The sequence below is a fragment of the Semicossyphus pulcher genome, unplaced genomic scaffold (assembly GCF_022749685.1).
Source record: "Semicossyphus pulcher isolate SPU_LCO1_2020_fin unplaced genomic scaffold, fSemPul1.0.p SCAF_18, whole genome shotgun sequence".
Classification (NCBI taxonomy): Eukaryota; Metazoa; Chordata; class Actinopteri; order Labriformes; family Labridae; genus Semicossyphus; species Semicossyphus pulcher.
Window position 1 is genome coordinate 961,679 of NW_027211691.1, and position 144,179 is coordinate 1,105,857.

The following is a 144,179-nucleotide window of genomic DNA, read 5'->3' on the forward strand; positions in this document are numbered from 1 at the left end:
GAAATACTGTGGTAGCCAAAAATAATGTTAGTGAAGTGAGGGAACTTTTTTTTCTTGCTTGTGTTAGACAGAGGAATGGAGTGAGTGTGGAGAAAGAGCTCTTTATCCTTCCTCTGCTCGGTGTGTAAACAGTGACAGACGGTGGCGGCTGCTTGGCTCGAGTGTGCCTGTGAAAAGTGCCTGTATTTCAATACCATGTCAGGTTAAACTCATAGCGAGTAAAACAACTAACCTAATTTTAACATTAATACTGTGCTCATTGAACGTGTCTGACAGCATACTTTTAAGAATAACTGAAAGATTTTTAATCCTGGTCTGGTTTTTTAAACAAAAACGTTCTGAAGTTAAAAAAAACAAACTACTAAGGACATTTTTTAAGTTGCTATAAGATACCCACATCTGATTAGCTTTTTTGCCCATTCGTTTGCCCCCTCGTTTTAGGGTCCATCTTGGTGGATTAGCTTTCTAAATACTGTATTATATCTAAAACATAAAGCTGTTAGCATTTCAACAATGGAGTTTATTGTCCTGCTGCTACTAACCACTTGATTTTTATTGACCTGGTTTCGTTCTATAGCCTATATATAGTGCACTGGTAATTATGAAAACATTGAGGCATTAAATCGCTCTCAATCTGCTTGAGGTTTTGCATTCCTCGGCTAAAGCTGCTAACCTGAAAGCTACGCGCAGCCTGAAAGTGTTTTATTAAAGACATTAATGTTTTTACAAAGAGGGTGTAGTCATTATGACTCTTGTCTGTCTGGTGCAAAGGAGGCTGGGTGATGGTGAGATAGAGACACAAAGTAGTTGTAACCCAAAACGACTATTTTTCTAGCCTTCATCAAGGACTCATCTTTACCAAAACCCGGATCTTTCCTTAATCAGCTTGTGTTTGTGCCTAAACTGAACACAAAGGTAACTACAGGTGGCATCAGAAAAGGGTTTTATATCATGTCGATTGTGGCATCACAAAACGGATCTGTCTTTTCATAGAAGCTTGCTCGTTGTAACCTTGCCTGTCTTCATTTAATTTACCTTACCTGGCACCTACTCTTACTTACTCATGTGGATGTTAAACAAGGTGTTCCAATCATCAACAGGGATTTTTGTCCAGAACCAGATCGCTTCTGTCCGGAGTCCCAACAGTAAGAAAAAACTCAGATGTCCCTGTTTTCAGCAAAAAAAAAGTATAATAACTAACTTGCTTCCAGTGCTTATAAGCAATGTGCCACATCTCAGAATACAACTTTGTTGTTGTTTGCCAATCATTTAATTAACCAATGTATTGTTGTCAAGGCTGTTGCTAGGATGGCCTTGCTCTCTTTGACATAGCCTGTCAGTAACAAAGAGGAAGTCTTTTTTTTTGTCTTTCTGCGCAAGATGACGGGCAACAAAATATCCAGCGTCATGACGTCCGCGGGTCAGAGGTTAAAGCTTTGATAGAGCTGCTCTTTTTGGTCTTTGTGGCAAAAGAACATACGTAGCTGTCTGTCTCTTTGCCCATCCTGGATGCTCCTCAAGGGCCGTGTATACTCTAAGATTGGAGGTGGCCTTTGTGAATCAGGTAGTCCTAGCTAGCTTTAGCTAATTGGGAGCTCTCAACTAGCTAGAGCTAGCTTTTTGTAGCAATATTTATTTGGGCATTTGTGTTTTTTAAGCTTTAGCTAGCATTAACAAGTTTTAGCTTCTAGCTAGAGCTAGTAATGGTGAACGACTGTAGCTACATTGTAGCTTAGGTAGTTGCTCAACTCTCTCCAGTATTAAGGTTGATCTTAATGATTGCTAATTTATAGAAGTTAAACTACTGCTACTGTTCGAACTGCTGCTCCTGCAACCCGTTTTACAGCTACAACTGCTGCTGCTACTAAAAATACTGCAGTTTCTTTGTGTACTCCGCTCACTCAGCAGAATTAGTCTAACACCCAACAGATTACATTCCTAAAAGCTGTATACAGTATTGCACTTTACTGCTTGTCACAATGAAACACTAACAGAGTTAGGAGGGTTTATTAGGTGGCAAGTACTCGGCAGCCTTTCTTGAATGAAGAAGAAATGTGACTTGCTCATTGTCCAGATTGTTCCCATCCGACAGGAAATCAAACCAGCAAGCTTCAAATCATCTGCAAGCCCCAATATCCCCGAGGCAACAGTCTGCTTTGTCACCCTACCATCTGCTGACTGCCTCGGCATCACTAATATCTCCTTTGAGGTGCACACCTGACTGTCTACTGCAAAAGGTATCAATTATTTTATGAATTGGTAGATAGGAGATATGAGGGTGAAAATCAATATGCTTAAATTGTATCCACGTTTCCTTTAAATGTGTCCCAGTGGCTGCAGTCGTCCCTGGTGGATTCATAAAGTGGTGCATAGACAACATGCAAGGAAAAGTAAACAAGGAACTGTGTCTGATTTCAACTTGATATCATTTATGGATTATTTGTGTCCATATTTATCGCTGTTCTGAATGTGAATTCATTGTTTATTAACCCAGAATAGGATTCTGGACGCTTCTGTACACTCACATTTATTAGGCTAAACTCAACTTTTAAGATAAAACTGAAATTATTAAATTAATCTTAAACCAAACACCTATACTGAATAAACATTTTTAAACTTAAAGGGACTCCTGTGAAGGCTGCTGTCGCCTGTCCTTGTCAAAGGCTCCTTGATCCTCGCTAAAAGCAGAAATAAGAGCTTTTTAATGACCTGCAAGATGAAAAACTTTCATTTCAAGCACGGATCAAAGAGCGAGGAAATATCAAATAGGAGAATTGAAATGCACAGTGAAGAGATTGAAACCTTGAAAATGAAGCAGTTCCAACCTCAACTTTATTCTTTAATTCAATTCATTTACTGTGAACCAAAATGTAAAGAAATCTTTACATCTTCACAGAACTGTTGGAACGCATTGGATCCCACTTTGGGAACGACCCTGCTCTTTGAACCATGAGAGGAAGAGATGTGCCATCAAACCTTCTCTGTCCCAGACACCAATTCGTCGCAGAGATATGGCTCTGTTTTCTGCCGCTGGGCATCCCACAGGAGCATCTGATACTGTTTGGCTGGAGAGAGGTTGGGTCTGGCTGGCTGGGCAGGACGAGCTGGCTGACAGACAGAGCCTGGTCAGGATCCATGCCATCACTGGAGTGAGCCAAGTGATACAAGGAGCTGACTGTCCTCTGGACCGGCCCCGACTTCCAAAAGGCCATTAGATGAGGAACCTTGGAACTCTTCAGCCCCTAAAATCTTTCTTTATGGTTGTCCAAGAGTATGTTTCGGTCAACTTGCCCTGAATGTGTCTTGTTTCAGGACATTCACATGGTCATTTTAGAAACCTTAAAACAGGGGAAATCACTGGGAACGAATGGGGTTTGCAGATGATCACATGTTCTCAGCACAAATAGCTTTCAAGAACCCACCGGTTATCGTCTGACAAATACTTCCACTGAAGGGTCTCACGGTGTAGCAAGCAGATATCCAAGCCTATACTTGTGGTCATCGTTTACAGGACGCCAATCAACTTTAGATGACAACATGGAGTTGGAGTTCAGAGAAGACGCTGATGTGTCCGTTGTATAATTCAGTTTCCCTGCATGCCACCAAAGCTGGCTGAAACACGAACCATAATGCTGCAGCACAAAAACGTCCCTCGCCTACAGATTCTGCCTTCATATGCTGATATCTCTTTATAGAGCTCAAGACAGCTCTCATATATCTCTTTTGCATTTAAATAATAATAAACTTTACAACATCCTTAAGAAAGGAACAATAGATCATTAGATAAGAAAATGAATCTCTGTAAAGGAATTATAAGTGTTTTTTTGCATCTGCATTCAGATTGCCTTTACTTCACTTACTTATGGAAGGTTAAAATATAAACTATAACTAATATATCACAGATATGTCATAGAGTACAAGGATGGGTGACAACGTTAATTTCTTGATACAGTTTTTGTACCACCACGGGTCATTTGAACTTTTTCAATGTGCCTTAACTTTGTTTCTGCAAGTCTGTGAAACTCAACTGCTCTTCCAAAAGATTCTCTCAGTTTATGTTTTGATGATGGGGATGTGGCACATTGTCTTCCATGGATGTTCATCTTGGCCGACATAGACTGTGACATCAGCCAACTGTTTGTGGACTACTGCATGAAACCTCTTGTTTGGCATTTTTGCCGTAGCCATCTTGTATTACTGAGCCAGAAGTGACCATGTTTGGATGAGAGGATGGATAAACATTGTGATGCTTCTATCCTGCTTGACAACGTCAATCTGCTCGCTGTGTCTTCTATTTGACCCACTGGGTCAAAATGGACTAAATGAACATCATGCTGTGTTAAAGAAGACTTGAAACTAGAGACTGAGACCATAAACTCTTTAGGAACATGTTTACTGAGGGAATAAATCAGTAAATCAATACATCATTTTCTCATATAGAATCTTTTGTTAGTTGTTAGTTAGATCTACATTATTACATTTCTAATAAAACACACCACAGGCACACCAAAGGTCTTGTCAACATGTCTAACTGCTGTTTTTCTAACAATGCTAAGCTGATTAAAGTCACCATAAGGTTTTAATATGTTACTTATTAATGTGATTTTCTGTCGACCTGTTGGTGGGTCACCATGGGCTATTATGGTTCGAGTTCGATGCGATGTTTTTATAAACTGATGAAAGCTTTATCAGATGGAGGACTCGCGAACGAGTGGATTCAAACGGTTCCTGGAGATTTTGCTCACTAAACACTTTATTTTCGCTTGTGAGAGCTCAGCTCAGGTGTCGTAATATAAATTCACCGAGGATCATATCAGCATTTCGATCATCGAGCGCACAATTCTGTCTCTTCATCTCTCTCAGGTCGTTCCCAACTTTGTCACAGCTCCTTCTCGTCTTTCCCCAGACGCAGTCAGGGAGACTTGGGGGCGCATTACAAAGCTGATGGGTGGACCCGAAGGAGAATTTCCAGCCCCGTGATTTGCTAATCGGGGGCTGGTTCCCTTGTCATTTCCCTGTAATCGTGGCTCTGGTTTGTGGAGCTTGCCCAGCCCTCCTGTCCGCGGACGCTCCAAGTGTACCAACTGCACTCAGTGCGCTTTGGTTAAAGCCCGACTACCTTCACTGTGAAGGCTGGGCACTGGGAAGGAGGATCGGGGGCCTCGGTGTGGCTGAGAGAAGAGGCTAAAACTCCTCACTTATGGCTTTTCTGTAGGACGGTTTCCATCACTATTTGGGATTGTGGACGGGACGTCATTAAAAATCACCTGAAGTCGCCCAAAAGTTTCGTTCACTTGCGGGCGCTCGATCATGGAGATGCAAAGGTGGTCCACAAGGTGGAAAACGAAAAGGTGGCTTATGGATTCCACTGTAACCGCATTCATCACTTTAACCCTGGTTCTGCAGGCTACCAGTGTCAGAGCAGGTAAGATTGTTAGGGACCCAACTTCTCTAATGAACTTTTTCTGACCGAAAGGAGATGGAGCGGAGACCGGTCCGGCTGGAAAACTCGGTAACTGATGATGGAAGTTTGGGGAACAGCAGATTAACCTGGACACTGTGGCGTCATGTTTACTTTGAAGTCTCATTAACACGCGTTTTTCCACGTTTCGCCAAAGTAGTAGTTGCATTAAAACGACATTAGTCCGTATACCTGATTTAGCGCTATATGATAGCAACCTAACCAGAAGCTCCGTGCTGTACCCCGCTCTCTACTGTAGTGAATTCAAACCCTGTTTTAGAGGTGATAGAGACAGTGCATGCTCTCAGGGGGGATCATTCCTCGAGGTGCACATATTCTGTTGGCCAGAAACACCGAATTCATTAACACACAGTTTACCTCGAGCTACTTTTACGCATGAATGGGAAGCGTCCGCTCCGAAGATGAAACACCTCGCCTAATTAAAATCATCCTAAGCCGCTGGTATGTGCTTACAGAGAGATCAGGAAAACAGAGCAGCTCCCTGCGTTTTAAGATTCACTTGGGCTGAACGAAAGAAAGAAAGAAAGAAAGCTCTTTGTTTGTCCTGTGGTCCGCTGGGTGGATGTGGACACGGTTAGCAGGGTGGATGGCACTGGACATTTGTCAGGCGCTGGACTTTGATGGACATGTTAGAAATGTTGAATCGCGCTGAAACCTTGAATGCAAATCTTTGAAATGAGGTCTAACTTTCTTGTCATGCTGGGGAAATATTCAACTGAGTGATATTTGTTTTTAACTTTAAATTAGCAAATGAATTCATAGGATGTGAAGAGGAGGGCAGGCCATGGGGGATAGTTGATTCATTTATGGTTTGATGCACACACAGAGACTTTTGCAGATATAAGTGTTTCTGTTGCTGCACAGCACCACTGTGGTGATAAATATGTTGCATTTTTACTGGGGTAGAAAGTGCATCTGTCAGTGCAGAGTCCCTGTGGGGTCTGCAGGGGGCTGAGTGGGCAGGCAGGTTCACCCTATCTCCACTCTGCCCTGCTGGTCCACACTGCAGCCCAAAGCTGGCTTGTGCACCCCCCTCCCGGTGCCCAACGCTTCCCCTCAACTTTGCACTTAGATGTTTGGTCGGCTGCGGGACAAGGCTGCGCTGTGTGAGCGGTGGGAATGCTTCCCCTCTAAGTGCTGAGCAGTTATTTGATGATGGTCCTTGTTGCACTTCCCTATGATTTCAGAGCCTTCAAAGAGCAGGCCTGCATACAGGCCTAGCCTGCAGCCATAATGGCCACAAGTCACAGGGTTCAGGACTACACAGGCCTCACACCTCGGCCTGAAGATGATCTGTGAGGGTTTCTTGTTGCGATTCAGGTAGAGGCTAAGTAGACAGACTGCATCTCCATTACGACTGTTTTCCAGCATGAATAAGAAATGTTTTTACCTTGAGGTGCTCTGAGGTCTGTAAAGATTTCTTTAACACAAGAAGGGTCGGATGCCTCAAACCTTCAGCCAATCATCTGTGAAGTGAACACAAAAAATCACAAACATTAGTTTATGAAGTTTCATGCAGTCTCAGTTTGTGCTTAACAAGTGAACTTTTTATTAACTATCCTCCTTTTACAGAAGTTTGTAGTCATAGTTTGTCATGCTGCTCAGATTACAACCTGATGTGTTAGAAGATTCTGGAACTTCAGATTGAAAATCTCTCATCGGTTTCTACCTCTTTTTTTCAAAGTGAAGTATTCAGCTGCAGGCTCGGTGTTCTGGGGTCTCAGTCAGTCAGAGCTGTTTCTGCAGGGTGCCCTCTCCATCGAGCAGTGTACAGACACGTTTTCTCAGCCCCCAGGGCGCAGCCTCAGATGTGCATTCCAGCAGACAAAGCTAGCATTTTCACAGTCCTCTCCCTAATGTGCTCAACCGGGAACATCAGCTAATCAGCTCCTTGCTGGACGTCTGTCCTGTGGAGCTGTCACACATTTATTAAGGTCATTGTTGGATCATTCAGAGATGAACGTTTCTGCCTGCACGCACAGACACAACAGGAAACAGGAGCAAAAGTTGCTCATTCAAACTCATGATCCTTGAATGGAGATGATTTGGTTAAAATAAAGTCCTGCTTGGATATAGATAACGGCCTCAACACTATGCAGTAACATTCTCTTATATTCATATAAAGAAATACAGTAAAGGAGTAATTAAGAGGCTGAGCACGGGGGGGGGAGAGAGAGGAGGGAAACACGCTTTGAGAAACTGGGTAGGTCTCAGTGAAGTCTCTCTGGTATGACAGCAGCATAAAGCTGTCTTGTTTTAGCCGGCAGCGTGGTGGAAGTTAAAGGAGGGGGGGGGTATATGGAGACATTCTGGCTGAAGATATTATTAGAGTCTCAGGGAGCTGCAGGTGAAAAGGTCCTCCTCCGTTTACCAGCCAATTTCACCTTTGTGTAAAGATGTGTGACCCAGCAGGAGGGGATTAATGATATCAGCTCTGCTCCAACATACAGTCGTAAAGGATGAGCTGAGACACACTCTTCTGGCCTCTGTCCAGAGAATAGTGTTATGATATCTCTGAGCATAGTGTTTACATGTGTGTACACCTGCGGACATGATGGAGAGGATATCAAATTAGTCGATCTCTGTCCTCTGGTGATTCATCCTGCTCCTCCCCTCCTGTATGCTGCTGTCATTTGCATATTGATGCTGAAATGATCCAATAACTGACCACAGAGGCTGCCTTGTCTCAGCCCACAGAAGGTCCATCCCTGCATGCCACCTGAGCTCTGGTAGCTATGTGGCCTGTTTGCTCAGGCCTGAGGGCAAACTCACACCAGCTCATCACATACACTCCTTTAAAACCTGTGCACACTCATTTGGCCGTCTTTAATGGATTGGCCAGTATTGACGTTTTCTCAGCACCTCCGTGTGAGGGTCGCAGCCTGGCCAAACTGCCACATCTGGAACATATGAGTCCCGGAGTTTGAACTGAAAGCAGCTCTGCAGGAACTCACAATGAGCTCCTCAGTTCACTCTCCAAAGTAAGTAGCTGGTTCATCCTGAAGAGCTACAAAAAGGCAAAGTTGTCCTCAGACAGGGCATTCCTATGGAGGGACAGTTTGCTGACTTTGCTCACAACAGTTTTTATTTGATGCTTTTGTCTGATTTGGTTTATCTTTGTTTCCTCTGAGTCCTTGGTTCTAAAGTTCGTTAGATTGTCAGGGGTGGTCATTAGGACGCTCTATGTTAGTCTTAGTGAGTTTAAGGTTCTGCAGAGTCTTCTTTTTCTGCGTACAGTTCAGAGCTTTTGAAGCAGACCGTATCTCTCATCTTTACATGCATCTGGTCAGCTGCAGGTGTTGTATAAGGTGCCGAAAGATAAGGAGAGCAGATGTAGCCTGGTTGTCTTCAGAACGATGTGTCCTGTTACTTGCTTTCGGTTCAAATATAATCCTTGAGTGGGGAAAAGTCACAGCAATGGCCGGATGTTTGAGCTTAGTGTAACCAGCACTCACTATCTGTCCATCTTAGACAAACTATCAGGCGGTATCTTCCCTTTCAGAATGAATGGATTCATGTTGAAACCAAAGGCTTTTCTGAACACAATGAAACAGGCTCTTCTCCTCTCCACAGCCTGAATGCTGACCTGAGAGTGTTCAGAACCCTTGTATGGAGAAGTTAAAGACACTTTTAGTGTAATTTGACCTCAACATGCCGAGCGAAACAGTGGCTGTGGAGGTGTCAGAAAAGGCTCACCCTGCCCTCCTTGTTTACCCAACAAAAACAGATTAGTGTTATTGCATTGAACAGTCTGCTGCTGCAGTGTTCTGTCACATAGTGCTCTGCTCTGTGCAGAAAGTGAGAGCTTTAGTTTGAAGACAAGGATTGTAGCTTTTGTGTGGGCTTTATTCACAGTGTCCACTTGCTATATGTCCATTGAAGTTGCTTTAATCTGGAATGTTGTTGGTTGAGTAAACGTCTGTTTAGTCTGTATCTTTTGATAACACAACGTTGCTCGAGCCTGATGAAAGCCTGCAGCATGTTCTGTATGCTGTGATATCATGAACTTGGTGTTTGGTTGACTTGCCCTGATAAAATAACCAAACTATTAAAGTGGCGTCCACCACCTAGCATTGGGTGGTCCTCCTCTGCTTTGGCCGAACAAACAAAGAAAAAAATCGATGACTACAGACAAAGAACAAGTGATATGTTCAGTTGAAGTCAGAAAGTCAAAACCATCAGCAAGGACACACCTGCATTTACCACCTACGTCGTCAAAAAGGAAGGGACCTGAGGAGTAAAACACTGATACTTTACTTATGGATTGCATTGTTAAAAAGTGAGAGTGTAGGTCATCTTTACGGCATTGTTTCACATTGTTGCACTTTTAAAGAACCCTTGTGTTCTAAAACATTTCTCAGGTACAAGGGGTCAGTGTACTGCAGCGCTGATATGAAGTGCTGAGCTGAGTTTTAGACAGAGAGCGTGTTTAGATGAAAAAGCATAATTGGGCACCATCAGGCCACACAGGCTCCTTTATGTAAAGTGCATCAGATTGAAGAGAATGGAGCCTCTGGTGACCCTTATCAAGGTAAACCTACCCAGGTGTTACAGAACCAGGCCTCAGTTGGTACATTGTTCGATATGCACTTTGGTGTCCTTGACGGAGACACTTCCTGTCAGACGAGCCTGTAGATCCACAGGAAGTATTTCCTGACTACTTAGACATGCTGTTAGAGTCGTATTTAATCATCCACTCAATTATATGAACTGTAGTTTAATGCCTACGCTAATCATGAATTATATCTTGCTAATGATACTCCGACAAATGTGACGTTTTTATGACTTATGGAAACTACTATCTGTACTGGTGTGGGCTGAGTCATGATGAGGGTCCTTATCAGTATTAACCTGAATCAGTGCAGTGGCTTCACTGTCTGAAACAGACCGTTTAATGCTAACATTTCTCATCAATCTGCCAGCACAGCTTTAATCAGATGCTCCATACAAGCAGCAGTGCTGTGATCTAACTGCTGTTTTGTCTGCCCCTGATCAGCAGAGCCAGTGGATGTGCTAAAAGTATTAGAATTTCAAAATTACCCCGAAGGAGTGACGAAAACATCAGGATTTTGCACAAACCGAAGATCATCACAGCCGGACTCAGCTTACAGAGTTGCCAGGCAGGTCCAGATCAGCGCCCCCACCACGCAGCTCTTCCCTGGTAAGACACACCTCTCTCATCTCTTGTCTTATTGCTGCATAATGCTGTATTTTCGGATGCATCATAAATGTGTCTCACACCGAACAAAACAAGAATTTTATGCATCAGATCTACAAAAGTTAAAAGCCACTTCACCTTTCTTTGCCTTCTCTTTTGTTCGTGCAGGAGGTGTGTTCCCTGAGGACTTCTCCATCCTGACCACAGTGCGCCCAAAGTCCGGCCTCCAGTCCTTCTTGCTGTCCATTTACAACCAGCAGGGAGTCCAGCAGCTGGGCGTGGAGGTGGGACGCTCTCCTATCTTCCTGTATGAGGATCAGACCGGCAAGCCTGCCCCTGAGGACTACCCTCTCTTCCGTTCTCTCAACCTCGCTGACGGAAAGTACGTCAACTCTTAAACATCCACTCACATGATATAATGTCCTGAAACACATTCACACACCCTCACACACAGGGTTGATTCAGAAGGATGCTAGATGGTGCAAATGGAGCATGCCAACCGTAAACAGGACTTGTAGCAATACCCAAGTTTGCATCATTCAATCATTCAGTTCTTGTAAAGCTCTGGCACGAAAGTTTGCTCGTCATCTTGAATAATAATGTAATTATTTTCAGCATCATTTTAACCAGTTTACTGCAATGAACTCACAGCTGAATCTATTTATTTTGGGCTCATACGAAGTGATTTCTGTAGCTTTTTGTTCATCTTAAAACTAGTTCAATTACCAAATCAACAAAATCAGTGAAAACCTCCAACATGTTCTGATTTCCACCGACTTCCTCTTCTTGCAAGAAAACAACCCAGAACTTCCCGGAGTTTCACCACAGGTGCTTATGACCGGATTATCCGCCTCCTCAGGGGTCCGCGGGCACAGAGACAGGTCAGAGACAGGGAGACCCTGGATTATTGGGGCACAGCAGGGACTGCTATGGGCAACCTGACCTCATCCATGAACTCACTGCCTCTGTTATTTTAGAGAGGGAGGGAGAGAGGAGGGGAAAGGGGCAGTCCTAAACTTCCTTTTTACCTCCTTGGATGACCTCACCCAACAAGAAACCTTTTAGCATAAACCTGATTATCTGCTCCCAGGTTCAGAAATCCCAGAGTTCTCACACAGAGCTTCGGCTTAGCTGACATGAGCCCGCGTGCAGGGGGCGAGGGGCGAACAAATAAACAGAGAGGCTGCTGGGAAAAAAGCATCATTTGATAGTATTTTATATTGTCTTCCCATGTTATTAAAGTTTTCTTCGCTTGCTGAACATGCAAATGTTTTCTCAGCTTTTAAAGGAAGTCGTGACCTGTACAAAATGTTTGTGTGACCCAAAATGACCCAAAGTGAGATCACAGTTATCAAGATAGAGGGAAGCTCGGTAAATCCTCCAAGAGTCTCATGTCAGCAGCAAAGCCTGCTTCACGTTGGTCTTGTTTTGTCCAGTAAGTACTTTTTGTGACCCACTGTCTCAGCAGCTGCAGCAAAGAGCAGCAGAGAAACACAGAAATATTTAGTGTCTTTACCGGTTTGAAGTTATTTTTAAGAGAAGGAGACCTCAGTGGATAATCCAGCTGCCTGTAAAAACCTTGAGAAGGATTTACACTGAAGGAATCCAAACCTGAAAACAAGCTAGGCTAACATTAGCTGCAGCTCCGCTCCCAGCCCCTCCTGATGTCATGTTTGTCGTAAAGCATCCCAAAAATGCTGATTGTTAACATGAAATTGGTTTATTCAGTGTTTTATTGATTTTATTTATGCAACTTTAGAAATGTGTGATACACACTTAAGCACATGTAAACAAAAGATATTCTTTATAGTTTTTTCTTTTAAGTGAATGAACCGTCTGGTGGAACGGTCCAGTCATTATGAGGACACTCCTGAAACTGGCAGAATTATCAAATCATCTTGTGATAAATGTAGATATCAGTCAACATAGAAAGAGTCGTCACGATCCTGTTGTTGGTCATATCGTCCAGCTCAGTCTGCAGCTCAGTCTGTGGACAGCCTGTTATCCCTGCAGGTGTATTCATTGTTACAAAGACCCACACGCCAAGCTTGAACAGAGCGACACAATGTTGATGCTGATGGAGTGTGAGGTGAATGGGAGGATTTGTTACACTGTAAACTGTCAGTTTCAACTTATTTAAGCTCTTTAAACAGGCTTTTCTACAGACTGGGTTTACATTCGCCTTTTCAAATACATTGTCACTTGTCCTGTGATCATAATTCACTTCAGAAGTTTGAGAAACGGTTTAAACCTATTGAAGTCGACATTTTCTTTCAGCCATATAAGGTGACGAGTAATCCTTCCTGCCTCGGGGCTAAGCCACAGAGTGTTGCACGTTTCTTTTTCTCTAAGCTCCGTCGCCTGCTCTGGAATGTCTCCATGATTTAGAAACGAATTGGACATTTTTCCCTTCTGATTACAAGATTTACCATACAGATATATTCATATGCTATCATTTATATATATAGTATTTATTTGTATGTACCTGTTAAAACACTTCCCATATCGCCATCTTTGGCTACAGTGGTGCCAGGTCTCATCTTCCACCTCAGAACAATGTTTTGACTGTATGTCTCCTGCTCGGCCAAGGCAGGCCTTCCTGGATCCTGACACACACTTTCCACAATGTTCACCATGTCTGTCATGCCGAGTAACCCAGAAGGAGGATTAAGTTTGGAGTTTAATGAGTGTAATCCCGTGTTAAACAGGGCCAGAGTGTGGGGGCAAGAATGTGTTCCACTGCTGCCTGGTATGCAATAGCCCTTAAGTGCAGAGGCAAATGGTCCAAAGGCGAGGGAGGTGTCAGTCTCACGTGTGACCCTGGTTAACCCTGTGCATTTAGGGCTGTTGTCAATCGAAATATATCATGCAGAACTCTGAAGTTCATGTTGCAAATACAACAGAGCATTCTGAGCGTCCTTCTCTTGTAGCTGGATTACTATGATTATTATTGACTCCTATTTGAAGTGCTGAGAAGTGCTTGAGTGTCCTGAGGATGTAAACACACTGCCTACAATCTTTGTGTTATTGACTAAACACTTTGTTGCATGTTGATTATGTTACATCATGCTCTGATTTCAGCTCTAAGGTGCCCTTTGAACCCCACAGTGAGGCTTTCAGAATGACACACACCCATTGACCTTGGCTTCTTGTTCTGTGTTTGACCAGGTGGCACCGTGTGGCCATCAGTGTGGAGAAGAAGACGGTCACCATCATTGTAGACTGTAAGAAGAAGATCGCCAAACCTCTGCTCAGGAGCGACCACGCTGCCATCGACACCAACGGCATCACCGTGTTCGGCACCAGGCTTCTGGACGACGAGGTGTTCCAGGTAGAGTTTTAAGTTTGGTTTGTTTAATACAAGACTACAGCTAGATTTCTGTTGAGATTATTTCCCAACATGCACCTGGTGGAAAGCTGAAACAGAAGCGGCTTTTGGCCACAGCTGCTCCTGTGTGTGCAGTGCTTTGTGTTATGTGCAGTAATGTTTGCTGGGTTAGCAAGCTGCTAGCGAGGCATTGGTTTCTCCCTGCTTTAAACCTTCACCATGCTAACACCATGTCCTCGCAATTATGAATGGTGTCACATTCAGGGAGGACACAGTGACAGCAGCCCTCCCAGGAGTCCCCTCCATGTTTACTATCTACCTGGTTTCATACGTCCTGTTTGTCCTGCAGATAGAGCTCCTACTGGTTGTTGACAATGTTCACATCTTTGAATGTTTCTATTTGCATGAGCCTAAAAACTCCTGAGAAACTCAAGATGAGAGAGAAACTGACTTCAGACAGCTGGGACTGATTTTACTGCTCAGACAGTTCTGGGGCCGCTCAGAAAGTGGGCTGCTGCAAGGTCTGCATTAATGCCATATTGTTTAGGAATAAAGTAGAAACCATCTAAGACCTGCAACAAAACACAACAGTGTGTGTATTTATTGTGTGTCCAGAGTTAAAATGTAGCTTAAAGTACTTCCTCTGTCGGGGTTTTGGTGAAAGTCCCAGTGAGACGGCCCTGCAGCCCTTTGATGCTGCAGAGGAAGAATGTGGAGATGATAGAAACCAGGGCGGATCTGGAGGTCGTCAATGCTTTTGATTTTATGAGAAAGTTCACATGGATCTCATACGTACTTATACAGTATGTACTGTACGTGTAACTGCTCTGACTGTATTGTTCTAAGTATTGTTAATTTAGGTGCACATGGGAATGTTATATTTCCATGTGCATGACCATGAGAAGTTGAGGCTCAACACATCAGCTGTGGTTCATCAGCTGTCTCTGCACTCAAACAGCCTGTGTGATATTCTGTGAGGTTTGGACCTCAGTCGTCAGATGGACTCGTCCACCTTTAGTCCATCACTATTGTTTGTGTTTCCCTTAAAGCACACGTGAGCTTTCGGTCGAACTTCTCAGATCCGTTTGTCAAAGCTTCATTTTTCCTGCATTGACTTTAAATGCAGTGACCTACAGATGAAAGGATTTCTCAGTGGGTTAAATTAATGGCAGCCATATTGATTATTAGTCATTTCAGTTTTTTGAGATGTTCACTGTGCTATCAGTGTCAGAATGTTAGCTTCAGTTTTTACACCATAGCCCAGGTCAGACAGCCCTTATGATGTACAGGAAGTGATGCATTTGACCATTGTTTTTTGTAGCCAGAAGTGACCATATTTGGACGACAGGATGTAGCTGTTGTCCAGTGTTTACTGAGGTAATTAATCAAGTGAGATGCAGGCTCATTTTCTCACAGACTTTCTGGCCATTAGAACAAATGCAGGACGTATTGGCTTCACTTATGAAACCAAGAGGCTATGTCCATGTCACAGTGGATGATTATGACATAAAATGGTCTTAAAATAAGTTCAACTGGATCGTTAGCATTAGCAACAATGGCCAGCCAACTTCAGAACAGTAACATCACTGCCGAAAGCTCAAGCAAAGTAATGGCATTGGACAAAACCCCTGCAATATAAACCACGATTAAACCTAAACCTAGCAGCAAATATGAAACTAAACGAAGATAATACCAACATAATACAAATCTGCATCGTTCCTCCAAATGATGAGGTCAACTCTCTGATCTTTGGGTTTGTTATCACCTCCTGGTCAGTGAATTGAACATAACACTCTGAGGCACAGTTCATCCAGAGGTGGGGGCTGGCACGGGGTCAGGCAGATGTAAATAATGACAGACAATGGCTGGATTGTTGTGACACTCGGGGTCTTCTCTGGTGGGAGGTAAAGGTCACTGTAAGGCTGCATGGGGGTGGTATGGGGGCTGTTTGTTTATGAGCAGCAGGAATGACTGGTCATTATTCTGCTGCTGTTTGACTGATTGATGCTGCTGCTCCTCTTTTAAAGCCATATTCTTTGGCATGCCTGCTCGTTACCGCAGGGACAGAAGTTCCTGCATACTTTAAGGATCTTTTAAACTCTGTCTGTGCTCATTTTATTGTAATATCTTAGTGTACATTATTTTCTCTGTCTAACCAATCGCTACACTCAGGTCATTACCTGAGATAATGAGATACAGCAGTGTTTCCGCTACATTTGCGGGCTGCCGCCACAAAATGATTCCCACCTCAGATTTCTATAACATGTCCTGAAGTCTCAAATAGACGACTGCGGTAATGTCCCTCCAGCCAGCTGCCACAATATTGTAGTGAAATGAGGAGCTATCGTGTATCTAACTCCCTACTTCACTCAGGCCACATAATGAGTGGTGCAGTTTTGAGCTGAACGTTTTAGCTGTCAGGTTCCTATTTCTGACGCTTTGAAAACACAATGGACGAGGAGCAGCTGATTAAGGAAGTTGAAAGATACCCGCCTGGATGTGGAGTCTCTGACATGCTTCTGCCTCCAGATATATAGACCACAAACTAAATATAGGCTATTTGAAAAGTATAGACAATATGATGTTTTTTGTAAGTCATTAAGTCATTTTTCATATAAAAACATTTTGTGGTTCCAGCTTCCCCAAAGTGAAGTTTACTGCTTTTCCTTTGAATTAGCGTGAGCAGGTCTAATAACCTGATGATATCATCATGCTGTCAGTCAGGTTTTAGAAATAAATGTAGTAAATGTATAAAAGTTTGATTTGTAGTCAAGTCATTTTGTCTTTCACTCCGAACACTGGTGGCATGTGCGCAAAACCCAGCTACAACAAACCCCTGTACCCCTGAGACGCAGGGTAAATTTAGAATTAGAATTATGTTCATTAGAGAAGCATTTGTGTCAGGGCTGCATGGTGTTGGAAAAGACATATTTTTGTTCTGCCATATTTATTGCTGTTTAAAATGTATTGCTGCGTTACTGTCTAGATAAAATACTTTACTCCTGACATTTTTACTTTTTCTTTGGTTCTCAAAATACAAAATAAAATCGTCCTCATCACATTTTGTTCTTTAATTTGCACTATATACCGCTGTTATTAGATGATACAAAGTATGATTTTTAAATATCAGTCAAGTTAAAAAAGATTATGTAAACCTGTATTAGTAAAAGCTTGACAAAAAATATCCCTGAATTTTGTTTATTTGTATCTGATTTATTATTAGGACACATAATGAATCAGACTGTAGTACGGCTGGTGCTGATATTTGACTGTAGTCTGACTGGGATTACTGTATCATGTAACTGAACAAAGGGGATTTGGGTGGTATTTTTTCAGGTGCAGAGCGTTATAAGCAGATTTGCTTCATATCTGAAGTCACTTTTGATTCGATTTATGAGAAGGTGCTGGAGCCAGCGTTTGTATGAAACAGTGTGAGCAGTCAGGCTGAAAATAGGAGCCATAAGTCAGCTAACAGGGTCGTCTCTGTGTGCTTTTTGGAACAGGTCTCCTGTCTGTTCTCTGTCCCTGCTCTCCTCAGAGATCCACAGGGCCCGGTGCATGCTGGGAAACACAGGCGGAGGAAATACCTCGACCTTCTGCATTCAGAGAGAGGCAGAGGTTAAAATGAGGAAATACATTTATTGGTGAAATCAGTTGCACCTTAGCCCAGCTCTCTTTGTTGTTTTTAAAAGTGACTTTATTTGATTTGATTGCCGAATAACTTATTTATTAGAAAATAAGAAGAATGTAAGAATTACACTTTCATGAAAGTGCTCTTTTTTGTCTGCAGTTTTTATTTAGTTTGAGCTTCCTCCAAACTCATTGTCCCGTTAACCTGCAGGTGTAGAGAGTTTGAGCTTCCAGTTTTTGGATTTAATAATAAACATAATCATAATTAAACAAACTCATATTTGTTTCCATAAGCTGACCTGCATTTTTCATAAACGTCTATTCATGCCATACCTGCCCCAGGTTGGAGGCGACCACCTTCGCTCGGGGATCTGGTGTAGATGAATGGGACTCTTTCATTGCCCCGTCAGCCCTTCCTCATTTCCTCACCTCCTCCCCTCCCTGCATTTTCCCCCCCTTCTCACCACCTCCCCCTCCCTCTCCTCCCTCCCCACCTTGAGGCCTCCCTGCCGTGCCAAAGCCATGAGACTGTCTATTCATGCCTGGCTGAATTTACCTGTCTTAATCGAGAACGCTCGTTTACATACCTGCCTCCTCCCTCTATTTGTGGGCAGCAAACGCTGTGCAGGACCGGACAGGGCTGAGGGGGTCCACAGCCCGATGCCACGCCACCAGTTTGACCAGAATCTAAAGATACCATTGATTTGTGCAGGATATTTTTCAGCAAGTCTGTTAGTGTGTTATTCTGGATAGCTACTAGCTTTCTGACTGTTGACACATTTCAGATGGAATATAAACTTATTTAATTTGCTTTAATAACTGCCAAGGGTTTCTCATCATGTGGAAACAACACATAATAGTCAAACACTTGAAAGCTCTCTTGTTTGGGCGTAACATCATGTGACCTGCAAATGTCAGCATATCATCAGGAGAGTTCACGCTAATGTCATTTTATTTGGTCTTAAGTCAGACTTTTTCTCGTCTTGTTTACGTTAGATATCATCAGGATTTGTTAAACTTGGCTCAAGCAAATCGGTCAATGATGTGAACATTGTCAACAACCAATAGGAGCGCTCTCTCCAGCACCAAACCGGAAGTAGAAAACCAGTTAGTTTGTAAACGTGGAGCGGACTCCGGGGAGGGCTGCTATCACCGTGTCCTCACTGAACGCTTACTGTTAGCACACATTGTCAGCAAGGCTGCGGTTAGCTTAGGTAAACCGGTTAAAGGTTGAAGTAGGGAGGAAGCAAATGCCTCGCTGGCAGCCTGCTAGCTCATAATGCTAACCCAGCTAACGTCATGGCCTCAATCACAGCAGATAACACAAAGCACTGCTCACACACAGCAGCAGATGTGGACAAACGCTGCTTCTGCTGCAGTGTTTGTTTTTTTGATTTTTACCAGGTGCATGATGGGAAATCATCTCAACAGGAATCTAGTGGTAGTCTATTAATAGTGAATTTGCAAGATACCCTGTCTTTGCAGTGCGACTAAATTGTCTTGAGATGTCAGAGAGTGTCAGACTTTAGTCTCTTTATGTCAATGAGCTTCTTTCTGTCTTTATCTTTCGAGGGTTTGGACTTTTTGCCTTTACCTGGTTTCTCAGCTTCCTCTTCTCAGGTAAACTCTACTGTATAGACTCCGGGGGAGTAGCTAATTGATGTATGGGGCTGTCTAATTGCAGTTAGCTATGGTTGCAGTAAAGGTGTGTTGCCCGGGGCAAAGGCATGTCAAAGGAGCCGTGGTGACGACTCCTTGTGTTTTGATTTGGCCGCTGATGCCCTTTAATTACGACATGCAGATGGATTTTAGTGGAGAAAAGACAAAAGAGCTGTTGAAATACTGCCGTATGTGTGTGTCTTCATGCAGTGAAGTCTTGTACCATGCCCTGCTGTAACCTTTGGCCCCTCCCATGTGTATTTATATCCCATGGTGCCTTGTGGTCAGGATGAGGTCAAGGTGGATAGTGATTAAAGTGGCGTCATGTGCTCTGTAGAATCATCAACTATTGTTACTTCCCTGGTTTGTTGTCAATGTTTTAAAATATATTTCGGGCTTTAAATGACAAACAGGTACAAAAGGTTTTGGAATTACTCCTGTAGATTGTTTGCATGCAAACGTGCCCGATCTAAGTCCTGTAAAAGTTCTTGTTGTTTCCACTGACAGGCTCAGATTGTTATTCTAAGTGTCTGACAACCTGACAGAAAGGATCCCTACAGAGACAGAGGAAGATGCTGTTTTAACAACCCTTACAGAACTCTTTTCAAAGCACCAGACTCCATTGGAAAGACAGGGATTTCAGATCACAGCAGATGCTGGTGTACTGCTACAGTCCTTTGTGTATTGGAGTGTTACACAAATATCGCGTTGAATCCAAACTACCGATTAAAGCATCAAAGTCACAAAAACACAAAAACACTTTCTGATTTAGGAAGCCGTAGACCAGAAACTCCTTTTCTTTTGGAATGTTAAATGACTGTTTTTGACATGCAGTCTGGTGGATTTAAAGAGAGCGATGTCACGGCTGTTTCTGGTTAAAAAAATGGATCTGATACCTTAAAGTTTGCTGGGAAAAGATGACATTTTAGCTGAAACTATCTACTGGAGTAGTGCCAGCACTTAAGGTGCTGGTTTAAAAACAATGGAAATCCCCTTTGACACAGCTCCATTATAGACTACACAGCATCTGTCTTTTTCTGCTGTTGGCTGACTTATGCTTTCTTCACATTATTCCTGAGTATCATCCTCTGACAGTAACATGCACTGACGTGTTCTCAAATGTAATGATGCATTTAAATACTTCATAAGCTCAGCTTGAGTTGAACAGTGTCAACAGTGCAGAACAATATAAGGATACAGCAGAGACAGAGATTTGTACGAGGACTCGCAGGCCTCAGCTGTTGATCTTGACCTCCTCTCAGCCTCTCTCTTTTCTCGTTGCCCTCTGACACCCCCGTCATTAACACACAACCCTGCAGGCCTGTTTCTGAGCTGTACTCTGCTCTGCTGTAGCCAGGAGGGGCATATTTGCAGCTCTGGCTTCGCTCCAAGTTGCCAGGGGCTTTTATCTCAGCAGTCCACAATGGAAGACAGGCCCAGAGCCTCGGCATAACTCTCCGCAGGTGTTACTCAGCACAAAACATCTTTGAGCATCCCAGCTGCTCGCTCTAAATCCCTGCCTGTCTGTCTCTGGAGCCCTCTCGGGGTCCCTCCCTCAGATGACACCAGAGTCTCACTGGCCTTGACTTGCAATCATATTTTCTACTGGAAAGTTAATGCACTGTTAGAAGAAGAACCTTCTCCATAAGAGAGCCATTTCTGCAGGAAAAGGATTGTAACAGTTTTTAAGTTTTGACATGTGTAAAGATTTTTGAGTTATTTAGATGTGCTTCAGCGTCACTCCTCTAAAAATAAAAGACCTGATTTCTTTTATACATCACAAGCTCCGACAGAATGATAGTTTTGTGTTGTTTTGATTATCATTAAATCTGCGTCATGCACAGTTTCCAGGTTTCCTGATCTGGTCCGGGGGGTGAACACCGTGTTCCTCAGACTATTTGTGTGCAGACGGGTGGCTCTCAGACGAGGACTAATTAGAGCTGACTCTAGGCAGGGTTCAAGCATTCACTGTTGGTCTTAGGGTGACACATGAGGTAATACATGCCAACTTGACTCAGGGCGAGGCTTGATCTCTCGTTCTCTGTGCAGCCTTCACACTCACACAAACACACGACTGAGGCCTTACAGACTTAGCACCTATGTTTCCTGCAGCCCCATGCCCGCTTGGCAGGTCGATTTTGTCTCCTCGTCATCAGTATAGCAAACTATTGCTACTGCTAACACAGAAGCTCACTGATATTATATCTGAAGCTAGGAAACAAAGTTTTAAAATCACCTGTTCGCTCATTTATTTACAGCCTGAAATGTTATTTCAGTTTAAGTCATCCACGCTAAAAGGAATAAGATGCCACTAAAATGGTGTTAATGATGAAAGGATTGAAACCATTCTCACATCTGTCTGTTAAATATGCTGCAGCCAGATGTAACTTGAGGAGGCTTTTGAGGTGCTGGTTGGTGAATTTTCTCCCTTTGCACACAGCCAGTGTGCAAGCAAGTGCTTCTATCTGGTTTTCAGTCGTCATGCTAAGCTAAGCTAAACAGATGCTGTCTGCTTCTTGTTCCTTGTTGTTGTGTTACCCATCGTCTCATTTTAGACTACTCCAGCATGTAAGCACTTTCATTTCAAAACCAGCTTTTAAAACCAAAACAGTCTCCAAGTGTTTGAGCAGAGTCTGAAAAAACTCATTTCTGTTCACACTAACAAGCCTGAGAAACACGTCACATGACCAGTCACATGCACAAAACAGCCTCGTTCTCTCACCTAGAGTACTGACGCCTTATGTAGGGCCGATTCAGTCGAGCACATTAAATCACGTAGTCAGAATTAGCACAACAGCAGCTAGCATAGAGAACGAGGTCAGCAGAGCCTGTGCTGTGCAGTTCATCTTGAGTTTACAGCTTAGAGTTTAGGACGGTGTTGTTAGTGTTCGTCAGAAACAGGGTAATGTGATAGGGGTGTGACACATCAGGGAAGAACACGTCCTGACCAGTACAACCATATCAAGCAATTCTTTGTTCAAAGGTCTGTGATACTCACTAAAACACAGCCTCAGCTTTCATTCAGTGTCAGCAGCGTTTCTAGAACTGTCTCAGAGGCTCTCGGTTTCTTTGGTCTCCGCCTGATTTCTTGGCTTATTACAAAGTGTTTACATTAGTTTTATGCCTGTTTTGATTTGTTTCCTGGTTCTACACTTTGTTGTACAACACTTTGAGCTGCACGCGCTGTATGAAAGGTGCAATTACTGTAATTATTATCAAAATAAAATCAGGTATTTGGCATCCCAGGGATGGCCTAGAAACTCTTGAATGTATAGCAGACTTAGCAAGACAGAACGAGGCGAGTGTCTTACTTGTATTGGACTGACAGTACAGGCTTTAGATGTTTGATATACCTTCAACCTGTGTCAGCCCTCAGGTTCAGGCTCCTCCCCCTCAGAGGCTCGCAGGTAGGAATCTCTGACTGTGAAACTGAAACTGTGCAGAGATGTTGATGGATGGTTACACAGAGAAAGTTTCAAGGAGCTGCGTGTTTTTTCATGGGACAAGCCTTAGCACATGGATGTTTACACTGAGGTACATGTTAAGGATCCATAGATGTGGTTTAACACAGGGAGGATACACACACACACGCACACACACACTCACACACACACGCACACACACACTCACACACGCACACATTCTCTCGACAAGTTACAGCCTGCTTCATTTCTCCTGTGTTTCACTGCCAATCGTGTATTCTGCTTTTAAACGTATAGTGTCCCTGCTGGATTTCACCTCTGGGCTCAGGCCTCTCCGTGTGCTCGCCAGCCAAACATCCTCACCAAAGACATGCCCCTTCATCCACGTCCCAAGAACCCCCTCAGCTGTCTTCGCAATGTGTATAAAGTCTTAAAAAGCAGCCTCCAGGAGCTCGGTTGAGGCAATTACAGACTCCAAAGAAAATCCAGATGCTTAGTTTCCACGATGTGTTCGCAGTGAGCTGTGTGCTTTGGCTGTGGGACTGATAACAAGGCGAGACAGAGCTGGAGCGGCGTTGAGCATCGTGGTGTCACATCCAACCAGAGAGAGAACATAGTGGTTGGACTGACTTTTACAAACCATGTCTCAGAGATGTTCAGTGTTCTACTCTTTCCTGTGTGGTACTTTAATGGTTTTCAGACACAGCCATTGTCTATTGTTGGTTTATGAACGTTTTTGAGAAGGCATCATTTCAGCACCGTCCTCTCTGAAATGTATTATACAAGACACCAACAGTAACCATGTGGTGCTGCGGGCTGCAAGTCTTCAAATGAACAGTCAGTCATGTTTGATTACTGATGACTCTGTGGTAACGATATTATTATCATTTATGTTTTTGACAAGGATTCCCCAATATATGGGATAAAGTACTGCAAACCACCTGAATGAACAGGCTGTCCTCACTCACTGTGTGTACCAAAAGTGATGTACTGTCTGCCACATATAACGTAATCATGACCCACTTTGGATCCATCAGAACCAACAGTAGTCACTGAGAGCAGCTGATCTGGTCATCCAGCGTTTTGGGAAGGAAGGTTAGAAAGGAAAAAAAATCTACCTTCAAACAGCGATAAAGGGAACCTTAAAATAGACCATCAAGTGTACTTTGAGAAGCCAAAGGGGGCAGTGACAAAGCGTTAGTATTTGACATTGCCAATAAAAGTGCGCTGGACGTTTGTAGGATTACAGTTACGTTTTTTAGAACAAATCAAACCGTTGATTTAAAATGACTACAGACTGTGACCTGACATAATAAGGCCGCAGCAGTTTGTATTTATTTGCATTGTATCCTCACATACTGCCTGTTTCTGTTGTCCTTCATAGTAAGAACAAAGAGTTGCACTGCAGCACACATGGTCCTGCCAGCTGTTGCCTGTGTCTTGATGGTACATGTTTATTTGATTTCCTGAGGTAAGCCCTGGCGCTGATAATAATAATTTCCCTGCGTCTGAACTTCCCTGCAGCCTGTGAGTGTGTGGACTCTGTGGGGTGTGTGTCAAGCTGTTTAACCACACAGGGCAGGGATTTACTCTGCCAGACTCTATAAGTGTATGGGAGCTAAGACATCGCATCTGCAATTTAAGATTTACATTTATACCCCTTCATCCAGTGTGTGTGTGTGTGTGTGTGTGTGTGTGTGTGTATGTGTGTGTGTGAGCAAGATCAGACATGACTTTCTTGTCTGTCCGCTTTGACTTCAACCTTTTATAAATAGTGATTTATAAAACAAGCAATGCATTTCTTAAACCGTCACTGAGGATCACATGTGGGCGAATCTGTTCCTGTTACTGACTCCAGTTTCTTGTTCTGTTTCCTGCAGGGTGACATCCAGCAGTTTATGATCGTGGCTGACCCCAAAGCAGCGTATGACTACTGTGAACACTACAGCCCCGACTGTGACACCCCCCACAGTGACTCCCTGCAGGCCCAGGAGCCGGAGGAACTCGAGGTCAGACAACCGGGCAGGGTGGGGGGGGGACCACTCGAGGGTCATGATTGATTTCAATTTTCTAGGAGGAATTGATGAGCTTTAACCTTCTTGTACTTGTTGCTCATAATGTTGATGTCTAAGACACACAAATAAAACAGGTTGTCAGGTGTGTTATTTGAACAACACATCTCCTCCTCAGATTTAGGTTCAGTTTGTAGAAACTTTGCAGCTTTAGTGACCTTGATTTTATTGTTCAAAACGGATTTAATGATTCAATTTATTAGCATTATTTTTAGCTGTGGTCATTTTCTGAATCCACTTCTGTGTCCAACTAAGCAGGATTTACACTTTGGTGAAATACTAAAGTCCTCGTATATATATTTACAGTTTATGGCAGCAATATCGAGACTTGTCTTTTCTCAATATACGGATACAGAATTGTTGAAACATACCATATTATTATGGTATGTAAAAACCTAATAAGTACATTTAGAATAGTACTTATCATTCAGGCAGCCTACAGTTGCTCTGGCTTTATATCTGCAGTATATAAATGTATGTATTTGATGCAATTATGCACCCTCATCCTTGTTTTCTGTTAAGGAAATGTTTTTAACTCAACTCCACCATGAACATAGTCTGAGTTTCATTAATAGTTGAAATGCATAGCGCACATCAGTGATGTCATAGCAGGTGTTTCCCATCAGCTGTCAGAGGTAAAATACCTGCTGCCATGTCTTTGATTTGAGGTGTGGCAAGACTTGCACCTTAGCCCACGGTGCACAGCACAGAGGCTGTGGTATTAATGTACAGTTCCATACAGGGTGTACACATAATTAAGGTGTAATTTCAATGAAATCAGCAGATCAGGCTCCCCGTTCTCTCTGATCTTTCTCTCTCTCTCTCCCTAAGTTATCTTTTTAAAACTTAAAGGGTAATTCTGTTATTTTTAAACCAAGGTCCTATTTTTACATAATGTAGGGTCTAAATGACTGATACGTTTAAGATGTTTTTATTCTTATTTGTCAAATTTCTCAAGTTGGTTGCTTCGGCCTGCAGCTGCTCAACAGATCGCTACAGAGATAGACCTTTTTGTTAAAGAGGAAGATGATTATTATTAACCTCAAACAGTCTTTTGTTACATTGCTCTAAATCAACCAGACTCCATTGAAAAAATCAGCAATTTTACTCCACAGAACAGAAGTTTCTGTCTGCTACTGCTGCCTCGATTGGAGCGTTAGTATGTTATACCTTTATTTGTAGTGGCAGTGGTTGACCAACAACTCCTACAAGGTAAAACTGTTTTTCTGAATGGAGTCTGGTGTGTGTGCAGAGAGCGATGTAACGTCTGTCTGTGGTTAAAACAATCATCTTCCTCTGTAACAAAAAGGTCTATCTCTGTAGGGATCCTTTCTGTCATGTTGTCACACACTTAGAATAATCTGAGCCTGTCAGTGGAAACAACAAGAACTTTTAGTGGACGACCTTTGAACCATCAAGGATTATGTTGCAGCCATTACAGCCTGTTTCACTGCTGCAGGATGAACACATCTACTGAAGACGTTCCAAAACTCTTTGTACCTTTACGTCCTTCAGACTGATGTAAGAAATAGTGCCCAGGTTTAAAAACCAGAGTTACCCTTTAAGAATGCAAAAAAATGAAAGCCCTTTAACCATCGCCTGTTCCCTTCTAATTCTTACTCATGTGAGTAAGAGTTGAAACAAGACCAGGCAGCAGCGAAGGACGCTGTGCATTATGTAATTTATTTTACTACTTAAATCTGCATGACTGAATGCAACAGGTTAACACGTTGTGTGTATCTGTCCATTAATCATTAAGATGATAATGAGCGGTACAGTGAAACAATCATGGACACTGACATCTCAGTCGGTGCCAGCTGAACCCCAGAGACCCATCTATGTTTGATTCATTTGACCTAACCGTACACATGCTGCCAAACTATCATTCATTTCTAATCACTAACATATGATATCATGTTCAGACTTCACTTCCAAGTTGCAGCATGAAGTGATAAACTTTTATGACTACGTGTTGGGTCTTCCCCTGCACTTCCTCTCTCATTGTATAATTATCTTGTATAGTTTTATTCTTGCCTCCTTGATAAGAAACGTCTACAGGGCTGGATATGTAAAGCACTTTCTTTAAATCAGACCCCTTTCATCTCGCTGCAGGCCTGAAGCGTGTAATTTACATGCCTGCAGTGAGAAAAGTTCCATTACGATATCTCTGAAATGCAGCTGGTGTTTGAGTCTTTGAGCTCTCCCTGTTGTTTTCTTTGTTTTATGAGCTTTTAAACGTGCCGTGTGCTTACATGTCTCAGACCCACACGGCTCCTCTCAGCATGCATTTACGCATTTGTTCACCATATTTACACCATTATCTCATTAGGTGTTGTAACACTTGTTTTCGATTAAAGGTAACAGTATCCTTTTACTAGTTAGGACTGAATCTTATCATGTTAATCTGTTCAGCCTCTAACCATTTGAATACTTGAACACATTATTTGTCATTAACTGTTTGAACGTGCAGGATGCTCGGGATGATATTTCCTCTATGTATCATCTGCTTGCTGCATCCTTGATGCTAATGCTAACACTCAGACCTCTCTTCATCCCTCTCTCTCTCTCTCTGTACCTCTTCAGTACACTACTGATGATTTAGATTACTCTCAGTTCTATGATTACTCTGAGGGAGCCACTGACATCGTTCCCACCGATGAGTATTCTGAACCGCAGGTAAATGAAAAAAGGAAAAGAAAAGATGTGTTTGCTGTAATATCTTTTTGTCGGTAATCCATCCGTCAGTTTGTCTTGTGTTCTGTCTTCCTGTCTTATTGTTTTGTTTACGTGCACACCAAAACTCCAGTAAGAGTGACGCTTGATTTGCCTCACTTAATTAAAGGTTTAAGCAACAGTCCAAGTCATGACGCGAGCTGGGTATCAATACTTTAACCCAGTTCAAAACTGCTCCATAATACAACAACAATACTTTACTTTCATACTTATTGTAACCATATCGAGAAAAAAAAGGACAATTTGTATAGTTTTACTGGCAGCCAGTTATCGCAAATATCTTCAATATAATGCAAAGTGTGATTGGCCCACCATCACAGCAGCTGCAACACTTATGGGACGCATTTAACCGTCAAAGTGTAGTAAGACTTAGGGAAAGGATCATGGTTTGGACTGAAATAATGTGTCAAAGTTGGTTTCACAAAGTTTCAGCCACAGCGACAAACTTTTACTTCACGATCACAGAGCTGTTGGAGCCGGCTCTGCTGCCTCCTGCAAAACCAGGTGGCTTTTTACGCAACTGGAAGCTTCCATTCACATGAAAGTCATGGTATCGTCATTTTTTAGACGACACCCAGCCCGAGTCGTGACCTGGTTCTGCCTCCTCTGACTATGACCTCACCTTTGGAAGTCTGAAGTTTGAGTGTGCATGTAAACATACTGAGTGTGTCAGTCCTCCTCGTGTCTAATTTATGAGTGCTGCCTTCTCTGACTGTAAATGTGCCATCTGCTTTCAGTGTTGTTTTGCATTCCAGCATGTCTTTAAAACTATTGTACACATTTTGGGATATAAGCAGCATTTTCTTAACATTTTGGAAACTGACATTATTCCTGCAAAAGCTTTGAAGAGTTGCTGGAAGGCAAAGTGTTTACTTTTGCATCTGTCCCTGATAAATACTCATATATATATATATGGCCCAAAGCTCTCCTGTGTGAAGGCCCAGTCCTCAGTTGTTGTTCAGGATGTTTTCTACCAACTGTCACGTGACCTAAAAGCATTGTTACCATGGTCACAGTGAGATTGCAGCCCATGTAGTTGGTGTACGTGGTCGAAGTTTGAAGAAGCCATGCAGACCAACTACTGTACCCGGGCTGCTGCTGACAGTTTGGTTTGGAAGTCTCTGTACAGCAGTCGTGCACTGTGCCTGTAAATCAGTTCCACTTTTGAATGTTCCATGTTTTTCTTGGTGTTCTTTGTCGCCGCCCCCTCTTCCAGAGAAAGAAACGTAGTGTCTCCATGAAAAAGAAGAGGACCAGAAAGTCCCTCAGTAAATCTAAGGCCAAGCCCTTAAACTTCTTGGCTGCCAAAAAATCACCAGCTAAAAAGTCTGCCCCTAAGAAGAAGCGACAGATGCCTGGCTACCAGGCCACAGCGCCAGCACGACCCCGAGGCAGTTTTAGGGTAAACGTTCACGTAAAGAAAAGACTGAATCCATCAAGATCTTCTTCTGCCTCGAGGGGAAAATCTGTGATGGCAGACGTAGAGCTCCCTAACCTCTCTGTGTAGACGTAGCAGAGTCCATAGCCAGCTTGAAAGGAGCGCTAGCTGATAACCTCTGGTTTGAGCCTCTGTGTTAACCCCCGCTTTATATTTCTTTCCTTTTTTCAACATGACTCAGCCAAACATTGTAGAAGGAGATTACAATACAGACTTTGACTACGGAACCGTAGATGGTTCTCAGACTCAGTCCCCCTTTGGCTCGAATGGACCCAACGAGGTAACTTTCATCTTTACTCTCATCTACTTTTATGAATATGATTTTTGGAAATGTGAGCTGGGAAGAATTTACCCAAGGAAGTACCTGGTATGAGATGACAAAGACACAACCATTCAGACGAATCGATGTGTCTTTTGATGTAGATTTTGGTGTGTGGGGAAGAACTGACGGACATGGGAAGTTCTTTCAATCTTAAAAACCTACAACCCACTTGGTCCAATGCATCATGCATATTATTGTTGGCTGATGCTGCAGACTTGTTGCTTTCTGTCGTGTCAAAGATTTCTGGCTAAGGCTGCAGATTTTGTTAATCAGAGCATCACCAACCAATTTGTAAATGTTGTTTGGAATCCCTCAGTTCATAGATTAATATATAGATCAAGAGACGTTATCATTGGGTGCTGACCAAACTGCCTCTAGACGCTACAATCAGTCTGAGCAGCAAAACATGTGACGTAGGTCGGCTGCTAGGCAAGCAAGCTAGTCCCAACATCTACATTCACTTAGCTTCTAGTTGAACACAACTCACCAACATTTGGCATTACATTTAGTAGCCAACACCTACCATTTCTACACAACTTATAACACCATCCTGTGTTATACCATGTCCCCAATGGCGCTCCTCACCTAATCAAACACACCAAATATTAGATCAATGGTTGTGATTGAATCAGGACAGATAGAAATGTTTCATCTCGTTCCCAGGATAATGGCTGATAGAAAACACGTATGTGCCAAACTAGCTGTGCTGAGGGTTAATGTTATCATTAGGGAAGATAACGTGTTAACACACCAGCCCCTCCTTCCAACAGAAACCACTCAGACTTGTAGTGAAGTAACAGCTGATCCTTTACAAAGAGCCAAACATCTCTTTTGTCGAGTTAACAAGACCTGCAGCTTTATCCAGGATTTAAACAGGTTGATGATGACAGAGCCTCTCTCAGCCTCTCGCTTCATTACACTGGAGATTACCTGTTTAACAATGAGCCCTGTCCATCACAGTAAGCCTGGTTTGATCACTAGTTCCTCTGATTCTGAAAGAACTATGACAAACAAGCCTGCCAGTTATACATGTGCATTGTTTCTGCAGTGTTTAACAAGTGGATGTGATTCTACAGGAAGTTCTGAGTATATCATTTGGCAGGATGGATTCCTGCCAGTAATAATAACAACTGTGTAATTACATCCATTTTGTTGCTTTCCAAGGCTTAATCCACAGTGAGCCACAGTCTGCCAAGTCGCTCTGCCTGAGCCAAACACAGAGCACCAAAACATAATCTGGCAAAATAGTTTTTTCTATATACTAGAAGTGTATTGATGCACTCAGTTTATCTGCTCAGCTGCTACAATCTGACATTTCTTTAGATATCCGTAAAACTTGCTACTCATGTCATTGCAGATATTCTGTTCAGCCTGTCTTGTCTTTCTGATCGGGCGATCGTGTTTGGTCGTGTGATCAGAAACTAAAGAAGGCTGAGAGAGCATAAAATAATAATGATTTTATTTTGTCATAAAGGTAACACTTCATTTATCCCTTGGTATTATAACATGAGCTCCAGTGTGCTGCAGGGATTATTTTCAGTTGATTAACCACAGCACAATTGTTTATGCAAATACTGAAGGGGAATTCCAGAGTTTATTAACCCTATTTCTACATATTGTGTTATTGAAATAAATATTAGGTACAAACATTTCTGGAATTGTTCCTGGAGATTGTTTTAGCCTGCTGCCGTTAAACAGGCTGTAATGGCTGCAATATAATCCCTGATGGGTCAAAGGTCGTCCACTAAAAGTTCTTGTTGTTTCCACTGACAGGCTCAGATTGTTATTCTAAGTGTGTGAAAGGAGAGAGGATTCCTACAGAGATAGACCTTTTTGTTACAGAGGAAGATGATCCTGTCAGTGGAACGACAAGAACTTTAAGAAGACTTTGAGCGGTGAACTTGTTGCAGCCATTACAGCCTGTTTCCTCCTCGATATAACTAGATTGATACACATCGAATAAATAAAGTGTTACCTTTTCCTTATGCTGAATTTTCATTGTGCTTTAATAACATCTATTTACCTTAATTGCTTAACTAACATCCGTATATCCTTGGTTGCTTTGTTAACACCTGAAAGGCTGTGGAGGAGGATGTTGTCGGTGCGTATGTCACCGAGGCCCCGCCCATTGCTCCGGAGCCCAGCGTTGTCCCAGAAACAGTGGACAACCCGCACACTGGTGCAGAGGCATACGACTTTAAGGAATATGACCTAAAGGAGTATGACTTGGGCGCGGTTGACAACAGGTTGTATGATTACGGGACGTATGATGAGTATGGCACGGACCCATCCAAAACCACGGAGACCTACGATGATGAGGTGGGCCCGGGGGTCGCTGCTGAGACCGACGTGTCTGAGAGCACCGTAAGTATCACACCCCGACCTGGTGACCGACGGGTGTGAGCATGAACACACTTTAAGTGCACGCCTTGGTAGTTGGTTGCTTGGAAATGTGTCATTGACCTATTGAGTGTGGAGTCTTATCAGGTGTGCTTGGGGGTTTAATGATTGACAGCTCTCATAGGGACCATGCATGTGTCTGTGTTTTCTTAAAAAAGGTGAAGGTGTCATTTTAGGAGATTTAATTCTGACGTTCTTTTCTTTTGTCCTCTGCTGTCATCTCTTTCCACACGATCAGTGCATGTCGAACCAACCTGCATCCCACCCATACATACTCAGAAACGTCTCTCCGCCCACTCATCGCTCAGCAGTCTGATCTGATCCCTTCCTCTCCCCCTCTATCTTAGCAGGCTGTCTGTGACATATCGCTCCCTGTTTGCTCAGCAATTGGCCCATAGCTCATAGGCAGCTGTCTGCACAATACACACACACTCACACAACATAATCAGGATGTAATGGATTCCTTTAACCTCCCTTCATGCCCCAACTCTGCCTTCACCAACCCACTGTCACAGTTTGTCATCCTGTTAGTAAAATGTGGAACACTTTTCTGTCCTTATGTTTGGCCACCCACAGTCACAGGATCATCACACACAGCTTCGTGTCTGTTTGCCTTCTGATATTTTGATCACGTTGGACTTGGCCTTTTTACCCCTCTAACTGCCTGGCTGCTCACAAACCCCTAATCCTATCTCACCCCGTCTTCCCTCCCAAAACTATGTCACCGCCATCGATGAAGTCACATCTTTTTATTTAGATTTTCTCCTCTGTAAAGGTGCACACAGATTAGAGAAGAAGATACTTGATATCTCCTGTCTGCCTGCAGCACTGATTAGTGTCTTTCTTATGTTTGCATGACAGAAATAACCTGTGGGTGTTATGTTCTATGTTGTCACCATTAGACACACTGCACAATGGCAATGCAATGACAGCATTGCTCCTTTTCAAGCACGTAGAGGTCCATTCTCTCTCATTATGACTAACATTTAGCGGGTTTTGCTCTGCGTTGTTCTTGATCCTCTCTGTGAAATAGCTGCAGTAGTTGACTCTGATAAAATGATATTGACTGATGTCTGATTCTTCTCACTGGCTGAACTTCCTCCTCCGTCATCATTGCTCCTCATTGCGGTTCACTCACCCGTGTTCTGTAGCTGCCATGTGAAGAATATCACCTCTGTGCTCGCTCTGTATCTGCAGGTCGCTGGTGTCGGAGGAGCCTACGGCCAGAAGGGAGAGAAGGGCGAGCCGGCTGTCATCGAACCTGTAAGACCCAAAGTGTCCATGCTGAAGTGATATAAGTCTTTTTAGTTCAAACTAAAAGAGCCTGAAACATGTCTTGTTATATTTCAAACACTACAACAGTTATGTGGTTGTACCTTGATGAGCGTCGTCATTTATTATGTTCTTCTACACTGAAAATATTCCACATATTTAATGTAAAATTGTGAAAAGCAGAAAGTACTTTATTATCATGTACATATTTACAAATATAGAACGCTTTGACTTTAATAACTTGATGACATTTCCATCCCTGTTATCAGAAACACTTGTATTTGTTTCTGAATGGAACCTGGTATTATTTAGACTGCGGTGTTCACTTTGGTCAGTATTGTTGCTTCTTTGTGAGTCCACTCCTCAATCTAGTCCGTGCTCCACCCTTCCACCGTAATCCTGCTGAATACCAGACAAAGAAAAGGCAGTGAAATATATCTAGTTAATTCAGACACTGCCGTTACTACAAGTTTCATGAAAATCAAATCAGTGTTTCTTCCACAATCCTGCTGAACATCAGACAAACAAGTGGCCCTGAAAACATCATCTGCATTTCTCTCCTGTTTCTTATGAACTGTAAATCGTCTTTAACTTAACCTTCCAAAGCGCTGGTCAAACTCTGACACCCTGCATGAGGCCGTCCTCTGAGCGCGTCTGTTTGTGATGTGAAACAACGTGTTTGTTTTTAAAGGGCATGCTGATCGAAGGACCCGCAGGACCCCACGGCCCAGCTGTGAGTACACTCATGTAAAACAAGTCACACCATTTCTGTTAGACTTCATTAAGCTTGTGTGCTGCTGCTGCTGCCGCTGCTGCAGTGCTGCTGCTGCTCTGCTGCTGCTCTGCTGACTTGGCTCTGTCTTTTAGGGTCTTCCAGGTCCCTCAGGCCTTCAAGGAGCCCCAGGCCCTGCTGGAGATCCTGGTGACAGGGTGAGTGTCTCCAAAGCAGCCAAAGTGTCTGTGTACTGCTGTCTGTGTCAGGAGATGGTGCGGGGACATCACAGCCCCATTAACAGCCACTCGTTTGGGCCATTTGATGAAACCATGTAAAAGAAATGAGTACAAATCATGTGATAATGAATGATACATGAAGTACTCTTCTGTATCAGCAGTTTGACCACATAGGAAGGTGACTTCAAAGCAGGAAATCAGAGCTAACAAACAGGTCACCGCTCATAAAGATCAAGTTACAAATAAAATCTAAAGTCGTTGACGCGGCTGCGTTGTGCACAGCCTCTCATATCGAGGTGTTTGTTCGTCTAGAAATGTACCCATCTTTTAAAACAACTCATATATTCAGATGTTTGTTGTTATGAATGAAAGTTAGTTAGAAATAGAGCTCTTGTTTTCTGTTTGATTGTAAATTTATTACGTAATTACAAACTGTTGGAGACCCTGGTGACAGTAAATCAATACGTAATGTTATGAAGGTGCTGTGTGCCACTTTAATTCATATTCTGCTGCAGTGTGTGACAATCTTAGATGTTATTTTTAAGCTAGGGCTACGTAACATTCATAAAGTGTTAATGACTGGAAGGGTCACGATGAATATATAATTTGGGACTCCTCAAACGTCACTCAGCTTTTCAACTATCAGAAGAAATCTGGTTATTAAATCAGATTTCATAACTTTGGCAGCAATATTAAGGCTTTACATGTATGTTAAATTAAACTTATAATGGTTTTAATTGATTATTTACAAACTCTGAGAGGTAGTTTAGCAATTTAGCAGAGCCTCGTTCATAAGGAGTAAGAGGGAGGAGCCGTACTTTGTTTTTTGGAATACTTCCTTTTAACTGTTTTACTCCTCATGCATTCTTACATGTTTTAGTACAGTTTGAAAATAATCCCTAAAGACTGAAAAGGTTTGACATGTGAGAGTCAACAGGTCGATAATTTAGGTTAACCTCTTTAACATTAGTAATAATTGGTTAAAGATATCCATATGTAACACTGTATTTAACTGTGTAGACTCTCTCAGACACATGCAGCACACACACTCACGCACACACACACACACACACAAACACACACACACACATGTGCAGTAGACTTCATGGCAAAGGATGTTTGTTTTGGACAGCGGACAGGAGCGTGGTGTACAGATGCACAGGCCGGTCTGTGTGTGCTGCAGGAGGAGGAGGAGTTATTCAAACTAACAGACAGCACACCTCCTGCATTTACTGCTCCATGTGTGTGAGTGTGAGTGTGTGTGTGTGTGTGTGTGTGTGTGTGTGTGTGCATATGTTTGTATTTCCTTCCATATGACTGCCACTGTCAACAGAGAATGTAGAGGCAGAAATTGACCAAAGAATTCAGGATCTGGTCTCTTTCTCACAGCAGTATCTCAGAATAAATCTGCCTATAGGTGGTTTTACATTCTCACAGTGTTCAGAAGGGATTTTCAGCCATTTAGACCTGAAGGAAATCTTTGAATTTAACCCAGGTGTAAATATTATTACCTGAAAACCACAAGAGATGTGTATGTGACAAAGCCAACAGAGTTTCCTACATGGATATTATAGCACATCACTTTCCTAAAAGCAGCTGTATGAATTGTATTTTTTAAGGTCACAACTGCAGGAAAGGCACATCTCACCCTCCTGTTATACTTTTCAAAAGATCTTTTTGATGATGTTATATTTTATTAATTACGATGATGTTTCCTGTGGACTTCAGGGTCCTCCTGGTCGTGCTGGTCTGCCTGGTGCTGATGGTTTGGCCGGGCCTCCTGGTACCATGCTGATGCTGCCAGTAAGTGCTCAGAATGCCTGAAACAAGTACATATCAGCATCTTTTATCAGTTCAATAACCGGGCTAATGTGTGTGTGTGTCCAACAGTTCCGTTTCGGTGGGGACGGTGAGAAGGGTCCAGTGGTGTCGGCCCAAGAAGCCCAGGCTCAGGCCATCCTCTCCCAGGCCAGAGTGAGTAAGACAGGACACTAAAAAAGCCACCAGGAGGCCAAAAGGCTGCGGACAGACCCCCACCCCCGCCCTGCTCCCCACACACAGCTGTAGGGGGAAAAGGATGAAGGAGACAGTATTTTTGTGGGGAGGGGAGGAGGGAAGGCTAAAAGGAGACATGCCGAGCGGGCTGAAGAGCCACAACATAAAAAGGCCACTTTGAACAGATGGACAGACTGTTAAAAATACTTTAGGGGCTGCCGACCTGCGTGTGGGCTGAACCGACAGGTGTAGGAAACGTCTCGTGTGTATGGAGAAGAGGTGGTGTCGGGCAGTTCGAGGAAAACAGAAAATCTTAACTTGGTATTTATGAGTCCTGCAGGATTTCTGCACGATTCCCGCATTAATTACACAGCCAGAGGCCACAGTGAACAAAGAGATTAAGAGTGGAAATAAATCTCTGAGTGTGGTGAACCGTGAGACGAGACAATAAGAAAGCATTGTGAGAAGGATCCAGACTGTGTACAGTGTGGAGACAAAGCATAGCTAATACAGTATAAGGAGATATAGTGAAATGATTCTGTGAGGGACTGTCAGACAGAATGTGAGCAGAATGCAAACTTTAGGTTTCCTGATTACACATATGCATTGGTTGCATTTGTGCAGAAACATAACTTAAAGCTTTAAGGAGCAAAGTTGAGTTTAAAAGGGTCAGCGAGCTGTATTGTTATATACCGTGTATCAAAATGACACGTCAGATTTTATTCAGCATGTTACATGGACATGCAAAGATGAGATATGATAGATAACATATGTTCATGCAGCTCTTTGCAAACACAAGGCAGCTCAAAGTGCTTCACAGCGGCACAGAAGACGACATCAGGAAGTCACTACAAAGGCTTTAAAAACAACACAAGGAACATTTAACAAACAGACCACAAAACCAAAGCAAAGTTACAAATCTATTAATCACGTAACAAACAAGGTGTTGAGTCAGGACAAAAACAATACACGCAACATGATGCATGCTCGGTGTACAGTATGAAGACTTTAACCATCACAATAAATCTGCAGTACATGTTTTTAAATGGTCTGTCCCTGTCTGTGTGTCTGCCCTGCAGCTGGCCATGAGAGGACCCCCGGGGCCGATGGGTTTGACAGGACGATCAGGACCAGTGGTGAGTCTCTGCTTCTTTGGTCTGTTTGTTGTCGTTGGTTGTTTGTAGGGCTTTGGCGCCTTCTTTTTTTGGTCACATGGCTCTCTATCTTTTGTTTATAATGCAACCTTTTGAAGGAAGTTGTCACATGCACACATGATATCCATTCATATCAATATAATGACTGACAGCTAAGATAACTTACATTTACTTGATAGCAGATACTTTTTCTGAATTCAACTTCAAAATGATTTCGTTGTTCATATCCAGGATTATCTCTGGAAAATATCTTCCCTGTTTTGTTTGTAACTTTAGTATTTTGTGGACACATTAATTAGCAGAGTCTCAGCAGAAACCAGACAACTTGTTCTGAGTGTTGTTGCATCTGTGTTTGGTGGCCGCACTGCCGGTCTGTGTGGTGCTGCCTGCTGCCAAGAAGATTTCTCTCTGGTTGCCCCCCCCCCCCACCCCCCCCCCCCACCCCCCCCACCCTCCTCCTCCTCCTCCTCCTCCTCCTCCTCCTCCTCCTTTCTCTGGGGCTTGTTGTTACACGATCCACTATTTACCTGCAGGAAAAGACCCGACAAAAGACAGACAGAATTACCCTCCATTAAATCAGCTCTTCTCAGGCTTAGAGCCAGTTGGATCTGAAGTGATATGGCAATAAGGCGACACAAAGAGGAGTGGATGAGGAAGGGATGTGTGGCTTGTATCTGCTGCGAATGTTTCCTTTCTTGATGGACCCCATGCTGTGAAGCTTTCAGACAGCTCTGCGATGATTCAAAAATGCCTGTTGTTGCCAAATCACCAGCTTCGAATCCGACTCGTCTGCACACAGATTACAGTATATGTGCTAAATCTGTGCATAGACCTACAATTTGGCATTGCATTTTTAGACCTAAGTAGAAGCCAACAAACAAACTTGTGTTGAAAATTAGGCTTCAGTGTTTTTCGGGTTTCTTCCATACATTTTTGAGACTATGATAATAATGTAAAAATAAACCTTTCCCATCTAAGTGGAGAGCGACGAGCCAGCTGCACATAATGCATCTTTAAAGAGGAGCATACAGTCTAAGTATAAAGGACCTAATAGTCTCTGACTGTTTGTACGTGCAGGTCGTGCATGCCTCTGTATGTTTGGCTTCATTTTTTCTTCACACACAAAGAGTCATAAGAAGCTAAACATCGCCATCTGCTGATTACCTGACGTTATTTCACCCCTCTTCCTGCAGCTGCGTCTGTCACAGTCACAATGATGAGTACTCATGTTTGGTTTGTGCTCTCTCTCCTCAGGGTCTACCTGGTAATACTGGACTGAAAGGTGAAGGTGGAGACCACGGCCCTCAGGTGAGTAAAGTCTCAGTGATACCTGAAGGTTTCCCTCAGCAGTGACTGAGGTTGTACACTGTGTAGATCTGGTCCTGCTGGTGTCTAAGTGTCCCTCATGTGTGTGCACAGGGTCCGCGTGGCATCCAGGGGCCTCCAGGACAGACTGGCAAAGCTGGCAAGAGGGTGAGTGGACTCAGCGACCTCTGCATGTGTGTCGGTGTGTGAGTGTGTGTGCGCTCACATGCCTCTGTGTGTGTTGTTGTGTGGTTGTTTGTACTCGTGGTCGCTGTTTAAACACTAAGAGGCTTACTTCCACTTCAACAAACAATTGCTTGATATGTGCTTAAAGGCTGCGCTGCCTCCAATCCCCGGATCAATGGCCGCTCCAGTTAATCTGTCTGAAAATGCCAAATTGGGAAAACTGGGTATAAATGTGGGGCGCAATTAGTGTCACCGAGCACTCACTCTGCAGGGCCAAACGTCTTGACCTAATTGGTTCCTAATAAACATAAACCAATCAGAGCAAATTAGTAAAACAAGCTGGAGTCATGGAGCGCCGTTAGCTGACTTAATGTCACAATGTGTGTTAAAAGAATCGCCTGTATCTCTGTCACTTCAAATGCATCAGCATGAGAAGAATAAATAATATTTAGTTTTTAAAGTTTGGTGTTAATATCGCCATTTTTATTAATCCTGTTATTTCAAAATACGATTGCACTGTGATGAAATCCTTTTAACAAACCTGGAGAGAGCGTCTGTGGGAACTTTCTGATGTACCGTGACACTTTCTGCATTCCTCACTTTACTGATTTTGTTATTGTGTTGTCGCTCTGTATTGAACATCCTGTCTGTCTGTAACTCTGTGTTGTTGCTGCTGTCTAAGCAGGTCTCTCTTGAGAATGAGACCAGGTGTCTCAGTGAGATTACCTGTCTAAACAAAGGATAAATACAAAAATAAATACGCACCAGGATACAGCGGTTAAGATTCAATCTATCGCATTATTTACAATGACTTATTTTGCTATAATGTGATCAAGCCAACACATTGTTTGATCACTTTAGGTCACAGTATTAAGAGCATACTACTATATGTGTGAAATCTAAGTTAAAAAAAGTTTACCTGTTAGAACAGTGACATTTTATTCATCACATTTACGTCAAACATCTGAATTTTTGTGCAGTCTGAGAGAATGAGTTACCTGTAACAGTAAAACATGAATGTTTGCGTGTTAACTGTTCGTTTAAGATCCATGCAGTGATTGAAGAATCAGTAAAGCATCATAAAGCTCATACTGCGATGCTGAAGTGTATTGATCTGTTCTTACAGCTCTGCTGCAGACTCGTCTTTTTGCTGATTAGAAAAAAAGACACAATTTAACGACTCACCTGAACCCGTGCAAATGTTGCCATGGTAACAGCTAACAGATCCAGATAAACAAACAAATAAACATGCTGCACTGGTTAAACTTCCACTATTTTACAACAGAACTATGTCCAAAATAAAGACTTAAATAATACACACATAACAGAAACCAAACACGGCTTTACAGAAATATAGAAAAAAGAAAGTGAGAATAACAACAGGAAAACTATAAAACACTCAACTTGATATATCAGTAATAATAATATATGAATAATAATTACAGCCTTTGATTCATCTCTGCTCCTCAGGGTCGCTCCGGAGCTGACGGAGCTCGTGGAATGCCCGGAGAGCCAGGCTCCAAGGTACCGTATCCCATCATGCACCCTGTCATGTTCATGTGACTAAACATTAGAAATGATGTGTATGTTGTGTCATGTGTGGTGATCGGGTGCTCTGCTGTGTTTGTTTAGGGTGACCGAGGCTTCGATGGACTTCCTGGCCTGCCTGGTGAAAAGGGACACAGGGTGAGGGCACAGTTTGGATGGATTTTTAAACAGCTCGATCATCCTGTATTCTGATTGACTCCGGTGAAGTTAGAAACCTGTGAGAACTGACCAGAAAGAGTCGTAACGAAGCAGACTTTGGAGTGAAAAATAACTCCTGTGGACGTTTTCAAACTCGGGAGCAGAGATCTGTTTCTGCGTGTGATAAATCACAAAACGGGCATTAATATGAAATCCTCTCTGTTATTGGGGATTTGTCCTCTTAGCATTAGCAACGTTTACAGAAGAGATGCTAATCTGCTACATGTTATTAATTATGTTTGGCTTCAGTCACACGTCAGGTTTGGGGTTTTAATTTAAGATCACTTTGAGAAACTAAAGTCGGTGTGATGAAGGAACAACTGGAAAGGACTTAATGTTGACATATTTGATATCTTCCAGGTTTGTAGAGGGAACAACAGCTTATAAAGGAAGTGTAGGAGATTAACTGCAGAATGCATTAGCAAAGTGAACTCTACTAGTATGCAGAAAAATGCATTTAGTCAGTTAGAACATACGACAAACAAGTAAATATAGAACATATGCAGACATGATATCTAAATCTACATCCCCTAAGTTATCATAAAATAAAGGTATAGGACAAAAGAAAAAGATATGACATGTATTCATGTGCAGATTGTGTCTGTCAATCATTTAAGTTACAGTAACCTGTTTAAAACAGTCAGGAGAAATCACACCTGGTCCTCTATTTACACAGCTGTTTGTTTATGTTGTTAAAACATGAGCAGAACTGTGTGACTGAATTTAGTTTTCAGAATAAAAGCATGAAATGTGAAGTGATGAAATGATACACAATAAAAGAGCATTTTAGAGAAGCAGAAATAAGAGGCATCAGACGTGTAACATCTCTCTCTCTCTGTCTCTGTCTCTGTCTCTCTCTCTCTCTCTCTCTCTCCCTCTCTCTCTCCCTCTCTCTCTCTCTCTCTCTCTCTCTCAGGGGGAGCCAGGGCCAATGGGACCCCATGGTGCCTCCGGAGAGGACGGACAGAGAGTAAGTACTTCCTGTCTACCGTTTAACAATACGCCTGTCAGCTGAGGTGAACATATTCAGCTCCATCACCTGAGGTCGACCAGCTGAGCCCTCAGGCTGCAGCAGCCGGGCGGAGACTGTGAACCAGGGAGGAGGAGGAGGGTTTGTCTTAAACCTTTCCTCCCCCTTAAACTAACTACCCCACCTCCTCCTCCACCTCCTCCCCCAGGCAGGAAGCTCCTCCATTCAACAGTGTTTGGTTAGGTTGAGACTGGCCAATGAAGGCCGTTTTAAGTTTAATGTTTCAGTCAGAGATGGCAGTATGCACCTCAGAGCTTTAAAATAAGACAAATTAAATAAACATTACTTCTGTGTCTTTCTCCCCTCAGGGCGAGGACGGAGAGATCGGGCCCAGAGGATTAGCAGGAGAGAGTGTAAGGATCATCTTCTGTTGGTTTGGGTTCATCGGGCTTCCCCAGATATATTTGATTCCGACATGTTGAGACACGATGGTCTTTATGCACCTTCAGAGGACTTCAGATGTACTGAGCATCAAATTCAACTCATTGTTTCGCTTCTGTTTTAGGGTCCTAGAGGTTTGCTGGGCCCCCGTGGTCCTCCAGGACCTCCTGGATCTCCTGTACGTACCACCTCCTCTCTCATGCTTTCCTCTGATGTCACTTCCTGTCAGTGATTAGACGTGTAAATGTTTTCTGAATTGTCCTTCGCAGGGTGTTGCTGGAGTTGACGGGCCTTCAGGTCCCAAAGGAAACATGGTACGAACACGACTTTCTCTCAGTAAATAGCAGCTCTGTCCCTCCTGCAGGCTGCAGAGGGTCAGGCTGTCTGAGCTGTTTATAACGCTTTCTGTACGCTTGCACGTCTCGGTGAGGCTCTTTAAACCTCTTTATGATGCACAGCTGGGAGGTCAGAGGTCATTCTTATGCCTCAGAGGACTTCAGAAGCAGAGTGGCCTCTTTAAAGGACTGAAAGGATCTAATGATTAATGGTGGCACAAGATAAATACTGTGATAATCACTCAGTCAATGAGATTTTATTTATATTCTACATTTTAAACAAATCAGTGACAAGTGAGTGACAGAATGAGTAACACGCCTAAACCAACGACAGAAGTCAAATAAAACAGAATGAAGAGGGTTCGTTACCAAAACAAAAACACATACAAGACTTTAAAAGAAGGACAACAAAGCCTGATTTTAAATTATATTTAATGTTATGTTACATGAATATGTGGGAGCTGCTCTCCTCCTCATACTTATATACAATCCCCTCTTCCACACACTTCTTTATGTGTCAAACCAAAAAGGACAAATGTTACTGATCACTGGAGGAGGAGATGAGGATTATATTTACAGGCAAAGCTGTGAGACGGATGCACAAACTCCTCGATGCTGCACACTCATCTACAAGAAGGCAAACGTAGAGAGACTCTAAGAAGCCCATAATGATGCTGGGAGAATATCACTTAAGTCACATAGCTGATGTAGCACAAGTTAAATCAATAATTTGCTTGTAGGAATCTTGTTTAGAGATGTATTTGTTGCTCGGTGGCTCAGAAACATAAATAATCAAACACTGATGCACCGATCCGATCTCTGCCAGCGACTCAGCTGGCTCCAGCTGTGTCTCTGTGAGACATGAGAATATGTTTTCATTCATTTTTTATATTTGTTCTTTATAATGTCTTTTATCTTAACACTAAGCTATCCAAAGCCAATAAAACCAAACCTGTTGCAGAGCCATAGTTATTCATACTGCTAGTAGGCAGAAGGTTTGATATGCGCCACCTGAGTGTTGACAGTGACACTGATGTGTGTGGCAGTGTCTGGGACGGAGGATTACCCTGGGACCAGTGTTTAGAGTCTGCTTTTCACAGCCTCCATCTTTTTTTCAGGGACCACAAGGAGAACCAGGCCCACCTGGGCAGCAGGGAATCCCCGGAACACAGGTGAACAAGTCCAACATACACACACGCCACACTTAACAAAACAAAGCGTAGATACACGCAGCATGTCTTTATAAACTCCACCTGCAGAGAACAGCAGGTTTACTTTGTGCTCAGAGCTCACAGATGCATTTACAGGTCAGGTGAAACACACAGGTGAAGACCACTTTGCAGGTGCGTCAGAAAACGTTGATAATTTTGAGGCACCAGAAGAAGAAGTGAACCTGTCAGGAGAGATCATCCTCTTCATTTAGATCCTTTGAATTTGCTCCTCCTCTCTTCTGCCCATCGTTCCTCTGTTCCTCCTACCTCTCCCCAGAGACATAAACAGTACACACACACACACACACACACACACACATGCACTCTCTACACACACACCCATACACACATGCACTGTCTACACACACACCCCCACATGCACTCTCTACACACACACACACACATGCACTCTCTACACACACACCCACACATGCACTCTCTACACACACACCCACACATGCACTCTCTACACACACACACACACACACATGCACTCTCTCTACACACACACACACCCACACACACATGCACTCTCTACACACACACACACACACATGCACTCTCTCTACACAGACACACACACACACATTTTCTTCAAACATTTTTCCGGGGCTGACTTTGGGAAGGGGAACGTTTCGGGGCTGATCCGTTTGAAAGCATCTTATTCTTGTTGGTGGAATTCCTGCAGAGCTGCCACACCTGTCGGAGCAAGCTTCAGTGCCTCAAATTACCCTGAGACACACACACACACACACGCGCGCACACACACACACATGGTACAAAAAACCCCATATACACACAAGGACACGCTGGCACACATCAGGAAGCCACCTAGACACACACATATTACAACACATGCACAAATATTGACACACACACACACACACACACACAAGACACAAGCTTAGCATTCCTTCACCAGCTCAACTATTTACAGCTTCAACAAACTCTTCAGTTTATCCAGCCTGTGTGTGTGTGTGTGTGTGTGTGTGTGTGTGTGTGCGCTTGCTGTTTCTATAGCAACAGACTCATTTCTCCCTGTGTGTCCCTGTCCTGTAGGGTCTTCCTGGTCCTCAAGGCCCCATCGGACCGCCTGGTGAAAAAGTATGTACCCTGTTTCTTCACTTCTTGCTCTGAAAACGAAGCTCAGAAACTGAAGCGCAAAAAATCAATCTATTGATTATTATTGATTAGATAAAGACAGCCGTAACCCGATAGTTCATAATCAACCTGTAACTAACTAACAACTAGTGAAACAAACCTGGTTAAGGGCCATAGCTTGTATAATGTAGCTTTTTCATTAAGCTGACTTTAAAAGTGAGATGAGACACTTTTTTACCTCGTTCAGTTTAATATATCCAAACAAGGCAACATTAAACAACGTGTGTACTGGCTCCATGTCTGCTCAGTATTTCATATATTCCTGCATCAGTGAAGATCTATTTAAAACAGATATCTTTTACATATTGGATTATATTTTCAGTGTTTCTGTTTTATTTGTGTTTGCATATTTCTTTGTGTCTTTGGGATTCACAATCAGACCGAGCAGAAAGCCTGTAATGTTAAATTACTCGTTTGTCTTGTCTCTTCTCCTCATACAGGGACCTTCTGGCAGGTCAGGATTACCTGGGTTACCTGGAGCTGACGGGCCTCCTGTGAGTGCTCTAATCACATATGTATTTATATACAATATATGAATGTTACTGACACCAACTTACTCCTATTACATCCACCCAGACACAAAATACATCCTCTGTCTGACAGTTTGAACACGTGTGCGTTCTTACAGCTCTGCAGAAAATGTTTCAACACCACTTGTTAGTGAACAGGTCATTGGTCATTTGGTGGAGGGGTTTACAGGTGGTCCAACCCACGAGCCCAACACACAGTTTGGATATTTGACTCTTTAATACCAGATCTGATGACCTGTGATCAACAGAGCCTAAGGATGCTGTTCAACCTACAGCTTGTGCTGCAGTTTCAACATGCAACATACTAAACACGTATTGATGTAGAGCCCACACGGAGGAAAGGAACATGTTTATAAAGTGTATTAAAAAAACATTTAATAAAACAGAAACATCCACATTCATTTACCAGATGTTAAAGAGTGCAATGTTGTTTTTAATGACATTCTGCAACCGATGGTAGAGACTGTGGATTTGTCTCTGCCTCAGAGATCTCAAGGTATGTCTCATCAGCAGGTTATATAACTTACCTGTGAGGTTTGATATTCTTCACCTGCAGTCACACCTGTCACTCCTCCTCTCTGCCCTCGCTGAGAGAGGTGTGTAAGTTCAAGAAGCAGGCAGCCCTGAGTCGCCCTTAGGCCCCTGAGTTTGATGAGTTACAGCCTTCAGCCTCACACCTCAGAGTGCAGCAGCCAGGTGTTAGCTGCTAAAGGTTGCTGTGTGTGTATGTGGGCATGTCTACCTGTCCCGTCGCTCTGACATCACCAGTGACTGCAACACCAGTGGCTATAAATCTGCCTCACACGGCTCCTGAGAAAGTCCAGCTTTTTGTGTTTTTTCTGGACATCACTTTTGTTTTTCCTCCAGTGTTTCTCCAATATTTGATATTCATGCAGCTTTCTGCAGAAACAACTGATCTTGTGCAGCCGAAAAATCACCGCAGAGCAAACGCACTGACTTGTTGTTCACACAGACGACAAGAGAAAGCCTTTGTTGTTGGTGTGAATCAGACAAAGACCCGCAGCTTGTGAACGCACCACTGCTCAGCTTTGGTCTGAAAAAACACAAACATGTTTCTCAATGTGAGTTCAGAACAATAAAGCGCATTAGTTAGTTTGCCTTTGTCTGGGTAAACAAGCTTTTCCTCCAGCAGTAAGTTCATCCCTCTGCTCACAAAACTTTTATTTTCTGCTTTGCCATCTGTGGCAGCTCTTTGGGACGGCACAGAGGCCTTTCCCCCTGACACCAACTGTCTCACTGCATCCTGCTAAAACAACATGTTTGTTCACACCAGCCGTTACGCACAGTGTTTAAAAACAACACTGTAAAAAACATGTTAATAACCTCTGTGACCTCTTTACTCACAGGGTCATCCTGGTAAGGAGGGTCCAGCTGGAGAGAAAGGAGCTCAGGTAGGTGGATTTTAAGAGCAAGTCACATATTTCTATTAGCATGTGTGGGGGCTGCCGGGGCCCCCGATGTCTCATTGTCGTGTGCATAATCCACTTCAACCATTAAAGTCTGCTATAGAAATGCTCCCAAAGTGCATTCTGTAATAGATTATTGTGACGTGCATCATACCTGTACAACCTTTGTGGTCAATGCTGCAGCTCTTATGTTTGTCCTGTCCGGTGGACGCCTTAGCTTTCTGTTGCTAAAATGATTAATGCTCTGGCGTTCATGGTTTCAGTTTGAGATCAGTTTAGAGCGGGTAATGCATGAAACGATCTGCTGCAATCACTGGCAGGAGGTTCATTTTTAAAGGGTTAAATGTTCTCCAAAGAGAAGTCTCTGCTGTGGAGGCAAAAGGAGAACATGATCCTTAACATTGTCCCATTAAATCAGGATTTGAATCCTATTATATAGAAGCATCAACATGTGCCCTTAAGTTCTGCTTAACCCTCGAGGTGCTATTTTTACGAGCTAAACTAAACTAAATAAAAATAACTTCACGCTGATATGAATGATGTGTTCTTGTAGATACATTCAGTAAAATTCTTGAAGAAGAACATGCATGTTTGTGTTAACTGATAAACCTTTTTTCTGGTAATAGAAACTGTACTTTACATTTTAATGAGCTGTAATGGTGGATAGAATAACAATAATAATAATAATGATAATAACTTTAATTTTTATAGCACCTTTCATGGGACCCAAGGTCGCTTAATTCAGTACTTAGAGGCCAATTTCTGATGCAAATGTGATTCTCAGTTCGAAGAATAAGTTAAAGACATGCGATGGTACATTTCTGAACATCAACACCTTTTATATCCTCCTCAAACCGCTCTGTAAAGAATTCACTTCAATAATCCTTCATGACGTCTTCTCTGCAGGGTCCATCAGGTCCTCAGGGTCCGATTGGTTATCCCGGGCCTCGTGGTGTCAAGGTAAGAGTCCACCCTGTATGTCTGTGCATGTTGTATTCCTCTCTCTTGTGTTTTGAATGCTCATTAATGTCTCTCCTCTGTCCAACAGGGCGCTGATGGTGTCCGTGGTCTGAAGGGGTCAAAGGGAGAGAAGGTGTGAAACTGTTTGCACATTATTTCTTTGTTTAATTCTCAGGTTAAAGCTGCTGAGATTAGAGAGATTAGGTTTCTGCAGTTTTGTCAACAAAGATTATTTCAGTAAAGATTAGAAAAACAGTCGTTTTAAATGCTTCACTAATGCAGCAGGTGTTATTCATTTCAGATTTCGTAAATTAGTTTTTCTAAACCGACAAAATCACATGAAGATTTCTGTCCTGTGTTAGAAGAGAAATGTGAAAAGTATCAGCAGAGTAAGCAGAGCTCTTTCTGTCAGGGTCGGAGAGTTTGTCCAAACTTCAGTAGACAGTAAACTAAAGTTTGGGAGCAGCGTGTGGATTTATTCCTGTCACAGATATTCTGTCTGTACCTGCTGCTGTCTACCTGCCCCCCCACACTTTGTTTCTCTCCTCTGAGCGGCTGCAGCCTGAAAGCAGCGTGCAGAGGTCAGTCGATAGCCATCTTCACTCAGGCTCTCTCTCAGTGACCCTCAATCAGCTGTTGAACGCAGCTCTGTCATGCTCCAGGCTTTCAGTCTGAAAGAACACTGCAGTCCATCTCTCACGTTTGAAGTGTGTCAGCGTGCAGAATTTAAACTGAGCTGCCTTTAAATATACATGACAGTTATTTCAGATCCATACAGTTCAGCTGCTGTATGAAATCCATTATGTGACTTAACAGGGCTGTTGTCTCTCTGTAATGACAGATATTCATATCAGTTATTTCTGAATTATTTATAGCAGAGATTCAAAAGCTAAACCTTGAGGAGGAAGGGTTTGTTATGAATAAAGGATGTGCTTTATCTCAGGTGTGTGTGTGTGTGTGTGTGTGTGTGTGTGTGTGTGTGGTCCTCCTGATGCTGCCAACAGACATGCTCAGTGCTGCATAATGCATCAGAGAGGAAGGAAAACATGGACAGGTGACAGACTAGAAAGAGAAAGTGTGAAAGGGAAGAGGCAGAGGTTTGTGATGTGGGCAGAGTCCTTCAGGATCAGTTTGAGTCTGTGGCCTGCAGCTGAAGCAGTTTGGTCCTTTTATAATATCCACAAACTATAAGTTAGTGTCATTGTGCAAATCCTCTTGGAGCGCATTTTTAAAAATAAGTTGTTGCAGATTTTATCTGTTGTGCATGTATCTCAACTGCCTGCAGTTCCACTGTGTGGCCAGCAGAGGGCAGCATCGATCCTGTGATCCACACACTGAATATTTATCAGATGTTCAACATGAGCAAAAAGTCTGGACACTTAATAAGCCCCCCTGTGAAATGAAGGAAAAAGTCAACTTTAAAGTCTCTCAGAGGGAAACAAACAAACATCTTCAACAACAACAACAACAACAACTGCTGTCTGATGCTGTAACTTATCTCTGTCTGTTTCAGGGCGAGGACGGTTTCCCAGGTTTCAAGGGAGACATGGGAATCAAAGGAGACCGGGTAAGCAGCCTCTCATACACACCATCCTCCATGATGCTGATTCTTTGCATTACATCACGGTGATGTTCTCTGTCTGTGTTTGTGTCGTAGGGTGAGCTTGGTATGCTCGGGTCCCGCGGTGAGGACGGTCCGGAGGGTCCTAAAGGCCGAGCCGGCCCCAACGGAGAGTCCGGTCCCCTCGGTCCTGCTGGAGAAAAGGTGATGAGGATGAATGAAAACAAAGACTTGGATCATATCCAGCCTTTGTTTAAATATTGCTCCTGTTGCGTCGCTGTGCTGACGTGCTGTTTGTGTCTCTCAGGGTAAACTGGGCGTGCCAGGGTTGCCAGGTTATCCAGGAAGACAAGGACCTAAGGTGAGTTAACATCACTGTGGACACAGTAAACGATGTTTGATTTTCTGACTGTTGTGAATCGTCTGTTTTAGATAGCGTGTTGGTTTCATGTAGAGAAAGAGGGTTGACAGGTGAAACATCCAGCAGGTGAGAGAGCAGAAGCAGTGATGTGCGACAGTCAGAGCAGATAAATGTTACCGCGTCTCTGGGGAGGAGGAGAGCTTTGGAGCTGATCACTCGTGCAAAACATGTCGTACATCTCCGACGATGATAAAGAAGTATTCTAAAGTGACAGTTGAGTGAAGTGTGCCTTTAAAGCAGCACCTGTAGATACTTTGAAGAAAACAATCTGACCCAGGTTCCTTAACGAATCACGTTGAGATACGTTTATTAACAGCATGTTTACTTGTTTTACTGCAGACTTTAGTGCTTATTAGAAAGTGACAAACAACAAATATTAGCTATATTTATTACTCAGTTATTTACAGACATAAAGGGTAAACAACAGCCAACCTGGCAACCCAAACACACATGCTTATTTATTCATTGTAGCAACAGTTGAATCATCAGTAAAATATTTAGTTACTTTGAATGTTAACTAATAAGTGTCAAAGTCCTGAGTTTCTACGGAAGCCCTGAGATCCAATAAAGAGAGAGCTGGTCTGATCCGTTCTTTATGTTTGGATAAATAGTTGTCCCCCCTGTGTTAATGACTCAAGCCTCTTGTGGCTGAAAGGATGATTACAACAACAAATACTTCTGTTTTCAAATGTAAAAAATAGTAACTTTCAGAGCAAAACACTGGAAACGTATTTTATCTGCTAAACCTTTTTTTTTCACATTCACGGGAGAGAAAACAGTTGGACACAGAAAACAGTACCTGCCTCTCAGGGTTTTTGAAAAGAACATTTTATCCCGTAAACACAGTTCCTGTCTGCCCCTCAGCTCCCCACAGACTCCTTACACTTCAGCTCTGATTGTTCTGGAGGAACAGCGCCCTCTGCTGGTTTCTCCTGTTAAGCAATACGTCGATCCTGTTAAATCTGACCTGGATTCAAACTGTAAACGATCAACCAGGCTAACTCTGGTTCATAATTTGTGAGTTAAAATCTTGTGTTGTCTCATCTGGAAGTCGTGGGAATAAAAAAATGTCACTAAAGATTTTTACTGACGCCTCAAACGTTTTAAATTTTGCCTTTTTTTTATGAGTGTTGAGCAGATTTTAACAGAACATAGAACAAACTCTTCAATTCAGTTGGTGTAACAGCTGATGCATCTATTACAGGTGCAGTGTAGTGTCAAATTATTTTAAACCTCATTCAGCTTCCACATATGCAACAGAAGAACTTCCTGTGAGCGTCTGAGTGAACATGAGTTGATGATGAGGAGCTGCCATCTTTGGTTGTGATGAAGCAGAGCCACAGGCGCGTCTATAAGCCCCGCCCCCTGGGACTCACAGCCTCACTGTACTGTTTTATTACTGCGGGGGTTCTACTTCAGCAGAGTGCTGCAAAGACAAGAGTGCACAGCCGCGTATATTTGTATAATTAATCTAACGTATGACACCTGTAACAGGCTGTAATATCTGTAGTCTAACAAAGAGAACCATCAAGATGTTTATTCACACACCTGTGAGGTTTTTGTGAGGTTTGGACGCTCCCAGGATATGGAGGATGAAGCTGTCAAAATGAAACAATAAGGAAAAATTAAATATTGTTACTCTCTTATTTATTGACACACATTGACATGAATGACTACCAACTGTATAAATTATAAGACAAATTACTGACTACATAAAAGGGGAAATTAATACAAAGGTAAATAAATAAAAAAGCTAATTTTTGCTTAATTTTTTTATGCCTTTATTTTTTTTTAATATTAGTTTTGGAACATTTAATGACTTACTGATTTATTTATTGAGGTTTTTAAAATGAATTTATCACCACTTTTTATTTTGGCAGCTTCCTTCCTCCATGTAAACGTGTCTGAAAATGATGCACAAACTCTTTAATAAATAAAAACCTGGCAGGGAGAATGTTTAAACGTCTTCACAGCAGCTTATCTGACATCTTCAAGTGGAAGTGATGTGTGGAGGAAGTCAGGGTGTGTTACTGATCGATCGTTATTAAATGTCCCCAATGCATCGTGTGGTGAGGGGCTGCTGAAAGGGTAAGCTGCTTTTAAATCCTCTGTTCACAGAGTTTGACTGAAGAGGAGATCATCTCACTGTAGTCCTGTGTTTTCACAAGTCTTATGCTGAGCTCGATGTCTTTGTATTTGTGTGTGTGTTTGACTTAAGTCACTTTCAGGGACCCACAGTCGTCTAAAGACCTTTGATTGGCTGGTTAAATCAGGGACAGAAGCAAAGTCCCACAGTTGGTAAAACACTGATTTGGTCAGTGGTTAAGTTTAAATAACTGTTGTTAAACCAAGTCTGCAGGAAATACCCCAAAAGTGACTTAAGTAAACGTGTGTGTGTTTCTTTATGTGCTCCCTTCGTACGTCCTGCTAGCTCGATGAACATTTTAGCGCTGCCAGTGTAACGCTGTGAGTGTGCAGGCTGTGAATTTGACAGATTCTCCTGGGAATGCAGTAAATGTTTGCTTGTTTTATGTTTCATTTTCACATCACAGGAATAAAAAGTGTGTTTGACAATTTAACACATGAATCGTGGTAAATAGTGATGTTAAACACAACCTTAGAGATGTTTCATCTGAAGAACAACACAGAGGGGTACAGCTGAGGTCATGGCAGTGTTTCTGCTGAATCCAGTTTCACAGGAGGCTGCTGGTGTTAGCTGTGGGAAAAGAGTGAAAGTGTGGAACTGCAGATGATTTCAGACAACAGTGCAGATAAATACAGAGTGAACCTTGATCATCATGCATGCCCTGACTCTCACACTCTCATGACCTCTCATGACCTCTCCCTCTCCTCCTGACAGGGCTCGAGCGGTTTCCCTGGATTCCCTGGAGCCAACGGAGAGAAAGGAGCCAGGGTAAGAACACACACACACACACACACACACACACACTTAAATGTGCACACTGTTCCTGTTTGTGTATTAAGATCACCACGGCATCATATTGCAGCACGAAGGGAAATTGATTCCTATTATAAAAGCATCTGTTTGGTGAGTTGGCACAAAAAATAACAACAGCAGCAAAATCAATGTTGTGAAAGTCTCTCTCTTTTTCTGTGCTGGAAAAATGAGTTGAGAGAGCGCTAATAAGTGAGACGAGCAGAGAAAAGGTTCAAGGAGCAGGATTCTGTTGATTCATGGAGGTAAAAAAAGAATACATTCAAAAATTAATGTAAAATTTTGTGAAAAGATTTGACATTTCCTTTGTTGAATAGATCAAAATCAATTAAGGGTCACCTTGAAGTTTATTATCTCCTAAAATAATATAATAATAATATTTTTTACAGAGCACTTTTCCAAAAACCTCCTTTAAAGCAGCAGTAGGTAAGAGAGCGGACTTTGCTCCAAAATGTGAAAGATCACATCCTCCAGGCCCCTCCCCCTCTCTCTCCGCGGCGCTCAGTCCTGCCTCCAAAGTCCTCCCCGCAGAGGAGGCCGTCATGCGTGCGCAGGCTCGTAACCACAGCAACTGAAGGAGCCAGGTACACACTATGTAAAAACGTGAAATGACAACAACCGCAGCCGTTGTATTACACCACCAACACTATCGAAGCAGATAACCAGAAGAAATCAGTGTTTATGCTGTGACGGTAATCTACAGCTAAGTCTAACTAGCAAAACCAGCAGCACTTAGTTTGCTAACAGAGACTGTGGAAAAAACAGAGCCAGCTAAGCAGGAACTCACTGATGTTGAGAACATTTAGCCGTGAGAGCACAGGCACACAGAACGATCAGGAGAAAGGCTGACACGGTCACGCTGCCTGGACACGTCACAGAGACATGTTCAGCCACACCGCCATGAAACAACGATGAACAGCAGCCGCATTGAGAACAAGCTAACGTTAGCCCGACTGCAACACCAACGTAACACAGCGTCACAGTAACCGCAGACATCGTAGCAATGTGAAACAAATACAGCAGAAATGAAGCTGGGGTAATTACCTGTGGAGCAGACCTGTCTAACTCGGCATCACTTTTGATCCTCTCAGCTCCCGTAGCTCTCTCCACCTGCCGCTCTGATGTTTGCGCTCGTTTCCTTTCTGTCTCGGTCCATCTCTTTCTCTTTAGCTTGCTTCTCCTCTTGTCTCTTCTTCGGTGTAACGCTCTTTGTAGTGTCAGCCTCGTTGGCAGTGGAGGGATTTTTCCTACAGATTATCTCTCTCATGTACTGCTGCATGTTTAAAGTGACAGTCTGAGCAAATATGACAAAAAGTTAGTTTTAATAATGTTACCTGCTGCAGCTTTAAAGTTCTTTACAAAAGCAGCAAAAAAGTAATTAAAGCATCATTTTTTAAAAGAAAGCAAACGCTGATACAGTGAAGGCAAAATGGGAAAAGAAATATTTCTCTAAAGAATTAAAAGGATGTTTAAAAAATAGCTCTTATTAAATGAGGAAAGGCTCTTTATGCCGGGGCTAACAGTCCAATTAAACCATGCAAAACGCCACTAACAACCACTGTTGACTGAAGGCCAGAGAGTCGCCTACACATGTAGTCAAACATCTTCTCATGTTTCAATCAGCCAACCAGACAGTGTAAAAACACACACCTTTTATGTTACTGAGATGTGACCTGTTTTAAACAAAGTCAACGCTGACATATTTAATTTCCAGAGATCGTTCAAGATCCAGAGAATGTCACAAACACAAGGACAGTTCAGTTCTCGTCTATAATCTGAGATCATTTTGTGATTTTGAGACTTTTCCTGATTCCAGCTTTACAGAAATCTAGCGACTGATGAAGTGAATTCTTTGGAATGAAAATAGACCTTTTTCACTGAATATGACAAAATAAATGATAATAATAATTTTAAAAAACTATTAAAGAATGTGTAACATTCATTAATTCCCGTGAGGATCTGTGCCTGCTGAGCTGTGATGCTCTGCTACATGTGCTGCAGACAGTGCTGAGAGCATTGTAAACTGTGCAGTCAGAGCGCCCTCTGCTGGACAAACTACATGATGACAGCATTTCTAAATAACCCAAAACATATCTTTAGCACATTTCTGAAAACACTCTTATACCAGTTGTTGTTAAAATGAAGGAAGCATTCAGAACAGAAAACCTGAGCCCCGTGCCTCTGTAGAGATGATTTGTCCCTTTCCCTCACTCAGAAGTGGATTCATGAACAATGACGCACAGGGAGAGCGTGTGAGTGCCTGAAATGTTTTGTTTGATTCTCTAACAGGGCATCGCAGGAAAACCTGGTCCCAGAGGACAAAGAGGTCCAACTGTAAGTATTTTCAATCATTAATTAACTTATCCAATAAAGTACAACCGTCTTGTACCAGCTGAAGGATTTGCCATCACTCAGTCTGATGTTATATATGATATGATATGTTTAACTGGACACAGTGTTGTTAGACTTCAAACGTTTTCTCTCTCTGCAGGGTCCTCGTGGAGCTCGAGGTGCCAGAGGTCCAACAGGAAAACCAGGACCAAAGGTACACCAGCAAAACTCATCACAACAGCACACAACTTCACCCTGATGAAGGGTTAAGTTCTCCTTTAAGCATGACTCAACTGTGTTTGTAATCAAATTAAACTTAACACAGTCATCACATGTTTCTGAACGATATGGTCTTCTTGTTTTGCCATCGCTTCTCCTGTAATATCTGATCTTAAACGTAACTGCTGATGGTTTGTTGTTGCAGGGAACGTCAGGCAACGACGGTCCTCCAGGCCCGCCCGGCGAGAGAGTAAGTAACACACTGAATCTGAATACATGTGAATACACACCAGGGTTATGGCTTTGGACTCCAGGAAGAGACACAATTTAAAGATTCAATAACAATTCATTCTGATGTTTTAGATCGTCCACTTCTCACACCCTCCATGTTTCTAAGATAAGATAAATATAAGATGAGATTTACAAAGCGAGAGGACAAGATCAGGAACATCTGATTTAACCGTTTTGTACATATAATGTTAGTCTTCGTTCTTTAAGCTTGTTTGGTCGACACAGACAAAGCTGTCATGTAGAGTAGCTGCTGTCATGTAGTGATCTGTTCGTGTTCTCACCGTTCTCTAACAGACAGCTGACGTCCTGTTTTTAATCCCTTCTCTTTCCGTTGCTCTCAGAGTTTTAATAAAGCACATTTCCTTTTTGGAGAGATGATCTGATTCTCCTCCAAAAAAGAAAAGAAAATTGTCCAAATTCACATCTAAAGGATTTTTATTGAGTTCATCTGAGGGGGAAACGTTTACAATCTCTGCAGTTGCTTCACAATAAAAGCCTTCCAGCAGCGCCACCTTATTTAATAACCTCCATTAGATTGTGTTACATCTCCAGCTGTATTTCAGAGCTGTTTATTTTTGCTGTGTAACACAGAGAACGGAAACTGGCCTTAAATCTAGCAGAGGCATGAAACCAAGGTTACATTTATATTGGCCTCACAGCACAGGGAGAGAAACTGACTTTATGAACACAAACTGACCAAATATGATGAAAGAGAGTCGATGTGAGAACAGCTTCAAGGAGTGTAACCAAACGTGCCACACTCAGTGTTTCATGTGTGGGTCTGAGGGATCAGTTAGCAAAGCTTCACACTAGATTAAAAAAAATATTTTAAAAATGAAACTTCAAACCACCTTAAATTCACATTGTTTTCAGTGTTGGTACGAGAAGTGAAGCTGTAGAAAGTCATCGTTCTGTACTCTTTGTTCAGCATGGAGCTAACATGTCGGACCTGACTTCCCATACAGTGCAGTTTCTCAGGTGTTAAGGAGCAGCTCTTGACTTTAGGAGTACACCACCCCTTTAGTGTTGAGTGTTCGACTGTATCATCTTCTGCAGCTCACATATCATTTAATATAAAATACTTAAAAAATAAGACGTCTAAATCCGTCCTGAAACACAGCCAGTGAGGTGATGTAAACTCTGCAGCATGAATGTAATTGAAAGATAAACGATCAGTCAGCTTTAAAGTCATGTTGTATTATAAAAGATGAAATCAGTTTGCTTTGATATTTGATGTGTGAATTAAAGTTAATCTCCTTAAATCCCTTTAATTACCTCAATAACATTCTGTAAAGGAGCTCTCCAAAATAACACTCTTAATATATCAACAAACATCCACACAGAACTTTTAAAGGTGGACAAGTGAGCCACCTGTTGTTATTTTAGGCTCCTTAATGAGGCCTCCAGTTTGGCATTTTGTCTGCCGCCATCTTGGTTTTTATTGGAACCAGAAGTGAACAACGGAATAAATCAGGAGAGGAGGACCATTCTCAATCCAATCGTTCTAATGTCCGCCCCCTGCTGGACTTTAGGAAAAAGTGCAGGTTTAAGACACTTCTAGTTTGGCTTCACGTCAGCATCTTATAAAAAGTCCTTGCTTAAAGTATATTTATCAAACAAACCTTCAATTCTGCAGTGTGTTACACTTCTTCGTTAAACTCCTTTAGGCTGATCAACTTACAACAGTTAGTATAGACATAAACGCAGAGTGAAAGTATAACATAGAATGATTCTCAGTGATTTAATGGTTCCAGCTTCTGTGAAAAGTAAACAGTAAATTAAAAACGTCAGTACTGACAGGCTCATGTGAGTACAAGCCCTCCCAGTCTGAGTCTGTCCTTTTAAATATCTCTCACCATTCAAATATTAGATCAGTCGGGTTCGACCGCTTCATTATCACAGCTCCATAATTCTTCACTCACTGCTTTTCTCTGTGACTGGAACAAGAAGGGAGTCAGACTAAAGGCTCTAAAAGCAGCACACTCACTACGATAACCTCTGTGAGCTGAACTTCACTGACAGTTATAGTCTAAGTGTATTTTTTATGTCCTTTTAGGTTTAATTTGAGTCATTGTGGTCTTATTCTGAAGTATTTACATCATAAACAAAGAACAAGCTCTTACTGAGACATACAGAGTCTCACTAACAGGAGCTATTACAACGAAACCTCCTCATCTTGATGTTCTTACAACTTTTTCTTCTGTATCATCTTTTTATTTTGAAGCACATTGAGTCCACGCCGGTCGCGTGACATGAGCCTGATAGGACATGAAGTCTCTCTCTAAAGAGGCTGTGGACATGTCGTCGTCATGTATCCACATGATATCCTCACAGCTTTAGACTCTAATGATTTGTTATTCTTTTTGCATCATGCATTGAGCCATCAGTCTTGTGCATCAATCTGACGGTTTGTTTTCCCGCTGCAGGGGCCTCAAGGACCTCAGGGACCCGTGGGCTTCTCTGGACCAAAGGGCCCTCCTGTGAGTACCTCTCCCCTGAACACCTGACATCTTAATGTGCTGTAAATCCTGCAGGATGCTTCACAGCTCACTCTTCAGTGTCTACTCGCTCTTCCTCTCCTCTTCCTGGTGTCTCGATAGCAAATTAGCCCCGTTTGCAAACATTATAAGTCAGAATTGATTCAATTTGAGGAGTTCATGGGGTGCAGTAATACATAGCAATATCCCTGATTCTGTGCGGGGGTCATTAGTCGAACTGGTATTGAAGCAGAACCCATTTTCTCCCTCTGCAGTCCGGGCAGCAGACAAGTGGTAATTTCCAGCGATCGATGGAGCTCAGATTCATCGCTGGCTCTCTGCCCTCACACGCACATGTTGTCACCAAAACACAGAACCTGTTATTTTTTCATCTTCTGACTACACCTGAATATTATGTTTATATTGTACCTGCAGAGCAATCAGACGCCCTCACCTGGAAAATACACATGTATTCCAGTAATAGGGTGATATTTGTAGTGCCACTATGTGAATGTGATGATGATGAATGTACTCTGTTTCTCACTGAGTGTTTATTTCTGACTAACAGGGACCTCCAGGAAAGGACGGGCTGCCCGGACACCCCGGTCAGCGCGGAGAGACGGTGAGTCCTAAAGACGCCACATGATTATTGTCCTGTTGAATATCACTCACAAACATTTCTGTCTGTTTTCATTTTTACTTTGCTTCTCATTTAAACTGGACATTATATTTTAAAGCGTTAAGTCTAAAGCCTTAGATGAGATTTAACCAAATTATTTAATACCTGTATTCATTAATTGCATGAATAAAAAAGTTTATAACTTTAAACAAAGAAAATTCAACAGTGATCATATTTACGGTTTGATCAACAATCAGCTCCTCCAGGAAGTTCGACTTTTCTGCATATCATGATCATACTCCAAATATTGATAATGTTGCATCTTTGACTGTGTCCCAAATCTCTTTGGAGCGCTGCATGTTAGGGACGTATGTTCTTTTTGCTGTGGAGCAGACCGCCGCGCCGCTCTTCTTCATCTAAGGCTGCGTTCACACCTAAAGTCCGTTTGTTTTGAATCAAAGACCGAATCGTTACAAAGTCACATTTCACACGGCAGCTTTTACCAGCGGACCAAAAGTTTTGATGCACGAGGTTCAGTTTAATCGAACTCAACAAGGCTGGTGTGAACCCGCCCTTACTCATGAGCTTCCTGATCCAGCCTCAAACTACAGTCTTTATAGAGACTCTATGCAGGGTGTCTATCATAATATGTCCAACACTCGATGTCTTCTTGAGATCACTGATCCATGTTCCTGTTTAAAACTGTCAGCCGTCCACTTCGCCAACAATCACAGAACATGCTGCGAAATCCTGGAGGGACTGAACAATCGTCAGACGTCTTTATCGCTCAAAATCAGATGTGTGACAGCAGGGCAAATCTTTCTCTCACATTACCTCTCCATTAAACATCTGATCCTTCTTATCAGTGAGCTCTTCAACTGAACCTCCCTCCTCCTCCTCTCCTTCCTCTTCATCTTATCTCTGTTGCTCTTTAAGCAGCTGATAACAATCAGTGTTACAACATCTTACTGAGACGCCAAAAGAGTAGACATGTCTGTTAAAGCAAAAACTCTAAAGACAAACCTCCTGTGAATGATGTCTGCTCGTCTGCCTTCACACACACACACACGCACACGCACACACACGCACACGCACACACACACGCACACACGCTGCATTCTGAGTAAATCCGGCCGGCTCAGACTCCAATCTCGTAGCGATGGACACCAGAGAGACGGGGATTCATCCTTTTCTGATGCAGCTTCTGTCTTGTTGTGACTTTGCAAAAAGGATGTTAAAGTGTCCGGCGGCGGTGAGGTGTCCTTGTGTTGCCTGATCTAAAGTAATTGAGCAATAACAACTGAGGTATAACCAAAGCAGCAGACATAAAATGTGTTGCAGCAGCGTGGAACAGTGGTTTGTGTTGTATTTTTCTCATGAGCTTAATGAGAAATGGCCGCACTAAATCTGCACTGAAGATGCAGCGAAGCAGTGATGCATAGACGCTGTGTCCCACGGGACAGGAGATTTATCTGACAATAAAACAACAAAGCAAACTTTGACTCGATCACATCTATTTGCAGTCCTCTGCTCTCGACTTCGATTCCTCCGCACTTTGTATGCATCGGTGCACGCCGGTTTGACGAGGCTCAGAGGGCAATAAATTCCACTAAAAGCTTGACAGCTCATCGCCTGTGTCGTTACAGCTTCCCTCCCCGCCTGCCTCTTTCCTGTAGATAACGTAACACGGAACACAGGACTGCTTCCCTGCCTTCGCTGCTGTTCCAGGGACAGCGATAGACTCTTCATTAAGGTGTTTATGGCTGTAGATTTATGGCTGATGAACAGGCTCCACAAGCATCCAATATGAGAATAGATCACAGCAATAAAGATGCTCGCAGGCGCGCGGCCCGGCTACACACGCCGCATTTCAGGAAGTGCAAATAAAGATTTGAGCCTCTGAGTCAGGGCCGCCGCTGTAACAGCATGGCCTCAGGGCTTCTGTCGAATAATACATCAGCACAAATCACAACACATAGTGATGAGTGAGGCTGGAAACATGAGTCGGCCAGGATTCACAAGAGTTTGGATTGGAAACTTCAGCTGCTGGATGAAGGACTTTATACTTTGGATGTCACAATCTGACGTTTTCAGAGACACAGGCTAAAGTTAGACGCAGCTCGGCTCGCAGCCCACGAATCCACGCCAGGGGTTGCACAGAGACTGCTGAAGGCCCCGAACAGACAGTTTCGCAGGCACCGTCTCTGTTGAAGCCTACAGTTAAAAAAAGAGCTTTTTTTTCTGTTGTTAAGGCAACCACCTACGCGAAAACACCGACGCGAACAGAGCAGAGAAAACGCGAGGCACTCAGCAACGCAAAAGCAGTGCGCAGCAAGCGTCCCTCTCATTGAAAACAACTACAAAACATCGTGCCTCTGATCGGGCCCTCACTCAGATTTTAAGCTGGTTTTAGTCGCCGGGTTCTTTCGTTTTGAAGAGGAGAAGATGAATAATTTGGCTCCTGGTGAAACCCTTTGACCAGTGAACACTGGCTGAGCTAAAGTAAGTGGCAGCTCAGCATGTAGCCCCCGAGCAGCCTCACAATAACACTCATTTTAACATTAAACTTGATTCAGTTTTTTATCCTTATTGTTATAATAACCGGTTCCTTTTGTTCTGTTGTGGCTCCCAGTACAAACCTGCTGAAGGATCCATCACTAAAACAAGCTGAGCTGCAAGTCCTTTACATTATGGTTCCAGCAGAGCGGCCGAATGAAACTCGTGCTTCACACACACACACACACACACACACACACACACACACACACACACAGCCCTACCTCCGCTCAGGTGGAAAGACTTCACCCCATCACTCAGCCTTTGTGCATTTTACAAGAAAGACTCCTTCATGACATCCTGTGTCCACCGAAGAGCGTCAGAGAGACACTGATGTCAAACCAGAACCGTTGTGTTCAGTGTTTTTACCAGTTTGTTTTGGAGAGGGGACCTCTGCTGATGATTCTGCTGTTGGTAAAAAACCTCCCTGTGAACCCTGAAGGATCCTTTAGAGACTCTGTAAAGCTTACAGCCTGACGTGCTGCTGCTCCTGAAATGCTCCACCAAAGAACAAACTCTCAGTTCTCCTCAGCTTCTGGTGGCAGTCCTTCAAATCTGTGTTCAGTTTGAGGCTAATAAGTTACACATGAAATAAATGATGGAAATGTGACGTCAGCGTGCGCCAACACTCACCGGTTAGACCAATCACGTGTGGGAATGATAGCGCCTGATGATTAAGGTGGTAGAAACATGTCAGTGTTTATCTTGTCTCACTACTGTGTAGCTGTATTATCAGTTAAACACAGGGTCCATATTTCATTAAGAGTACTCAGAGTGAATGCAGAGTGGACTGTTCCTCTCCCTGCAGACAGAACTTCATCGTGTTCGTGCTGCAGTCCTGGAGTCGCTGCTCGTGTTGAACTGTTTAAATCAGCTTACTCACGTCCACAGGGGGAACACAGAGGCAGATTAAGCACACACTGTGAATGCAAACTTATGTAACAAGTTTATTACAGCTAATTGGTCTGAAGTCCCCCAGAGAACGCCGTGTGTTTACTCTTAAAGGATGAATCCTGTTTTCACTGTGGTTATTATAATATTCAGATTAGCCTGTAGTCCAGGACACAAACTGCAGGTTGTAGTTTTTGTGCCGACTAGAGACAAGTTGGAACGTTTAAATGAATGTGTTCCTACAGAACAGACACATGTAAAGCTGCGTGCCATCGTCCTGTGAAGTGGTGATTAATGTGAAAGCTTGCAGATTAGTTTATTAGTCATTCAGCAGAATTAGAGCAGCACTGTCATCCCGCTGAAGTATCATGTCTGTCCAGCAGACTGAGGTAAACTCTCACCTGTCCTTAGCTCTGGTTTGACTCATTAGATGTGCACTTTGCTTTGAGTTCCTCTGCTGTCAGACGCAGCCACTTGTTTAGGCTCTGTTCAGTCAGGTAGCACACACACCGGGCCTGCCACATCTTGTTTGATGGAAACAACTTCCTACAATTTAACATCAACTGTTTGAATGCAACCACAACTTGCATGAGTGACTCTACAGTTAAATAACACGAGGCTCTTTCCCACATTCATATTCAACTAAAAGTGCTCCTGTTATTAATTGATAGGACTGAGAGATGTGAGATTAGGCACACACACACACACACACACACACACAGACAGCAGCTCACTGCAGTACATGCACAGTTTATAAAGTTTAAAACATGTTAATCACAGCTCCGACAGCTCCCACAAATCCTGCACCAAGACGTGGCTCCTGTGCAGCCGACATATGAGCATACATGTTGCTCTAACTAAAGTCAGTGCATGCAGAGTTTGAGAAACTACCTGGTTGATATCGGAGTCCTCCAGGTAGCTTATCCAGGTATCTTTAACCAGCCTGTGCGTCTACATGCAGAACACACAACCTACTTAAATGATCCAGGATGTGAACACAGTCAATGACACATGAAGAGTCGTCTGTCGACAGAGTGCTTCATCTTCAGTTATGTTAAACTTTATTTTTGTACACGGTGGGAGAAAATTAAAGGTTGATTCTGATGGTTTAGGTGTTGTCTCTGGTCAGGTGCAGCTGGTTTGTATCCAGACAGAGACGTGTTCCATGCCCCTCCCTCTTTGTGTTTCCTGCCTCTCAGTAAAGAATAAAAACTGTCAAAAAGCATCATGTAATGTAAATATCAAGATACACATACAGTTATTAAGCAGCCATCATCGTAACATAACAGACTCCATCTTTTGTTTTGAATCGCTCCGACATCAAGGCAAACCAAACCCTGGAGTTCCTCCGGTGTCTTTGTTTAAATAAAGAATCTGTTTCCTCTGTGTCTGAAGAAGCTCTCTCGTCTCTTCTCAGGGCTTCCAAGGAAAAACTGGTCCACCCGGTCCAGGAGGTGTTGTCGGGCCCCAGGTAAGAGAGATGCTTTACTTTGGAAATAAAACTTCTTATCAAGAGAACGTAATCCTCTCCAGTGAAGAGTTATTGTTTGGGAAAGGAGATATCAGGGCTGTAAAAGATCATAAACGTGTGTATCTGTGAGTTAAACAAGAAGTCAGTATGACTGTGCTCCTGTGTCTTTAATAACGCAGCAGGTAGATCTGACTCTTGATATTAACAAACAGATTCATTCAGACTTTGCTCTGCTGATAACCTCCACCTGTGTGATGACATCTTAGGGACCAACTGGGGAGACCGGTCCTGTAGGGGAGAGGGGCCACCCTGGACCCCCCGGTCCTCCGGGAGAGCAGGGTCTTCCAGGCGGTGCTGGCAAAGAGGGAGCGAAGGTGAGTGTCCAGGTTACCGCACTGAAGGGGGGGACGTGCCAGAGACGGTCCTAACAATTAATCAAAGCTGATTAGTTTTCTCCAGCAGCAGTCCTGGTACCAGATGAACATAATAATCTGCTCAAAGCAGCGGGCTGGCCTCGTGTGCTGTGTTAGACCTGCTTTAGTAACACTGTAGAGGGAGGCAGGCAGAGAGATCAGCACTATAAAGGTGCAAATGGAAACTATGCGGCTGCAATTACCGAGCATGATTTGATTTTGCAGATTGAGTCGGCTGCATTCACAAGCAGTTTCTTTCCGGAGGGCGTGCCGAGCGCTTCACTGAAAGTGTGAGAAACAGAATAATGTACAGCTCTCCCAGAAACAGTCTCAGCTCCGCTCTCAGAGCTGCACGACGCAGGAGCCGAGACTCCGGCAGCTGAATTCCCTCCTCTGCCCCCCCTCGCTGGCAATCGAGCGCCCATTAGCAGCAGACAGCAGCCATTTTGTAGAAGTATGTGCTGCTAAAAACACCCCCCTGACTCTGAGGACCACTCAGCCTCCCCTGCTCCCCATCCTCTCCCTCAAACCCCCCTCATGTCTCCTGCTTTCATTTTCTCCCCTTCTTCCCGGAGCAGACAGTTTAATCAAGTCCGTCCACTAACTCCAGACCCTCCGCCACTCACAGCTCCCCTCCCCTCCCTCCCCTCCCTCCCCTCGCCGCCCCCGCTCAGGCCTGTGCATCAGTATGCAGGGACACTTTGTGGAGGTCTTGGCAGCAGAGCCCAAATCCTCTTATTCCTCTCAAGCCCACTCTTCTGTGCCCCCTGTTTGCAGATAAAGTCAGGCGGCCAATTCTGAAGGAAAGAGAGCCAGAAGAAACTTTTTCTGCAGTCAAATGTTCTTGTTTTACAGATTCAGAGCACAAAATCAACCAGGGACTAAATCAAGCTGCCCTGCAATTATTTACACTGTTCCTCTCTGCTCCATGGACTCAGAGGGCACGCAGACAGCTGCACAGGCTGGACACATCTCTGCCTTCAGTCCACATGTTTGCTTTGTCCTCCTTTAAAGCCTTTAAGAAGCACATTTGTGGGTTTGTTGTTTTTAACACCGTTCTGTCTTACGCAGCATCACACTGAGGACTGAGTCTTTGTGTCTCATTCTGAGGCTGATTATGTGATTCGATTAGAGCAGAGGATTACGTATTGACAGTGTGGTGACAGCGCTAATGAATCTACAGAAACATACAAGCTTCAAACTAATTGCAGCTAATGGCCCGTTGAGATGGATGTCAGCTACAAAACAAGTACACTCCTGTTCTCGATGGGATGTGCAGAGCCATTAGTATGATCTATATTTACATGTCAGAGACTTTGTGAGGCCCTTAGAGCTCTCTCTCTCTCTCTAGTGCACTACTTTATTTAAAACATGAATTCAGAAACATACCTGCATGCAGACGTGTCACCGTAGGGCTCCGAGGAGGAGGAGGAGGCTGTGAAGCATCCACAAGTAGGATGACCGTTTCTCGAGTTGTGTCTGAGAGCAGAGCGGCTCTTAAATGTGAGATTTATCTGTCGTGTGCTCTGCGTCTCCAAGCTGACGCGGACACAGAGCCAGCACACTTCTACTCTCCAGAGAAACAGCAGAAGTCGTGTGTGTGCATAACAACATTTAGGATCCAAAAAAAAATGTTATTTAAAAATGGTGAAGTTCAAGCTGTTAGTTTGTTGTTGCAAAGACTGACTGTTTCTCTGTGAGCCGTCTGCTGCAGCAGAGACTGAAACCTCTGACACGGTGTAAGGAGAGGAACTTCTCAGTCGTTACTTTTGTACATTATTTCTTGTCCTTTTTTTTAACATCGACATATGTGTTCAAATCTTGACTGTAAAGACTCGAACAGCTCAGGAAATATCCAAAGTCAAGAGCAGAGAGAACTCCTGCAGGCTGCTCTTCTCCTGCGTGAGTCTGCATCATCTCAGGCTGGAGCAGAACATCTGGACGCACAGCTGTTACTTGATTGGACAAATGCATCACTTGTTGGGCTGTTATAAATGTTCACTTCTACCTTTTAAAGCATCAAAACACAGCAGCTGTTCTACAGACACAGGCCGAACAGCATCATGCTTCATATCGATGACAGACTCGGTGAGATGTGGTCTGGCTTTGTCATGGCTCTCTAAGCAGAGCTGAGTACAGCCTTACATTAAGCTGAAGTAGTTTGACTAAATGACCTGCATCTTGTGCATAGCTCCATCATGACACGGTCCTTACAGCAGGCCCACCAGCAGTTCTGACTCCTGCTTTGTGACTTTTCCAACCTAAAGGTTTACATGTGATTTAGATCAGGGCCATTAAAAGTGTTCAAAGTGGGAGAGTTAGATATCCACTCACTGACAGACTTCTCTTTCACACTGTAAGTAGATAGAAAGTCTTTCAGGGCCAGTATGCATAATGATTGTTGTGACACAGTTTGGCCACGCTGTCCGGCTGGTTGCAGAGCCTGGTGCTCACACTGTTTGTGTGTTGGACCTGCAGCCGTGTGCTCAGCAACAGTTTCCATGCATTTGAATAAGAACGTTTATTATGGTGATAAAGATGTGGTTCTGATGCAGGATGATCCGAGCCTCTCTAACACACGTGTTGGTTTATGTTCACAGGGAGACCCCGGACCGCAGGGATCCACCGGTAAAGACGGCCCCCCCGGCCTGCGAGGCTTCCCTGGAGAACGAGGTCTACCTGGAGCCACGGTAAGAGCACCTGCAGCCATTCATCTCCTCCTGGCTGCGCACCTGTTAGCCGGTACAAGGTGACAGAACTTTGCTCCATAACAAATGAACCGGCGTCTGTCTGCAGCCGTTCACTTCATTAGAGGCAGCAGCCCCACAATTTACTCCCACCAATCAATCCGCGGCGAGGAAATCCAAAGCGACGTCTTACAAATGAACAGGCGTGCCTCCGCATCGCTCCGCCGCCACTGACACCACTGTTTTAACCGCCGCAATGCATCATGGGCCTCTATTACAGAACTAGGGAACTGTTGGTTAGGCATCCATTAGTTAGAAGTTTAACTCAAGGACCTGATGACGTGTTCTTCATATTTCAGCAGCAGCAGTTTCTGTGAGGGCAGCACAGCTATTTGTTTTCTCTGTATGCATTATTTACTCAATAAATTATTAAGTGAGAAATGTTGGCTATTAGCCCGCGGTGGCTGTGAACGGATACGCTGCAGGGAGGGGAAGTGTTGTGCTGTCTGCTTCCCCAAGGTCAGTGAGACTCTGCAGGCAGGCCGGCAGCACCGCAGATTGTTTTCTGCCGCTGTAATTTACTTCAGCACACAGCCGGAGCCAGCAGAGACTCATTACCCAGACTGCCATGTGCTCTTTTGTTGCCCACTGGGGAGCTGCACGCGCGCGCACACACACGCACACGCACACACACACACACACACACGCACAAATTTCAGGCAATAACAAACATAAAAGAAAGCACACCTGCATGTGACATATTATACACACTCCTGCGTGTTTAAATCGAACCTCACAGGGTTGCTTGTGCAGAATGAAAATCGCACACACACACACACACACACACACACACACACACACACACAGTCATGTGTACTAACCACTTTTGTATCAATATATGTGCAAATCAGTCCCTCCAGCCTCTCTAGCAGCCGCGTCCACAGGAGCACACTTGTGAAGGAATGAGATGTTTCAGATGTGGCGCAGGTTTCAGCCTGGAGGGAAACGATGTGTATCTGTGGATTCTGCTGGTGGTCGGCCGGGGTGAAAATGTCAAGAGAAAACTATTTCTTGGAGCAGCTCTGAGGTTAAATGCTCTCAAAGCACATTTCTGCCGTAGGAGTCCTGCTGAAGTGACAAACAAGTAAATGAGGACAGACAGCGCTGACAGCTGATGGCCGCGGTGCTGAGACGGGCTGTGGAGAGAATTCAAAGTTACACTGAGCGATAATGGACATTGATTTCTAACTAGATAAACAGATTAACTCGGTGGTCCGATCCAGCTTCTTCCACATGAGGAGTTTAAGGTCAAGTCCTTTTTATCACGGAGTGATGTAGAGCGGGTTGTACGTGCTTTAATCTGGGCCTGACCTTGTGTTGGTGTTATTCTGACCTCCTGTCACACGTACAGTTCGTTCAGCTGCTCGTCTCCTAACAGCAAAACACAGACACCACATTTCCTCTGACTGGCCTCCGATCGTTGGCTCCGTGTGCGTTTCAGGAAGATGTTTTAAACTCCAACAGAACTCTCAGAGCTTTTTAAAACCACGCTTTATTACGGTCACTCAGAACAGTCACTTTTGTCTTTTAAATGTGTCTTTGTGTTTTATCCTGTTGTTTTCTCATGTTTGACTCTTGTTTGTCCTTCTTTCCATCAGGGCCCTGCAGGTCTGAAGGGAGGGGAGGGGCCCCAGGGTCCACCTGGTCCTGTTGTAAGTACTCTGCTATATGTGCCACCTTTAAGAACAGAGATCCTTAGATAGAAGTTTACAGAAAAAGATGTTTACTTCCTCATTTTATAGAATTTTTAAAAACATGTTATTGGATTTGTGTGACTGATCTCATGTGCCGGACAGCACAGGGTGTTTAGCATCATTTGGAGTAAAACTTTAAAAGAGCTGGCGAACTGCTCGGTTATATTTAGACTCACTTTCCTTCTGATAAACTCTCAGACTTCTGAGGGAAAGTTAACATGTATGTGTTTGAACGTGTATCGCCCCAGGTAAGCTTTGGTTTGTGCTCTTTATCAGCTGAGCACTGCTGCATATCTACAAGTTCATACACACGTAGAAACAGTGGGTGATGTCCAGGCTGGACATCCTCTAAGTACAAATACAAGAGGTTTAGCAAGCACATGTCGGGGCAAACTGAAACTGTTGAACATTAACCACAGTGAGAGGAAATCAAACATGTGTAATTAATTCAGACGTACATGTCTGACATTTAAACTCATTAGATTTCCCCAGTTCTGCTGCAGTCAGAGGTCTGCCACAGGAGCGACCGTGCACTAGAGGAGCCGAGTATCAAGACTGTTTGCTCCACTTCCTCCTCGCAGACTAACACACACACACAGTCAGGAGAGCATCCATATATTGAGTCACAGAGTCTAGTCGTCCCAGGTGTTGTCCTTCACGTCCCTCGTCTGTCTCTGAGGTTGCATCTCGGCTCTTCACGTCCTCGTCTTAGGTTCCTCTCAGATCGACTCAGAGACTTCAGAGCTTCTTCATAAAACTTTGTGGGAAGGTTTTCATAACATGCAGGGCTGCTGCTGTCACTCTGACTTTCTTTCTTTGTCCTCATCATGAATTTCATGGTTATATTTAATCAATCAATCAAACTAATATTAATAACAAAACTTGGGACAATGGGTTTAAAACATCTTGTACAAAAAACAAAAACAGCAACATAGAGACAACAAATAAATCATAAGTAAGGACTTGGAAAGTTAACGCAACAGAACTGAGCAAAATCAGTTTGAGGAGGAACTGACATGAAACAAACACACTCTGTGTGCAGGAACATTTCAGATGCAGACTTCATTTATCTACAGTCCCTTAACAGCAGATTAAAGATGTTAAAGGAAAACAAAAGCACGTGAGCACAGAAAAAACAACTGCTGCAGACCATGACTGCATGTCTGAGCTCTGTTTGTATAAAAGAAAAGGAGTTAACAGGCGTGACGGGTATAATGTCCCACACGTGCTGCTCGATAATAAAGGGCTGACTGCCAAAAGGTGCTTTTCCGTACAGTCCCTGTGGAGAGGGAGAGTAATATCCAGCTCTTATGTAAGCATGAACATGTTGATTGATCATGTTAAGCTGCAATATGGCTGGAACACTGTACATACAGTCCATCCTCCCACACAAGGAAACACATGAGACATTAAAGTGCCTGATTCAGTTGAATGTAAGACTGAAGAGTTTAGCCTCTGGGTGGGAAGCTCAGGATTATTGTGGATCACTGATCAGAGACCCAAACGTCCTCTTTAACTGGAGATGTGAGAGGGAGTCGTAGTGGAGTGACAACGCCCACAGCAGATCTCTATAAACCATATAAATGCAAATGTAAAAAGGCTGATAAAAAGTTGTTTTCATTAGATAATGGCCGCGTGTTCCTCATGGATTGTTTTCCTGCATGCAGCCAAAGGCTCCTCCAGAGTGATTTGTCAGGCCGCTGCAGACTACAAACATCAACAATGCATCCAAAGCAGAATGTCTTCTTTATACAGATTTATTATGCACGTCACACGTGTGCATACTGTAGACTACGAGGCCAGGTGCTGAGACTTTGCAGAAGTAAAGGTTGGCCCTGAAAGTGTTAAACATGTGGGATTATTGAGCCTCATGGAGAGGTGTCACTGATTCCCCCTTTAGAGCAGAGAAAACAGGCTGACACCAGTACAACCTTTGAGTTAGCCGTGATGATGACGGGACACAAAAACTAGAACTCTGTTGGGTAGCCGTGTGTAAATGACAAAACATCACAGCCTTTGCATGAGGTTAAATAAACCCAAAGTAAAAACTAAACCTTATTTAACATTTGTATCTCGGTGTAACTTTAGAACAATCTGCATCACATCTGAGGTGGAAAAAAACATGATGAAGTGCATCAAACCATCAAAGTATCAACACACACACCTTTAGTGTTTAGGCTTTGATGGTATTTTCTGGTCATGTGTTCGTGGTCACGTGACGTTTATGTGCACGCAGGTACACAGTGACTTCTGTGCTACAGAGATACAAGAATGTGATTCAGCATCATGTTTATATGTAAACAGAGCTCTGATAAACACCTTGTTTGTAACTTTAGTTTTTATTGATTTTTGCTCATCAAACACAAAAAAGTAAAGTGTAGCGTCTGACATTTCTACAGCCAACAGGGCTGACAAAGAAAACAAAAAGTGAATAAAATAAACAGAAAACAGAAACCAAACGTCCTCAGTTACACCGTCCACATGTCGTGTTTCAGTGAGTCCATGAGCATGTCACTCTGTGTCCTACATACAGACTTTCTCTCTCGGTCTAAGTTGATAATCTTTTCCACAGCACTAATCTCTCTTATGATTTCTAACCATTGGTGTTTCAGTCTTGTACCAATTTCTTGTTATTGCCTTCTTACTTGTTATCAATAATATCTTAGTTAAATATCGATCATTATCAATAACAATCATTTATGTTTCCAAGGTACATTCCTGAGATATTTCATACCCAGAATCTGTTTAACTGAATCATGTAGAGTGTCCCAGAATGACTGTAATGATGTAATTTCTGACATCCCAAAAGATGTGCGTCTGGTTTGTCTCTCTATTCACACACGACCGCCAACATGACTGTTGTGAAGCAGTTTGCGTACTCTGCATGTTAGGTGTAGTGAAGTAGATGTTTCCACCTGAACTCCCTCCATGTCCTTGAGTTTGAAGAGGTGTGTTTCACACGTGGAGCCATTCTTCAGGTGTGCTTTGAGTGTAAGCTCCCTCTCTCCCTCTCTCACTTAATGCACACAGACGAGGAAGCTTTACGTTCTCTGAGCTGTGGTAGAGCGCAGAGATCGTTTACATCCAGCCGTCCAATTAGGATTTTAAGTTTTGTATTTCCGTTAGGCACAAACACATTTTCATCAGTGAGATGCTCAGAGAGCCCCCCCCCCCCACCACCACCACCACATCATCACCACCCCCACCCCCACCCCCACCCACAACAGAACATAATAGGTGCTGCTTTCAAGGAGCAGCTCGGCTTCATTAGCCCTTAAAGGCCACCTGTGACTGTGCGCTGCCTCTGATGTTTCTCTGTCTCTCTGTGTGTGTTGGAGGTGCTGCTCTGTGAGCGGGAGGCTCGGGCGGCTCGGGCGGCTCGGGCGGCTCGGGCGGCTCGGGCGGCTCGGGCGGCTCGGGAGGCTCGGGAGGCTCCCGCTCTATAAACGTCTTAATGGCAGCGCTCATTGTTCAGCTCACTCAGGTGACAGTGCTTCTCCTCCAGAGGAATAACAGCATCTCTCTTTCACTCTCAGGGCTCTCCTGGTGAGAGAGGTTCTGCTGGTCCAGCCGGTCCCATCGGCCTCTCTGGTAGACCTGGTCCTCAGGGTCCCCCGGGTCCTGCTGGAGAGAAGGGCGCACCTGTGAGTGTTGTCACCTGCACCTCTCTGATTTAAACACGTGCTCTCTCTCTGGCCTCCTCCGACCTTCAGCTGTGCTGCTTGTTGACATGCGTTTGTTGTTCCAGGGCGAGAAAGGGCCTCAGGGTCCTGCTGGTCGTGACGGAGTCCAGGGTCCGGTGGGTCTGCCCGGCCCTGCTGGTCCTCAAGGTCCACCCGGAGAGGACGGTGACAAGGTCAGTCTAACTCCGCCCCCCCATCCTGTTGGCCCAGTTCAGACTCCTTCTCCTCCCAGTCTGGGAAACATTTTGGGACTGAACCAGATTACAAGTCAGTCTTCATGTTTCTCACTCAGACCATCTGCAGGGACAAACACGTCCCTCTCTCCTCTCTGTGGATGAGAGGAGGTGTCAAAGTGAGATTCTGCTGCTTGGTTCACTTCCTGTCGTCTTTACGCCCTGTAAGGTGACAGGCAGGTGTTGTATCGAGCTCACACGCTGCGTGTCACAGGAGAGTTTAAAAAACATACATCGTCATGTTTGTGTATCTGTGCGCTGCTGAGATATCAGCTGCAGATAATGTTCGTCTGTGATGAGCTGAGTGTTTGCAATGATTTTTCAGCAGCTGCTGACATTTAGAGAAGACCCTCAGCTAACTGTGTGTGTGTGTGTGTGTGTGTGTGTGTGTGTGTTTCTCTTTCCCAGGGAGAGGTCGGAGAGCCCGGTCAGAAAGGAAGCAAAGCTGATAAGGGAGAACAGGTGCGTTATGGGAAATACAGTCAACCTACAGAAGCACAAAGTGATACATGAGAGCTTAAACAGATGTTGTGACTGTAACCTTTCCGTGTGTGTGTGCAGGGTCCTCCTGGTCCAGCTGGTCTCCAAGGTCCCATCGGCGCCCCGGGTCCTGCTGTAAGTACGACTGTGCTAGAAACCATGGAGGAGGTGTATGTAACTGACAGCATGTCTGAAGCATCAAACAGACACAGACTGATAGAAGAGGAGTCGCTACAGTATTTATAGGATGTGTGAAAGGCAGAAAATGCAGACAGCTCCATGTCGACCTCTGCAGGGCTGTAAATCACTTTAAGGTCACACGTTACAAAGTGATTGACACAGCGCTCATCACCTACAGGAGAAAACATTCAGAACACCTACAGGAGATGTTTTCACCTGCGAGGTGAAACAAACAGAGAGGCAGCTAATCATGACATAAGAACAAAGCCTCTCAGAGCTGCAGGACTGATCAGAGTTTAACGTAGAGATGCATCCATGAGAGGAGAAGGACACAGTGACAGTGTGTGTGTGTGTGTGTGTGTGTGTGTGTGTTGTTTCTCAGGGAGCTGATGGAGAGCCCGGTCCCAGAGGTCAGCAGGGGATGTTCGGACAGAAGGGAGATGAAGGTTCACGAGGATTCCCCGGACCCCCTGGTCCCATCGGTCTGCAGGTGAGTACCCTTCACACCTGCACTGCCACTGATCTCACCTGGTATGAGGGGAGAACTCATCACTGGGGTTCATAAATATCAGGTCCTTTGTGATCCGCGGTCCCGGCTTCATAAAGAGCATATTCAAAAAGACACCTGTGTGTGCTGCAGGGCACGGCTCCTCAGCAGCACACAGGAGGATGAGCTGATGCTGTTAAACACATAAAGCAGGATGGTATCATCTCAGAGAGTTGAACTCCTTTTTAATGCCATGATTTCCACTAACACCTGAGCCAGGGAGGGAAGAGCTGATGTAGCGTGCACAAGGCGTATAAACATATAGAACACTAAAGAGGACGACAACACAAGGAACATAACAGGAAAACATCTTTGCGTTGTTTAATTATTCTCCACTATCTGTGTCTTACACTTCATATTTAAACCCATACGTCTCTTAGATCTCATGACGAGGACCTGAAGTTCTGTCCTGACTTACTGTATCCTGCCTGTCGGAGCAGTAACAGTGTTTAGTGATGGAGACATCAGCATCAGCATCCCTCAATTACCTTTCTAAACTGTTTGGATCATGACACTGTGACATTCATCCCACACCGTGCTACAGTGCAAACACACACACGCGCACACACACACACTCACACACAGTAATTGGATGTGTGTTGTGTATTGAACGGACACAGGCTCTGACCTGCAGTGATTACACCTCTCACCTTCATGCGCTCGCAGCATCCTTCCTCCATCACTGACCGGGTTAGAGAGGGTTTAGTAAGAATCATCTCTGCACACGGCCTCACCTGGTGTACAAAATTCACAAAGACCAGTGAGGAACTTTTGTCTTTCAAGTTAGATTCTTTGGATTCGTTTTTTTGTGTTTTTATGTATTAGTGTCATTTCTGCAACACAATCCTGACAGCATATCAGAAAGGATCCCTACAGAGACCTTTTTGTTAAGGAGGTAGATTTTACATTACGTTACATCGCTCTCTTCAAACACACCAGACTCCATTGACAAAAACAGTAATTTAACCTCCTAGAACACAGAGCTTCTGGTCTACCAGATCAGTTAGTGTGTTTGTGTTATTGTGTGACGTTTGTGTGATAAATGGTACATTTGGATCCAACACACAGTGACACAAAACTGTCACTGATCAAGGCAGCGGTAAAGCCACAGCTCCTGTGCTCTGTGAGTGTAAATGTATCAATGGAGTCTGTTGTGTTTGAAGAGAGCGATGCAACAGCTGTTTCTCGTTCCTGTTTCTACTTACATTTATTTTTAAGTGGAAGCAATTTTATTTAAATACAGTTCTGGTATTTTTAATTGTGGCCCTTATATTTAGATAATTTGGGATCCAAATGACTAAAAAGTACAAAAAGTAAAGTAGGGACAGTTTTTTTTATCTCACACAACACAGGAGTTGCTGGTCTGCCACTGCCTCAATCTGTTCCCTCTTTGAGTTATTTTATGTTACACAAATTTAGTGTTGGACCCACACTAACTTTTTATTACACTAAAGCTACACTTAATCCATCATAAACAAACTGAAATCAGTGTTTTTCTGAATGGAGTCTGGTGTGTGTGCAGAGAGCGATGTAACGTCTGTGTGTGGTTAAAACAATCATCTTCCTCTGTAACAAAAAGGTCTATCTCTGTAGGGATCCTTTCTGTCATGTTGTCACACACTTAGAATAACAATCTGAGCCTGTCAGTGGAAACAACAAGAACTTTTAGTGGACGACCTTTGACCCATCAAGGATTATGTTGCAGCCATTACAGCCTGTTTCACTGCTGCAGGATGACGCATTTCACTGAGTCATTTCAAACACTTTTAAAACCTTTTTTCATAAAGACTCAAAATGTGTAAAAATAACGCCGAGGTTTAAAAATACTGAAATGACCCTAAAAGCCAGTCTGACAGTATAAGTGTAATTTAAGGCAGATTAGCTTTACACACTGATAGTCACGTAAACCAATGTACATTAAATCAAGCCTTAATGACGCTTTGTATCTATGATAATAACCTAACGAGGGAGGACCGTCCCCTCTGTAATATCCCATTTGTTGGTAATTATCAGTGTTATTAGTAATCAGCTTATAAAGCTAAACACGGTGAGAGTTTGCTGCAGAGATTGGGATCATTGTCCTGATGAAATTACACAGACTGCTGCTAAGGAGCGATCCCATCTCCGCAGGATTGTATTCAATGGACTTTTAATTGGGAGTAATTCACTTCCCATCGAGATTCCATTAATTGCGTGGACTGACCTGCTCCGATAGTCATTTCCTCATGCTGCATAATTAGAAGCAACGCTAACGATCTCAGACTGGAGGAGACCTTTACACAGATGAGATTTCTCAGCACGGCAGGAATCAGCATGCAGATACACACACCTTTTAGCGCCCACGCAGAAAACTCACAAACAGGGGCATGAACGCACACGCAAGAGTCTTATTTTTGAGGTTGGTGCATGTAGAGGAGGTCAGTCTTTGATCTCCTCCTTCGCAGCCCAGCACCTTACACTGATCCTGAATAGAGAACGCACACACAGAAGGCAGAGCGGCGTACAGCAATTTAATCACAGCAATTAGCGATAGAAATGTCAGGGATCAAACGCACGTATGAGGTCTCGACCACGCTGCTCGTTTAACATGCATGAGTGCGCTGCTTCTATCGATGCGCTCACACGGATTCAGAGAGATCACAGACGGAAAAAACCTTCTTTAAAGCACAGAAAAAACGACGGCAAAAAGAGACATGCATGCAAAATTTAAATTCCCTGCAAATGGCATCGACGTGTATTCATTTGCAGCACAAACAGTGGAAAGAGACCTGCACTAGTCCTCCTTTATGCTCCTCTGAAAAGGAGATCATTGGCTGCTTGTTGTCCTTTGTTTCTCCTTGTTAGAGGGACACACGGTACACCTGCTTCCTCTGCTAAAGGACGACAGAAAGTTAAAATATATAAACTCCAGAGGATAATACTGTCTGTCTTTACCTCCTCAGGTATTCTCTGCTGGCCTTACCTAGTTTTCCCTTCCTGTTCTGTCCATTATATTCATATCTGGTCAGAATCCATGAGAAGGCAGCACGTGTCTGTACCTTCGAGTGAAGATGAACGTGGGACAGATACAAAGGCAAACAGAGGAGGATTATTGTCTGACATGAGGACAGAGCTGTTTAATAAAATCATCTCACTTTCATCTGAGGAAGTTTGAGCCCCCGTGTGTGCAGATATCTGACATGTACTTCCAACAGCTCTCTCTGAAAGTCCTGATAAATTAGGCTCTTTAATGCACGGCAAACTCTCCTTTCCACGCCAAAGAGGAGCAGGAATATTAGGCGTAATTGCTAAAAGGGGCGGACTCCTTCAGTTTCCATCCATCACTTTATTTCTCTGCTTTTCATCCTCAGCTTAGTTTGTCTGCGCAGGTTGTTTAAGGTCTCTGGGTCGCCCGCTATAGACTTGTTCCTGACCCCGCTCAGCATATTTTTATTGAACATTTCATTGAACAGATAATAGGACTAGACTGCAGTGAAACATTCATCTATGCATGCTCTGGCCTACAGATATGTTTAATATTTCAGTGCATCACTACAGTGTATTCCATCAAATCAACTCTCCAATCCAATCCCAGGCAGGAGCAGCTGTTGTGAATGCAGTTAGCACAAACACTCTTCAATAATTAAGAACAGCGTTGCTCATTGGAGCAGCATGTGTTTGTTACCTGTTAATTGTTTATTCATTTTTGTCATCCTCAGGGGCTTCCTGGACCCCCTGGTGAGAAGGGAGAGAACGGTGATGTCGGCCCCATGGTAAGAGACACATCTGCTTCCTGTCAACACTTCTGTAACAGCTTCATGCACTCTGATAACACTGTGTCTCTCTGCAGGGCCCTCCTGGTCCCCCCGGCCCCAGAGGTCCTCAGGGTCCGAGCGGAGCTGATGTACGTACGATGATGTGTTTACATGAAGTGATATACGCTGCATACAAAGCATCTGTTTCCTGTTACGTTAACTTAATTACATCTGTGGTGGCTTCACCTCGCCTCTCCTGCATCCTGATTCCTGGATATCATAAAGCGACCCCCCCCATGGTGACTGACGATGACTCACTTCCTCTTTTATTCCTGCTGCAGGGTCCACAAGGTCCTCCAGGCGGAGTGGGCCCCATGGGCTCCGTGGGTGAGAAGGTGAGAGTCAGAGCATGGCACCCCGGGGTGACTGACATACTGCTGGTCCAGGCCCCCCCGCTGCCCCCCTTTCATACCTCCTGTGGTCACATACACGCAGGCCTCTGTCTGTCTGAGAGCTGTGACACTGTGAACGTCTGTTTGAACTGAACATCGGTCCAGTTTACTGCCCTTTGGCCGACGTCTGCTCATAAATACTTAATGCTGCAGCACAGCTGTTAAAGTGACTGTGAGATATGAACACTTAAAGAGGCTCTTTGAACACCGTAACTTTAACGCTCCTGATCAACAGTCAAAGGCTTGGTTCAGTCAGATGTTTGCTCATGTTAATAACAAACACTGTGTTAGAGCAGTTTAGTTTAGAGTACGTGTGACTGTAAAGGCTGTGTGTAGATCTGAGAGCTCTCCACATGTGAGGGATGGTGTGTGCAGACTCTGACATGTGTGTCACCGCAGGGTGAACAAGGCGAGGCCGGGAACCCAGGACCATCTGGAGAGCCAGGAACCGGGGTAAGTGAGCTCTGCTGACGTTTGTAACGTTCAGTTTGTATTTCAGTATTCTGTCTCATCAAACTGTTTTTATGTCTTAGATTCACAGTCTTTAACACACGACCCAGCCTCAGCATGAACACATCAAAGTCTTTCAGAATGTACTTAAACTGACAATCTCGAAGATTTCAGTTTCGTTCTTTTGGGCGCCACCTGATGGCAATGTACGAGTTACAGGAGGACACGTCGCAATTTAACCAGACGTCTACAGCTTTGGATTTTCACTTCTTGTTGAAGTTGTATCTGTAGTCATCCATCTTTTCTTTGTTTGTTCAGCCATAGTAGATTACTGTTTACTCGCAACACTTGCAGAGAGCGGAGAAGCAGCCGTGAGAGAGTAAGAGTAAGAGACTAACAGACATTTATTTACATGAACATCTTCATGTCAGTCATCGGGGACATTACGGTGTTTCAGACCTGGGCCATATTTAAACATATTTTGGGGTCTTAATGACCAATAGTTACAAAAGGTTTTGCAATTGCTTCTGTAGATTGTACATCAATGTCTTCAACACCACCAGACTCCATTAAAAAAAGCACTAATTTTACCTTGAAGAACATTAGAGTTAGTGTTTTACCACCGCCTCGAGCATTATATGAGTTTCTTAGTGTTATCTGGAGTTAATCCAAATATTGTGTCGTATCAGAGCTCATTATTTAAAACACTAAATGACAGGACCACACGCTAACAGAAACATACTTTAAAAGCAGCAGTAGACCAGAACCTCCTGAGCTCTGTGAAGTAAAGTGATGTTTTTGTGAATGGAGTCTGGTGGCTTTGAAGAGGTAAGGTTAGTAGAACAACAACCTGTCTTTGCACTCGTTGCTTAATTTGACCCCAGAATATGAACAACTGCTTAGGTTTGAACATAAACATTACATTTGAACTTAAATCCAGTTTAAAGTTTTGGTTCTTGAGCGTCACAGAGTGGATTCATCACTCTCACAGTAATTGCTCCTCACATTTAGGCCGCTAGCTCGTCTCAGCATGGCTGTTCTTTGCTCCCTGCGTCCTCGTGGTGTGCCAAATTGAGCCTCTTCCAGACTCTTAAGACGTAATTACTGAGAGGACCCGTCTGGTGCCTCTGTCCTAAAGAACAATGATTGCAGCCACCATGAAGCAGGTTGGCACCAAAACACCAGGCGGACTCTGCTGAGCTCAGCTGTTAGATGTGCTGTTGTGATAGCTTCAGTGGGGCAGTAGAGAGGGAATATTAGTCCTCTGCAGCAACATGTATTCAGATTGTCTCAGTTACATTACAGTGTTTTTATTCTGAATATTTTTCTTGTTAATTTATCGTTTTGAAAAGCTGGGCTGTGTTGTCGCCAGACAGAGATTTATGACACTTTGATTAGCTTTAACTTTTAGCAAACATCACTGACGGCTCTATTAGCTCTGCGGCCTCATTTATCATCATCGAGGTTCAGCAGCAGATTGAAAAGATGGCCTCTCTCCAGTGGGAGGGGCCGAGCAGAGTGATTACAAGCATTCATAATGTCCCCTGTTAGTTCCCCATCACACTGCTGCAGGCAGTGACATTTACAAAGTCAGTGTGCAGATACAAGTCCCGTCATCAGCACAGAATAACACTATCTGTTACAGGGCTTCCTACATGTCGTGTGTCTGCACTGGAACAAAGATAAATCATGATGACTATGATAAAGTTTATATCATGTTTGGGATAATGCCATATGTGGAGTCCACTATCAGGACTGAATGGATGATGTGGAGACAACACCTCGAAGGGCATTATCCTGCTGATACTTTAATAACTATAAATAACTGAGATTACCATTAATTCATGTTTTAATGCATTTTGTTGTTCACACTGTAACTCTGTCGTCCTGGTGACGCCGGAGGGTCTGACTAATACCAGAAACCATCCCATAATGTTCCTCAGATGCGTTTAATACTCCTTAAAGTAAGCCGGATCTTAGATACGACTCGGTACTGGGACATATTCCTGGTCCGCTCAGCCCACAGAACATTTCAGCTCGACTGTAAGCCAGAAAGCTAACGCTATGCTAGCACGGTTCAAAGTCTAAAATAGTGCAAACAGTTGATTTACAGTGAATATAATGTGACAGCGTGTTTAACAACATGAATATCTACACAGAGAGCTGCTCTTACTTTAGTTTAAATGTTACCGGACTTTGTTTTAAAGGCATCGTGAGCCATAAGCAGCACAGCTGTTGCAACTGGATGTTTTCATGTTTTTCATTTAGCTTAAAGCTAATTTTCATCCTCATCCATTTTGCATTTAAAGATATAATTGAACAAGCATAAAACATAAACATCATTTAGCCACTGAAAGCACCATTAAGGTGTGTATTTAATGTGTGCAGTAAAGTCAAAGCATAAACAGGTCACATGCTCTGTAAAAACAATCATCATGGTAACTTATAATGAGTCGTCAGTTTAACTACAGGTTAGTGCAGATGATGGTATGTTGTGTTTATGTCGTGTCAACCAATGCAAAGTTTTCTAAAGTTCAGCAATGATTCTGTTGAAATGAACAAAGTGAGTCAAAGAGAGGTGCAGGTAAGACAGTGCAGTGGGTAGTGCTGCTGCTTTGCACCTGTAAGGTTTGCATCCCGGTCCGGTCATGTATGAAACTGGAGAATGTCGACTGGATTGTAATGCAAACCAAAGTCAAATAAAGGATTTAAGTAAAACTCAGTTCATGTTAATATGACCAGAACAGTTTGTTTGTCTCAACTAATCTTTTCAAATACAGCCCGGACACTGACTTTCTTTAGTGCAAACAATTAGTGCTTTTTTACGTTGTGGTTTTAAACCTGCACAGAAGATCAAACTTAATCTCTCCTTTGTCGTCTGGTAGAGTTTCACTAAATGGACCAGAAGAGCTGACGGTCCAAATACAGCGCAGCACACAGGGACACACAGGACAATCTTTTATTCAGATCAGATTTCTATCAAATTACAATTCAGAGAATCTGCTGAGTTAATTTACAACACAAAGAGTTTTATCACACAGAACAGGACGAGCGAATTATTACATCAGCAAAGTTTCTCCTTTCTTACAGTGACAGATGATTCAGATTAAAGGCAGATATAAATAAACAGTGCACCTTTAAGAGAAATAATATGATATCTAATATGTAAGTTATTTAAGATACCCGAGTTGTTGTTGAGGCACAGGAGCAGGAGCACGATCTGTGAGAGCTGAAGAGCATCCGTCCTGACGCTCCGTCCTCGCCTGACACCAGCTGTGGCTCCGTCCTCTGTCTCAGGCTGCACATCAGCTCTATCTGTGAAAGTATCTGCCCCCTGTGGTCCTGCTGTAATGACTCCCCCCCCACCTCTACAGGGACCCAAAGGAGAGCGAGGCGAGAAAGGAGAGGCCGGCCCCCCTGGAGCTGCTGGACCTGCTGGAGCCAAAGGACCCCCTGGAGATGACGGTCCAAAGGGCAACCCTGTAAGTCCGACAAAAACTCTCAGAACCCGAAAACAGATTTTTCCAGCTCTCCGTCTAAACGTGCAGCTTTAAAGGGAAAGCCCCCCTCACCCCCCCTCAGGCTTCAGGCAGGCAATTTTCTCCTGGAACACAGTGCAGAGCTAAAAAGCCTTTTTATTGAGGAGATTATATTTTATGCCTGCATGGTAATGGAACACGCCGAGGCCTTCTCTCCTGGATTTGCAACATCATCATTAAGTCCATCAAATAGCTTGAAACGTAGCGCGCAGCTTCAGCACAGCTCAATCAGCGTGTGAATTACCGAGCATGTCCTCACTACCTGTGTCCTGGGAAATGATGTCTCAGCAGCAGAGCCCCGGGTTCCTCTCCGCTCATGCATCTCATCTCTCTCCTCACAGGGTCCTGTCGGATTCCCCGGAGACCCCGGCCCTCCTGGAGAGCCTGGTGTTGCTGTGAGTATCGTGTCCTTAAGAAAGATTTCAGCACATAGACCCAAAAACCTCCTGCTGACACCCGGAGGACTGCATCCGTTACTTACATTCTGTTACAGAAATGAGACGAATCATAGCAGAGAGAGTCTGGACTCACAAACACAGTCTGTCTTAAATGATCTGTTTCCAAACAAAAACAACTTCTCAGCTTTTGTTTACGTCTTCATTTCTAATCCAAAATGGCCGCCATCCTCAGCTGATACATCCTCATCTCCTCTTTACCTGACAGTTAAATATCCATCCAACATTTCTTTTGGCTAAATCAAACTCTGTTCCCTGAAGTATGGTCAATCAATCAATACATTTGTATTTACATGGCGCCTAATCATACCCAGAGTTTGTTAACCCTGACATGAGGGAAACCTCGGGTTTGCCGTTTCAGAAAGAGAGGTAACTGTGTGTTCATCTCTCTGTGTTCATCTCTCTGTGTTCATCTCTCTGTGTTCATCTCTCTGTGTTCATCTCTGTGTGTGTTCATCTCTCTGTGTTCATCTCTCTGTGTTCATCTCTGTGTGTTCATCTCTCTGTGTTCATCTCTCTGTGTTCATCTCTCTCTGTGTGTTCATCTCTGTGTGTTCATCTCTGTGTGTTCATCTCTCTGTGTTCATCTCTCTGTGTTCATCTCTCTCTGTGTGTTCATCTCTCTGTGTTCATCTCTCTGTGTTCATCTCTCTGTGTTCATCTCTCTCTGTGTTCATCTCTGTGTGTTCATCTCTCTGTGTTCATCTCTGTGTGTTCATCTCTGTGTGTTCATCTCTCTGTGTTCATCTCTGTGTGTTCATCTCTGTGTGTTCATCTCTCTCTGTGTTCATCTCTCTGTGTGTTCATCTCTCTGTGTGTTCATCTCTGTGTGTTCATCTCTCTGTGTTCATCTCTCTGTGTTCATCTCTCTGTGTTCATCTCTCTGTGTTCATCTCTCTCTGTGTTCATCTCTGTGTGTTCATCTCTCTGTGTTCATCTCTCTGTGTTCATCTCTGTGTGTTCATCTCTGTGTGTTCATCTCTCTGTGTTCATCTCTCTGTGTTCATCTCTGTGTGTTCATCTCTCTGTGTTCATCTCTCTGTGTGTTCATCTCTGTGTGTTCATCTCTCTCTGTGTTCATCTCTCTGTGTGTTCATCTCTCTGTGTTCATCTCTGTGTGTTCATCTCTCTGTGTTCATCTCTGTGTGTTCATCTCTCTGTGTTCATCTCTCTGTGTGTTCATCTCTGTGTGTGTTCATCTCTGTGTGTGTTCATCTCTGTGTTCATCTCTCTGTGTGTTCATCTCTGTGTGTGTTCATCTCTGTGTTCATCTCTCTGTGTTCATCTCTCTGTGTGTTCATCTCTGTGTGTGTTCATCTCTGTGTTCATCTCTGTGTGTGTTCATCTCTGTGTGTTCATCTCTCTGTGTGTTCATCTCTGTGTGTGTTCATCTCTGTGTTCATCTCTGTGTGTGTTCATCTCTGTGTGTGTTCATCTCTGTGTTCATCTCTCTGTGTGTTCATCTCTGTGTGTTCATCTCTCTCTGTGTTCATCTCTCTGTGTTCATCTCTGTGTGTTCATCTCTCTGTGTTCATCTCTCTGTGTGTTCATCTCTGTGTGTTCATCTCTCTGTGTTCATCTCTCTGTGTTCATCTCTGTGTGTTCATCTCTGTGTGTTCATCTCTCTGTGTTCATCTCTGTGTGTTCATCTCTCTGTGTTCATCTCTGTGTGTGTTCATCTCTGTGTGTTCATCTCTGTGTGTTCATCTCTCTGTGTTCATCTCTGTGTGTTCATCTCTCTGTGTTCATCTCTGTGTGTTCATCTCTCTGTGTTCATCTCTCTGTGTTCATCTCTGTGTGTTCATCTCTCTGTGTTCATCTCTCTGTGTTCATCTCTGTGTGTTCATCTCTCTGTGTTCATCTCTGTGTGTTCATCTCTCTGTGTTCATCTCTCTGTGTTCATCTCTCTGTGTTCATCTCTGTGTGTTCATCTCTCTGTGTTCATCTCTGTGTGTTCATCTCTGTGTGTTCATCTCTCTGTGTTCATCTCTCTGTGTTCATCTCTGTGTGTTCATCTCTCTGTGTTCATCTCTCTGTGTTCATCTCTGTGTGTTCATCTCTCTGTGTTCATCTCTCTCTGTGTTCATCTCTGTGTGTTCATCTCTCTGTGTTCATCTCTCTGTGTTCATCTCTCTGTGTTCATCTCTGTGTGTTCATCTCTGTGTGTTTCAGGGCACTGATGGAGAAGCAGGAGAGAAGGGAGAGGATGGCGAATCCGGTCAGCCGGTGAGTGAACACATGACTGCATGAGTAAACATCGTGTACTTTACCTTCACAAGAACATCATCTCATATAATGACGTCAGAAACAGTCAGAGTGTACGAGTGTGTACGAGTGTGTGTTGTGTTTTAAACAATGATTACGCAGTAAAAGCTGTAATTACAGCTCACCAGTAAATAATTCACACTGCAGCCGGTTAATTCCTGGTATTTGCTCAGGACTCTGGGGTGCAGGGTAACTGGACGTATCTGCGGCACATTCATTAAGTATGATTAGGAATAAAAGCCAAACACTGATGTGCTGGCCGTGTGTTAAGCACAACAACAAATCACTGCTCTGATTAATATTAATGGATGGAAATGAGCTTTTATTTTTGCCAAAGAAAAACACACAGTGTTTCATTTACAGCGTTAATGTTACAAATTTCACTTCCTGTTTTTTTGCTGGAATGATTCAGCAGAAAACAGTTTATTAAATATGCTAATGTTGTATAAATGAGCAGAGTCATAAATATCCTTCTGTTATTTGTGTTTACGTCTCACTGTGTTCTCAACCTATAAAACTGCTCAATCACTCTGCCGTCGACTGTTTACATATGCAAATGATCCAATTAGCTTTGATTGCTCGTAATTAAGCGAGATGATTGGATCCGAGTGTCTCAGCTTCAGGCCGTGCTGTGTGACTCTCCTGGACTGTCCCGGTTTAAATATCCCCTGAGTGTCAGTATGCTCTCTGTGTTATTGTCCTTTTGGCAGACATAACTCCACAGACTGCACGCTCATCAAACTTCACACCAGCAGCGACTCGTCGTTATTACAGCGTGTTTATATTCTCTCAAAGCGTCCTGAATCTCCTGTCTTCTTGTTTGTTTTCAGGGACCTCCAGGACCATCAGGAGAGGCCGGACCACCCGGACCGCCTGGCAAGAGAGTAAGTGTGATGACTCTTTGTATTAGTGTGTTCATGCAGAGCTGCTGTTGTTGGCTTTCATCAGGGCTGTTCTGATGTAGAAAGTATCGCTGAGGAAACTTTTGGTCGCTTTTAAAAGCATCTCTAAACGAGCCGATGTGAAAAGTCTCTCCCTGTTTTAAACCGATGAAGGGAGCGTGCATCTGTTGGCATTGCAGTCGTATCCCATCTCACTTCTCAACAGCTCCATCTTGGCTCTAAAGCAGCAGAGATTCATTTTCATTAAAAGCAGAGTGGGGGAAACAAAGTGGGAGATTTAAGGGGTCAAGGCGTCGCAGAAATCCACCTCAAAGCCTGCTGAGAAATGGACGAAGAGATGTGGGAAAAAAGTCATGAATCTTTTTCTTCGTGAGAAATTGAAAAAGGCTTAGTGAGAAAGAGCTGGAAAAGGGAACTCATTTACGTTGGTGCTGCGGCGGGAAGAAAGCGAGAGAGAGATATAGCAAGTCTGACACATTATTGATCCACGGCTGCTTGACTGACAGCCAAAGAAAAACAAAGAATAACATGGACGTGGTCGAGCTGTTAAGAGGTTATGAGTGCAGACGGTTATCATTTAACCCTTAAAACTCTGCATTAGAAATGATCCACCTGAGCCTTTATTCTTGCAGCCAAGAATATCAGATTAATAACGTCATAACTTAACCACAAATAGTTTTTCATCAAATCAACACACAAACATGTTGATCCAAAATAATTATGGACAAAGACACATGAACAAAACATTTCTGAACCCTCCAGAAGTTAAATTAAAGAAATGTAATTTAAAGTAGTATAAAAAGATTTATTAACAGTCTGCAACGCCCGAAAGGTTATGTAAGCTTTGCACTTAACACTTCATTGTTTTTATTGTTGTTGTGCAAACATCGATAGCAACAACGTCATCAGTGAACGTACAGCGTGATGACCTGAGAGACGGACGTCTGAGCTTCCTGCTGCAACATATAAAACACTCTCACTGTAATCATTTATTTTAATATGTTTCTAAAGGATTATGCAAATAACAAACTCAGCTGCCGCCGAGAGAGGCCGTTTTCAGAGGGTTAATGAGCGACTGTGATCATCAGCACTGTCTGCCTTTACTCAAGAAAACTTCTCAAGGATAAAATCAGACACAATGTGGAATACAAAGATTCAGCACATTAAAAGTTAATGTTTCTTAGAAGTCCATTCTGACTCCGTCCAATAAAGACATCCGCTGTATGCACAGTGTGAGGTTCAGACGTCTGAAATATCAAAGCAGTAAGCTGCTTTCTGAATGCACACATCCAAGATGGAACATTTACATATTTCCAATATGATGTGAAGCTCCGAGTCCACATGAAAATGAGCAGCTTTTCTCTGAATGTGAAAGAAAAGTCACAATCTGAAGTGACTGACTGCATTTCAAAGAGACTCCCTGGCTCGGTCCAATGGGAGGGAAAAACATGTCATGCATTTTTAAACCAGGGTTGATTGCTTTTCTAATGTGCCTGATGAAATTTACATTCTGAGCATTTAGCGTGCTATCAGCACATGCTGCACCTAAATGGCCCGGGGATTATGGTGAGGAAAGGGGCTATTTTATCACAGACAGGGCTTTAATCACCTGGAGAAAAAGTGGGACCTGAGATGATCCCTGACAGGAGGCTCTGCTGAATACAGAACTCCACAGTGAGGCTTGTTTAGGATCTGTTGGCTCCTTTTGTGTCCTCTCAGCATTTTCAATGCAGAAAATTGCAAAAATCCATAACTCTCTTACAGCAGGCTTTTGGCATATCTAAGAATGTAGTTTAATCTGATTTGTTAAAGCCTCAATACGAGGAACAGATTAAACTTTGCTCTCAAACCAACAGACACTGGGAAACGTTTTAAACCTCACTTGGCTTCAGGTCCCTGCTTTGTTTTGACTTTATTCTTTCTTAGGAGGTGGAAGCAATTTTATTTCAACGGTAATTCTGGCGTTTCAGGCGTGGGCCCTGTATTTAGATCATTTGGGGTTCTAATAACTATAACGTACAGAATAAACAGCAGAGCCGTCTCCAGCACCAGACCCCACTGACAAAAACATTGTTTTACCTCAGGAGTTGCTTGTTTACCACTGCCTCAATCTCTTCCCTATCTTTGATTTTGTGGTAGACAAATTTTGTGTTGGACCCAAACTGACTTTTATGACACTTAATAAATCACACTTAATCCATCACCAACAAACAGCAGCAGATAAGCAACTGCCATGTTTTGCAAGTTAAAATACCTGTTTTTATGAATGGAGTCTGGTGTGTGTGCAGAGAGCGATGTAACGTCTGTGTGTGGTTAAAACAATCATCTTCCTCTGTAACAAAAAGGTCTATCTCTGTAGGGATCCTTTCTGTCATGTTGTCACACACTTAGAAGAACAACCTGAGCCTGTCAGTGGAAACAACAAGAACTTTTAGTGGATTATGTTGCAGCCATTACAGCCCGGTTCAGGGCATTGGGCTGAAACAATCTCCTGGACGAAATTTGAGAACTCTTTATTCCTATTATTAATTTAGACACATTTAGACAAAATATGTTAATAAAATACCAGAATTCCCCTTTAATTCACCACTCTCTCTCTCAGTAACTGGTGCAGATTGTATCTAATTAAGAGCACAATTAAACGGAGTCCCATGCACCTGTTGCCGCAGAGAAACCTTTAGCAGAGAAACACGTACACAATGGCTTTATATATTGTGTTACAATTGAAATGGCTCTCTGTGCTGATCAAGAGGCGGCCTCTCCACCATCAGTAAGAGGTACACATCAGGAGAAGATGAAAGCTCCAGGACAGGAGGCAAGCTCACATTATAGGCCCTCAGTCAATAGCTCTCCAGCTTCAGTCGGCAGATGAGAGTGGAATTTGGATGGAGAGCCTTTTTTGAAGAGGGACGGCTGGAGGTGGAGTTGAAAGAAATCATTGTGAGGCTGAGAGATCCTGACCAGAAAGAAAAGATGACCTGCCAGCCCTCGGCATGACTGATGAAGGCTGGGTGTGTGTGTGTGTGTGTGTGTGTTCGCACTAGACAAAGGCCTGTCCAAGTCAGTCAAATAGACCCTGACATAACTGAAGTGGTGCACATTCAAGGGCACTGGAACCATCCCTGTGCAGAGGCAGCACCCACCAAGTATTTATCAGCAGGACAAGAGTTTAAGATGGAACCTAAGAGGCTGAAAAACAACTCTGCTGGTGATCAGCGTTCCTTCTTTACAGGGGGATGCTATATTTTGTAAACAAGGGCTTTTTTTTTGTCTAAATGACTAATAGGTACAAAAAGTGTTTTGCAGTAGATTTCTGCAGCCATGAAACAGGCTGTTCAAAGGTCGTCACTAAAAGTTCTTGTTGTTTCCACTGACAGGCTCAGATTGTTATTCTAAGTGTGTGACAACATGACAGAAAGGATCCCTACAGAGATAGACCTTTTTGTTACAGAGGAAGATGATTGTTTTAACCACACACAGACGTTACATCGCTCTCTGCAGACACACCAGACTCCATTCATAAAAACACTGATTTTACCTCAGTGCAACAATGGAGTTGCTGGTCTACTGCCGCCTCGGCTGGTTAGTTTGTTTGTGTTATTGTAAATGTATTGGATGCAAATTAAATATGTAAAACACCAAAGTTACACAAACACACAAACAACTTGAGGCACAGGGAGACCAGCGACCCCTGTGTTCTGTGAGGTTAAATTACCCTTTTTTTCAATGAAGTTTGGTAGCTTTAAAGAGAGCGATGTACCGTCTGTTTCTGGTTCAAAAAGAGCATCTTGCTAATAATCAAAAGGTCTCACTCTTTCTGTATCCTTTCTGTAATGCTGTCAGACACTTAGAATAACAATCAGAGTATTTATATGATCAACAGGTAAACATTGGGCCAGGTGTAAAAACAAAGAGTTATTTCTGCTTGCTGATGGTTGGTGTCTAATTATACATCGTCAGTGTGTGTGAGCATGTGTGTGTGTGTGTGTGTGTGTGTGTGTGTGTGTGTGTGTGTGTGTGTGTTAACGCTGTGTTGAAATGCTAACTCTTTTTCTGTCATCCTCCTCAGGGACCCCCGGGGACTGCTGGTGCAGAGGGCAGGCAAGGAGAGAAGGGCGCTAAGGTAACAAAATCAATTCATCCTTTGCACAGTAGAGCCGTCTCAGCAGTTCCCCCCATTGTTCCCCCTCTTGAATTAAAAACACGGGAGTAATTTAATTTCCTCTGTAGATTAGATGGAAATTTATGGACGCAGTGAAACTGAGCCTCACTTGTTTCTTCGTTGTGCTGCAGCTCGAGAAGAAGCTTTTTCATGTCTCGCCCTCAGGTGTTCAGACTTAGCTGCTTTTCTCTGCTTAGTGTGAATCTTTGCCCAATGAATCCCTCTGAGACGCCACTTGTTTTACAACAATCTCCTTATTTCAGTATCTGAATCCATACATATGATCTATTGCTTTGTGCAGAGGCAGAATCACTTACCATCAGCTGTTGCGCGGCGAGTATAAATCACATTAACCCAAAAAAGATACCTCTCTTCTCAGCTAATGGATGCAAAACTTGAAGTGGAAATTGACCTTGAATTTGTGCTTGAAAAGCTGAAAGCTGAATCTTAAAATTCCAAAAGGAAGAGCTGCAGCTCTCTGAGCTTGTAATGAATTCAGTGAAGTAGTTTTAACCACTTTGCAATAAGCCTGTAATCTGTAAACACCTCGCAGCTCAGACGTGATACCTGTTTTCATGAGCCCTGACTCCTCGCTGTGAATACTGATGGGTTTTAAATTACAGCTGGTCAGCTCTCGCTCACTTTGATCTTGAAGCTGTGCTAATTTTCTCAACTATACTTACAATACAAATAAAGCAGGATATATCCTGATATATATCTGTGCCTGTTCTGAGCCTCATCAGGAGACACTGGAGCATGTTTGATACCTCAGACTATCGTTTGTTGGTCCCCATTTAGCCGACAGAATCTCTGCATACAGCCTGAGCAGCATTTAAAGCTCAAACAGCCTGAGCGTCACTTAAAGCTCAAACAGCCTGAGCTTCATTTAAAGCTCAAACAGCCTGAGCAGCATTTAAAGCTCAAACAGCCCGAGCGTCATTTAAAGCTCAAACAGCCTGAGCTTCATTTAAAGCTCAAACAGCCTGAGCGTCATTTAAAGCTCAAACAGCCCGAGCGTCATTTAAAGCTCAAACAGCCTGAGCTTCATTTAAAGCTCAAACAGCCTGAGCGTCATTTAAAGCTCAAACAGCCCGAGCGTCATTTAAAGCTCAAACAGCCTGAGCTTCATTTAAAGCTCAAACAGCCTGAGCAGCATTTAAAGCTCAAACAGCCCGAGCGTCATTTAAAGCTCAAACAGCCTGAGCTTCATTTAAAGCTCAAACAGCCTGAGCTTCATTTAAAGCTCAAACAGCCTGAGCGTCATTTAAAGCTCAAACAGCCTGAGCTTCATTTAAAGCTCAAACAGCCTGAGCGTCATTTAAAGCTCAAACAGCCCGTGCGTCATTTAAAGCTCAAACAGCCTGAGCAGCATTTAAAGCTCAAACAGCCTGAGCTTCATTTAAAGCTCAAACAGCCTGAGCATCATTTAAAGCTCAAACAGCCTGAGCGTCATTTAAAGCTCAAACAGCCTGAGCTTCATTTAAAGCTCAAACAGCCTGAGCTTCATTTAAAGCTCAAACAGCCTGAGCGTCATTTAAAGCTCAAACAGCCTGAGCGTCATTTAAAGCTCAAACAGCCTGAGCATCATTTAAAGCTCAAACAGCCTGAGCGTCATTTAAAGCTCAAACAGCCTGAGCTTCATTTAAAGCTCAAACAGCCTGAGCATCATTTAAAGCTCAAACAGCCTGAGCGTCATTTAAAGCTCAAACAGCCTGAGCGTCATTTAAAGCTCAAACAGCCTGAGCGTCATTTAAAGCTCAAACAGCCTGAGCATCATTTAAAGCTCAAACAGCCTGAGCGTCATTTAAAGCTCAAACAGCCTGAGCGTCATTTAAAGCTCAAACAGCCTGAGCGTCATTTAAAGCTCAAACAGCCTGAGCGTCATTTAAAGCTCAAACAGCCTGAGCATCATTTAAAGCTCAAACAGCCTGAGCGTCATTTAAAGCTCAAACAGCCTGAGCGTCATTTAAAGCTCAAACAGCCTGAGCTTCATTTAAAGCTCAAACAGCCTGAGCGTCATTTAAAGCTCAAACAGCCCGTGCGTCATTTAAAGCTCAAACAGCCTGAGCAGCATTTAAAGCTCAAACAGCCTGAGCTTCATTTAAAGCTCAAACAGCCTGAGCGTCATTTAAAGCTCAAACAGCCTGAGCGTCATTTAAAGCTCAAACAGCCTGAGCTTCATTTAAAGCTCAAACAGCCTGAGCTTCATTTAAAGCTCAAACAGCCTGAGCGTCATTTAAAGCTCAAACAGCCTGAGCGTCATTTAAAGCTCAAACAGCCTGAGCATCATTTAAAGCTCAAACAGCCTGAGCGTCATTTAAAGCTCAAACAGCCTGCAGCAGAGATACAGAGACGCTCCAAAGACTGCCTGGCAGAAAGAGATCAGGTGTTGCTGCAGGTTTAAGAAGCTGTTGCACATATTGAATCTTTCACTCTGTATTTATTATTTAGACATTTTACAAATGATTCTATTATTTACACGTGTAGACAGAAAGAATCAGAGCTGAGTGTCCTCTCTGTCTTTTAGCTAAAAGGCATCATTAGATGATTGTTATTTCATTATAAAATAATGTTTGCACACAGTTTACTCCATCAGTGGATGGAATGTCATGCCATCGTGCCACCGTCAAAGGTGCCTGCCTACACATGAAGTTAACTGACTCTATCTCTACGAGTACTTTCCCTTTAAATATCAATTAAAAAACCTTCACAGCGTCTGTGCAGCTTTGTTAGTTTTCTGTGTCCATGAACGCGAGCTGAAGAAAAGATGCATTCCTGACTGAGTGTTCTTAAATGTTCTCATTAACACTTAGTTACCTGCGTTGCTGTGTTTTCTGTGTATTCATCTGGAAACAGAGGAGGGGCAATCTTCTAGAATAAAGAAATCTATCACCTGTTCTTCTCACTGCTCCACACCGACTGACCTGTGTGCACTGTAATGACAGAGCTGTGCATCATGGTGCTCAGAGAGGGCGCAGAGGTTCACAGTTTGCATGCACAGATAAAAGCCCAGAAGAAGAAGTACTAGCAGCGTTAACACACCTGTCTGTCCACACACAGGGCGAGGCCGGCTCTGAGGGCCCAGCTGGGAAAACCGGACCGGTCGGACCTCAGGGACCTTCAGGAAAGCCTGGCCCAGAGGGTCTGAGAGGAATCCCCGGACCTGTGGTGAGTCTGAGCTGACACAAGGATGTTACACACACACACACACACACACACACACACACACACACACACACACACACACGTAAAGAAGCCCTGCTAAAGCATGATGATAGACTTCATGGAATAATCAATACATCCATTTGGCTTATACTTTAGTTGCTTGTTTATTCCAGCACACTTTCCTCTCTGTTTGGGCGATTAATCATGTGCTGAGCTCAGAGAATCGATGGCAGCCAGAGGAAATACAGCCGCTGTAATGCTCACTGCTATTGAACGCCTTTTCACAGGGTGAACAAGGACTGCCCGGCGCCCCAGGACAGGACGGCCCCCCCGGCCCCATGGTTAGTATGCTGAATATGTCCCTCTGTCCCACTCTCTGTCTATCCAGCTACAGTTAGCAGGTATATTCTTTCAGCTCTGACAGAGCAGGGCCGCACGTGTCTGTCTTTAAGTGAAACATTTCCTCGTCTCAAAGTTAACTTCTCACTTCCTCTGGATCGGCCTGTTTGTGTCCCCTCAGACCTTTCTGTAGTTAGGAGGTGATCTTATTTCTTCTGCTCTTCCTTTCTTCTCTTTCATGTTTCTTTGTCCTTGTTGCCTCATTTTCTGCCTCGGTTGCTCTGTGTTGCCTGTGTTGCCTCTCTTTCCACCTTTTTTGATCTTTGTTCTGTGTTTTCCGTCTGTGAAATTGATTTATAACTCGTGCTCTTGTTTTTCAGGGTCCTCCTGGTCTTCCTGGTCTGAAAGGTGACCCCGGCTCTAAGGGTGAAAAGGTGAGTGTCGCTCTATTTCTTCTCAGCTGGTTTCATTTCCCCGCTTCCAAATAGGCTGCGAGATAAACGTGGACACAGTGAAAGAAGCCTCTGAACATGCATCTCTGTTCTGCAACACCACAAAAGCTTCCAGGACTTTGTAAGGGATCAAAAGCAGACATCTTTTATAATCGTAGCGCAGCGTTAACACCAAAGCAGAGTAATGTTAACATTAAGGAAACAGAATGAGTCTCTGCCTCTGACAGGGCTGAGTCTGCAGCTGAATGTGATGTATCACTCTAATCTGTCTAATCTCGCTCCTTTCTTCGCTTCACCGTCAAATTTGCTGTTGAAATATAAGAGCTCAGGATCTTCAGACAGCACACATTACTCTATCTAATTTGCCTCCCACTCTCTGACATGACGGCTGCAGAGAGCAGTTTAAAGGAGCACAATAGGGGCGGCGTGTTGTGGGTTTTAAATGCTGTCACATCAGCGGCCTGCTTAGAGCTCATTTCAATGTCTCCACCTTTGTGCTGTGTTATTTATTTTTTGTCCGTCACAGGAGAGACATGCCAGTTAGACCTTCTAAAGACTTCACTCGTCACAGCGTCTAATGTCACGGCTAAAAGCAGCTGTGACAACAAGAAAAGCAGCCAGAAAGAGCGAACAGGAAGCTAAAACAAGAACATGTCAATCCAAGAGTCCAGAGATATCTTCAGACTCGTGCATCCAGACTCAAACATACTGAAAGTTTATCTGATACAAAGATTTAAGACTCGTTTCTCATCGTGTAGCTAAAGAGCTTCAGTTTACAAACGTCCACCGCCGTCTTCTCGACAGAAGGCTGAATGTTGATCTCTGAACCAGCACAGCCAAACAAAAGACTTTTGTCTCACACATGTAGAAAAGATTTAAGTCTTCTTTTCTCAGTAAGTAGGAACATGTGCTGCAAGGTAGCATCCTGTGCTGATGCAGTGGTCTTTAGGCTGTAAACCTGGAGAACATCATGTTGTGCTTACAGTAAGGATCCCTGACTAACTGTAGCTTACACTATCAGTGAGTTTGACTTGCATGAAGAAATAAATGAATCTAAATAATTTCTGTGTCAAACTTCCCCAAACAAACGTAACAGTGTTCTGTGTTCGTACATCCATAGCAAACATGAGTGCTGCGCTGGCTGTCAGAATGAAACAGGGAATTCATTCGGTCGTTTTTCCTGCATGAAGATGTTAAAAGAATAAAATGATTGAAACAGGAAAGTTGTGCTGCACCGTGGTGCAGTGGTTAGCCTCACACCTAGAAGGTTTCTGGTTCGAACCCCGGTTCAGACATAGCGGGCCTTTCTGTGTGGAGTCTGCATGTTCTCCCCGTGCATGTGTCTCCGGCTTCCTCCCACAGTCCACAGACGTGCTCGTTAGGTTCACTGCTGACTCTAAATCACCCGTAGGTGTGAATGTGAGAGTGTCTGTCTCTGTGTGTCAGCCCTGTGATTGACTGGTGATCTGTCCAGGTGACCCCGCCTCTCACCCAGTGACAGCTGGGATAGGCTCCACCCCCCCGTGACCCTGAACACGATAAGCGGTGTAGATGATGGATGGATGGAAATAAGAGACTTTGCTCACACAGATTTATCATCCTGACAAATGTAGTTAGAAGCGTTCCACCTTTACTCTGAAGCAATAAGAACCTTTCAGTCACTCGTTATAAAACCTCATTATGACGTCATAAAGTAAACAAGTGACAAACATCACAGCCGCCCGGTGAGGAGACGTTCTCTTGTGTTTCAGTTCAGCAGCAGCTTTCTCAGCTTCAGTCTGCTGCTGTGTCTGATCGTTCTTTGTGTCCTCGTCTGTTCTCTGCAGGGTCACCCCGGCCTGATCGGTCTGATCGGACCCCCCGGTGAGCAAGGAGAGAAGGGAGACCGCGGTTTGCCCGGACCCCAAGGTTCCCCCGGTGGCAAGGGCGATGGTGTAAGTAATTAATGACTGTGTTCCCACGTTGCTCCTCGGGGCCGTGCGCCCTCCACCTCACGCCGTTTGTTACCCTCTCTGCCCCTCGAGGTCTTAACACCCACATTTATTTACTGCTGACTAAAACTGTGAAAGAAGCTGCAGTGCACACACACACACACACACACACACACATCCACCTGTACAGAGAGCACACAGACTGCTGCATGGACATTGTAACAGATGCATATTGCTTAAAAACACCTGTGTTAGCACCTGTGTTAGCACCTGTGTTAGCACCTGTGTAAGCACCTGTGTTAGCACCTGTGTTAGCACCTGTGTTAGCTCCTGTGTTAGCACCTGTGTTAGCACCTGTGTTAACTCCTGTGTTAGCACCTGTGTTAGCACCTGTGTTAGCTCCTGTGTTAGCACCTGTGTTAGCACCTGTGTTAGCACCTGTGTTAGCACCTGTGTTAACCTGCTTTGAGGCAGCTCGTTTCACTTTTTGTTTGTATCAAACTTTATTGGTAGATCCCAGCGAGGTCACTATCTGTGACAGCTGCAGTGACACTGACATTAGTTTGTGTCTGAAGCTTTAGAACTGAAGTACTTTCTGCCTCCGACTCGTCCACTGAAACAAGAAGGTCGAGGCTTTCTCTCTCTACGGCCTGACGGCGGCCTTCATCCATTTTTAAATAAACATTCACAGTGACTGAGTGTTCAGCTCTGCCGTGGCCCTCAGCCTGCCCCGCTCAATGATTTAAGGTGAAGGTTTGGATTAAGCATCCGAGATTAAGTCTAATGAAATCGTAATGCCCCCTTTAGTCAGAGCACAAAGCTTCAGCAGAGTCCTCAGTCAGAGCTGATTGTGAAGGCGAAGAAACGGCACCAGCCGAGTGCAGCGTTCGGGTGTTCAGCTCACAGATGAACTCCTGCCTTTGTGTCGGAGCGTGTCATGCCTCTCATGATCCAACCCTCACAACACTTTGATCTCACATGTGTCTTTAACATAAACCTTCTGTCTGCTTCCATCTCAGGGTGTCGGTGGAGCTTCAGGTCCTCTCGGCCCCCCAGGTCCCCCCGGTCTGCCTGTAAGTCTTCCTCTGATTCACTCGTTCATTCAGAGTCTGCATGTATTATAGGATGACTGCGCCTAACTGCTGTGCTTCTGTGTCACGCAGGGTCCTCAAGGTCCTAAGGGAGCCAAGGGTTCAAGTGTGAGTACTCTCAGTGTGTTTAAAGGCAGATTTCCACAGTGTGTGTGTGCGTGCGTGCGTGTGTGTGTGTGTGTGTGTGTGTGTGTGTGTGAGCTTCTCTTGGTAACACGTTTGTCTTCATGTCACTTTCAGGGTCCTGCTGGTGCTAAAGGAGACAATGGTTCAGTGGGTCCTCCGGGTCCTGCTGTGAGTATCTAACAGCCTCGCTCCTGCCTGTTCGTCTCTTTCCTGTCTGATCTTTACCAAATCTAAAACTGTTTTACCACCACACCTACAGGGTCCACCAGGTGAGGTGATCCAGCCGCTGCCCATCCAGTCCCCCAAGAAGACCAAGCGCTCCAGTGACATGCAGGCAGACGCAGCCTCCATCATGGACTACGGCGAGGGCATGGAGGACATCTTCGGCTCGCTCAACAGCCTCAAACAGGACATCGAGCGCATGAAGTACCCGATGGGAACGCAGAACAACCCGGCCAGGACGTGCAAAGACCTGCAGCTCTGCCACCCCGAGTTCCCCGATGGTAAGATCGATCACAGCAGGAGCAGGAGAAAGAAACACCAGCAGAGAACAGCTACTTAAAGGGGGATTACAGTATTTTTAAACCCTTATTTTAACATATTTCTGGGTCTAGTTTTTGAGTGTCTCCAGTATATGTGTTCATCCTGCAGCAGTGAAACAGGCTGTAATGGCTGCAACATAATCCCTGATGGGTCAAAGGTCGTCCACTAAAAGTTCTTGTTGTTTCCACTGACAGGCTCAGATTGTTATTCTAAGTGTGTGACAACATGACAGAAAGGATCCCTACAGAGATAGACCTTTTTGTTACAGAGGAAGAGGATTGTTTTAACCACACACAGACGTTACATCTCTCTCTGCAAACACACCAGACTCCATTCAGAAAAACACTGATTTTACCTCAGTGCAACACAGGAGCTGCTGCTCTACTGCTGCCTTGATCAGTGTGTTATTGTCGAAGCAGAGGTAGAGCAGTAACTCCTGTGCTCTGTGAGGTAAAAAAAGTTTTTTTCAATGGGGTCTGGTAGCTATGAAGAGAGCGATGTAACGTCTGTTTCTGGTTTCAAAAGAGCGTCTTACTCATGAGCAGAAGATCTCACTCTTCCTGTATCCTTTCTGTAATGTTGTCAGACACTAACAGTCTGAGTATTTATATCAAGATCGACAGGTAGAGACAGAGATAGACCTTTTTGTTAAAGAGGAAGAGGCTTTTTTTAAACCACTAACTAGGCGTTACGTCGCTCTCTTCAAAGACACCAGACTCCTTTGACAAAAACAGTGATTCTACCTCTCAGAACACAGGAGCTGGTCTGCTGCTGCCTTTATCTGTTAGTCTGTGTGTGTTGTTTATTGATTTAAAGGTTTTGAAAGGTTAGCTGGATCCAACATGTTTGTCATTTAGACCCAAACAGATTTAGAAATAAGCCGACGGTTTCATAAGACAAGAATTCCCCTACCGAGCGAAAAACTAACTTTATAGTTAAAAATACTGATTAAGACCATTAATCAGACAAAACTGGCGTTAGATTTTCCTTTGGTGTCTGTTGTTTTATCTGTTTTGGTAAATGTACGCCCACTGTCTGCACATTAACTTATTTCCCATGAGCCCTCAGTCTCCTCCGTACCAGAGGAGCAGTAAGGGTGATAAAAGCTCTCATTAGCCGCAGAATGTGTTGGTTTATATCTGTTATTACTCCTTTGACTTTTGTTTCGGGAGAACATTTAACAAGACTTGTGGCACATAAATGACACCTTGCTTCAGGCATATTTACAGCATGTTATGTAGCCGTGTAAACGCAGAGAAAAGGAGCAGTAAATAACTGAATTTCACACAGGATTAAGGAATCTAGCAGACTTTATTTTTAGGTTTGTGAGGACATGAGGAGAACAGGATGTCTGAGTGTGTTTGCTTCTCCTCAGGCGAGTACTGGATCGATCCCAACCAGGGCTGCTCTGGGGATTCCTTCAAAGTCTACTGTAACTTCACCGCCGGGGGAGAAACCTGCATCTACCCCGATAAGAAGTCCAATGGAGTGAGTGACTTTCGATTATTAATATGACTGTTGCTAATCACATATTGAGGCGTCTATTAAAGCAGCACGAGAAGCTGTCAAAGGTTAGCTTCAGGGATGAGCTGAGATGTGAGCTTCACTTTGTGTAACAAAAACCACCAGGAGGCAAATGTTACAGACGTCATGACTGTGAAGTTTGTGAGAAAGATATTTCACAGATATTAAAATAACAAACAGGTTTATCTTCTGCTCCCACATGATAACCTGATGCTCACCTCCAGGCTGTGCGTCAAACAACAAGCTGTCTCCTCTCTCACTGTTGATTCAGAACGAACTCTAATGAAAGCTGTTAACATTCTCTGTCTGGTTCTTTCACAGGTCAGAATATCTTCATGGCCCAAAGAAGTCTCCGGGACATGGTTCAGTGAATTTAAGCGTGGTAAAATAGTAAGTGTGCAGAGCCGTTTCTCTCCGTGTGTTTGTGTTCAGGGACTCGAAAAGACTCACACAGCAGAAAGAGTGAGGCAGTGACCTGAAGCTGCTCCCCATAAACAAATCCCCAAACCCCCTCACAGTTCTTACTGCTCATATTTTAGTGTAAGCGATCCGCTTTCATCCTGAGCGAGATTGCCTTTTACTTAAAATAATCTACATCCCTTTGAACTGGAGCTCATTTTGTGCTATTGTCAGAACATTACAATTCTCCGACTGTTCCACATAAAGAGCGCCGCATCAATAAAACATTACAGAGGATTCAGGCTGAACGCCGCACACGTTAGGAGTCCTCTTCTCCTCGCTGTGCCCTTGAACAGTTAAAAACATCTCCGTAATCATCAGCTGCTGTTTCTCACATGTTTGTCTGCAGCAGCACACGGATGCATTCACACATATAGACTGTAACATCACCAGGCTGTAAGGGTTTAAAGTACAGTGCATCTCCTGGTGATGGAGTGAGAGCTCTGTTGGTGAATATGCTCAGACGAGGTTCACACAAAGTTTATGTTCACATCCGAAGAACTTTTATTTCTCTGGAGTCGGACTCTGGAAGAGAGCCACGAGGAGTCATCGAGTTTGTGTTTATTAAACTGAGACTGTGAATATATTCCTGAATTTGCTGACAACATTCGTGTGCTTTCAAACGACCGTATAGAAGACAAAGTGTGCTGAACCTGTGGGGTTTAATTACCTCGAGCTCTGGGAGAGTTACTTTAATAACCTAATCAGTGTATCTGCACATTAACAACTGGGTACACTGTAACTGCACTGTAACACCTCTACCTCCCTGTTAAATATCTTCTCTAACTTTTCTATCAAATTGTTTGAGCGAGGATTTAAAGCTGCAGAGTCCTTAAAGCACCTGGAACACGTTCTGATTTCAGAGGGAAAATATTCGTACATTTCCAGCACTCAGCCGCTCGGCCGCTCGCAGGCAGGCGGACTCAGGCTGCCATGAGCGATGCTTATTGATTGAGTTACAGACGGTAGGCGGCTCAAATTAGAGAGAGAACCAATCAAAATCATCAGTCCAGTGTGAGCATGTAGCCAGCTGCACAGTAAAGCGCGGTAGGCTTTGAGACTAACACAGAGGCTGTGATTGCACGTGAATGTGTCCCTCCAGCTTTGGAAAGCTTTAAGCCTTGTTGTCCACAAATATGCAAAAGATGTAAATAAATAAGATCATACAAAAAGCTTTTTTTTACCAGAAAGTATAAAATCAGATGTAAGCTCTTTGTAATCACCAACATGTATTACCTTTAGTTTAAACACCTGTTGTTCCCCTTTAGATTACATGAGTTTAGTTACTTAAGTACGTTACATGACACTGATTATTCCCAGACACAGACAGTACAGTGAAACATGGAGTCTGGTTTATTTGTCTCTGTGTTTTCAGCCTTTGTTTACCTATTTGAGTCCTGTCATGTTGTTCTGCTCGTTAACATAATGATTAAGACACCAGACTTAATACAGTAATTAGGTAATGTTAGATTTTAGCCACCAAGAGAGAAGTGATGCTGAAGTGTAGATATGTTTGTGTAGCAGCGTCTCTTCTGAGTCGGGCTGAGATTTAAAGTCTGAGTCTGTGGAACAGAAGCCTTCGCTGCTGTAACATGTCTGTAGAGGACATCTTTACACCAGTCAGAGGATGATGTGGATGAAAGCACTGTGGCTCCTTACAGTACATGTTAATGTTCGCATGCAGCTGTGAAGAGACAGGAAGGCTTTCTGTGTTTCTTATTGTTCTATAACTAAAGTACATTCATGTGAAGAGAGACTCGTGTTTGACCCTCTCTCTCTGTTTGCCCACACACAGCTCTCCTATGTTGACGCAGATGGAAGCTCAATAAACATGGTGCAGATGACCTTCCTCAGACTACTGACGGCCTCGGCCAGGCAAAACTTCACCTACAGCTGCCACCAGTCCGTGGCGTGGCACGACGCCACCAGCGACAGCTACGACAAGGCGCTGCGCTTCCTGGGCGCCAACGATGAGGAGATGTCCTTCGACAACAACCCTTACATCAAGGCCCTCTCAGACGGATGTGCGGTAAGTCGTGACCATAGATCCACGAACAGGAAGTGGATGGGTTCAGCCTTAAAGTGTTTTTGGGTAAATAACAGATGATTCAGATGTTTTGGTGTTGGCTTAAACATTTGACTTTCAAGTCTTTAGATGAGTTATTTTAACATGTCTTAGTGTTGATATTAAAAGCTGCAGAGAAACAGGCTGTTACGTTGTCCTGACAACATGACAGAAAGGATCCCTACAGAGATAGACCTTCTTGTTACAGAGGAAGATGATTGTTTTAACCACACACAGACGTTACATCGCTCTCTGCAGACACACCAGACTCCATTCAGAAAAACACTGATTGTACATTGTAGAAGGCAGGAGTTGCTGGTCCGCCGCTGCCTAGTTCAGTAGGTTTGAGTTAATGTGTATTACACAAATAATGTGTTCAGTCCAAACTAGTCATTCAAACAGTCGTGAAATAACCCAAACATTTTAACCAACTGATGCAGCTGTTTGTCAACAAACCCTGTGATGTTAAAGCTTAAATTGTTGTTTTTGTCAATGGGGTCTGGCGTCTTTGAAGAGAGCGATGTAACGTCTGTTTGGGGTTAAACAAAATCATCTTCCTCTGTACCTAATCATTTATGAACACAGGGCCCAGGCTCAAACAGATCTGCTTTAAACACAAAGAAAGAAAACTAATTAGGAGGATATTTTCCACCAAAAACTCCTGCAGTGATTCTAAAGCTGCAAACTGTCGGGCTTTGAATGGTTGTAATCAGTTCCTCATCCGTTTAGCTCGTGCTGAACAGAACTATTACTCCTGAAATGATTGGAAATGAAATCACATTTGTCGTGAAACAAGGCAGAGAGAAAAGCTGTGATTGTAGATGATGAAAGCCAGACTCCTCTCAGACACACATTAGCAGAGTTTTCCCAGCAGCTAGTTTTAGTAATGTGTGTACTTTTCTTGTCTAATTCTCTCTGTCTCTGTGTTTGTGTCTCCTGTTGCAGACGAGGAAGGGCTACGGAAAGACTGTGATGGAGATTAATACTCCCAAAATCGATCAGGTTCCAATCATCGACGTCATGTTGACTGACTTTGGGGACCCGAACCAGAAGTTTGGGTTCGAAGTTGGGCCCGTCTGCTTCCTTGGCTAAATAAAATCTAAAAGAACAAAAGGACTTGATGGGGCCAGCAGAGAGATGAGACGTTTCGGGTACCACCAAACCCCATTTGTAGCCCCCCACCCTTTTCTATGCCACATGCAAGTTTTGAATAAGAGTTGGTGTAGCAAACATGTCTTTCCATGTATGTACGTGTAACCCAGGAAAATACTTGTTGCCCTTGTAGGGCTCGAACCACATGACTTAACCACGACACGGAGCAAAGGTGAAGGACATTTGAACGCGTGGCAGGAGGAGGGTGAATCGGAGGAGACAAAGATCCTCCCGGTGCTGTGTGAAAAAAACGACTACAATGGTGCTTGTTCAAAAAACACAAAAAGTATAAAGAGGTGCTAAGAAAGAAGGTGTATTTTGATAATTATAAAAACTGTAATTAATATTTTGTACAATACTGTTATTTCTGAATCCACTTTCAAAACTTGCATGTGTATCAGATTCTGCTTCTGGCTCTTTAATCTCACCGTCGGCTCAAAGATATTCAGTGTAAGTTAAAGACATCATCCAATCAAGTAAATTTAAAGTCTGGTCGTCTGTTCTGTGTACCTGTCATGAAGCAAATAAAGTGAGCATTCAAACACTTCTCTATCGCTAAATTAGACTGTATGCCCTTTGTATATATTGACAGTCCAAAACTTGAGGTAATTTGCTGTTTCGCCCATGTGACCCGAGGTGAAACACCTGGAAGTATCAACCAGCACGGCAACATCTCCCACTACTGTTGCGATCCTGTGCGCGTAGGAAGCGGTCATGGCATTCATTTCCTTTATTTAATTCTATTTGTTGTTCTGTTTTGTTTTCTGACAGGCTTTTATTTTGGTTGTATACCTCAAACTTTCTTGATAACCTGTAAGATGCAAGGATGCTATGCCCTGTATATACCTTGGTTAAGCAATTAAGTTTATATATTTTGGGTGGGGATTTTTTAAAAGAGAGAATACGTAAACTGTTAGACATCCACTGTTCAAATCCTTCTGTGAATGCAATGAGAAGCCCTTTAGGTGACCCATTTTTGTAACTACAATGAGAAAATGTTTTAATGTGCTTTTTATAGTTCATTTAAATATTAAAAACTGGATTCTAAACAACAGTGAACTGAATGTCTCAATGGTTTGTGTAAGAGCAGATCGACCTGCTGTACATGTCGTGTGTTTCACATCGAGGATCTGTTCACTCGACTGACACTCTGGGCTCGTGCAATCCCACCTGAAACCAATAAAGTTCCATCTCACAATAACTTCATGAATGAAACGTGAATAAAATGTCTCCTTTTGTTTGTCGCAGGGAGGAAGAGAACGCTGGTTCGAATGCTCCTGTGTGTGCTGCTGGGAGGGACTGTAGCTGAGCGTAATATTACAAAAGCACACAGAAAGACATTTAACTCAGCTGGGTACGTGTTTCATGTTCATTCAGATAGAGGGAAATCTCAAGGCTCATTATACACAGAGGATGTAAAGACTCCCGGGGACGTGGGGAGGATGTCAGCACAGTAATCGGAGCATATGTTGCACAGCAGCATGTTAATGACAAATGGGAATTATCTTCTGACAAAAAGTCTTTATATTAAATCTGAATTTCATTTTGCAGAGAGCGGTTGTATCAGGGATTTAACATCTCAGAATGACCTCTAAGTGTTTCACACAGAAGAGCAGTGAGTGTGAGGCTGAGTGACCAAACACTGAAGCTGTAGATGACGTTTTGAACGAGTGTTCCGTCTCCACACAAAAGGAGATGTAGATGGAGGCTTACACTTTCAATCATACCTCAGTGGTTACATGCAGATGTGTGCACATTAAGACCCAATCCCAGTCCCCCCCTTTAGCCATAACCCTTATATTAGAGTGCCTTTGACGAACAGCCCTTCAAAACTGAGCTGCAGGGGGTCCAGGAGGGATTCAGACCTCACAGAGCTACAGAGAAATGGAAAGAACTAAACTGTCAGTCACAAGTCTTTCTGTTTTTGAGAAGCAGTTTTTCAGAAATACTTGTTTATAACAATTAAATGCATTTAATTAACTAAAATCTAAATTATTTTTTAAATTTTTTATGATTATTTGAGAAGATTTGGGCTGAACCAGCCTAAAGAATCCAAAGCTCTCCCGACTATTTTAGATTATTAGCAGCTACGAGCCAGGCTAAGCTAACTGAGCCAAGAAACTGAGGTCTCCCAATACGTTAAGGCTGATTCAGTTAGCTTTAGCTTTTAGCTGCTAACTAGCTGACGAAGTAGGGAGACCTCTGGTGTCTTAAGGCGGCTTTAGTTAGCTTTAGCCTAACTTGCTAATGTAGTTGGGACACCTCTGGTTTCTTTTAAGGTTGGATCAGTTAGCTTTACTTAGCTCATGGCTGCTAACTCGATAATGTAGTTTGGAGAACACTGGGTTTTTTCAAAGGTGGTTACATCAGCTTTAGCCTGGCTCGTAGCTGCTAACTAGTTAAGAGAAAGAGTTCTCTGGTTTGGAGGGCCAAAAGTTGGGAGGGACAATATTTCACTGAGTTTTTCCAACTCATTCAGAATCATTAACGTTAGCGCCTTTGATGTTAGCATTGTCATTCACTGGCAGCTCACAGCATGTATCAGATGCTAATCACGACAGGTTTTGTTCTCAGTGATGTATCACAGTGTTAACAAGGCTACTTAAACAATCCTTTGTAAAACTGAAACTGTTGGATTAATCTACAACTCGTCAGCTAGTTAAATGATTGTTTGCTCTTCCTGCACTGTTTACCATGTTCCATGCTACACTTCCTAAATTGGCAAAGCATTCTGGGAATTTACTTCTATTCTGTTTTGAGACTGCATGTGAAACGCTTCAGGCTGAATGTAAATAATGGATGACCGCTACCTGGATCCCCAAAAGAGACCGGACATCCTGGAGAACGCTGCAGGGTCGAATCCGGCCGGCTGACGGCGTCACCGGGCCTGATATGTTTCACCAGCTGATTTTAGAGCCTGTTTAAAAAGATCAGCACCAAGCGGACAGCTAGAGGTGAGAAATAACTCTGCTCCTCTTCAGGTTCACTGCATACATTTCTTTAATATATAGTGCTACCAATGTTACAGCGAGGATGGCTCCAACTTCTCCACCCTCTCGTGTTTTTATGTTTTGTAATTAATTAAAGTAATTAAGCTATCACCAACTTCATTCATATTTTAAGTTGCTCCAGGCGACTGTTAGTACAGAACAGACTGTATAAAAAGTAATGTCTATATATCTATACAAACAGTCCTTGGTGCAGAAGCACAGAGTAACTTCGATGGAATGATGTCTCATCCAGTCTCACTGATGTAGACTGACAGGTGTATTAATATTGCAGACTGGAACAACTCAAGTTCCAACTGTTGGATCTGAACTGGACTTTATTCCTGGAAATGTTTCTGTCCAAAGGCAACAAAATGAATCGCTCCGCTCTGAAGATCACTCCTTCATGTTCGTTTAGTTCATCGTTAGCTGAAACTAACATTTTACATGTTTACAGGACGTTTTGTACGACACAGTTTATTGGGTCTTAACTGTGTTAAAAATGTTTAAACATTTATTTTACCGACTATTTGAAGACGTAGATTCAACAGATTGACCAGATTTCAGCAGGAAATCTGCTCCTGTCGGAGGATTCATCACACATTCATACAAGTCACAGAGCGGCTAAAGTGATTGTATACGTGGGCGGTGCATCACCATCACCAACAAAGAAATGATTGCATACATGGGTGGGGTTCAATCTCACAACAGCTGCATCCAGGTATTCACGAACTACGTCAGCATCCGGGGGTCGTTCTGCCTTCGTAGTCGCACAGCCGAAGAACCTGCACATGCTCAGTCTGCTTTTTTCTTCTTCGGTGGAGAATGTTTGAAACTGCTCTCCTCACGACGTCTCTGAACCTTCTTGTTGTTTTCAACCAAATTTCAAGTTAAAGATCCGGCTGGTGCTCGCTGGGAAGGATCCCAACGAAACTTCAAAAAGGCCTCTTTGATACTCTTTGATATTCTTTCACATTCTTTAAAAAGCAGACTTTTGCAGGATTGCAGTGATCTTGTTGCAAGTTGTACTCGAATCATAATTACACTTTGGGACACTTCCAGCATGAGCTCAATGACATTTGAAGGGTAATGGGGCTCAGATGAACAGAATGAGGTTGACATTTCGGGAGCTTATTCTCTTTCTTGCTGAGAGTTAGAAAAGTAGATCTGCTCTGATGTCTGTACGCTAATATAAAGATACAGCGAGCGGCCGGTTAGCTTAACCAGGCTATGTCCAAAGGTCACAAATCCTCTTTATTCTACTGTAATGAGTAATCTCTACTGTACATCTCTAAAGCTGCAAAAAGGAGATTTTCCCCAGGATAGCTGTTTCCCCTTGTTTTTAGTCTTTATGCTAAGCTAAGCTAACCAGCTGCTGCTTCATATTTAGCGTACAGACATGAGCGTGGTATCAGTCTCTTTATGTAACTCTCAGCCAGGAAGCAAAACTTCTGCTTTAACTTTTCATCTCTGCTCCTCATCCTGAAACTGTGACTGAATTCATCGTGAGCGATTTAGTCTTTGTAATTACGACTCTGTGCAGATTGTTGCCGTCAGATTACTGCGGCTCTTCTTCTCTGCTGGAAACTGTGAGAATAAAACAAGCTAATTAGAAGTGAATCCTCCCGAGCCTGCTTGGAACAAACGTTAGCGATGGCCCGCGTCACTTCAAAGCCCTGACCAACGCTCAACCTTTTATTCTCTCCCGGACGAGCGCAGAAGAAATCCACGTAATAACAAGTGACAGGTCTGAGCCGAGCAGCAGCAGAAATGGACTTTGTGTTTCTTTTCATCTTTCTCTCTTTGGAGTGGGGGTCTTTGTAGACGAGCGACCAAAGAGAATACTCATGTGGAACCGCACACATGAAAAACAATCAGGAGAAGCTCCCCCCGGCTTCACAGGAGGACGCCGCTCGCGCTCGTGTTACTTTCTCTGCTTCTTTAACAAATTCTCTGTTTGTCCCGGGAGATTACTCGAATCCTTAATGGCTCTTTTTACATATTCAACACGCACGGTTCATTTAAATGAAGCAATCAAACTTGTTTGAGTTGTTGTGGAAGATCATAGTAATAATCTGCTACATTATCATATAAATAAGTGTCAGTTTTTTCCCTCTAAACCTCTGATTGAGAAACACAACAGTGATTTTCAGAATTTCCACTCTGTGAGAGCCTCGACGTTCACGGCTGTAAACGATGTGTTCGTCCCTCTGCAAATCAGAACTGCAGGAAATTAGAACGTTTTTTTAAACCTGCTGGATTATTTAAAATAATAAAAGAAAAAGTCGCCTGAAGTCACTTTTTACGAGAAGGAAATGGATGGTAAGAATAACGACATGACTCATGCCTCCCATGTAGCAGAACACTTTAAAAAGACTGTGAATCCAATAACTCAGCAACGACTGGAGGGAAGATGTCTTAGTTTGGCACAAACTTCCACTTGGACTCTAACTGTTCAGAATGTTGGTGGTCAGAGGTCAAAGGTCACTGTAATCTTTCAATAAACGTTTAAGCCCAGTTCAGATCAATGACTCGCAACGCAACAAAACAGTTTCAGGATGTTGCAGAGAAACTTGCAGCGGTGTGAGCTGGTTAGTTGCAGAGCGTCTGAAGCCGTTGCGTGGCGTTGCAGAAGATTTGACTTGTCAAATCTCCAAATGCAGTTTGAGAACTGAATGATGTCACTGTTTCACTTCAGCCAATCAGGAAACAGCATAAGTTGGCGTAGCACCCTGTCTCAGGCGCTGCAGCAGCCAATGACGGCTCCAGATCCTCTCTTTCCAAACACTCCGTCTTCAATGTTTATTAATCAGTGTTACAGCTAACACTGTGAGCACGTCACTGTCTCTGTCAGCCACTTCTTTTTATAACCATAACAGAAATCCAGCTAGATACTTCATGTAACCTCAGCCTAATACTGACGTTACAGTATTACCGCAGTAGTAGTGGGGTATGGCCCAGTTTTAGAACGTTTACGATCAGTCTCGTTGCGAATCACAAGCTGTGTCCCAGTCCAGCGGCTGCAGCCTTCGAGGGCCGTATCTGAAGGCCGATTGCGTCACAGCAGCACGTCGAAGGCTCTCCCAATTCGAAGGCTCCTTCAGATGCGGCGGACAAATGCGTCCTCCGTTATCCCGGCCGCAAAGGACACATGTTTAAGAAAACCAAAAGGCCCTTGAAGAAGAAGAACACACAAAGAAGCAAAATCAGAAACAGCTTTAGTCCACAGCTGCTCTTGTGTGTGCAGTGGTTGAGGTTGTAACATTAGCTGTTTTAGCCTGAGGAGCTAGCAGCAGGTGTTTAGGTGTTAAGGTAATTATCTATTTAAAAAATATATGACCTTATTTACAGACTTTTTCACAAGGTGAGTAGATTGAAAATGACACAGTTTGGTCACCCAGCCCGGTGTTCTCTCCCCTTTTCTTTAAACGCTCACTGGCTCAGCAGAACGAACCGGCCATGTCGGGAATCACAGCTCTGTGAAGGGAGCCGGATCTTATGGCTCCGTTCCTTTCATCACTACGAGGTAGAGAGTGGTCAGAGTCTGAACGTGTCAACGTGCAGATTTAATACCTGCTGTTTCAAAATGTAGAAGGAAACAGCAGCATGTAGGAACAATTCATCTACGTCATTTGAGATTTCCAGATGAGCAGATGCTCAACCCCGAGGAGCAAACTGAACTGTAGTTTGTGTGTTGCTCTGCTAACACTGATGTTATCGCGTGATTTCTCAATTCTGGCGCGATAACGTAGTTCTCCCGCGATCTTGTGATCTCGCCAATCCAGCTGCTTGGGCCAGCGCTTCACTGCGCTGCGGGCCAGACACGCTTCCTGTGGGCGAGGGCTTGCACCATTGACGGACCAGAAACACGGCGGAGACGGATCCTGTGGGATCGAGGGGTCACCTTGTTCCTGTCATTCGCACCAAAGAGCCATTCAAAAGATCCGGTCGTTGGCCAACGTAACAACACCAATGCTAACACAGTTTGCTAACAGCAAGCAGGCGCCCAACTATGGCAGTGAGGACAAGGTGACAGCAGCCCTCCAGAGTCCCCTCCATGTGTACCATCCGTCTGGTCCAGACTAAAGATCCCCAGAAGCTTCAGAGTAGAAAAAGACAGAGACTGAGAGTCTCACGACCAATTTACACCAAAGCATCAAGATGACACGACTCCAGAAAAACCCTCTTGGTTTTATTCCAACTATTTGGGAAAAGGTCAGTCACACTCAAAAGTTAAGATTGCAGCACTTTTATATGAAGTCTACACGCTGCACTGACTTATCAACCTGCAGTCCTCAGGATCAGAGGATGTGAGGAGAGGAAGCAGCACCCTGAGGATCACACAGGGACCTGACACTCACCGTGTGGCTGACATATTCATGTGAGAGCAGCAGTGCTTCATTCAGATCCACAGAGGAAACATCAGACTCCCCCAGTATTTTACACAAATGTGTCTGTTATTGTGACATGAGAGCTTCACGTGTGTAAATGGAAGAAAGGCTCTTCTCACACAAACAAACAATAAAAACATTCAGTTTGAAAAGTGTTTAAATTCAGTTTCCTAAGAACACATCAACGCTACAAAGAGCCTAAAGTCATGCTAGCAGTTCTTTGAGACCAGACTTATAAGAGCTACCATGCTAACATGCTCACTATGAGAATGCTAACATGCTAATATGTTTAGCATGTGAACCATGTTAGACTGGCACGCAAACTGAAGCAGGCGTGCTGAAGGGAACGCCCAATGCTTCGCAGATTTTTGGAAAAATGATAAATCTGAGTTGACGAAGCCACCAGATAAAACATGTCGGGATCACCAGGGTTAAAGTTCAACCTGAGATAAACTTCATGGCCGTCCATCTCATAGTTGTTGAGGAAAAAGCACAATGAAGATGTCAGCTGGTGGGCGACCACCACGACTACTGTGATTCATCATCTGGTGACCATGAACGTCGACAGGTTCTTGGCAACCATCAAACTGTTGTTTAAGTTGTCCAGACCAAACTGGACCTGCTGGCTTTAAAACATGAAATAAACACTACAGCCTGGCAACGAGCTAGCTGAACGTATACTACTGAGAAACAAACACAGTGTTGCCAACTCCTCAGTAAGGAAAGTAGCTATTGGCTGTCCTAAAAGCCGTTAGAAGTCACTAAATGACGTCATCGCCTAATTTGCATAATTATCCATTTGCATGTAATTGTAATGGACGCCGTAGGAGAGATGACTGACGACGAGGGAGAGACAGAACGTGAGTAAAGAACACCCTAAATCTGTTAGAACTATAAATGAACTTTCTTCTTCTGATTCTTCTTTGTTTTTGTTTTTTTATTTTGCCATTGAAATCGGCCGTCAGTTCTCAGAATAACTTCATGACTAACGCTTTGTCTCGACCCACATTACAGAAATCACTTTTGTCCTGTGTTGTTAAATGTTAGAATATCACTCATTTACGTCCCGCTCTGTAAGCCGGGGCGGGATCAGCGGCGGCTTTGCGCAGTGTGGACGCGGAGTGGTGTGGGTCTCCTCTGCGCTCTGACTGCAGCTGGGACTGCTGCGCGAGGCGACTGTGAGACCGACCGCCTGCGAGTGCTTTGGGACGGGGGAGGGGCTCACGGCAGCACCTGCTGCTCGATGAGGACAGTAACTGCAGAACGATACGTGCGTTCACATCAGAGTCTCCAATAACACCAGAAAAAGACGCTAGATTTGTCGCTAGTCGCTTTTGAAAAAAAAAGTCCCCAAGACGATTTGGAAAGTCGCCAGATTCAGCGAGAAAGTCGCCAAGTTGGCAACACTGAACACACAGAATATTCCTGCTCTTACGTAGAATATGATCCAGAAACACAGACACTGAGTTCAACATGAGACCAGACCAATTTGGAATTGGAAAATAGTGTTGAACGCTGACTTCACTTGTGATTTCTAAGGGACCTGTCTGAAGTGGGCAGACCAAACAGCTTCTGTAACGTGGATTAATAATAAGACCTGGTCACCAGAACCAAAGAGTGCACCTTTGTCGTGCACCTGCTTCTGTCAGGGAGATAAAGTGTCCCGTTTTGACCGTGCTGTGGCACTGAGCGCGGTTCCCACAACGGTTTCTGTTCGGAGAGGGACTAAGATGTCACAAGTTATTCTAGTTTAGTTATGTTTTTGATTTGTATTTCGGGGGTTCAGATATTGTTTGCTGTTTTCCTTTGTCTCTTGTTGTCTTGAGTTCTTGTTGTTTACTTTTGTATGTAGTATATCGTGTTCCCGTCTATATATACAGAACAGCCAGGAATTCTAACAGCAATAGTAACTAATAACCTCAACTATATTAACCTAAAATATAAACTAACATTTATCTAAATAGAAACATATCTGAAAACTGACTCCAGTAAATCTAAAATCTAAAAAATATCACTTTCATGTAAACAAACATTACAGAGCGGTCGAGGTGTTAATGTTCATACAGTCCTCACAGTTGTAAAAGTGCCGTTACAGTGTACACAGATGTTAACGTGCAAATCAGATCAAATTAGCTTCGACTGGCTGCTGTGGGTTTTATCATGAGACAGGTCTGCATGCACCAAACGGTCCGTTAGAATCTGCCCCGTTTTACACAAACAAAGGTGGGTCGTTTTTGGACAACCCAATTTAAAGATATGACGTTAAATAAAAACATACAATATGGCTCTGAGGAGAACAGGTGGTTGTACATGTAGCTGAAAGTTGATCTTTTCTCTTACTCAACAGGTCGGGCTTGATTTCTGCAAAGCCGCAGTATATCCCTGTTCTACTCACGTAAGGGGAAATCCTCGTGAGAGAAACTTTGACTTCATATCAGCTGCTTTTCCTACGTGATCTCACGTGATCTCACAAAATCTCCACAGCCTGTTGAAATGGCTTCTGGGTAAGTGAAGAGGGCCGAGCGCTTGTGGCCAACATCAGCGTGTTTCTATCAGTTTCTTTACATGAGAGCGTCGTAGACAGTCTCACACTGTTTAACAGAACGTTTTCTCTTTGCTAAACTCACAGATTGTTCTTAAAGCCAATTAGCAAATTTACAACCATCCTACAACTCGTCTGCGTCACCTTGGAAGATGTCGTTTAACAACCAAAGCTTAAGTTGAGTTGTTTGTTCTTCTTTACAGTCCAGTACATTTCATAAAGACTCAGAGGGGATTCAGCAGAAACTGTCCAATCAGTGGCAGCCATCTTGGTTTTTTATGAAAGTCTGAATGACCCTGATCTGTGCGTGTCACCGTCAGCCCCCGTGTTAGTGACCTGAGTCTGCAGCTTCGTTTGGTTCCCAGATTATTGAAGTCAATGCAGCTGATGTTTCGAGTTCAGCAGACAGAGCGAGTCAACACTCGGCTCTTTGTTGTTGATGTGTCGGCGGATTTCGGCGGAGCAAACAGGTTAATAATTCATGTCCAGCTGAGGTTGAAGTTTGTGGCGTTTTATGTTGGCAGCGCTGAGATCACTGAGATGCTGAAAAACACCTTCCTACCATCACAGACGGACTCAAACTATTATTTTCTCTGATGTTGTTTGATGTCACCCTTTCAGGAGGTAATTCTGACTTCAATAAGTGATAAAGTGAACCTGAGAAAAAGCTGAATGTCAGCAGTAACACACAAAGCCTGCAGCGCCCAGTGCTGAAGGGTTGAGGCTCTGCTGAGTCACACCAGGACAGGAGGCTGGAACATTAATTACATGTCCTGTATTATCATCATTTTGTTTTCAAGTAGAACAAGAAGAACGCTCCTCGTGACGTTCTACAAATAAATGCAATTCAGTTTAAAGGGCTTTAATTGAGTTGGTTTTGAAGTCGCAGCAGTCACAGCGGAGGCCTCTGATCAGCTGCAGCAGGGCTGCTGTGGCTCACATGAGATAAAGCAGCTGAGCGCACGCTCTCATACGAACAGTCTCTGGAGGACAGCGTTTCATCGAACTGCTGCTGAACGCTTTTTGTTCCACAAAACAAAAACATTAATGACAATGGCTTTATATGTGTTTCGCCAACACAGGAGGACTGTAACTTCTTGCCCCCGGCAGTCGACCAAAAGTTAGTTGACTTATATTCTCTTCTCTCGTCTTTGAAGAAGTTGTCAGTGACTGAGCCTATGGCCCACTGATGAAAGCCTTTGCATTTGCAGTATATAGTATTATTATGGGCTGGGTGTCTGTGGCGGCGCCCAGTTAGTGACGCGTTTTCCATCAGCCAGCAGTGATTGGTCTGCCAGAGAGGGTAGGCGGAGCTAAGCGGCTGCTTTCCCGCTCTCTGCAAGTGTTGCGAGTAAACAGTAATCTACTATGGCTGAACAAACAAAGAAAAGATGGATGACTACAGATACAACTTCAACAAGAAGTGAAAATCCAAAGAAGAAGAAACAAACTCGACGCTCAGATGAAGCAAACAGTCTGAAAAGGAAAGCGACCGTCAGCCAGGAAAATCAAGAGTTACAACCGGAGCCGACCATGGATGTCTGGTTAGAAGTGTCCTCCAGCATATTACCTTATATCGCCAGTAGGGGGCGCACAAGAGAATGAAACTGAAATCTTCCAAGATTGTCAGTTTAAGTAAATTAGGATGCACAGAGGCAGTGAAGCTCATGTTTACATGTTAACGTACAGCAGTCAGCAGAGAGTGTTGTGTTCACTGCACTGAGTGAATTAAGGTCCTTTTTGTTGTTAAACGTTACCAACACATCTTATGAACACTTTTCAGTGGTAAGTTAGCCAGTTAGCAGCTAGGAGCCGGGCTTAAACTTACTCACTGACTTTAAGAGGTCTACCAACTACCTTAACTAATTAGCAGCTACGAGCCAGGCAAAGCTAACATCACTAGCTTAAAACAAGAGGTCTCCCAACTATGTCAGCTATTTAGCAGCTACAAGCTCGGCAAAACAGCCTAAAGAAACTAAAGGCTTTCAAGCCATTTGAGCTAGTTAGAAACTACTAGCCAGGCTAAAGCTAAATGAACCGTTCTGAAGGAACCAGAGGTCTCCCAACTACATTAGCTAGTTGACAGCTACTAGTTAGGCTAAAGCTTAACAAGCCTTTAGAAACCATCTACGTTAGCTACTTTGCAGCAATGATCTACACTACAGCTAACTGAACCAGCCTAAAGAAACCACATATCTCTCAACTAAGACAGCTAGTTAACAGCTAAGAGCTAGGCTAAAGCTAACTGAATATATAAATATTCAAAACATTTCAAATCATCAAGTCCTTTAAATATAAGTAAATAAGTAAAACAGCTTTATTTACAAAGCACCGTTTCTTCTTCACAAACAGGAACAAGAAACATAAAAAGAAAAACAAAAGGCAAAAAGAAAAACAAAGTGAAGCACAAGAAAGAGAGGGCGAGTTATAACGAGAAAGAGAGGGCGAGTTATAACAGGAAAGAGAGGGCAAGTTATAACGAGAAAGAGAGGGCGAGTTATAACAGGAAAGAGAGGGCAAGTTATAACGAGAAAGAGAGGGCGAGTTATAACGAGAAAGAGAGGGCGAGTTATAACGAGAAAGGGAGGGCGAGTTATAACAAGAAAGAGAGGGCGAGTTATAACGAGAAAGAGAGGGCGAGTTATAACGAGAAAGAGAGAGGGCGAGTTATAACAAGAAAGAGAGGGCGAGTTATAACGAGAAAGAGAGAGGGCGAGTTATAACAAGAAAGAGAGGGCGAGTTATAGCGAGAAAGAGAGGGCGAGTTATAACGAGAAAGAGAGAGGGCGAGTTATAACAAGAAAGAGAGGGCGAGTTATAACGAGAAAGAGAGAGGGCGAGTTATAACGAGAAAGAGAGGGCGAGTTATAACGAGAAAGAGAGAGGGCGAGTTATAACAAGAAAGAGAGGGCGAGTTATAACGAGAAAGAGAGAGGGCGAGTTATAACAAGAAAGAGAGGGCGAGTTATAACGAGAAAGAGAGAGGGCGAGTTATAACAAGAAAGAGAGGGCGAGTTATAACGAGAAAGAGAGAGGGCGAGTTATAACGTGAAAGAGAGGGCGAGTTATAACAGGAAAGAGAGGGCAAGTTATAACGAGAAAGAGAGGGCGAGTTATAACGAGAAAGAGAGGGCGAGTTATAACGAGAAAGGGAGGGCGAGTTATAACGAGAAAGAGAGGGCGAGTTATAACAAGAAAGAGAGAGGGCGAGTTATAACAAGAAAGAGAGGGCGAGTTATAACGAGAAAGAGAGAGGGCGAGTTATAACAGGAAAGAGAGGGCGAGTTATAACGAGAAAGAGAGGGCGAGTTATAACAGGAAAGAGAGAGGGCGAGTTATAACGAGAAAGAGAGAGGGCGAGTTATAACGAGAAAGGGAGGGCGAGTTATAACAGGAAAGAGAGAGGGCGAGTTATAACAAGAAAGAGAGGGCGAGTTATAACAAAAAAGAGAGAGGGCGAGTTATAACAGGAAAGAGAGGGCGAGTTATAACGAGAAAGAGAGGGCGAGTTATAACAAGAAAGAGAGGGCGAGTTATAACAGGAAAGAGAGAGGGCGAGTTATAACGAGAAAGAGAGAGGGCGAGTTATAACAGGAAAGAGAGGGCGAGTTATAACAAGAAAGAGAGGGCGAGTTATAACAAGAAAGAGAGGGCGAGTTATAGCGAGAAAGAGAGGGCGAGTTATAACAAGAAAGAGAGGGCGAGTTATAACAAGAAAGAGAGGGCGAGTTATAGCGAGAAAGAGAGGGCGAGTTATAACAAGAAAGAGAGGGCGAGTTATAGCGAGAAAGAGAGGGCGAGTTATAACGAGAAAGAGAGAGGGCGAGTTATAACAAGAAAGAGAGAGGGCGAGTTATAACAGGAAAGAGAGGGCGAGTTATAACGAGAAAGAGAGAGGGCGAGTTATAACGAGAAAGAGAGAGGGCGAGTTATAACGAGAAAGAGAGGGCGAGTTATAACGAGAAAGAGAGGGCGAGTTATAACAAGAAAGAGAGAGCGAGTTATAACGAGAAAGAGAGGGCGAGTTATAACAAGAAAGAGAGGGCGAGTTATAACAGGAAAGAGAGGACGAGTTATAACAAGAAAGAGAGGGCGAGTTATAACAGGAAAGAGAGAGGGCGAGTTATAACAGGAAAGAGAGGGCGAGTTATAACAAGAAAGAGAGGGCGAGTTATAACGAGAAAGAGAGGGCGAGTTATAACAGGAAAGAGAGAGGGCGAGTTATAACGAGAAAGAGAGAGGGCGAGTTATAACAGGAAAGAGAGAGGGCGAGTTATAACGAGAAAGAGAGAGGGCGAGTTATAACAGGAAAGAGAGGGCGAGTTATAACAAGAAAGAGAGGGCGAGTTATAACAAGAAAGAGAGGGCGAGTTATAACAGGAAAGAGAGAGGGCGAGTTATAACGAGAAAGAGAGAGGGCGAGTTATAACAGGAAAGAGAGAGGGCGAGTTATAACGAGAAAGAGAGGGCGAGTTATAACAAGAAAGAGAGGGCGAGTTATAACAGGAAAGAGAGAGGGCGAGTTATAACGAGAAAGAGAGAGGGCGAGTTATAACAGGAAAGAGAGGGCGAGTTATAACAAGAAAGAGAGGGCGAGTTATAACAAGAAAGAGAGGGCGAGTTATAACGAGAAAGAGAGGGCGAGTTATAACGAGAAAGAGAGAGGGCGAGTTATAACAGGAAAGAGAGAGGGCGAGTTATAACAAGAAAGAGAGGGCGAGTTATAACAGGAAAGAGAGGGCGAGTTATAACAAGAAAGAGAGGGCGAGTTATAACAGGAAAGAGAGAGGGCGAGTTATAACAAGAAAGAGAGGGCGAGTTATAACAGGAAAGAGAGAGGGCGAGTTATAACAAGAAAGAGAGGGCGAGTTATAACAGGAAAGAGAGGGCGAGTTATAACAGGAAAGAGAGAGGGCGAGTTATAACAGGAAAGAGAGAGGGCGAGTTATAACGAGAAAGAGAGAGGGCGAGTTATAACAGGAAAGAGAGAGGGCGAGTTATAACGAGAAAGAGAGAGGGCGAGTTATAACGAGAAAGAGAGGGCGAGTTATAACGAGAAAGAGAGAGCGAGTTATAACGAGAAAGAGAGGGCGAGTTATAACAGGAAAGAGAGAGGGCGAGTTATAACAGGAAAGAGAGAGCGAGTTATAACGAGAAAGAGAGGGCGAGTTATAACGAGAAAGAGAGAGCGAGTTATAACGAGAAAGAGAGGGCGAGTTATAACAGGAAAGAGAGAGCGATTTATAACGAGAAAGAGAGGGCGAGTTATAACGAGAAAGAGAGGGCGAGTTATAACAAGAAAGAGAGAGGGCGAGTTATAACGAGAAAGAGAGAGCGAGTTATAACGAGAAAGAGAGAGGGCGAGTTATAACGAGAAAGAGAGAGCGAGTTATAACGAGAAAGAGAGAGCGAGTTATAACGAGAAAGAGAGAGCGAGTTATAACGAGAAAGAGAGAGGGCGAGTTATAACAGGAAAGAGAGAGGGCGAGTTATAACGAGAAAGAGAGAGGGCGAGTTATAACAGGAAAGAGAGAGGGCGAGTTATAACGAGAAAGAGAGAGCGAGTTATAACGAGAAAGAGAGAGGGCGAGTTATAACGAGAAAGAGAGAGGGCGAGTTATAACAGGAAAGAGAGAGGGCGAGTTATAACGAGAAAGAGAGAGCGAGTTATAACGAGAAAGAGAGGGCGAGTTATAACGAGAAAGAGAGAGCGAGTTATAACGAGAAAGAGAGAGGGCGAGTTATAACAGGAAAGAGAGAGGGCGAGTTATAACGAGAAAGAGAGAGGGCGAGTTATAACAGGAAAGAGAGAGGGCGAGTTATAACGAGAAAAAGAGAGGGCGAGTTATGACGACAAAAAGAGAGGGCGAGTTATGACGAGAAAGAGAGGGCGAGTTATGACAAGAAAGAGAGGGCGAGTTATAACGAGAAAAAGAGAGGGCGAGTTATGACGAGAAAGAGAGGGCGAGTTATGACGAGAAAGAGAGGGCGAGTTATAACGAGAAAAAGAGAGGGCGAGTTATAACAGGAAAGAGAGAGGGCGAGTTATAACGAGAAAGAGAGAGCGAGTTATGACGAGAAAGAGAGGGCGAGTTATAACAGGAAAGAGAGGGCGAGTTATAACAGGAAAGAGAGAGCGAGTTATAACGAGAAAAAGAGAGGGCGAGTTATAACGAGAAAGAGAGGGCGAGTTATAACAGGAAAGAGAGGGCGAGTTATAACAGGAAAGAGAGAGCGAGTTATGACGAGAAAGAGAGGGCGAGTTATAACAGGAAAGAGAGAGGGCGAGTTATAACAGGAAAGAGAGGGCGAGTTATAACAAGAAAGAGAGGGCGAGTTATAACGAGAAAGAGAGGGCGAGTTATAACAGGAAAGAGAGAGGGCGAGTTATAACGAGAAAGAGAGAGGGCGAGTTATAACAGGAAAGAGAGAGGGCGAGTTATAACGAGAAAGAGAGAGGGCGAGTTATAACAGGAAAGAGAGGGCGAGTTATAACAAGAAAGAGAGGGCGAGTTATAACAAGAAAGAGAGGGCGAGTTATAACAGGAAAGAGAGAGGGCGAGTTATAACGAGAAAGAGAGAGGGCGAGTTATAACAGGAAAGAGAGAGGGCGAGTTATAACGAGAAAGAGAGGGCGAGTTATAACAAGAAAGAGAGGGCGAGTTATAACAGGAAAGAGAGAGGGCGAGTTATAACGAGAAAGAGAGAGGGCGAGTTATAACAGGAAAGAGAGGGCGAGTTATAACAAGAAAGAGAGGGCGAGTTATAACAAGAAAGAGAGGGCGAGTTATAACGAGAAAGAGAGGGCGAGTTATAACGAGAAAGAGAGAGGGCGAGTTATAACAGGAAAGAGAGAGGGCGAGTTATAACAAGAAAGAGAGGGCGAGTTATAACAGGAAAGAGAGGGCGAGTTATAACAAGAAAGAGAGGGCGAGTTATAACAGGAAAGAGAGAGGGCGAGTTATAACAAGAAAGAGAGGGCGAGTTATAACAGGAAAGAGAGAGGGCGAGTTATAACAAGAAAGAGAGGGCGAGTTATAACAGGAAAGAGAGGGCGAGTTATAACAGGAAAGAGAGAGGGCGAGTTATAACAGGAAAGAGAGAGGGCGAGTTATAACGAGAAAGAGAGAGGGCGAGTTATAACAGGAAAGAGAGAGGGCGAGTTATAACGAGAAAGAGAGAGGGCGAGTTATAACGAGAAAGAGAGGGCGAGTTATAACGAGAAAGAGAGAGCGAGTTATAACGAGAAAGAGAGGGCGAGTTATAACAGGAAAGAGAGAGGGCGAGTTATAACAGGAAAGAGAGAGCGAGTTATAACGAGAAAGAGAGGGCGAGTTATAACGAGAAAGAGAGAGCGAGTTATAACGAGAAAGAGAGGGCGAGTTATAACAGGAAAGAGAGAGCGATTTATAACGAGAAAGAGAGGGCGAGTTATAACGAGAAAGAGAGGGCGAGTTATAACAAGAAAGAGAGAGGGCGAGTTATAACGAGAAAGAGAGAGCGAGTTATAACGAGAAAGAGAGAGGGCGAGTTATAACGAGAAAGAGAGAGCGAGTTATAACGAGAAAGAGAGAGCGAGTTATAACGAGAAAGAGAGAGCGAGTTATAACGAGAAAGAGAGAGGGCGAGTTATAACAGGAAAGAGAGAGGGCGAGTTATAACGAGAAAGAGAGAGGGCGAGTTATAACAGGAAAGAGAGAGGGCGAGTTATAACGAGAAAGAGAGAGCGAGTTATAACGAGAAAGAGAGAGGGCGAGTTATAACGAGAAAGAGAGAGGGCGAGTTATAACAGGAAAGAGAGAGGGCGAGTTATAACGAGAAAGAGAGAGCGAGTTATAACGAGAAAGAGAGGGCGAGTTATAACGAGAAAGAGAGAGCGAGTTATAACGAGAAAGAGAGAGGGCGAGTTATAACAGGAAAGAGAGAGGGCGAGTTATAACGAGAAAGAGAGAGGGCGAGTTATAACAGGAAAGAGAGAGGGCGAGTTATAACGAGAAAAAGAGAGGGCGAGTTATGACGAGAAAGAGAGGGCGAGTTATGACAAGAAAGAGAGGGCGAGTTATAACGAGAAAAAGAGAGGGCGAGTTATGACGAGAAAGAGAGGGCGAGTTATAACGAGAAAAAGAGAGGGCGAGTTATAACGAGAAAAAGAGAGGGCGAGTTATAACGAGAAAAAGAGAGGGCGAGTTATGACGACAAAAAGAGAGGGCGAGTTATGACGAGAAAGAGAGGGCGAGTTATGACAAGAAAGAGAGGGCGAGTTATAACGAGAAAAAGAGAGGGCGAGTTATGACGAGAAAGAGAGGGCGAGTTATGACGAGAAAGAGAGGGCGAGTTATAACGAGAAAAAGAGAGGGCGAGTTATAACAGGAAAGAGAGAGGGCGAGTTATAACGAGAAAGAGAGAGCGAGTTATGACGAGAAAGAGAGGGCGAGTTATAACAGGAAAGAGAGGGCGAGTTATAACAGGAAAGAGAGAGCGAGTTATAACGAGAAAAAGAGAGGGCGAGTTATAACGAGAAAGAGAGGGCGAGTTATAACAGGAAAGAGAGGGCGAGTTATAACAGGAAAGAGAGAGCGAGTTATGACGAGAAAGAGAGGGCGAGTTATAACGAGAAAGAGAGGGCGAGTTATAACAGGAAAGAGAGGGCGAGTTATAACGAGAAAGAGAGGGCGAGTTATAACGAGAAAGAGAGGGCGAGTTATAACGAGAAAGAGAGAGCGAGTTATAACAGGAAAGAGAGAGGGCGAGTTATAACAGGAAAGAGAGAGGGCGAGTTATAACAAGAAAGAGAGGGCGAGTTATAACAGGAAAGAGAGGGCGAGTTATAACGAGAAAGAGAGGGCGAGTTATAACGAGAAAGAGAGGGCGAGTTATAACAGGAAAGAGAGAGGGCGAGTTATAACAGGAAAGAGAGAGCGAGTTATAACGAGAAAGAGAGGGCGAGTTATAACGAGAAAGAGAGAGCGAGTTATAACGAGAAAGAGAGGGCGAGTTATAACAGGAAAGAGAGAGCGATTTATAACGAGAAAGAGAGGGCGAGTTATAACGAGAAAGAGAGGGCGAGTTATAACAAGAAAGAGAGAGGGCGAGTTATAACGAGAAAGAGAGAGCGAGTTATAACGAGAAAGAGAGAGGGCGAGTTATAACGAGAAAGAGAGAGCGAGTTATAACGAGAAAGAGAGAGCGAGTTATAACGAGAAAGAGAGAGCGAGTTATAACGAGAAAGAGAGAGGGCGAGTTATAACAGGAAAGAGAGAGGGCGAGTTATAACGAGAAAGAGAGAGGGCGAGTTATAACAGGAAAGAGAGAGGGCGAGTTATAACGAGAAAGAGAGAGCGAGTTATAACGAGAAAGAGAGAGGGCGAGTTATAACGAGAAAGAGAGAGGGCGAGTTATAACAGGAAAGAGAGAGGGCGAGTTATAACGAGAAAGAGAGAGCGAGTTATAACGAGAAAGAGAGGGCGAGTTATAACGAGAAAGAGAGAGCGAGTTATAACGAGAAAGAGAGAGGGCGAGTTATAACAGGAAAGAGAGAGGGCGAGTTATAACAAGAAAGAGAGGGCGAGTTATAACAGGAAAGAGAGAGGGCGAGTTATAACGAGAAAGAGAGAGGGCGAGTTATAACAGGAAAGAGAGAGGGCGAGTTATAACGAGAAAAAGAGAGGGCGAGTTATGACGACAAAAAGAGAGGGCGAGTTATGACGAGAAAGAGAGGGCGAGTTATGACAAGAAAGAGAGGGCGAGTTATAACGAGAAAAAGAGAGGGCGAGTTATGACGAGAAAGAGAGGGCGAGTTATGACGAGAAAGAGAGGGCGAGTTATAACGAGAAAAAGAGAGGGCGAGTTATAACAGGAAAGAGAGAGGGCGAGTTATAACGAGAAAGAGAGAGCGAGTTATGACGAGAAAGAGAGGGCGAGTTATAACAGGAAAGAGAGGGCGAGTTATAACAGGAAAGAGAGAGCGAGTTATAACGAGAAAAAGAGAGGGCGAGTTATAACGAGAAAGAGAGGGCGAGTTATAACAGGAAAGAGAGGGCGAGTTATAACAGGAAAGAGAGAGCGAGTTATGACGAGAAAGAGAGGGCGAGTTATAACGAGAAAGAGAGGGCGAGTTATAACAGGAAAGAGAGGGCGAGTTATAACGAGAAAGAGAGGGCGAGTTATAACGAGAAAGAGAGGGCGAGTTATAACGAGAAAGAGAGAGCGAGTTATAACAGGAAAGAGAGAGGGCGAGTTATAACAGGAAAGAGAGAGGGCGAGTTATAACAAGAAAGAGAGGGCGAGTTATAACAGGAAAGAGAGGGCGAGTTATAACGAGAAAGAGAGGGCGAGTTATAACGAGAAAGAGAGGGCGAGTTATAACAGGAAAGAGAGGGCGAGTTATAACGAGAAAGAGAGGGCGAGTTATAACGAGAAAGAGAGAGGGCGAGTTATAACAGGAAAGAGAGAGGGCGAGTTATAACAGGAAAGAGAGGGCGAGTTATAACAGGAAAGAGAGGGCGAGTTATAACGAGAAAGAGAGGGCGAGTTATAACGAGAAAGAGAGGGCGAGTTATAACAGGAAAGAGAGGGCGAGTTATAACGAGAAAGAGAGGGCGAGTTATAACAGGAAAGAGAGAGCGAGTTATAACAGGAAAGAGAGGGCGAGTTATAACAGGAAAGAGAGAGGGCGAGTTATAACAGGAAAGAGAGAGCGAGTTATAACAGGAAAGAGAGGGCGAGTTATAACAGGAAAGAGAGGGCGAGTTATAACAGGAAAGAGAGGGCGAGTTATAACGAGAAAGAGAGGGCGAGTTATAACGAGAAAGAGAGGGCGAGTTATAACGAGGCCTGTCTATGAGTTTTCAGCAGATCTGGTGGACGGTGATGATTCCAGAGAGTCGGGGCTTGAACAGCAAATGTGCAATCACCTTTAGTTTCAGTATTAGAGCGTGGGATTGATGGTCCTCTTCACATGACAGATGACGCATCACTTCATGTCCACTACATGTCCACTCCACCCACCTAAAGCTGTTCATTAAACATGCTGAAATCGAGCTCCGTCAGCACAACAGGGACTGAGTGGCAATCATTAACAAGCACAGTCCTGGCTCTCAGCTCCACGCAGTCCACAGAGAGGATTGTGGGAAATATGCGCGATATACTGACTGGCTGGGAAACCCGAGGGAATGATCTCACTTCTCCAAACACTCCTCTCCTCAGTCAAACTTTGTTTATGGTGCACCGAGCTCAAAGCTATTTTTGTGATGCCGTTAATTAGAAGCCCCGTCTGCCTGATGTAAGTGTATTCTCTGCAGAAGAGATGAAGGCGCTCATCAAATACTGCAGGGAGTCAGAGAGCGGGAATTACTTTCACTACAATTGACAATTACATATGTAGATGTCACAGATCTGCAGGGACTGTGCAGAGCGCTCAGACGCTGAAGGCTTTGACGTCAGAGTCGTGTAAGAGAAACTCTAATCAGGCAGCTGAAAGCAGATCTTCTTATTCATGCACCTTCCTCTGAAAACTTTTAAAAGACTCCAGACGAGTTCTTAAACTCCTGCAAAGAGAAGAAGTGAGGCAGACGTCTGCTCCTGTTGTTTCTACATTCTCATCACAGTGAGGAAGCATCAGCAGCAAAACGCTGCGTAAAAACTGTCAACACAAATCTGGAAGGTCTCTCTTAGTATTGAAGAGGACACGCAGTTTTACTAAAACAATTTTCCTTTCAGCAAATCAGCCGCCAGACACTTAATTGTTGTTGTTGTTTTTGAAATGGAAAAATATTCTTCATGAAGCTTCAGCTAAACACAGATGAGCAACCTGATCCACGAGGAGGGGAAGGCGGAGAATATGTTTATTCAACACGTCTCAAACATGGGACTGAAACGTCAGTATGGAGATTAAATCATTACTGCGATTATCAGAGCTACACAGATTGTACAGCTTTACAGGGTCAAAATTAAGTTCTACTACTCTGTGAGAGTGACTGATCCTGGCTGAGTGGCCGGTGGTGGGAAATAAAAGCCAAGGTGGTGACACGTGTTCAACCTGCTGTCAAAATAATGGACCTCATTAGGACGTCACCCACTGGTTTCTCGACTGTGTAAATGAAGCCTCCAGTTTGGGATTTGGCCACCATGTTGGTTTTCTGGAGCCAGAAGTGATTTGGATGAGAGGGCGGAGCTACAGAGGAGGGAGGGGTTAGCAAACGTTAAGTTATCAGAGCTAAACAGTCTTTGCCTGTGGCTGATTCATTAGCTGGTCTATCCTTGTGTTTTCCACAGCTGAGCGGTGGTGGTGACGTTTGTTATCAGACTAAAGAAGCTAAGAAAGCTTTTATTTTTTATTTTTGCCTTTAGTTAATAGTTGGAGAGAGACAGGAAATGTGGGGAGTAAAGAGTGGTGGATGGCATGCATCAAACGACCGACAGACCGGGAGTCGAACCTGCGATCAGTGCTCTCCGTGGCCTCTGTACGTGGGGCGCCTGCTCTCCTAACCAGCGCCCCAGAGGCTAAGCAAGCTTGTCGAACGTAACGGACTCGCTGCTCGGTTGCTTGCTGGAATCTGGTGAGAGAGCGGAGGGTGGCCGACATGTGCCGCACGTTTCTCATCACAAAAGCCAACAACAATTGTGACTCCTGGACTGGCCAACAGATAAATACAGTGAATGTAGGATGACCGCTGAATGAGCGAGTGCTGTATGTAAAGTGCATCACACCTGCTACTTAGTGCAAGTGTGTCAATAAAATAAATTACTAGAATTTCACTCACTGTAAGAACAGTGTGTGAGACGTGTTGGACGGTCTGTTCGTCCAGTAAAGCGCACACACAGATTATCTGTCTGATATTTACATGAACAAATCTCCAAAAGGCTCCAACAGCACAAACACGGCCCAGAGGTTACGTTCAGTGACTGAGTTAGCTGAGGGGACACCTAGCAGACAGCTAGCAGCTCCCAGCTGTCACTCAAAGAGGCCACGCCCCTAATGCTGCATCACTTTAAGCCTTAATATAATGTAAACAGGTGAGCTGTATAAAGATTCTCCCCGTACAGTTGTCATGAAGAGAGAAATGAGCTATAGAGACCCAAACTGTTTTTTGTACCAGGCTGTAAACATGTTTATTTCTGCTGTAAAGTTTAACATGGGGCTCTATGGGGACTGACTCACTGCTGGAGACAGCCTCAAGTGGACACCAGAGGAACTGCAGCTTCTTTGGCTGCTTGGTGAACATGCTGCTTTTTTAGTTGCTAGCATAGATGACCTCTGTGGTCGACTAACTCAAAGACGTTTTGTTCGTTTGACTTTCCCACATTCATACTTTTTATTTCACTTAAACAATGAAGGTTACCTGATTGTTAGTAATTGGTTTCATCTCTTTAAGCATCACATCATCAAGCACTTATATTAACACCCCAGATCCCTGCAGAGGCACTGATGTGATAGTGACTGTCAGAGCGGAGGCGTGTGAGCGTGACCTGACTGCACAGCGTTATTCATAGTGAACTCCAGGCATCAGTCACCCTCAGAACCTCCTCTGAGACTCACCTCAAACTGCGATTAATGTTTCAGCGGACAAAACGACTCTCCTGCGGTAGTCTGAAGCGTTACCTGGTGGATTCAGTCCGGCTCTGTGTTTGCCTTTCAAAATCCTCCAGTGGACTTCAAGGCCGCATTTGAAAAGCAGATAAAGAAGCGAGCGAGTGATCAGAGAGGAGCACCAAGTGATTGTGAACGCGCCCTAAGGCACATGCCAAGGCTCCCCTCGTTAGGAAACCTGTGAGACCGTCAACAGCTGATCCACGGGGACCGTTACAAAGCTCAGCACATGCAACGCTTCAAAGACACACTCATTTAAATAAGTTCTGATGAGCCCGGTGCTGCACCCTCCCAGCGTGAGCAGGAGCTCCGATCTGTGCGTGGTGATGAATCCCGAGCAGGACGGCTGGCTCTCTGACCTCCCCGACAATAAATCCTGGTTCATATCCCGGGAGGAAGTGAGCCGCCGCGCTCTTAAAGAGCAGCGAAGGGACAAGCGTAAAGATTGTGTTTACCAGCCAAGGACAAGGAGGCAGATCTCTCAGGCGAGAGGCGGAGCAGATCTGCAGCACCTGTTAAAACATTTAACAGGCAGAGTCTCAGAAGGCGTCAGAAAGAGTCGATCTGAGGAAAATGAAAGAAGAGGAGGATGAACACGCGGACGAGATACGACTCTGTGTTCATGTTTAATTACAACACCTTCAAGTTATTCTCCTCATCATCATTTAATAGGCACAAACATGTTGAGTGAAGGTTGTTGTGGACCTCGCCGTCTCCTGTGAGTGGATCCATAATTGATTCTGCAAATAATTGATTCTCTGAAAATGCTGTGGTTAGTTGGTCAGGCAATTACCACTGCGTGTGTGTGTGTGTGTGTGTGTGTGTGTGTGTGTGTGTGTGTGCGTGTGTGTGTGTGTGTGTGTGTGTGTGTGTGTGTGCGCGTGTGTGTTTGTGTGTGTGTGTGTGCGTGTGTGTTCTATCCTAATATTCATTTTGTTTTTGTTGCTCTCACTTTTCGTGTCACGGTGTTAAACGAGATAAAGCAGGATTTAATTAGTGAATAATGTATGAGCAGTGAAACTTCACTCTGGCTGCTGCGATAACAACAAACTGATTCAGTCGCATGTTTTACATCAGAGCTTTACATTCAGCTTGTCCTCCTCGATGGTCGTCACATGATCGTTACACCTCAGCACTTCCTCCTCCTGGTTTTAAATGTTTTCCAGGCGTCAGAGCGTTCCTGTTGTTTGCAGGTCTGAGCGTTTCTGGTGAAGCGAACGCCTCGTCTCTTTGATGGCTGAGCGTCTCGTGTTATTCTCACATAATAACCACGATGTGTTTCCATTCCACCTTTATTCATGAGCGTTCCTATTAGCACTTCAAAGACCTGATTGCTAACGCTGGAATTCAAAACGTCTTGTGATTCGTTGAGGCGGAAAAGTTTGTGTCTCAGTGTTTATAACAGAAGTGGATTGATATGCAAATCATTTATATTTCCCTCTGCTGGTTTATGGGACAGACTTTGCTCGACATTTGGATGAAACTTGGCGAATCGTGACCAAAAATATGAACATGAATCAGACGGCCGCAGCGCTGCAGAGCTGTGTGTAAGGTCTGTGTGACATGAAGTCAGAGATCTACTGTTTAAAACAGACAAACTGTAAATATCTCTCTCACTATGATTATTACAATGAAGACAGAGACAGCAGTAATCACTCCTCTTATCTGATCTGTTTGAGTGCTTATCTAACACCATGATGAAGAGTGAACGCTGTGACATCACTCAGTGAAATAAAAGTAAAGAAATGTATCGAATCACACGTTTAAGCACGACGTCTCTGATGAACAGTTAAAGCTGCAGCAGGTGAGACGGAGAAGAGAGTGGAGATCACATCCTCCAGGCCCCTCCCCCTCTCTCTCCACGGCGCTCAGTCCTGCCTCCAAAGCCCTCCTGCAGAGGAGGCTGCCATGCGTGCATAGGCTAGTAGCCACGGCAACTGAAGGAGCCAGGTATACACTATGTAAAAATGTTCACATTCTCTGTATAGATTACTTATAAAACTAAAACCATCTGAAACATCTGAACAGGTAATTAATGAATTTAATGCTGAGATCAGATTTCTTGTTGAGCAACTTTTGATAAAGATTCAGAACAGAAAACAAAGAGACCAAAGTCCGACCTATAAGGAGCACTGTCTGCTGTGGAACAAGAACAAACAGAAAAGGGAGGGAGAGCTCGAGGAGGGTTGGAGCTCATAAAGTCACTAATGCAAACATATGCAGAGAGTATACAGGTTAATAGTAAACATCGTCTCATCCTTTCCAATATAGAACCCAGTCGACGAGCTGCTGTTGGAGGACATGTGGAGAGGAGTCTGCAAACCACACACATTCTGGAGGTGCTGTCTCCTAAGTAACTTGTGGAGGGGATATTTGATGTCTGTGACATCGGCTACCTGGGGACCCGTTGGGATGAGCAGGAGAAAGATAAACTTCCTGCAGCAGCCAAGAAAACAATCACTCTCCAACCTTAGACACATGGAGGTTAGTAGTTAGGAGATTTACACAATCTTTCTGAGGCTGCAAAATGCACAATTCACAGATCGGAGGTCACCGCGGCTGCAGGTGATGGGGGAGGGGCTGAGCTAGGCCTGCCTAAAAGGGTTACATTCATTTATATTGTAAATCCTGCTGCTGACGCACTCGGTCATCGCTGCCCTTAATGTCGGATATATCCTCTGTCTTCTGATTCTTGGTGTGGACGTCACTTATACTGTGTTTGTTATATTGTTGGGTTTATTTATTTGTTGTTATTTGTATGTGCGTTGGGTTACTGAGGGTTTTATAAACACCATGGTTCTGTCTCACCGATGGAAGTGTTGAATGGATGAAGAGGTGGAGGACAGGTGAGAGGCAGAGATGAAGAGGCGGATGTGTTGTAGAGGAAAGCAGAGGTGAAGATGAGGACTGGGAGGAGGGACAGGAGAGTCAGGACATTCTGAAGTTTTGAACGTTCACTCTGTAATTCAAAGAGAAACGTTGTAATGACTGTAACGTGTTTTTAACTTTGCACAACACAAAATAAAAAAAACACTAAACCACCGACTGATTCAACAATGTTCATCTCTGCACCTTTGCTCTGTTCATCACACTGTTGTCTCCTGTATATAAGTGTTGTTGTGTTGTTTAAATAATGTGTATACTAATACTTTGTAATATAGATCTGTATCCATAGGCCTGTATGTGGTAGTTTATAGTGTGTTAGTGTTACCTTGTCTTACCTGTCCTTGTTTGAAGTGTAGTGTTTGTGTGTCTGTACAGAGTCACGTTCCTCGTGTGTGTGCCCACAGCCAATCAAACACCTTCAGACACAAACTCGTGTTCAGGTTGTTGGAAACATGGAAGCAGCTCGACAGCAAGTTATTGACAAATAATTACTGGTGTCACAAACATGCAGACAACAAGCTATATATAGATATATATATATATATATATATATATATAAATTAGTTATATTAATATCAATCCCAGAATACAACTAATGGAAGTTACCTTACCTGGAGAGTGACTCAGGTATTATAGTTCAGTAGGTCCACTGTCCCCAGCAGACTGCAGCTTAAAACACCTGCAGCATCTTACTGCGATGTCTGAGCCTCCTTCAGAAACAGAGGCGGCTCTGCCCCTTTTTGTAGAGTGCGTCTGTGATAGGGACCGGTCCAACTTGTTATCCAGGTGTATGCCTAGATATTTATAGGTTGGCTCCACCTCGATGTCCACCCCACAAGTGTTCACTGGCTGAAGACGGGGCTTGGACCTGCAGAGATCTATGATCATCTCCTTTGTCTTTGAGGTGTTCAGTTGGAGGCCGTTTGTGTGACTCCAGTCACTGAAGGCTTTTATCCCTATATTCTGATTCCTGTCCATTCCTGATACACGCCACAGTGCAGTGTCATCCGAGTGTTTCTGCATGTGGCAGGACTCAGAGTTGTTCGTATACAATGTGAACAGGAATGGAACCAGGACGGTCCCCTGTGGAGCCCCGTGCTGCTCATTCACGTCCCAGAAACAAACTGTGGCCTGTCTGTCAGCTAATCTGTGATCCAGGAAACAAAGGAAGGATCCACTCCCATCTCTGTGAGCTTGTCTTTGAGTGTGAGCGGTTGGATTGTGTTGAATGCGCCTGAAAAATCAAAGAACATGATTCTCACATCAGTGCCAGATTCCTCCAGATGAGACAGGGCACGGTGCAGCATGCAGAGGACGAGGCGTGGGTGTCTGCAGGTCGTACCGAGGGTTCGTAGGTGTTAGACATTTCAAACTCCCATTATATTGAGAAATGTAAGATCGATTAGAAATAATTAAATATTGATTATAAAGGTAACACAATTTTAAAGGTAATAGATTCAAATATAAGATCAATTAAAATAAGTCATTGATATTAATTAAAATAGCAGGCGAGGGGTGCGTAGGATCAAAATCATTCAACCATGAGAGAGTAAAGGAGGCCGTGTGAAGGTGTCGAACATCTCGTGCACATCACTCAGGTCTGTGCTGCAGGACAACAAACGCTGCTTCACCTTGTGTTGTTCTAACTCTTGGGCCGGCCCCAGATGTCCTCAGAGGATGGTTCATATGTCACGAGCATATCAGAGATGTATTTGGGCGCTGAGCCGCAGAGAGCCTGACACACAAGCAGTGACACTTTGAAATCAGCTCTCTGAGTTTCAGGCAGCCGGTGTGAGGATGTTAAAGCTCATGTCATGTTTCTTAGTGTTGGTCAGGACTCTCAGCGGCCTTCTGAGGTTGCCAAGCAGCTTGTTTTGAAAGCCCTGTGAACAGACTGCTGCAGTGATCTAATCTGCTGGAAATAAAGGCAGGAGCTTTTCAAGGTCTCGCTTTGGCTTCATTCCTCTGACAGTCAATGTTGTTTAAATGGTGAAAAGCAGAAGTTACTGATGTGATGTGGCTGTGAAAATGTAAAACTGAGTGCAGGATCACACCCAGGTTTCTCGCTTGACACTTAGCTGTAAGAGAGCGGGTCTGAAGGCGACAATGAAAAGGTCAAGTAAAATACTGTGCGTAAAAAAGCCCTTTAAAGATATATTAAATACAGTTATATCAAAGATTTACAAAGAGAGGTTGGAATGTTTAAAATCAGATGTTTTATCTGCTGCTCCGTCTTCGTCAGCGTGACGAGGAGCGGAGCGTCTATCGAGGCGGAGTGATGCGTTGGTGATTTTTCACGTGGTGGCCGCAGGTTTGACTCCCGCCCTCGGCCCTTTCCGGCATGTCTAACCCCCCCTCTCTGCTCCCCATACTTCCTGTCTTCAGCTGTCCGATTAATAAAGGGCCCAAAAATATGGTGTTATTTTTACCTTTTACCTCTCTGTCCAATCACAGAGGAGGAGCGTCGGGACAAATACCTAAACCATCACGTCCTTTAAGAGACGAGCTTTACAATAACAACAATGGAGACAAATGTAATCCTGCTGGTCCCTGACTGTCCCACTTTTACCCCTTTCCCACCGAAGTTAGCACGTTGACGCAGGTTTTACACACCTGGGACGACCCACTCGATTGTCTCTTTTCCCATTGCCAGTGAAGTATCCTCCTGTCGGTCTCTTTTCTGCTGCGTCACCGTCTGACGTCACAAACACGCTGGAGACAGGGTTAGTAACCAGTGAAGATGTTACGGTGGTTAGGTCTTTATTGTATCACTGAGATGATGAGGAGTCGCAGAAGTTACCAACAGAGCATAGCATCACGCCGGAAAGGGGGCGGAGATTAGCGTGTCTACACAGGTTTTGTGTTCTTCAGAGTCATGTGACCCGGGTCTGAATGCCGATTGTAACCTTTCCCACTAAGAAAAAAAGCCGGGTGTTAGCGGGTGTCAGCCGTCCCTCCATTCAGAGGAAGACGTCGACCTTCTGCAGATCCTCCATCGACCACATCCAACCGAAGCGTCTCAGCTGAAAGAAATATTTTGACTCCAAAAGCAGTGACATGTCCTCCCGCTGCCTCCCAGCTGGATGCTTTCAGAGGAGCTCCTTTAGCGGACACACGGCCATGTAGTTATTTTCTATTATGATTTATTTGACAGTCGCTGTGACTAGTTTGTTTTCTGTTTTATCTTTAAAGGTGATGGGCTGTTTCAAACTGCTCTTTGTCTGTGCTTCAGAGTCGTGTCACAGGGCTCGCTGTCACATTCGTTTTAAGCTTCATCAGATTTGCTTTAAAAAAAGAGTGGACACAAACGAGTACGAGAAGATATTTGAATCCTTTTCTCCTCTGTTAATCATCTCACAACCCCTCAGACCCTCTGTGTCTGTGTGTACTCGTGAGAACTGCACATCTTTTACTTGCACTGGTGTATGTTATTACAGTGTGTATTGATACATTCATCAGAGTTAAAGATCTTTTTACGTCTGACAGGAATAATAAAAAGCCATAACAATCAGAGAGGAAAACAGCTCCTCTGTTTCCTCCCGAGAGGACGCTCCTCTGCTGTCACAGCCATGAGAGATCTGCTCCCTGCGAGCCGGGTTAGGAAGGATGTTGTACACAAGGTCGCACCTATCGACCTGCCTGTGATGGATTTGATATTTAGCCCACATCTCTCTGCAGCCTCATTCACATCACGGCCACCTGAGGTCCTGTCACACTCAGGGAGGGAAAGTATTCTCTGAGAGGTTGGCATTTTCATTTGGAAATCAGCAACGCGACAGCAAAGAGCCGTCATCATTCTGTCTCTGTTTTCACCTCGTTCAGCGTCTTCTGGTTCCCATTACCTGCAATCTGTGTTTATGTGCAGAACAGCAGACCTGAGCATCAATTCAGAAACAATAACACAATCAATACGACACGATTACACTACAGCTTCAGTCTGCGCACATTTATCTGACTCACATTAAGAATCCATTTAAACACAATCAGCTAGAGCTGGAATCAGAGGCTGCCCTGTTTGTTCTGGATGTTGAGCTAAATCGCTTATTTGTGCTGGAAATTGATGATGTCACACATCAGCGGTCTGATCCTCTGAGCTGGAACATCTCTGCACAGCAGCACAGGGTGGTCTGCATCACAGGTACAGTGTGCCTGATTGTATATGTGGTGCTATGTGTGGTCTACAACCTGCTGGTGTCACATGAAACAGAAGCCAAACACAGACTGCAGCTGAGCGTGTTCAAGATTAATCTATGGAAGAAAAGAAAACACAAAGCTGGTTCACGGGTGAGGAAGGGGAGGACGATAACCAATGAACAGTCCGGAGCAGGTAAACACATGCAGGTAACACATGCAGGGAAACACATGCAGGTAACACATGCGGGTAACACATGCAGGGAAACACATGCAGGTAACACATACAGGTAAACACATGCAGGTAACACATACAGGTAAACACATGCAGGGAAACACATGCAGGGAAACACATGCAGGGTAACACATGCAGGTAACACATGCGGGTAACACATGCAGGGAAACACATGCAGGGAAACACATGCAGGGAAACACATACAGGGAAACACATGCAGGGAAACACATGCGGGTAACACATGCAGGGAAACACATGCAGGGAAACACATGCAGGGTAACACATGCAGGGAAACACATGCAGGGTAACACATGCAGGTAACACATACAGGTAAACACATGCAGGGAAACACATGCAGGGAAACACATGCAGGGTAACACATGCAGGGAAACACATGCAGGTAACACATACAGGTAAACACATGCAGGGAAACACATGCAGGGAAACACATGCAGGGTAACACATGCAGGTAACACATACAGGGAAACACATGCAGGGAAACACATGCAGGGTAACACATGCAGGGTAACACATGCAGGGAAACACATGCAGGTAACACATACAGGTAAACACATGCAGGGAAACACATGCAGGGTAACACATGCGGGTAACACATGCAGGGTAACACATGCGGGAAACACATGCAGGTAACACATACAGGTAAACACATGCAGGGAAACACATGCAGGGTAACACATGCAGGTAACACATACAGGTAAACACATGCAGGTAACACATGCAGGGTAACACATGCAGGGTAACACATGCAGGGTAACACATGCAGGGAAACACATGCAGGTAACACATACAGGTAAACACATGCAGGGAAACACATGCAGGGAAACACATGCAGGGAAACACATGCGGGTAACACATGCGGGAAACACATGCAGGGTAACACATGCAGGGTAACACATGCAGGTAACACATGCAGGTAACACATGCGGGTAACACATGCAGGGAAACACATGCAGGGAAACACATGCAGGTAACACATGCAGGTAACACATGCGGGTAACACATGCAGGGAAACACATGCAGGGAAACACATGCAGGGAAACACATGCAGGTAACACATACAGGGAAACACATGCAGGTAACACATGCAGGTAACACATACAGGTAAACACATGCAGGGAAACACATGCGGGTAACACATGCGGGAAACACATGCAGGGTAACACATGCAGGGTAACACATGCAGGTAACACATGCAGGTAACACATACAGGGAAACACATGCAGGGAAACACATGCGGGTAACACATACAGGGAAACACATGCAGGTAACACATGCAGGTAACACATACAGGGAAACACATGCAGGGAAACACATGCGGGTAACACATGCGGGAAACACATGCAGGGTAACACATGCAGGGTAACACATGCAGGGTAACACATGCAGGTAACACATGCGGGTAACACATGCAGGGAAACACATGCAGGGAAACACATGCAGGTAACACATGCGGGTAACACATGCAGGGAAACACATGCAGGGTAACACATGCAGGGTAACACATGCAGGGTAACACATGCAGGGAAACACATGCAGGTAACACATGCAGGTAACACATGCGGGTAACACATGCAGGGAAACACATGCAGGGTAACACATGCAGGGTAACACATGCAGGGAAACACATGCAGGTAACACATACAGGGAAACACATGCAGGTAACACATACAGGGAAACACATGCAGGGTAACACATGCAGGGTAACACATGCAGGGAAACACATGCAGGTAACACATGCAGGTAACACATGCGGGTAACACATGCAGGGAAACACATGCAGGGTAACACATGCAGGGTAACACATGCAGGGAAACACATGCAGGTAACACATACAGGGAAACACATGCAGGTAACACATACAGGTAAACACATGCAGGTAACACATGCGGGTAACACATGCAGGGAAACACATGCAGGGTAACACATGCAGGGTAACACATGCAGGGTAACACATGCAGGGAAACACATGCAGGTAACACATACAGGGAAACACATGCAGGGAAACACATGCAGGGTAACACATGCAGGTAAACACATGCAGCTAACACATGCAGGGAAACACATGCAGGGAAACACATGCAGGTAACACATACAGGGAAACACATGCAGGGAAACACATGCAGGGTAACACATGCAGGGAAACACATGCAGCTAACACATGCAGGGAAACACATGCAGGGAAACACATGCAGGTAACACATACAGGGAAACACATGCAGGGAAACACATACAGGTAACACATACAGGGAAACACATGCAGGGTAACACATACAGGGAAACACATGCAGGGAAACACATGCAGGTAACACATACAGGGAAACACATGCAGGGAAACACATACAGGTAACACATACAGGGAAACACATGCAGGGTAACACATACAGGGAAACACATGCAGGGAAACACATGCAGGTAACACATGCAGGGAAACACATGCAGGGTAACACATGCAGGGTAACACATGCAGGGTAACACATACAGGGAAACACATGCAGGGAAACACATGCAGGGTAACACATGCAGGGAAACACATGCAGGGTAACACATGCAGGGAAACACATGCAGGGAAACACATGCAGGGAAACACATGCAGGTAACACATACAGGTAAACACATGCAGGTAAACACATGCAGGTAACACATGCAGGGAAACACATGCAGGTAACACATACAGGTAAACACATGCAGGTAAACACATGCAGGGTAACACATGCAGGGAAACACATGCAGGTAACACATACAGGTAAACACATACAGGTAACACATACAGGTAAACACATGCAGGTAAACACATGCAGGTAACACAGCAGAAAATGAAAGTCCACTAACAGGCAGAACAGAACTAAAGACTGAACAAAATAAAAACTCTCTGACAGCTGGAACGTTTGGCTCCTGCTGTCGTCAGATCACAGTTACTGTCGTAGTAAACTCGGACACTGTCAGAGGAAGAGCTCCTCGCGTTCTTTCTGACTTGAAATGCACATAATGCATACTTCAGTGTGATCTAATCTGTCATCCTCATTCAGCTGCACTCCCTCGCATAACAAGTGATCTATCCAGGACAAACAGAGAGGGACTGAATTAGCCTTAAAGAAGAAGACTGGCCATGCAGTGAGACATCTTAAGATCTCAAGTTAAACATTATTTCTTTAACTCGAGATAAAAAAGCCTGAAATAAACTGTTAATGTATCTTTTGATCTGAAGAAAAGAAGATGTGTTAATATAATGAGATTCATGGAGAACTTGTAAATGAGTTGATCATACCTGACACCTGAGGTACCAGCCTGTTCTTAGTATCAGCAGCTGGCCGTACGGAACACAAGGTACTCTTTAGTGTCTTCATGAGACGCTCAGATAAACTGGTTTGGGTGTCAAGCACTTCTGAAAGTCACGTGATAAGAGAAGGACTGTCCTGTGTGTCCGTCAGGAAACAAGGACAGTTTAAGTGCAGTGAAGAAAAAAAAGTCATTGAATTTCTATTTTAACCCACGACGTGATGTGGCTGAAAATCATGTAATAAACAAAAAGGTGTACTGACGGTCCGAGGGGAGCAGGTAGAGATAAACATCCACAAGAAAACACGATGAAACACTGGTACAGCCTCGGGAAACCTCCAGAGGAGCAAGGGACGAACTGGCAAAGAAACACAGGACGACACAGACTAAATACACTACAGGTGAGACAATGTAGACACAGGTGAAAACAATAAGGGCGGGGCACATAATAGCTGTGTCTCATTTCAGGTGCTGCTTCCTTCGTGGTCTGTGTAGAAGAGGATTTCCTGTTTGCGACTAGCTATCATAGCTCATGTCACTACACTGAACCGATTACTAAGATAGATGGTAAGATCATCTGAAGTTTCAAGGTTTGTTTTTTAACATTCGTATCTCTAAAGTTGAAACCAAAAAATGTTTTTCATTTGTTCTGATCAGCTCGTGAGGCCGTAACAAGAAAGGAGGTCCGCACAGTCGGCTTGCTTTCAAGAACAGCTACACTGAAAACCGAAAACCAATTCAAAAGGAGATCAGGAGCGTGGCTGTCCGGGGAGGGAGAGAGACAGAAGCCTGGCTTATATGCACTTCAACCCAGGTGCAGCCAGTCAGCAATCCCAGGTGGGCGGAGTCATAATTCATGCAGAAGACCAATAGCAGATCACAGGGGGCGGGGCAAACCTCTGCAACAGAAAGAGAACGGCCACATTATAAAGTGTATTCCTCGGCCGCTTGAGAGTCATCTCATTTGAATTGCTGGCAGTGAGTCTCCTGATACATCAGCCCGCAAAGGATGCACCTGATGGATCCTTCGTGGCCCGGGAAAAGGAGGACGCATCTGTCGGCCGCATTTGTCGGCCACATTTGTCGGCCGCATCTGTAGGAGCCTTCGACACGTCCCTGCGACGCAGTCGGCCTTCAAATTCATCCTTCAAAGAACGCAGCCCCTGACTACGGACGCAGCTCATCACACAGGAGGAAGAAACATAAAGGCAGGAAGTAGAACGAAGATCACAAGAGAGTAGGGTGAACGACAAAATAAAACAGGAAATGAAAACTGAACACACCCTACTGCTCACCTTTATTGACCTTAATCTCAACAGGTACACCTGCAGTCTCCACAAACATGAATATCAGACCTAAAGTAATGCCCTGATTTGAAATGTATCTCACCTTCAGTGATCAAAGGCTTTGAGGTTTCCTAATGATTGTTTTCCAGGAGTCATGTTGTGATGAAACGCAGTGATCACTCGTCTCGTCTTCAGTAAATGATTTTCTCTCTTTCCCCAGGAGGACTTTCACAGTCCCCTCAGAGGAGGTCATCCTGTTGTTTCCAGATCTGATTAATAGTGGAGGTGTGGAGAGCTGTGCAAACAAGTAATGAGAGTATTTGTGGGTGAGCAGTGATTACAGTGAGATGTGAAGGGTTACTGTTTGCATGGGAGGAGAGAGATTGAAGCCCCGTACACACGAGTGTTAGCCTGATACATGAGGCTAATGCTGGAGCATGAAGAGCTGCCTCTGACTCACTCATTGTGAGTCATCTGAGGCCAAACGTGGCTTCAATACGAAAATGTTTTCAATCACAAAAACATGAACTTTGGATCAAACTTATTATGCACCAGCAGGTTGGATCCAGCCGGTTCAGCCCGGGTGAGCTGACATTTCCTCAGGTCGTCTCAGTCATGTGAGAAGGAGTAAGATTGCTTGTTCTCACCTTTAGCAGCACAGACGGCGACATGCAGACGGAGAACAGAAACATGAGGAGATACTTGACCTGAGGAGCGGATATAAAGCAACAAAAAGCCTCTTATGTTTGCTGCATTCAGTCTTTTATAAATCCATCAGAGGGATCAGCAGAATAATTGACCTCGTCGTCAGCAGAAGTGAGTTCTTCTTCTCTCTGTCATGTTGTTTCTGTTGCAGGAAGAGTCCCTGTTGATTGTCAGGTCCAGGCTCGAGTCCACACCAGTGTTACCCAAGTTTACGTGTCAGTGACTCCTTCTGTCGTTGAAGATATCATGTCTTCATGTGTCCGCTCGTCCTTCGGTCCCTCTCGTGAATCCAATAACTCAGCAACGACTGGAGGGAAGATGTCTTAGTTTGGCACAAACTTCCACTTGGACTCTAACTGTTCAGAATGTTGGTGGTCAGAGGTCAAAGGTCACTGTAATCTTTCAATAAACGTTTAAGCCCAGTTCAGATCAATGACTCGCAACGCAACAAAACAGTTTCAGGATGTTGCAGAGAAACTTGCAGCGGTGTGAGCTGGTTAGTTGCAGAGCGTCTGAAGCCGTTGCGTGGCGTTGCAGAAGACTTGACTTGTCAAATCTCCAAATGCAGTTTGAGAACTGAATGATGTCACTGTTTCACTTCAGCCAATCAGGAAACAGCATAAGTTGGCGTAGCACCCTGTCTCAGGCGCTGCAGCAGCCAATGACGGCTCCAGATCCTCTCTTTCCAAACTCTCTGTCTTCAACGTTTATTAATCAGTGTTACAGCTAACACTGTGAGCACGTCACTGTCACTGTCAGCCACTTCTTTTTATAACCATAACAGAAATCCAGCTAGTTACTTCATGTAACCTCGGCCTAATACTAATGTTATAGTGTTAGCGCAGTAGTGGTGCCATATGTCAGTGCGTCATTGTTATGGAGACGGTCAGCTGCGTCGCATTGTGTTGCTTTGATGTGAACAGCCCAGTTTTTAATGTTAACGATGTCGAGGCCTCTTTCAGCAGTTACATCCAGTCTCGCTGTGAATCACTAGCTGTGTCCCAGTCCAGCGGCTGCAGTCTTCGAAGGCCGTATCTGAAGGCCGACTGCATCACAGAAGAGCGTCGAAGGCTCTCCCAATTCGAAGGCTCCCTCAGATGCGGCCGACAAATACGTCCTCCATTACCCCGGCCGCAAAGGATCCATCGGGTGCATCCTTCGTGGCCCATCGTATCCCAAGATGCATTGCACAGCAATTCAAACGAGATGGCGGACTTTTAAACGGCTGAGGAATAAACTTTAAAAGTTTTTGGTTTCAACTCAATTGGACAGCCAGTGTTACACATGTTTAAGAAAAGGAAAGGGCCCTTGAAACAAATGATCTTTAAAATAATAGGATAACTGACGCAACGTTAATTATGCTTGCTAATTAGCCCGCTAGCTATTTGTTGCTAGGCAACAGGAGCAGCAATTGGTGACGCGAGGGTAGACCAGACCGTCTCATGAAACCAAGAGAGCACAGTGAAGGTCCGGGGCTGTCCTCGCGTGGTGCACCGCAGAGGATTTTCAAACACTGAATAATTCAAAGAATATGTGAGACCACAGATATAACAGATTCAGCAAACTCGGAGTTTGGTAGCTCGTTCCACCACCAGGGGGCGACAGAGGAGAAGCGTCGAGTTAGACACTTAGGGCCCTGTTGATGGGAGTGTGATGGGAGTACCAGGCGCCTTTCATTGGCAGAGCATAGTGGGCGGGACGGAGTGTAGACCTGGATGAGGGCGTTCAGGTAGGCAGGAGACGTTTGTGTTGCTGTTTGTAAGCGAGCGACAGGGTTTGAATTTGATGCGTCACAAGTTAGCTATGAAGTCTGCAGACTTTCCTGCAGACTCACAGAAAGTCTGTAATTTGGCACAGAAAAGTCGGCATCAGAGCCCTCACACACTCGGTGATCTGACAGCGGGACAGCACTAAGCACTCACACACTAACCGGGAACGCGCCTCAAAGTCTCTCATGGTTCCATGAGAGTGGAGGATGGGACTGGGCCACAGCTAGCTGCTGCTGTGAGAGCCGCTCCGAAAAAGGAGGTGAATGAATGAAAAAGCAAAGCGTTTACAGTTTACAGTTTACAGTGCAAACTGGAGATGAGTTGGAAATCAAATTCAAAAGGCAGTCAACACTCAGACGGTGAGGACTCTAATCCAGTCTGTTAACCACTCACTCTGCAACATTAACATTTTAGAGGAGACTGGGATCATCGGGCAGGTAATATGTTCGACAACTCTGAACACCTGTGATTACAGGACGGGAACATGAGCCTGGAAAACATTCTGCATGTGGGCCAGCCTTCACTGAAGACTTCAGGTAGCATTTATAATCAGTAATCGATCATATAATAAACCTGCAGTACTTGTAAATACATTCATATTTCAGAGGAGAGTTCCTTTGTTAGCATCATAATGTTTTAGATGAACAGGGGACACAGAGCACGTTTCACACGTTGCTTTTATTCTGATTAAATTGAACATGTTTATAATTATTTGCATACATAGTGCAGTGTGTATCTTCTCACAGGCACAGTGCGTCTTATGTGACGCCATGTATTAGTGGACACTGTGGTCCTCATCTTTACAGGAAGCCGAGGGACAGTCCTGCTTTCCTCCAACAATTAAACTGAAATTCATCTCAGAAGCTTAAAGTGAGAGAGCTTGTTTGGTTTAATTGCTGTAACCCTCCGGCTGTATTTGCATAATCTTTGAGTGTCGGATGTAAAGACAGGATGAAGCAAACTCCCCCGTCAGGTGCTGGACTTTCTTATGTTTCAGATGTGACTAATAAGCAGAGGCGTGTTTTACTGTGAAGGGTAATAAAGAGATCTATATGTGATTCAAACTAAGAGTCGTCTCCAGAGGCCGCTCAACTTCTCACACTCAACAGGCAATTACAGAAGAGTTAATTGGTGCACTGTACTTTGTAATTAGCCGTGCACGCTGGGATCAATGAGTTGTTGTTGCGTTGTTGAGCCTCATCTGAAGAAGAAACACCCTGTCAGAGACAAGCTGATATCCTCCACGGTAACAATATGTCTATAAAGAAGAGCCGGTTTAATGAGCTGAGCAGAGATCCAGCAGAACGTCCAGGGAGGAGGGGGCACCATCACATGTGTTCACCCTTTGTGCACACTCTCATCCTCCAGCTTTGTGTTTATTTGGTTACAGTGGAGGGAAGGTGGAGCTGCTCCTGATCAATTAAGTATTTTGTCAGTTGCATTAAAAATGAAACTAAATTTATCATGAACATTTATTTAGAGCAGTTTAATGTGTGCTCGCTCTGACAGGAAAATACTACTTTTCAGGATCCTCTTTGATCCATTTATTCCCACAGAAACTGTGTTTGTGAAGAATTAAAACGTGCACATAAATGCTCATACATTTGTTTGGAAAAGTCTGGAGACAGAGCTAACGAAGCTAACAAAGCTAACAAAGCTAACGAAGCTAACGGAAGTCCAGCAAACAGGTCGTACAATACGAGTCTTGTCATGAGTCCCATGATAGCAGCCAACATGACGAGGTCAGTTCAGCCTGTTTCTGTTTGTTTGCTTTTTGAGTTACGATCATGTGACGTGACGGTGCTGCAGCGTTGTTATCTCGAGATAACGAGATGAATAAGTCGAGTGAAATTATTTGTTATTAGAGGAAAACAGAGTAAATAAAATGTGTGGACGATGTCCGCTTAGGGCTTCTGCAGTCTGAGCTTCAGTCCATATGAAACTATTCTAAGATCTACAAAGGCCTGTTTAGCTGGACAACATCACACTACTTATTAATGCTCCTTAAACTTTGGATGCGCTGTTTAACTGGATCACTGCCTACAGATGCTCATTTTAGCTGATCAAACCTCTTTGCTGCTCCTGTGACAGACGAAGCTGCATCACCTTATTCTCTCCTCTGTGAGGCCCTGAGAGCGAGACTCGTGTTGTGCAGCAGCGAGGCTGAGGAAACGTGCCGAGGTGCAGTGCAGGCGGCATGTAAAGCAGCAGGTCTGATGTCGGGTCTCTGATAGTCTTCAGCAGCAGGAGATGTCCTGTAATCCTTTCACAGCTCTAAGTGTTGACAGAGACAGTAAAGTTTCTGTACGGGTTCAGAACTTAAGCACAGTGAAGTGTGTGTTTACCAACTGCAGCTTCTCTCCACCCTTCTCCTGTTCATCCTGAGGGCGTCTCATCAACCACACGGGAAAACATGTGTTTGGGTGGGAAAGACTTTAAGGCCTGTTGAACATGCCGACCTCATGAAACAGTTTGCTCATCCTTTGTTGAATGTTTTCAACATGTAGATAAGAAGTGGCCATGATGACATCATCTACTGGTTTTCCCATTTGGGGCCTGGAGTTTGGTATTTTTGCCGCGGCCATCTTGGTTTATTAAAACCATATTTAGACAAGAGAGTGGAGCGAGGAATGAGCCAATGCTACCCTATCAGCTAAAGGCTAATGCTAGCTTGGTTGGCAAGGTTTATCTGTAATTAACAGCAGCTGTGTCCCAATTCAGGGGCTGCGTCCTTTGACTGCAACGGTTGTCAAGGCAGACGGCGTCACAGCGACACGTCGAAGGCTGTCCCATTTCGAAGGCTCCTTCAGATGTGGCTGACGAATGCGTCCTCCTTTTCCCGGGCCAGGAAGGATCCATCGGGTGCATCCTTCATCTCGTTTCAGTTCAACCTTAACCGTCTACGCAGGCTAACGCATCCTTTGTAGCTCACATCACTGTGATGAAGATGAAAAGAATTTACGGTAAACTCCCCAGAGTGTCATTAAGTAACACTTGGTTCAGATGGTAGCTTCTGTCAATCACAGGTGGCCCCGCCCTAAACCACAGACAGCGTTATCAGAAGTCAACGATCTGAGCTCATTCAGACCCTCCAGCTCTGCACAATGACAAAACAGCGCTCACACCGAATCTGCTGTTTCATCCCCTCACTTTTTTTCTGTACCAACAAATGCCACTTGATGTTGCTGAGCAACTAATGCCAGAAAAGAGCAAAGGGAGAGGATGAAAAGGGAATAACAGAGCGGAGGAAACAACAGAGGAGGGATTGTACAGCAATTGCACTATAAGGTGTTTTAGATGAGTTGAGCAGGAGGGCATGGAGGCAATCCTGGAACAAAATGCTAACCAGGCAGAGAGCAGAGCGGGGAAGGAGAGCGTGCAGAGAAGGAGACGTGTCACTGACAGATCAGTGTTTGTCTGTGACAACATGAAACACATGCAGATGTTTTCTGAGGGTCAAACTACAGTCAGCCGGTCCTTCATGAGAGCAGAAGAAGAGAGAGAGAGAGTGTTTGTGTAAACAACTAACGGTCTTTATACTGAAACAATACAACAATTATACACTGTAATATACTGTATGTGTCATATTTACAGCCTAAACGAAGTATGGAATAAATTCATTTAATGCTTCGTTAATGCTTCATTGTTCACATATTCATGTGGTTTTAAAGTGTCTGGTGTTTACTGCCTCGTCTAAAGACTAAACCCAAATGTGTTTGAAGTCCGTAATTGGGTTTTATCCTCCCAAAAAACATACAGCAGCCAAAGACTGCAGGCAGCCGAAGAACAGAGTTATAGGCAATAAAAATGTTCAAAGTAAAGCTGTGCGCAGACGAAAAGTAAAGCTAGTTTTCTTCTTGTTTTTCTCCCACAAGTTTGATCATAAACACAACCTGCAAATATTTGTCGGAGAACCAAACACCATCATGTCTGTGTTCATAAGATCTCCTGTCCTCTCACACAGCTGGTTAACCTCCCTCCTCCTCCTGAGCTGTGTCTGATGAACTCTCCTGCTGCTTCCAGCTCCTTCAGGCTGACCAGTGCCCAGTGTGCTGAGCTGTTAGCTCGGATCAGTACCAGGATTTCTCTGATGGACACCAACTACCGGCGTTCTGTTTCAGCTGTGGAGCGCCTGTCCATCTGTCTCTGCTGAGTGGCAGTTTCACTGTATCTAGCAAGTCACAGGTGGGCTGAGATCTGTCTCACTACAGCGCTATGAAGCCACAACAAACAGATGTTACTGAGATTTAATGACAATAAACAGGCTGAGAGGATGCTGAGAGAACTACATCAGGAGGCAGGTTCGTAAAGAGGCTGAGGTCATGCTTTGTCAGGTCTGTCTGTGAGACGACAAGAACACGACTTTAAAATGACTGTTTTCTGAATGGAGTTTGGTTTGAGCATTTCTCATGCAATCTCAGGATGTCAGAAGATGACTTTAGGGTTCAGGACACAGCAACAAACAAATTGTTGAAAAAATCCCACTGATGCGTTCACA

The 144,179-nt window shown here is 43.9% G+C and overlaps 1 protein-coding gene across 1 annotated transcript; it reads left to right on the forward strand.

Moving 5' to 3' along the window:
- Nucleotides 1-5,136: 5,136 nt before the first annotated feature.
- Nucleotides 5,137-103,041, forward strand: col11a1a (collagen, type XI, alpha 1a). The gene is made up of 67 exons (XM_069667364.1): nucleotides 5,137-5,425; nucleotides 10,479-10,643; nucleotides 10,809-11,022; nucleotides 13,809-13,971; nucleotides 24,560-24,688; nucleotides 27,335-27,476; nucleotides 29,051-29,202; nucleotides 31,363-31,608; nucleotides 32,842-32,907; nucleotides 33,608-33,649; nucleotides 33,784-33,846; nucleotides 35,596-35,670; nucleotides 35,758-35,841; nucleotides 36,942-36,998; nucleotides 38,271-38,324; nucleotides 38,436-38,489; nucleotides 39,978-40,031; nucleotides 40,140-40,193; nucleotides 41,170-41,223; nucleotides 41,592-41,636; nucleotides 41,789-41,842; nucleotides 41,934-41,978; nucleotides 43,118-43,171; nucleotides 44,270-44,314; nucleotides 44,812-44,865; nucleotides 46,269-46,313; nucleotides 47,235-47,288; nucleotides 47,377-47,421; nucleotides 48,802-48,855; nucleotides 48,946-49,053; nucleotides 49,157-49,210; nucleotides 52,131-52,184; nucleotides 54,516-54,560; nucleotides 54,718-54,771; nucleotides 54,982-55,026; nucleotides 57,494-57,547; nucleotides 58,113-58,166; nucleotides 63,028-63,081; nucleotides 63,348-63,455; nucleotides 66,095-66,184; nucleotides 67,840-67,893; nucleotides 71,472-71,579; nucleotides 71,684-71,791; nucleotides 72,260-72,313; nucleotides 72,413-72,466; nucleotides 72,894-73,001; nucleotides 76,757-76,810; nucleotides 76,888-76,941; nucleotides 77,134-77,187; nucleotides 77,644-77,697; nucleotides 81,069-81,176; nucleotides 81,575-81,628; nucleotides 83,861-83,914; nucleotides 84,784-84,837; nucleotides 88,925-88,978; nucleotides 92,078-92,185; nucleotides 92,470-92,523; nucleotides 92,902-92,955; nucleotides 94,800-94,907; nucleotides 95,924-95,977; nucleotides 96,068-96,103; nucleotides 96,236-96,289; nucleotides 96,381-96,624; nucleotides 98,040-98,152; nucleotides 98,510-98,578; nucleotides 100,443-100,676; nucleotides 101,658-103,041. Exons 1-67 carry the CDS (start codon nucleotides 5,311-5,313, stop codon nucleotides 101,802-101,804), a joined length of 5,499 nt encoding a protein of 1,832 aa, XP_069523465.1. The 5' UTR covers nucleotides 5,137-5,310; the 3' UTR covers nucleotides 101,805-103,041.
- Nucleotides 103,042-144,179: the final 41,138 nt, after the last annotated feature.

What these genes read in the sequence shown, in the direction of transcription:
- col11a1a (XM_069667364.1), top strand. Translation starts at nt 5,311, where the DNA reads ATGGAGATGCAAAGGTGGTCCACAAGGTGGAAAACGAAAAGGTGGCTT. An exon ending in CTCAACCTCGCTGACGGAAA is followed by an intron (nt 11,023 to 13,808) that starts GTACGTCAACTC and finishes GTGTTTGACCAG; the next exon opens with GTGGCACCGTGTGGCCATCA. An exon ending in GAGGATTAGCAGGAGAGAGT is followed by an intron (nt 41,637 to 41,788) that starts GTAAGGATCATC and finishes CTTCTGTTTTAG; the next exon opens with GGTCCTAGAGGTTTGCTGGG.